The 105,565-nt window shown below is 34.8% G+C and overlaps 10 protein-coding genes and 1 long non-coding RNA gene across 15 annotated transcripts; 7 read left to right on the top strand and 4 right to left on the bottom strand.

The window, feature by feature from the left end:
• Positions 1 to 16,087: 16,087 nt before the first annotated feature.
• Positions 16,088 to 22,370, top strand: LOC110739032 (probable protein phosphatase 2C 60). Of its 2 annotated transcripts, none has more exons than XM_021919488.1 (5): positions 16,088 to 16,499; positions 16,862 to 17,478; positions 17,906 to 18,273; positions 20,274 to 20,510; positions 21,339 to 22,370. In XM_021919488.1, exons 2-5 carry the CDS (start codon positions 17,160 to 17,162, stop codon positions 21,585 to 21,587), a joined length of 1,173 nt encoding a protein of 390 aa, XP_021775180.1. In that variant the 5' UTR covers positions 16,088 to 16,499; positions 16,862 to 17,159; the 3' UTR covers positions 21,588 to 22,370. The 2 variants fall into 2 exon arrangements, with proteins under 2 accessions (XP_021775180.1, XP_021775187.1); XM_021919495.1 differs by having other exon boundaries at positions 16,105 to 16,499; positions 21,342 to 22,370.
• A 2,932-nt stretch (positions 22,371 to 25,302) lies between these two features.
• On the top strand, positions 25,303 to 27,737 carry LOC110739025. Its single transcript, XR_002514720.1, has 2 exons — positions 25,303 to 27,224; positions 27,455 to 27,737. It is a non-coding gene; the product is annotated as an uncharacterized LOC110739025 (long non-coding RNA).
• A 2,545-nt stretch (positions 27,738 to 30,282) lies between these two features.
• Positions 30,283 to 35,152, top strand: LOC110739018. Its single transcript, XM_021919475.1, has 4 exons — positions 30,283 to 32,880; positions 33,209 to 33,432; positions 33,616 to 33,839; positions 33,934 to 35,152. Exons 1-4 carry the CDS (start codon positions 31,821 to 31,823, stop codon positions 34,805 to 34,807), a joined length of 2,382 nt encoding a protein of 793 aa, XP_021775167.1. The 5' UTR covers positions 30,283 to 31,820; the 3' UTR covers positions 34,808 to 35,152.
• A 915-nt stretch (positions 35,153 to 36,067) lies between these two features.
• LOC110739011 (protein CHAPERONE-LIKE PROTEIN OF POR1, chloroplastic-like) lies at positions 36,068 to 39,671 on the bottom strand. Its single transcript, XM_021919468.1, has 3 exons — positions 39,078 to 39,671; positions 37,191 to 37,548; positions 36,068 to 36,425 (listed from the first exon to the last, which is right to left on the bottom strand). The coding sequence occupies exons 1-3, from the start codon at positions 39,372 to 39,374 to the stop codon at positions 36,250 to 36,252; spliced, it is 831 nt and encodes a 276-aa protein (XP_021775160.1). The 5' UTR covers positions 39,375 to 39,671; the 3' UTR covers positions 36,068 to 36,249.
• A 1,096-nt stretch (positions 39,672 to 40,767) lies between these two features.
• LOC110739001 lies at positions 40,768 to 45,754 on the top strand. The gene is made up of 13 exons (XM_021919458.1): positions 40,768 to 41,132; positions 41,229 to 41,307; positions 41,895 to 42,001; positions 42,200 to 42,268; positions 42,377 to 42,431; positions 42,893 to 42,940; positions 43,066 to 43,223; positions 43,448 to 43,686; positions 43,935 to 44,025; positions 44,397 to 44,525; positions 44,639 to 44,792; positions 45,185 to 45,279; positions 45,370 to 45,754. The coding sequence occupies exons 1-13, from the start codon at positions 40,941 to 40,943 to the stop codon at positions 45,553 to 45,555; spliced, it is 1,602 nt and encodes a 533-aa protein (XP_021775150.1). The 5' UTR covers positions 40,768 to 40,940; the 3' UTR covers positions 45,556 to 45,754.
• Positions 45,755 to 46,275: 521 nt separating this feature from the next.
• Positions 46,276 to 51,438, bottom strand: LOC110738982. Of its 4 annotated transcripts, none has more exons than XM_021919423.1 (8): positions 51,264 to 51,438; positions 50,585 to 50,724; positions 50,321 to 50,524; positions 49,554 to 49,625; positions 49,273 to 49,472; positions 48,143 to 48,558; positions 47,486 to 47,670; positions 46,276 to 46,725 (listed from the first exon to the last, which is right to left on the bottom strand). In XM_021919423.1, exons 2-8 carry the CDS (start codon positions 50,664 to 50,666, stop codon positions 46,355 to 46,357), a joined length of 1,530 nt encoding a protein of 509 aa, XP_021775115.1. In that variant the 5' UTR covers positions 50,667 to 50,724; positions 51,264 to 51,438; the 3' UTR covers positions 46,276 to 46,354. The 4 variants fall into 4 exon arrangements, with proteins under 4 accessions (XP_021775115.1, XP_021775138.1, XP_021775122.1 ...); XM_021919430.1 differs by having other exon boundaries at positions 46,355 to 46,725; positions 50,585 to 50,740; XM_021919439.1 differs by having other exon boundaries at positions 46,355 to 46,725; positions 50,321 to 50,500.
• Positions 51,439 to 52,681: 1,243 nt separating this feature from the next.
• LOC110738972 (INO80 complex subunit C-like) lies at positions 52,682 to 55,393 on the top strand. Its single transcript, XM_021919416.1, has 3 exons — positions 52,682 to 53,096; positions 53,665 to 53,732; positions 54,886 to 55,393. The coding sequence occupies exons 1-3, from the start codon at positions 52,922 to 52,924 to the stop codon at positions 55,015 to 55,017; spliced, it is 375 nt and encodes a 124-aa protein (XP_021775108.1). The 5' UTR covers positions 52,682 to 52,921; the 3' UTR covers positions 55,018 to 55,393.
• A 1,394-nt stretch (positions 55,394 to 56,787) lies between these two features.
• LOC110738961 (pre-mRNA-splicing factor cwf23-like) lies at positions 56,788 to 59,885 on the top strand. Its single transcript, XM_021919408.1, has 3 exons — positions 56,788 to 57,679; positions 57,790 to 57,978; positions 59,442 to 59,885. Exons 1-3 carry the CDS (start codon positions 57,035 to 57,037, stop codon positions 59,478 to 59,480), a joined length of 873 nt encoding a protein of 290 aa, XP_021775100.1. The 5' UTR covers positions 56,788 to 57,034; the 3' UTR covers positions 59,481 to 59,885.
• Positions 59,886 to 63,861: 3,976 nt separating this feature from the next.
• LOC110738953 lies at positions 63,862 to 66,169 on the bottom strand. Its single transcript, XM_021919401.1, has 6 exons — positions 66,015 to 66,169; positions 65,856 to 65,927; positions 65,648 to 65,751; positions 65,399 to 65,544; positions 65,218 to 65,299; positions 63,862 to 64,088 (listed from the first exon to the last, which is right to left on the bottom strand). Exons 2-6 carry the CDS (start codon positions 65,890 to 65,892, stop codon positions 63,975 to 63,977), a joined length of 483 nt encoding a protein of 160 aa, XP_021775093.1. The 5' UTR covers positions 65,893 to 65,927; positions 66,015 to 66,169; the 3' UTR covers positions 63,862 to 63,974.
• A 2,115-nt stretch (positions 66,170 to 68,284) lies between these two features.
• Positions 68,285 to 69,523, top strand: LOC110738944 (stress-response A/B barrel domain-containing protein UP3-like). Its single transcript, XM_021919392.1, has one exon. The coding sequence runs from the start codon at positions 68,401 to 68,403 to the stop codon at positions 69,364 to 69,366; it is 966 nt and encodes a 321-aa protein (XP_021775084.1). The 5' UTR covers positions 68,285 to 68,400; the 3' UTR covers positions 69,367 to 69,523.
• A 4,363-nt stretch (positions 69,524 to 73,886) lies between these two features.
• On the bottom strand, positions 73,887 to 75,769 carry LOC110738939. The gene is made up of 3 exons (XM_021919387.1): positions 75,315 to 75,769; positions 74,942 to 75,057; positions 73,887 to 74,323 (listed from the first exon to the last, which is right to left on the bottom strand). The coding sequence occupies exons 1-3, from the start codon at positions 75,522 to 75,524 to the stop codon at positions 74,161 to 74,163; spliced, it is 489 nt and encodes a 162-aa protein (XP_021775079.1). The 5' UTR covers positions 75,525 to 75,769; the 3' UTR covers positions 73,887 to 74,160.
• Between the last annotated feature and the right edge of the window lie 29,796 nt (positions 75,770 to 105,565).

Genomic DNA, 105,565 nt, shown 5'->3' with positions numbered 1-105,565 from the left:
ATTTAAAATTGACAAAATAAATAAAAAATGATATCTTACCGAATTACTCTTATGGTGACAGATATGAGTCAGCTCGGCTTCATGTTATATTGTTATCAAACTTATCATTATTTAATTTCATGTTTTGACTAAATTTTTGGATCATCTTGCAAATTCTAGCTCCAAATTGGATGGGAACCTTCCTTTAGTTTTTAAGAGTTGCCTATGTATTAGGTGCATATTAATGTATGAGGGCAATTGATATTTAATATGTTTATCTATGTAATAGCTTTTACGGCATTCTATACACTTAAAAATAAAATAAAATTTAAAATAAATACTCATACTACTATAATGAGGGTGTGAAATCGAATTATGAGAATCTAAATATTGAGTGATACCTTGTTTGGATTCCTTTATTCCTTGAGTTCATCAGTGAGTTTAAATGTGTGCATACAATAATGTACCATTGCACTCTTTTGTTGTCAATTATTATTGTATTTGTTGTCAAATGTAAGGGTATAATTAGAATTATTATTAATAATTTAGATATTTTGTTATTTTTTAAATATGATTGATTAGTTCTAATACTATGGATTAGATATTGTATCATAACTTTAGTTCTAGTACTAGTAATTATGTAAAATTACTCAATTTAGTGAAGAAAGTTGATTCAAGATTTCAAGCAACTATATAGCTAAAATTTTATAGTAGCGAAAGGTGTTGATAAGGAGAATGGTAGGGGCAACTAGGAAAATAGGGAACCACATGAATAGAAAACGAATTATGTTCATTAATTTGTCTTGTTTGGACCATTTTGTACTACTATTTCAGAGAATTGATGTCTCATTGCATGCCTAGTACGGTTGACAATCACATTTGATTAGTATTTGCATGATTAGGTACTAATTACCTCTCTAAGAGAAAATAGACACATCAAGCCAATTACAAATTTTTGTTATTACCACACCTTACGATTCATTACATTATCTTGCGCTCTTATCTAGATCGATCAGATGAACTCATCCAAGTCTCTCTTTTTGTATATATAAAAATATAGTTACTTTTTTTGTTTACCGAGCTTAGTAGGTTAAGGAGTAACAAGTACTATTATAAATGAAGCTAGTAATGCACAACAGTGAATTATTATAGCGGATCAACACATGTATATGTTTTTTTTTAAGTGGTTGATAAATACTTTTACGTGTAAGTGATATGTTCTATCTACTATTATTCAAGAGTAGCAATAGAAAGCTTAATAAATCTTAAACAATAACTTGATGTCGACGTGATCACCTCATACACCACTACAATGTACACACGAGCGATCCATCATCAATAATAATGGCTACGTCGATTCTTGATTTAGTTTTTGATGTACTTGACTAGTTGATGCAATGGGTGATAAAAAGAATCCATATTCATGTGAAATTGTGAATGTCCTTTGAATCTCAAGGATAAGATATTGTAAAGATGTTACAAGTATGTTGAAATAGTTAGTATAGTAAATGCATGTAGTTAACTATGTAGGTCTAAGATATTAATGATTTTTATCCTTATTATCCCAATCATTGAGTAATAAGTCCATTTCCCTTTCCCAGATGAGATTTTGATGTGATGAAGGAAAATTGCACGAGTGGCAATTATCTGTCTACTACCCTAAAGTCCAAGGCAAAAAACAACCCACATGCTTCATTGTCCCTCTTATTAATTAATTAGCTTAGCTACTTGTTACCCTATACCCTATAGGAAAGTATAGGATCGATTAAGATTTTTATATAATATTAATTAGTCTAGCTAATTACATTATTACACATATAATCATAAAAATTTAAACTTGATGATAATTATTTATTGGCTTAATTGATAAATCTCTTATCACTTATGGCTTGTTCAATTCAGCTTAATTTCAGTTCAGTTCAGCTCCTAATTTCTTTGCATTGTCTTATAAAATATTCATTTCAGCTATTTTTAGTTCAGTTCAGCTCCAATCAGTTCAACTCCAATCAGTTCAGTTTAGCTCAATTCATGTGAAGATTGTGAACAGGTCCTTACTTCTAAAGTGGTAAGACAACCTACCTTATATTATTGATGTAAGATTTTAACTTATTAAGAACATGAAAAGGATGAGATAAAACTTATACCTAGTAACCCTAAAACTTAAATGATAAAGGTGGGTTAAGCAGCTTAAGCCTCTAGGAATTGAAACCACTAGCATTTTTATCCTTATTCCTTATTAAGGGTTTTATTTTGTTTTAAAATTAAATAGAGTGGTTTCGAATGATTCACATTGACTACTAAGACAAAAGTTATTGTGATGATTATTGATAACTCATGTTTTGTATTGTATCTTTCAGTTGTGTTGACCGTTAGATTTTTCACAAATATGAGGGTCCCTTTAACTAACTGTCAATCGTAAATTTGTAATTGCAAAAATGACATTAATATAAAAGATTATTATTGGCCAAGTTTGGTGCGTACTTTTTGTCTTGATTGCATGCCATGATAAAGAAAGGGGTATAATTAGAGGAGATTAGAATGAAAATGAGATGGCATCATTGTTTCAACTATGTACTGCTATTGGAGCAAATTAAGGGGCTCTTAATTTATTGCTTACTGATCATTGTTGATTGGTTTGAGCTTAATGCATTTCTTTTAGTAATTAACTTTCTTATCTATTGTCAAAAAAAAAAATTCAGCTTTTAGGGTTTATTTGGCCTGATACCATGTCAAGAATGTGAATCCTTAATTTGCATTATGTGTAAACTCGGTATTTATACAACCTAGACTAAGGGCCTTAACATAGCCCGACTAAATAAAATATATATACGGGCCTAGCTTAACATCTATCTAGGTTAATCATGATATGTTAATGTTACAGTTCGTATGAGATAATTTATCTATCGATATGACAATTCACAATTACATAGCTTTGGATAATGGATACTGCAATAATGATGTTCTTTAAGTTGTTGGCGAGTGTCAATAATTGAAAAAACATATTCATGTTAATTAAATATTGATCGACATGAATAATGGTAACGATTAAAGCATAAAGTATTATGATTGTCTAAATAATGTTCGGTACTTATAATTTAACTCGTGATTCAAAATTGTAACCGTAAGCTATTAAAATTTAATCTCAACTTGGCGTTAGAGCAAAATTGCACTATCAAATGGCACATCAGATTAATTTGTCAAAGAAGCAAGGGCAAATTGTTATTCAAGTGAAAAGATAGGGAGGCAATGACGACTAGGGCTCCTGACTAATTAATTTCTTGATAAATTAGGATTTGATGGGTGACAATAGTCAATAGCAATGATGGCTAATCTAACTAACTTAACTACTAATCTATGTTGATTAAAGGCAAATTAAAGTTAAAACATATCTTATCTTGTCTAGTCCAAAAGGCAATTAACATCTAGTTTTGGATTTGTAATAAATAGTCGTGGTTAAACCTTTATCATGCCTTTTCTTGGCCTAGATACTAGGTAATAACGGAGAGTTGTAATAATATATAAAACTAGCATAGTGTTCGTGCGCTACACGGTCTATAAATCAAATTATTAAACCTGTAGGAAAAATAAAAATAAAAACAAAGGTAATTCATTTACTATTAAAGGACTTGGTTACTAATGGTCAATAAAAAAAATTAAAGGAACGTAATTTGAACAGTATTTTATGTTATTTGAATTTCTTTTAATTTTTTATAATGTTATTTTATTAATTGAAAATAATTGAATAATACTCCACATAGCTATATAAGAAGTGGACTAATTTATTTATATCTCCCGTTGAGAAAAAACTAAAATTTTCTTATTATACCATCCGCATCAGTATCTACAATCAATCTAATATATACATGTTTTATTTACCCGAACAGATCCTCATTAAATCTATAGACATAATAATAATCTTATATTTGACCTACCAGAACATATATTTTCCTAAGTTAAGCATTGTGCCAAAAACTATATATTATATAATAGTCATATATATAACCAACAACTGATTAAATATAGTATACAACACAAATACTTCGTATATAGGTATGGATACTGATAATTTTATATAAATAAAATATACGGAGTATATATTACTAAGATTTATCCCTACCTTAATTATAAATGGTTAACAAAACTCTTATAATAGTGCATGGACATTTATATATCTAAAAATGTTCTTTTTACATATATTTTCCACCATTTAATTTTAAAAGCCTTAAAATTGTCTCATGAATTCGCTAAATTGATTTAAAAGGTTATGTTTATTTCAATATTTAAAGCCATTTACTATTTTCATTTCCTTTTGTTTTAATTTTTCTATTTAGAATTTATTAGACTATTAGGTTTCAAGATCGAAGTCACTATCTTTTTACTGTACAATCACTAAATCAAATTCGCTCAACTAAAGTTTTGGACATTGTATAGCTACACAACATCCAACACATTTAATGATTACATGCAAATAATTTTAATAAAACTACGCATTCGATATAAGTTATTAAACAATTTAACTATATATACATTTTGATAGGTTTATATCTTTCATATTAACAAAAATTTACAAATGTTATTATTATATTTTGAAAAAAAAATTAGACTTTGGAGTTTTGTATAAGATAGATAAAGGATAAGTTAATTCCCATCATATATGCATTGAGTTTTGGGTGTTCTATCCGGTTCACCCTTTGGGCTAATCCAGATTTGAGGATCTGTTCTAGGCTATTAGGTTCCACTCCCCTTTCGATTGTTGTTGCAGGGGAGCGAACACAGGTCCTCCCTACCAAGTGTAGTCTCAATCACCACTACACCAACAACCAAACACTTGGTATGGAAGACACGTGTTATAAAATATTATATTATATACATATACTTTTTTATATTATATAAAATATTATATTATATACATATACTTTTTTATATTATAAAAAATATTATATTATATAAACATACTATTATAGTAAAAAGTATTATTATGTACACAAAATTTTTAAAAAATCGGGTGTACAATAATTACTGTACATCCATTATCAAGATAGCCTAAAGTGATTAAAAGTTACCCCTAAAATGAATAAAAGTTACCTCCTATATGCATAAAAGTAACCCAATACAAATAAAAATTATATACGATTTATTAATAAAGAATCACATTTTAAATGACTAAAAATCAATTATTAATGACTTAATGTAATTACATTAGCTTTATAAAACTTTTCATGTTGTCTATTTATATAAAAATTATATTATTTTTAAAGTTACCCAAAAAAAGACAAAAAGTTACCCTAAAATTAGCTAAAAGTTACCCTTATACTGCTCGATGTACACTAATATTAGTGTAAACCGGGTGTATACAAAAGTTTTCCTATTATGTATAAAACAACATAAATTATTGCACATGATTGTTGTATATCTAGTATAGTACATGAGCAATGCACGGTTTTTAAATCAAAATGTTAGTTTTTCTAAAAAAAATTCAAGTGATAGCATTGTTAATACGAATATTACAATTTGAAACACGAGTAATAGTTATAATACATTTTATATTTATCCCTTTTCCGTCAAATGTCTATTTCAATTTAACTTTTATTCTTCTTGTTTAGATTGGTTATTGGTTCAGTTTTTTTTTTTTTTTTTTTTTTTTTTTTTTATGTAAGAAAAACAAAAGGTCATTATAAAAGACATTGTATAGAAAATGAAAGGCTGATTAAAATTAAATTTATGTTCAAGATTATGTATTTTTTTCCAAGACAACATTTCGGCTCAGCATTCAGTATTTGTCAAGGAATACAACAAACGATAAAAGTAATTTTTACACTATTTTGTATCTTTATCAAAACTTTTGTATTCATCCGATTACTTGAATTGAATTTAGGATAACTTGTAGACTATTTTGGGTAACTTTTATCAATAAAGTATAAATAACTTTCATTCATTACAGGGTAGCTTTTATAGTAGGTGCACAATATTTTATTGTACATCTGATTTTTTTAAATGTTTGTATTGATTTCATAATTGACGTCAAACTAAATTCTATCGATTTTATTTATTTTTCTTAAAAAAAAAACAATATTAGCCTTTCAAAATACGAAACAATTGTTTTCTTAATTATGCCACTTTAATCATATTGCTTCAAATTAGTTATTATTCTTTAACTTGACTATAAATTAAGATTGGAAAGACTTTATGTATTATTTGTAGTATTGGAAAGTATATATTTATTATAAAAAAATTAAATCAATATTTATGTTAAGAAATCATGAAAATCTTATGCATGTATAGAAACTTGCTTTTATTGTTTGAAGTTTAACAAAAATAACTATGCTTGAATATGTAAACAGTAATTATATAGATATATTTTATACTTAAGATAAACCAATGAGAGAGTGACATTTGTCATCCTCACATTGAGGCGCTTGTCTTTTAGTATAATATATAGATAGATAGATAGATAGATAGATAGATGAGAAAATATATACTATATACAATCTACGTACCTTTTTACAATAGAGGATGATTATTATTGTTAATGATAAGGTAAATAATAATTTCACTCGTAATTTACCTAGTAGAATGATCTAATACTACAAAGTATCTTTTTATTTGATTTAACAACTATAAAACAAAAAAAAAAAATGTAATTACAAGGTGGTCCATTAGTTTCAAGTATATATATGATACAACATTATATATTACTTGTGGAGAAATAGCATGAAATAACTTTATAAAATTATATAATTTTAACGTATGATGCAACGAGATTATTATTGATTATGTTGTTCTTCCATTGAATCCCTTGTAATTGCATTGTAAGAGGAAATAGTGAATTTTAGGCTCGTTACTAAGAACCTGTTCATATTTACTTAAGTTCGGTTCAGTTCAGTTCAACTCCAATCAGTTCAGTTCAGCTCAATAAATATAAACAGGCTCTAAATTAGTATATCATATATAAATATAACACTTCACGTACTATTAATTATCTTTAAATATATAAGTGGTCGAATTACGTTAACAATGAGCCAATGGTTTTATAAAAGTTGTGATAAGCCATCGTGCACTTTTCTAAGTGCTTGGTATACGTCACTTAAAATTGAGAGGCTCATTTACTTGTAATTTGTTGCATTGTGAGGAAGGTTATTCAACCTTTATTCGCATAAAATATTCTGAAAGCAACTCCTTCATCCTTCATTACATGCAACTTATATACCTATTATGCATGCTTTCATCACTCTTTCCATTTCCACTAATTTTGCTTAATTAATTCCTTAATAGGAGGATGAATTATTACCAATGTGGATTACAATACGTCTTAGTATATATGTGTCACAAAATTATTGAACATATATTGTCCATTTATATGATCTCATCTAATTTTTCAATTTTCAAATTGTTTTACTCATTTAAATTAATCTTGTTATGGCAAGCTTGAGGAGTGTAAAGAGTCAAGTTATCAACTCGAACATACTCAAATCATGTTCAAACTTAATTTTCTAATTTGGTTAATGTAGAATTAGGGTTCAAACTTCCATTTGAGTTTTAAAAAATTATATATTCAAACGATTCGATCACTTTATTAAATAGTAATAAAAAAAACTTATATTCATATCTAATTTTTAAATAAGATGTCAGTCATGTTCAATACAAATTCAGCTAATCAAAACTGAGTTTCATTTTTTCATTTAACCTAAGCTTGTACGTTTCACATCTACACATATTTCAATTTTTTTGGGGCTACAAATTTCATATCATGAAAAGGGGAAAATAGTAGTATTAGGGTTTGACTTCAATTCTAATTATTAAACAGCAGACCAAAATCTTTACTGTATTACTGAGACAAAAGAAGATAAGGTTACATAATCTACTGTTGTTCCTAATATCTTCCAAAAAAATAAAAAAAAAAAACAAAAAAAAACCAAAAGGTTAACAAATCCCCCCCCCCCCACCACTACATTACGGAGGACACAGTGACTTTAATGCACTGTTAGAAATAGACATTTTAATATGGTACATCAATCTTATTTAATGACACATAAAAATAGTCTAAGTTAATCTAGATTATCTTTGATAATTTCCATGCGACAGGTTGGTTAACTGCAGATTTCAATTGTCAATTAGTATAATTGATCCCACCAAAGAAGCTTGGATAATATAGAGATTATTATTATTATTATTAAGGTAGTGTGGCCTAGTATCTCTTTATATTAACGTTATCAACTCAAGATTCTCTTTTAGTTTTAAACTACATAGCTAGCACTAATTCAATAGATATACTATTGAGAATTGAGAAGCAGCAGTGTAGCTCAGTGATCATAAGGTCCTTCACTATTTAGGAGCATATTCAAAATTGAATTACGAAGTATTTATTTTTAGGGCGGCCCTATATCATATATCGAAAATAATGTATATATAGTATGCAGTTGATTTCAATTAAATTAATTATATATTACTAATAAGCTAGCTACTATACATACTTTTCAAGTTATGTGTATAGGTTAATTATTATTATTCTGTCTAGGATTTATGGATCGAGTCTATACAAGATTGAGCAAAAGAGCGGGGAGGGGTTATGTGCAAAGATTTAATTAGGCTAAGCTAGCTATATGAAATAGTTGCATGGATAATTGATAAGATATTTAAAAATTAAAACTTTGGTGCAACTCTTGCAATATAATGCAATATGAAATAATTGAACCAAAAATAGAAACAAGGATACATCAATGGTTTCCAGCAAGAGAATCTCAAGTCATATTCCAAATGGGACCCTAAAAAATATGTAACAAACGTCACATAACTCTTAATTAAATCAGATTCATGCATATATGCAACATATACGCTTTCCCCTCTCCAATCACCCCTATGAATTTTCAGAACCTATAACTACTAGCAGAAGAGACTAGGAGGGCCCTAATTCAACTCTTACATACATCGCATGTACTCCTTCCGTTTAACTAATATTATCACATAAAATCAAAGAAACTCAATCTCTATTAATTTTAAATAATGAGATCAGAATATCTTAATAGAATAGAGAGAGTACGCTTTAATAATAATAATCTTATATAAAGTCGATACATTTTGTTGTTCGACAATGCAAATCATTGCATATTAATTGGTATATTACCTAATATTATTCAAATTTGGTCAAAATATAATTTCTTTAATTTTGTATGGAACTTTGTATGTATAATACAATTATCATACAATCAACTAATTGTTAAATAATGTTATATATGGACAATACGGTTACTTTCTATAAAGTGAGATACCAAGAATATAATCGATACTTTGTTTGCATGATCTGGGGAAGGTGTTTTATGTGCATATTTGCTCTTTGGTCAAAATATTAATTGTTTGATTTTGAAGACTAATCATATTTATAATTTAAAACTAATTAGCATTTATCTATTTATTTATTTATTTTGCAAAGTTTGAGGGGAGTTATATTAGTTTGATTTTGCATGTTACTGGGGAAGGTGTATTATGTGAATTTTTGATCTTTCAGGAGATGAGAAAGTCAGGAAACTCCTGAATCATTTGAATTAGATTATAAATTGCATTACCAAAGTGCTTATCTCATCTAATTAGCTCTTTTTTCCTTCTTGTTTCTTATGAATTATTATTAAGTATATTATTCTTACAATTCATGCTTAGAAAATTGATATTCAATTAAACTTCTAGATACCTTCATTTATATATAGAAATAGATTCAAATGTTCTAGAACTAAAGAGTTTTTGTTTTAAAAAATTGCACTTAGTATAAAGGTTTTGGTTTTGGTGTTGGTTTTGATCATAACGCGCACTGTATACCGTGTAATACGATTTATTATAGATTTTCTATGGAGTATATATTTTTTACTTCATCTAGCTAACTCATAAAAATGCACGTCTCATTCATATAATTGGTGTTTAAAGGAACTTAGAATTCACTTGAAATCAAAACAAAACGGGAAAAAAAAATGATATCATAAAAAGGTAAATTATTAGCAATGGTGTTATTTAGGTTTTGGATTAGAAACAAAAAGTATTAAACAAACTTCTCTATACTTTTGTATTAGAAATTTACCTAGTTGTCACATATTGGAAAAACAATATCAATTAATTCTTAGCATTTATACTTTTCAATGAATAATGAATTATCGTACGACGTCATTATATATATTGGATTAAGATTGCAAAGATCAAATTGAAGTACTACTTGAAGTTATCATTGATAATCAGTTTTGTAATTAGCTTGAATAGCTTCAAATTAATGTAGATCACATATTTGTGTTAACTCTAATTGTCAATAATTAATAAAGTTACTCAATCATAGATAAGGATGTATAACCAACTATATATTATCCATGCAAAATCAATAAACAATTTGTACTTCGTGTGTTCAATCAAGATTTTTTTACAAGTACTTCGTGCGTTCAATCAAGATTTTTTTACAAGTACTTCGTGCGTTCTAGTCAATTTATAGTGACACTATTGCTGAAAATAATTTATTGATTTTATATATTTAACTAGAACGTAAACATCCAACACCTTCATCCCCGCACCTTCAAATAATGCAACACAATACTAATTAGACCGTCCAATTACTAGAGTATGTCCGTCCCTATGAGAAATCGAACCCCAATCCCTAAATAAGGACAATTGGATAAATCATAGTGTGTCTAACCAAAAAGATAAGGAAACTATGGTTCACATTTAGAATTGAAACCTTATTTTTTTATATGTACATGTTGTACTGGTTAATAAATAAATAAATAAATACTATAAAATGTCCCAATCAGATAAATAAAAGAGATGAAAATCTCCAAAAAAATGCATTATTTTTCACCAAATGTAGTACTCATCGTACTCTTGTTGAATGAATCCAACACAAGTTTCAGAGATGCTCTTTGCCATTCGTGCTTACTGCTCAACTTTATGTTAGCCTGTTAGGTACAAGAGTCTTGTCACCCCCACGCATTTTAACTCGAGGGGAATTATTGTTTTATCACACTCTATGTACAACCGCAGTTACCCTAAATTTTTTAATTTGTTTAGTGTAGAAAGACTTACGTAAATGGTGTAGACGAGATTCATATCAAGTCTTGATTATTTTCCCTTAAAATCTTAACTAACTAAATCAGTTTGTCAATTATCATCCACTACAAGTCTACAACGAACCCTAGTTGAATAGTTCAATTTCGTAGTAATATTTGTTCTTATAAAATAAAAATAAATTAAAATTTTAAAAAAAACCCCTTCATTTCTAGATATATGCTTTGAAGTATATTTGCATTGATACGAGTTTAATATATGGTCGGCTGAAGTTGATTATTAAGTAAAATATTAAATTGCATACGTGTCGATCAATTAATGTTTTAAGAATATTCAATGGAACATACTTTTAGGATAGGATAGATGGAAGAACTCCTGGCTTATGAAAATAAGGAGCACTATTATTCTAACATACAAGATGTTAAAACTTTGAATTAGATTTATGTAAGGAAGTAAATAATTTTTAATTTGTTTCAATGACATAAATTTGATTCAAATATAAGCTAGCATACAAAATTAGATTCAACAAAAGAATCCAGATTACATAAAAATAAAATACAGAGTAATAAATTCGATTGTGAAGCATTATTGAATTCAACAAAAAATAGTTTAGAAAACGTATACTTGCTTATTTAGTGATTCAGTGTAGTTGCATTCTATGAACAAGGCCGGGCTACTTAGGATTAAAAAATCAGGGTCAATTTTATGACAAAAATCCAATTAAAATTTATGGGAACTCGCGATGGAATCGCGGCTTTTAAAATTTAAATATAAAACTTTGGACATTTTACATAAACTTTTGAAAAAGTATTTGTTATTACATTAGACGTATCAATGTTTGAAATTATATGTATTGGATGGGTGGACTCGAGGTGACAAAACTTTGTGAAATTGTATAGATTTTCTCAGAAGTCGGCTCTTTAAATTGTAGGTTTGGTCCAAGGTCGCAGTCCACTCTATGCACGATAAAAACCTGAAAAAGTTTAACTCATGCATAATAATATTCAACACTGATTAGTGATTATGACCCTAACTCCTCAAATATTGCAGGTTGTATTACAATTCAAGCAAGTAAATGAGCAAAGGTCACAATCTGATTGTTATTTCTCAAGTCATCGTCGGACTATTTTAGAAACTATAGATTCATGGATATAGAAAATAAATTAATTGGTTAAATATATATGGATTAATTAACCAATAATCAATTTCATCACTAGTCAACTAAAGACACAATTAATTAAACCTCTGGACCCATCAGGCTTTTATGAGCCCTAATAGATCAGAAGACCAAGCTAAGGTCGATAGTGTAAATTATATATTGTACATTTGTACTTATCAAAAGTTGAGTCGATTTACTTTAATTATCATAAGCCCAATGTCACGATACAGGTGATAGTATTGTAATTTTGCTTAAAAGATCCGTTTAATTTTAGAAAGAATATTTAAAGCGCACATATTATTCATACTAATAAATACAAAGTAATACAATTCATTAATATTCTTTTTGGTCGTTTTTTAGGTACAACCCTATGTTGAAGTAGTTAAAAAATACTTAAAATATAAAGTGCCATACTCAACCTTAATCATATGTTTCGAATTAAACCTTTTTTCCTTTTTAAATCAGAGATTTACAACTCATTCTCAACTGTCTATAACTTCCTAGCAAGATATAGTATTATTATAATCTATAAATTCCATGTGCATGCATATGTTAATAAAAATATAACCTACAAAAGGGAGGGGACAATCAATTAGGTGATAAAGAGAGTTATGTAAATTCCTTGTTAACTAGTTTAGTTTAAGCCGATTAAATGGGAAGACCTACGTATATAAATAGCATTTACAAAAATGGCAGAACTATATAAGGCAATTCGATTATTCTATAGTACCGCCTTTTGATTGAATGACAATGCGAAACAAGGGGTGCTGTAATGTCGTTCATGTGATATGAGAACGTAAATCATACTCCGATCCATATTGCTTTCTCCGTTCTAAAAATATTACATTATAATGAAAACAGGATAATTAATTAAGTTTTTTAGACAAAAATATTGCAATATTTAATTTGTAAAACTTTTTAAAATGATGAACATAACAATATTTGGAACAAGCTAAGGGTGTTTATTACCTTTCTTTAACAACGAATATCAAACTTGTTAGATTAACACTTCTACAATGTAAAATAGTTTAAGCAGGCAATGTGGTAGCTACGAAATGCATGCATAATAACACAATTTGGGGCAAGATAAACAAATCGAGCTCACGTGAATGTAAATGCTAGAGGCTAGAGTGTCTGTTTGACTAGCTAATAAAAGTGGTCATACTTGATTTTCTTCATCTCTATTCCCTTTTACTTCGTATTGATTACTAATACTACCTTCGTTTCTTATTATGTGTAATAAAGAAATATTTTATGTCTCACAAATAATACTTCTTTGTTAAACATAATAAGAAACAGAGGTAGTAATTTATCGCACAGTCAATAGCTAACAACTACATTCTCAGGGACACATGTCAAACTAAGCCAATATGGTGGAAACTAAAATTAATTGAGAGGTCAACTCAAGAAGCTCGAACTTATTGTTAGAAGTAGTAGGGAAAAAAATTGAATTGAAAGGTCGGCGGTCCAAAAAAAGCTCCCAAAAAAAGCAACAGAAAAGCTCAGAATGAGCTGGTTTTGAGAGTAAGAGAGGTTGGTTGGTACCTAGGAATTGGAGAGTTTTATGTCCTCTTCTACTACTGTACTGCTCCCTATCTAGTCCCTACGTACCATGTCTTTCTTACCTTCATGCATTATTATTCATCACTACCTCATTTTCAAATCTTAACCTTTAATAATAAATTCTTAAGCGAATTGAAGCACCTATTGTTTCATTGTTTAAATGATGTACGAATTTACTTTCACCGTAGATTAGCTTAGTTGATTAAAGTTTTGAATTCAATACGAAAGTACGTACATGAGATAAAATTCTGTTTACTTAATAACGTACTTTAAAAACCCGAGTAATCTAATGCTTTTATCAATTAACTGCTAGCTATATTAAATAATAACAAGGCATGTGGTACTAGATTTTGTAATTTTTTTTTAACTATATATGGATAATCATAAGTATTCTTAGTTCTATTGTCAAAAAAAAAAAAAAAAAAAAAGTATTCTTAGTTAACTTGTTTGTGCAACTATTATATACTAATTACTAAATGCTTATGATGAGATTGTCAATTTGTCATGCCCAAATCCAATCCTATAAGTAGTAGATTTTCAACCGACTATGCTCTATAATAACGCCTAAAAGTGGACATCAATTTAAGCATACTTTGATTCTTTGAACAATAAAGAGAAACTTTAACACAAGTCTTACCAAAATTGAAGAAATGAATGTGGACTTGTTTAGTAATCTAATCAAAAGTTAAGCATAACATGATGATGAAGTCCAAAATATTAAAAAGCAAAAGTCCAAGGCTTGCTACAAGATAAAACAACTACGGAGTACTCCGTATCTTGAGGCATAAAAGTCACCAAAATTAAAACAATTACTCCTCAACTACTGTTATCTCAAATTCTAGAGGTGGATATATCTTCTACTCCGTATTCTACGAGTAATTTAATCTAATAAATACTACGAAATATAAGTATTTCTCTTTTAAAATAGCAATCGTAATTTAATATTTGAACTCCCCCAGATAAAAACAGAAAAGAAAAGAGTTTTCAATCACCGCCTTCCCAACTGTTCATTTATGAACATTACTTCTACTGTACTACCAAACCTCAATTTTTTTTTTGCTATCATCAAAACTTTACCATTATCCACTGAAACTTCCTTCTGCTTAATGCTAACCTTGAAAAGCCAACTCTTTTCTTTGATTTTTATAATCTTAAATAAGAAAACTAAAAGGGAACCAAGGGACCGAATGAACCTTCATTGACTCTTCCCTTCCTATTTCATTGTTACATTAATATAATATTAATAATCTTTATAATTTTTGCTGTCAAATATAATACCTTCATATTTGTTTATAAAAAGTTTGAAAGATAGAGTTTGATATATGCAATCCCAAGGAATGGTTATTAATTTTAATCATTAAATAGTGTAATCTATCATTTTACATCATACATCATTGTATTTCATTAATGTTTATAAGTTTAAGTGATTAGAGCTTCCTCCCCCGATTATAGGAGGTCATGGGATCGATTCTCATCCCTACTATTGTGGCTCTCTAAATACCAAAAGAAATTAATGTTTATAAGTTGTTTAATATTTTAACTTTTACTAGGGCAGCAAACTCGTGCGATGTGCACCATAGCTAGCCATATTAAAAAATTATTTCGATTTAACATTAAATTATAAATTTAGTTCTTGATAATGTAAATAAGTTTAGGGGTATAATTGTCCAAGTCAACTAGCTTTTAAAACAATAGTTATAATTTAAAAATTTAAGTGTTAGACATGGTTTTAAAACATAACTAGTTTTTGGGTCCAGGCGATGCCCCGGGTTATTACAGGAAAGTAACTGATCATTAATATACATTGTAATGTATGATTTTTTTTCTTGTAATTAAATTTGTTATTCATATTGTCATTTACTACATATTAATATTTTGTATTCAAAAGATTACATAAAGAATTACATAGCTTGGTGATAAGACATTTAGTTCTTGAATTACAAGTTGCGAGTTCAAATTGGATATATATATATATATATATATATAATTATTATGAGTGTATGACATGTAATGAAAATCAATGGAAGAAAGAGCCACGTGGCGTTATGAGTACTTGAATTGTTGACATGGCGTAGTGAGGGGAGCTTAAGTGACACATGGACGTTGTTAGAAACGCCTTTTAATATATTAGTATAGATAGATTGTGACAATTAACATTTTTTTGGGCCATGTTAATATAAATTACAAGAGAAATTACTCTTTTTTTTAAGCTCATTTAATTATGCTATTTGATCCGAGAAAATGTTAGTACAAAAATTAGTTAAAATGTGACAATTAATTCTGGACAAAGCGAGTATAATTTGTGTTAAAATAAGCTTATTTCAAGTGGGAAGTGGAGCCCATAGTTGGTCCTATGCTTTGCTGGCTTGAAGCTCTCCATTGTTGGTTTTTAATGGGGTCTGTCTGCTAAGAAGACCCCTCCAACCCAACCCCAACTCCCCTTCAAAAAAAAAAACTTAAACAAAATTCAATTCAATTCACCTCTTTTCTGGAAATGCTGATACCTCATTTTCATTCTCTTCTTCAGTCTCATCACTTTCTTCCAACTACTCATACCAAACAAAGCTCAATTTATTAAAAAAAAAAGTACCCAAAAAAAATAAAATTACAATCTTTCTGCAATTTTTACTGGTTTTGATTTTGATGGATCTTTAGATCTGAAAGTATTTGCAGCCACAAGTAGTATTTGTTTGTTTTTCTCTTTTTTCTGGATCTTTGCTCAGCTTCTGGGTACCCCTCCAAAGAGTGGGAGTCCCCCAATTATAAGGTCAGTTTTTTTTTTTTTTTTTAATAATTTGTTTTAAATCTTGGTTTTGATTTTTTTTTTTTAATTGATGATTTGTTGGTTGATAGTAATTGAAGTGTTTGTGACTTTGTGGGTATTGAGTTAAAATTTGGAATTATGTCATCTTTGTCTTTAATTTCTTCTTTGTGAAACTTCCTTTGTTGTGGCCTGTGGGTTTATCCATGATATTATAGCTTCAAAGCACTATTTGTGGCCTAAAAATTTGGAGAGAGAAAAAGTTGGAGTTTATTACCTCTTTGCAACTGTTCTTATTGAAATTGATTTTGTTTTTGTTTATCTTTCATGTTAGAAGCTTTGTTAATAGGTTGATTATTATGTTTCAGGGAGAATTATAACTGGGTTTCGGAGCTCGAATCGAATCAAATCAAATCGAAAATTTGAGACTAAATTAGACTGGAATATGATCTGTTAGACGTATTGATCAATATATATGTCAATATTGTAGAATTTAGGGTGTGTTTGGATTTTCTTAGTGGTGATTTGCAAATTGTAAGAAGGGTGGAGTTGAAATTTTTAGGTGGAAAAAAGGGAGGGTGTAATATTGTTGGGTGAAAAAAGTTGTTTTTAAGTGTCCCATATGAAATGTGGGGAATTAGGAGGGTGGTTTGGTTGAGATGAGGTATGCTATCAGGGTTCATGAATTTTCTGAGGGCCTGTTTGTGGCCAGTTTCGGATCCTTCAATCCACGCGGGTTCGGATTCGATTGGGCGTCAAGAAGGGTTACTATGGTACAAGGATATTGGGCAGCATGTTAATGGTGACTTCTCAATGGCTGTTGTGCAAGCCAATAGTTTGCTTGAGGATCAAAGTCAACTTGAATCAGGCAGCTTGAGCACACTTGATTCTGGTCCCTTTGGTACTTTTGTGGGCGTCTATGATGGGCATGGTGGCCCGGAGACTTCCCGTTATGTCAATGATCACCTCTTTCGTCATCTCCGCAGTAAGTTTCTTCAAACTGCTTTCGAATTTGGAACAACGATTTCCTTATTTTTTTGTACGGACATGGGGATCAATTGTTGTACTCTCTTTATTCCAATCACTATTACCCACTGCTAATCTTGTTGGAAGTTCCTCTAAGTTTGGATAAGAAAGATTCTTTTGAAAGTTATGAATTTTGCTTTATCAAATTACTTGACTCCAAAGACCATCCCCTGTCAGATTTCCTCTAAATTAAATTTTTGTTTCTTTTGTTGTTTTCTTTGAAACTGGATGTATGTATAAATTTTTCCATTATGTCTTGTTAAAAGAATAGGAAACCAAATAAATTGTCAATATTCTTGTTAAGATCCTGTTTGTATGCAATGGCCTATAAATTATGAGTTTGGGCATTAAGTTCACCCGAGTAAATTATATCAATTATTTTGCAGGATTTGCTACTGAACACCAGTGCATATCTGCTGATGTAATTCGGAAGGCAGTTCAAGCAACAGAAGAAGGATTTTTATCTGTTGTTACTAGGCAATGGCCAATGAAACCCCAAATTGCAGCTGTTGGATCATGTTGCTTAGTAGGAGTGATATGTAATGGTACTCTTTATATCGCAAATCTTGGTGATTCTCGAGCTGTTTTAGGGAGACTTGTCAAGGCAACAGGAGAAGTTCTTGCAGTCCAGCTCTCAACAGAGCACAATGCATGTTTAGAGGCTGTGAGACAGGAGCTGCAGTCTATGCATCCTGATGATTCACATATTGTTGTGTTAAAGCACAATGTTTGGCGTGTAAAGGGCCTTATACAGGTATAATTTGTGTCCAGAATTGTTGTTACTTGCATCGTATGGGTTATTGTGCTACTTCAACTCGATTAACTCCCTGTTGTCAATTATCCTCATATAATTTCAAGTAAGCTAAACCTATGGTATCACTAGACTGCGCTGAAAATCCTGTTTATGCAACCACTGGAAGGAGTAGCTGATAAGTTGCTTGATATGGGAGTGTGAATGGGGTCTAGTGTAATTTAGTTTAGTTTGATAGCTATGTGCAATGGTTAGTTATCTTAAAGCTTCTTCAGTTGTCTCTTAAAGGACTATTGATCTCTTCAAGTTTTCCTTATCTCATTTTTGCTCCTGCTTCTTGCCATTAGATTGTCACTAGGATACAAAAAGAATTAACTACTGCTCTGAAACTGAGGACCAATCCAATGTTTTTGTGATTTCTACCCTCCTAAGATTTCACCAGTGTTTGGATAAAATCTTATTTCTGTTTGTGATGTAGTTTCTTCCGGTATGCTCAATCCCATAAGATAAATTCTGAACTGTATTGTCAATTTCAATGTCAGCCCAACTTTGTTTTGACTGTCCTGTATTGTATCCTTCATTAATCACTCTGTCCCACATAATTGTCTGTTTTTTGCTTTTAATGAATGCGAATTGTAATTAACTAATATTGGAGATTTAACCAATTAGGCTATGGAACAATGGTTTGATGGTAATGAGGAAAAATATTAATTCGGCAAACTGGCATTCTTTTACTAAATAGGACAACAGTTTCAGACTAACTAAATTAAAAATCGTATAATGGTTCTGGGACTGAGGGAAATTGTTTAGGCATACTACTGAATGAATATTTCTCTACTCATAAACCATTTGTGGTGGGTTGGCGGTTTTTGTTATTAAAAGGTACTTCTATTGTTCCATAGTAATTGGTCTAATGTAATATAGGTTGTGTTGTAATATAGTGCGGTTGATAATGCTTGAATTTTATATAGGATGATTGCCCCCCTTTTTCATATAATTAACACAATAACCCGACTGTAAGAATTTTGCAAGGTTATGGGTAAATGGGCCCTACAATAGAAAATTTTTTCTTGACTTCTCATTGATTCAAAATTGTATGTGAAAGTGGTTGTAGACCCCATAAGTTAGACCAACTTTTGGATAGCAAGACATATCTCTTGTGGTGTTTCAGGCTTGCAGCTTTTAGATGCAACTCTAAAGTGATTATTACATAATCTTAGTAAATTATTGATGTTAAGTGTTAGGATTTTAGCTGCTTCAATTGAAAGAAAATGTTGGGTTTGTATCTTGCTTTAGCATACGAAGTTATGGATTTTATTACTCCAACTTTTATGCTGCTTCACTGCAGTAAATGTGATTTTATGTATAGGATTAATTAACGGTGCAAGTTTATTCATCTCGGAATATTGAATTTCATGGGTGAGGCTAATCATAGAGACTAGAGTCAAAATACGACATACTTTGGAATAATTACTGCACTTGAGTTTTGGCTGCAAGTTGTGGATGTCCCTTATGAATAGGCTACAATTTAGGTTTTCCTCTGGTATTGACATTCAAATTGGCTCTACAAGTTTATACCTTTTCCTACTGTAGAAATTAAAAAGTTTCTGTCTTTAAGTTGTATATGACGTGGAATTATGAGCATTATGGCGTCCTTTTACACTGGACCTCGATACCAGAAAACTTCCAAAAGTTAGGGAAAACTGTGGATCCCATTTTGAAGTGCATTATGCATTTTGGCAAGCACAAAGCCACAAAATGTTTTTCCCGTGGATTTTGTTTTGTAAATGGTGTTTAGTAGTTTTGGCTGGTCAAAAGATCTGATTTTGAATTTACTGTATCAATGTTTTAGTTGATTTTGAGAAGCTGGATTTATTTCAACTTAAGATGAGTAGAGTGAGGGTTGATACATTTGTAATTTTGTAATTTGTTCCATGCATCCATTTCATGTTTTATCCCAATGGAAAAAAATGTGCTTAACATTAATGAGTTCGCTACTGCAGGTTTCTAGATCTATCGGAGATGTATATCTTAAGAAGGCTGAGTTCAATAGAGAACCTCTATTTGCTAAATTCCGACTCAGAGAACCTATCAAAAGACCAATATTGAGCGCAGACCCATCAATTATAGCTCATGAACTGCAGCCACATGATCAGTTTGTAATATTTGCTTCTGATGGACTGTGGGAGCACCTTAGCAATCAAGAAGCTGTTGATACTGTCCAAAATAATCCACGTAATGTAAGATTTGATTAGTACTGATCAGTAGCTTTTATTCTGTTACGTGGCATACATAGTACTTAGTAGATCTAGAATATCCTCTTTTGCATTGTTAAACTTAGTCAAATTTTGAAATGTTCTTTCTTCTTCTTCTTCTTTTTTTTTTTTTTTTTTTAAATTCTAGTTTGATTTTATGCTTCTGCGCCCTGAGAAATGTCTAATATGTAGATTTGCTTAGTACTCTGTTATAAGTAGCTGTCTAAGCACAGCTTTACCTTTTAATCTTTTATGAGGTCAGTTATATGTGCTTCTGTTGTTGAGCTGTGCATCTGTCACTGAATTCTTCTCCCGCTTCTTAGTTATTCACAATTTCTTGATTCGATGTCTCAAACTGCTTTCACATCTCTTGTTTGGGTTAAAAAAACACCTATTCATGCACAATAATGTGGAGGAAAGATCATGTTTCTAGGTTCCTGTTTTAAGTCTATTACTTTGTCTCATGTGTTGAGAGATGGGAACTTTGTCGCCCATCATCTTGCTAGGCTAGTTCCTTTTGGGGTAGAACAAGTTTGGGAGAATCATTACCCTAGTGATATCTCTCCGTATGTACTATCAGACTCTTTGATGCTTAATGAATAAAATGTCTAGCCTGACTTCCCTCAAAAAAAAAAAAAAAAAATGTGGAGGAAAGATAATGTGTTTTGGTTCTAATTTCCTTTTTCTTCGGCTTAGCTTTAGTTTCATATTTTCAATACAATATAGTATTGTTTTTTGTATTAAAACTGTTTTCTTTGTCTTGGGTTTATCTTACTATCACATGCATATCTAATCTATTACCTTATGTTTTAGCAGGGAAGTGCTAAGAGACTGGTTAAAACTGCACTTCAAGAAGCGGCTAAGAAGCGAGAAATGAGATATTCGGACCTGAAGAAAATTGACCGTGGGGTTCGCCGTCATTTCCATGATGACATCACTGTGGTTGTGGTGTTCCTCGACTCAAATCTCGTGAGTCGGGCTACGAGTGGATCTAAGGGTCCACAAGTATCAATTAGAGGAGGTGGGATTACCTTGCCTTCGAATACTCTAGCACCCTCATAGATGGTCACTTGTCATGCTACATGGCTTTCAGAAAATCAGGTGCGTTTTTTAAGAAGGGGAGAGGCAAAAGCAGAGGGTACTATAACATGTTCTCATGATGTATGCCGTAGCTACTTTTAACTTGGAACTGACAGTGGATTTTAAAGGTCTGTCGTGGAATCGAGAACAGTGTTATCTGGAAATCAGAATACCTCAGGTGATGGTTATGGTAGTTAAATTCCTCATATTGACTAGTATCTTTGTTTCCGAGGATTTTCCACTTTTACTCTATCTATTTGTTTAATTCTATTAATATTTACTTAATATATCCGAAGGGTGCTTTTAGGCCCATTGTATAAAAAGAAAGGGAAAGAAAAAGGGGCCATTTTGGCTATACTCTTCAGTCTGAACATCTTAAGAAACTTTTAGCTAAGATGCTAACTGAAAGGGGCTTTAAGCTTCTTCAGCGTAGCACGAATTTGTGATTCTCCTCCTTTGGTTCAGATTTGGAGTTAATTTGCTCCCCACTTGGGGTTTGTAGATATGGGTTTGGATAGTTTCTTCGCTTTTATTGCATAAACTGTCTTTAAGGTAGGCACTAGGACATTGGCTTTAGGCTGGACCCTTTTGAATTTTTTTTCCTTGGAGGAACTTGTAATATACGAAGTATAAATTGGCTGTTAACTTGTTGAACGATGATGTTTGCTATTTCAGCTGTCCATCTGGTTTAAGGATAGGGTTGTATACTTGTATATATCTTGCCATTTACCTGTTATGTTGAATGTTGATGCCTTGGTGAATTAATTTATATAGCATTGTGGTTGTGGACTTGTGGTATTGCCTTTTGTTTTCCATCGGGCTCAGTCTTAGCATGGGACGTGTCCATTGTTCGTGATGACCTTTCTAGCTATATGGGTATAAGTTCTCTTTTAATCTAAATCAAAATATGTCCGAAGCATGTTGGTGAACCAGTCAATGTAGGCTCTAACTCACCTCGTCTGGTTCGACTAGACTTGAAACGGATTAGACGAGGACTATACTTGTTGGGTGAAATTGTCATGCTGTTTTTATGGGTTCAGGCCAATAATGTGAAAACAATTGCAGAATTAGGAAAACTTTAGGAGGCGTTTGGTTCGCAAACTGGTATGGGGTTGGAATCAGGAATGAAACCATAGTGGTATGAGTTTGGAACTTGATTCTTAATACCATATGTTTGGTATGATTATAAAATGCAATGTTTCTCTTTTATTTAAGGAAAAATTGATGGGAATAAATCCCACCTTTTGAGCGTCGAAGATTAATAATCCCACCTTTGGGATATTTTTAAATAATCCCACCTTTGTACCTTATCCGCTCCTAACAGTCCCGGGTGACTAGTAACCAGTTGAAGAGGTAATTTTTTTTTAAAGTTTATTTTACACATGTCACAATTTGATTTGTCCAAAATTAAAAGTAAAAATAATTAAAAAGTAAAAACAAAAAAAAACAAAAAAAAAAAAGAAAGAAAACCAACACCACAGCCACGCCATCCCCACCAGGCCACCACCATCCAAACCTAGACCAGAAACCACAGCCACCCAGACGCGAAACCACTGCAACCCGAAACCACTACCACCCAGGCGCGAAACCACCACCACCCAAACGCGAAACCACCGCAACCCACCCCAGCCAACCTAACCCCAAAACCAACCTAACCCCAGCCAGAAACCACGCCCCCCAGACCCGAAACCACCTTTGAAAAATCAAAAATCCACCAAACCCAATTCCACCTTCAATAAGTCGAAAATCCCACCAAATTGACTAAATCGAGGTGGGGGAAAGAGGAGGGAGGTCGGGATAGGGACGGAGGAAGGGGGGAGAGGATCGAAACGGGGGAAAAGGAGGGGAGCCGGGATCAGGGGGGAGAAAGGAGGCTGGAAATCGAGAATTGTGGGATGGTTGGTTTTCAAGGGTTTTCGTGACGGTGGAAGGGAAGCTGGTGGTTCGAGGGAGGAGGAGAGGGGGCGTCGGCGCCAGGGGAGTTGATCTGGGCGGTCGGCGTCATGGGGCAAGGCACTTTGGCGGCAATGATGGCGGGATCAGGTGGCGGGGAGGGTGGTTGCCTGGTCGGGGATGGTGGGTGGTTTTTTTTAATTATTCAATTATTTTTTTTCCTAAAAAATTTGTTTTTTTAAAAAAATAAATTTTATTTTATTTTATTTTTTTCGACCAATCGCAGACCAACACGTGTCTGGTAACTTGTAATAACAAGTCACATGACCGGTTGGGACTGTTAGGAGTGGATTAGGTACAAAGGTGGGATTATTTAAAAATATCCCAAAGGTGGGATTATTAATCTCCGACGCTCAAAAGGTGGGATTATTCCCATCAATTTTTCCTTTATTTAATGTCGGGAATGAGTCAAACTGCCAAACCCACCTCCCCCCCAAGGTTTCTAAACCCCATACCTTGGGGTTTGGGGTATGGGTTTAAAACTCATAAAATTATAAAACAAACATAAGGTATTGATTTAAACCATTCTAAACCCATACCTTATACCTTAATTATGTGAACCAAACACCCTCTTAATGGGTTGAGTTGGGTTGCAAAAACTCAGTTAGCTGTGAACTGAACCAATCCAGCCTCACCTGATTCATACAAGGAATAGCAACTTGTAGAGCCTAAAGGCAAAAAACAGCTTAAGCCTTAATCAGCTTGCCTTTTGAGTCCTGAGCTTGTGACCACCTTCAGACGCTACAGCTCTATCAAGAAGACTAAGCAGGTGTATCTACTGTCTCGGGGTGAGCAAGATCGAGCTTCCGTTTGAAGTTAAGGAGCCCTATTACAAGTTTAGACCTCGTCGCCCTGGTATCAGATTCAATTCTCAAACCTTTTGCTCTTCACCAGTTAGTACTGCTCGTCTACACAATATGACAATAGCTTGTTCTGATTGCTGAGTGAGTTTGTGATCAAGTAAACATTGAAAAACTTGATTCAAGTCTCAGCTATTTTGATCAACATCATTACCCCAAAAGGGTTACACTTTCTGACACTTCATTTATTATACTGATTTTTTTTTCTTTAATAGGAAGGCCCATTGAAATAATGAAGAGAAACATCACTTATTGAGAAAGCAGGTTTTTTTTTTTTAACTCATCCTATTAGAAAAGGGAAGGTTTAGGGAAATCCTCCTATAATAACCTCAGTGAGAATGGCCCTAGCCTTACACCTACACGGCTACACCTGACGGCACGTTTGGTTAACAATTAGAGTATAAATTGTGGTAATGGTAGCGAATTTGTACATAATCTAGCAATGAAGGTCATTACTATGTCAATTAGTTAACGGAACTCTTACTAGCTAGAACATGAATTTTTTTCGCCCCACAAATATTCATTATCACACAATACCACCCCTAAATTGATTATAAAAATTTGGAAGAAAATGAGGTTTTTGAGGAGAGACTAGTATACTACGGAGTATATAAATTGACATGAAATCTTTTTCTACAAAGTTACTTATAAAGTCATTACCATTATCATCGTTTATAATCAAAGTTGTAGAGCTAACCGCTAGGCCCGCTACCCTAACTTCCTACAATGCTACAAAGTATATCATACTCCGTGTAAGATGGCTAACCACCAGTGAACCTACTTCCCATATTCTAAACCTAGAAGGCTACAAATGAATGGGTCTACAAATGGATGGGTGCAGTTTTCTGTGGACCGCCCATTTGAGTGGAGCCTGTTTCATCAGACTCTTCGACCCACCATTTACCAAATGGCCCAGTTGTATGGGCTTGATTTGACAATTATACTGACACAAACATGAGTATTTTTTTTTTTTTGAAATAACATGAGTATTTCGTTTAATTATAAATGTTTTTTTTTTTCTTTGTAGACATTATAATTATAGAACGTAATAAGTAATATAGGAGAATGGTAAATAATTTTCAAATTATTAACTTTAGATTTGTACTCCCCCGTCCCTAAATTACATTTCTAATTCCAGCATTTATTCCTCATATAATAAAGGAAAGTAAGAATGTAATTTAAGGACGGATAGAGTAGCGGATTAATCCTTAAGGGAAAAAAAATTGCTAAAGAAAAAGGATTGTAAATATATTTTCATGCTAAATTCCAGTGCATGACTGATAGATATTATATTTACGATAATATTTGTCGCAGATTAGGATAATATTGTATATTTTTTTGATATACTTCATATCCTTATCATAATAGGATTACGACCCTTGTAAACCCCTATATATATTATTCAATGGTACACACTCCAATATAAGGAGTTTTCCCGAAATCTAGCATGGTATCAGAGCTTAGGTTTTAGATCTCAATTTTGTTTTTCCAAACTCTTTGGTTTTTTTTTCCTCTGTTCTCTTTTTTTCCTTTTTTTTTTCCAGATTACCTTTAAGTTCCCTTTCCTTTTTGTTTCCAGTTCACTGCTCCATTGAGTTTAAATGGCCAAGGATAATGAAACACCTCCTCTGCCACCTCCGCCACCTACTACGACGGAATTTCACCCTGCCTTGGCAGTGAGCAACATAAAGAATGCCATACCCCTTGTTCTTGACTATGAGAAAGTACAATACTCCAATTGGGTGGAGCTATTTGAGAATCATGCTTGTGCGTATAATGTGTTAGATCACATAGACTCAACTATTTCACGGCCGACGGATGTATCAGACTCTTTGTGGAAGCGCCTCGATGCTATTGTCAAGTAGTGGATATATGGCACGATCTCTACCGACCTTCTCAATACGATTTTAGCCCCAAAATCGACTGCTCAACAACTATGGGATCCGTTAAAGAAATCTTTCAAGATAACAAGAACACTAAGGGCGTCTATCTTGAAAATCAATTCAATTCGCTTCATCTAAGCAACTTCCCTAGCGTTATGGCATACTGTCAACAACTTAAGAGCCTTGCTGACTAGTTAGCCAACATCGAACAACCTGTGACGGAGCAAAAGCTAGTAATCCGCCTTGTTTCCGGCCCAACAGGCACCGACTTTGATACGGTTGCTACCATGATTCAGCAAACCGATCCTCTACCTTCGTTCAACACAACAAGATCGAGACTACTTCTTGAGGAATCTCGGCGAGCGAACGACCACAATTCATCTCCTTCTTCCTTTGTCGCACAATCGGAACTCTCTGCGAATTCCGGGCAGCAGCAACCACAGCAGCAGTCGTCGGTTGGCCGGGGTACAGGTGGCGGCGGCAAGGGACGAGGTGGCGGCGGTAAAGGCCGGGGTAAAGGAAAAGGCCGAGGTACACTAGTCGGGGTTCTGGACAGCAACAGAGTCCGCAACAACAAGGCCAACAACCTTCACAGACATGGCCCCAACAACCCACTCCTAATGGGCAGCCGTGGGTCCAACAGCCTCCCTGGCCCAATCAGCATCAACAATTTTGGCAGCCTCAAGGTTGGGCCATTCCTCCAGCGCCTTTCCCCACTAATGGGGCCTATCAGGCTCGGCCCAACCCTGGTTCGGGTCGCGGTTTGTATTCTCAGCAGGCCTACGCTATCGGTCAGCCCCAATACGGCCTGCTTATGACCCCCACGGAGTTCGGGAGTGCATATTCTTTGATGGGTCTTTCCAGTCCGGATAATGGGTGGTACATGGACTTGGGTGCTACATCTCATATGACACATAATTCTGGTAATCTCTTGCCCCTTTTTAATTTAAGCACGAATAATCATATTTTAGTTGGCAATGGTCATCGTATTTCAATTACTGGTTATGGTCAAACTACTTTACCCCATAATTCCCTTGATTTAAAAGATGTCCTCCTAGCCCCTCAAATTATTAAAAATCTAATTTCAGTCCGTAAATTTACTTCTGATAATTCGGTTTCTATTGAATTTGACCCTAATGGATTTTCTGTGAAGGACCTTCGCATGGGGAGGGTAATAACGAGATGCAATAGCACCGGGGACCTTTATCCTGTCACCTCAAGCTCACCAAGCACTTGCCTAGCCACTACTCTCACTGCAGCTACCCCGTGGCATGATCGTTTGGACATCCTGGGCCTTCCTCTCTAAGTCTTAGGAGCAATAATTTCATTACTTGTAATAAGGAGCATGACTCCACCTTTTGCAATTCATGTCAGATAGGGAAACATGTTAGACTTCCGTTTTATGATTCAAATAATACTACTTTCTCTGTTTTTGATATTATTCATGCTGATTTATGGACATCTCCTATTAGAAGTGTTAATGGTCATAAATACTATTTAGTGCTTCTTGATGATTTTACTCATTATGTGTGGGCCATTCCCCTAGCCTATAAATCTCAAGCCTATCCATCCATTCTTCACTTTAGACAATATGTGCAAACTCAATTTGAACGTCCTGTTAAATCTTTCCAATGCGATCACGGTCGCGAATTTGACAATGACCCATTCAAAAAATTTTGCCTTGATAATGGTATGGTCTTTAGATTCTCTTGTCCCCACACGTCCTCCCAAAACGGGAAAGCCGAACGTATGATTCAGACCATAAATAATATCAACCACACTCTCTTGTTCCATGCCTCATTGCCCCCTTCCTATTGGTCACATGCTCTAGAGACGGCCACTTATCTTCTCAATATTTTGCCTACTAAATCTCTAAAGGAATTAACCCCGACACAAGCTTTGTTTCATAAAAACCCCTCTTATGACCATTTACGGGTTTTCGGTTGTCTCTGTTTCCCTAATTTGTCTGCTACAGCTCCTAATAAGCTTGCCCCTAGATCCTCTCCTTGTGTTTTTTTTTTGGGATATCCAACTAATCACCGTGGTTATAAATATCCAATCCTATATCATAAGTTCATAACAATAAGGAAATGTTGAATTTTCTTTTTTGCAGAATCTAAATGGAGTTATGAATAATTTCATACATGTCATTTGATTACTTTACTGATAATTTTCACAAGTCCATATAGAATTTGAGAGATGTAAATTATAAATAATATGCATTTCCACCCATCAGGCCATCACGTACAACTATACAAGTATATGTGAAATCGCAATGTCTAAAGTTCAAACAAGTACATCTTAAAATTTTATGGAGTATCTTGCGAAGCCCAATCATACTTGAAGAACACGTAATAATACTCCCTTTATTTACGTCAATTGCCATTGTTTACAATTTCAAATGTTTCTTATTAATCGCTACACTATTTTTTTTTAAACAACTATTACACTTTATATTTGAATTACATTATCTATAATTGTTTTACTATTTATTTTGTATATTACTCCGTATTCATAACGCCCATCTTCACCCTATAATCTCTAAAAACTTAGTGCTAATTCTAGTGTAGCGATTATCATTTAGGATTTTTTTGGTTGAATTATACAAAAATGAGTAATGCAGGTGAAATTAAGAAAATAAATCCTAAGTACATACAGACTTTGTCTGAATAGAATAATTATAAGAGAATAGAAACATCAAGATAATTTTAACTAAGCTAACTTTTTTCCGATTAAGGATTATAAACCGTAGAATAATTAAGCTAATTAAACTCTTAGCCTTAACACGTAACACCATAAAACTTTAAAAATATAAGAAGTGAAGCAAGTTGGTAGTGAGAGAAAGAAAGAAAAGAGAATTACGAGGTGTAATTGTTTAAGAGAAAATAAAAATCTTGACTATTTTGGCCCTTAATATATGTCAGGTTGTCAGAGCATATTCTCACTCTCCCATAAAAACATTTCATCAACCTAATTAAGCTTAGTCTAATACTGTAGTTAACAACTAATTAAGGTTATTACTTGTACTAACTTATTTGTAGTAAGTAACTACTTTAACTATTCTTCTTAATGATACTAGTTGTAGTAAATTTTTTAACTACTACACCAGTACATATTTATTTTAACAGTTAGTAAATGGCTCATATTTCAATGTCACTTTGCTGTTAAGAAAAATGCTTCTGTTATGCTAAACTGCTAAAGGTGCTCCATTTTTATACAAGTACTACCATTTTTATGAAAATTTTGCACTAGCAAGAGTTGTAACAACCTGTGACACCAGAAATGTACTTGTATAGGTATGTAATACTTTGACATAAGACTACTACATTTTCACCAAAAAAAAAGTGTTTGTTAAAGAAAGAAGTGCCTAAATGTTAAATTTAGACAACAATTCCGATACTAAGGACCTATTCTCTTCAGCTTATTTCCAATTCAGTTTAGTTTCTATTTTCTTTCTCTTATAAAGTATTCAGTTTAGCTCCAGTTCAGTTCAACTCAGCTCAATTCAGACCCTAAGAGGTTTGAGTGCTTTATTAGAATACTCTATAATGCTATTGCTAAGAATACTCTATAATGCTATTGCTAAGAAGTAAGAACTTGCAATGAGCTAGAGTTTAAGTCCTTTATTAGCATGTTTAAAAACAACATGCTAAAAGAACTTAACAAGCTCATGCCTAAAGTTTTTTTGTTTTTTTGTTTTTTTTGTTTTTGTTTGTTTGTTTTTTTTTTTTTTTTGAAAAATGCTATATATAGCTCTAAGGGCTACATATAAGCATTTATTTTACTCTTGAAAATTGTTTAAATTTAGAAAATCATGACAAAAACACACTAATTACACCGATCCGCGTGTGTTTTTGTCATGAATTTCTAACTTTATACATTTTCCAAGAGTAAATTCAATGCTTATATATAGCCTTAAGGGCTATGTATAGAATTACCTTTTTTTTTTTTTTTTTTTTTTTTTTTTTTTTTTTTTTTACCTTGCGAGTTAATGAAAAAAAAAAATCCTTTAATTACAAAGGACAAAGAGTTCACTCCTACATTCCTATTCTATTCATTCAATTAATGTCTCAAAAATCTCTCTTTGTTACAAAATATTTTGTATTTTAAAGAGATCTCTAATAGTTTCATTATATATCTTCTTGAAGAGGAGGGTAGGAACAGTACATTAAATTTAATACAACTAAATTAAGTAGCACATTAAATTTACATGCTTAGGAACACTTATATTCTCACCATTTTTGAGTATTACATTTATTTTTTTCAAGCAGGAGAGGTGGGTGACAGTATCATACCCCTATAATTACATGCTAATAAATTATATCCCCTTATTGGGTATTACCCCATATCTTAAAATAAAATATAATCACATAGATTAATTAAAAAAAATTAAAATATAATAATAAAAAATAATTTTAAAAAATAAAAAAAATAAAAGTCATCCAAGTATAGTACAAGTACACTAGCACCCATGAGCCAAAATCTAAACCTCTAACACTCTGACTCTCTCTTTCTCTCTCTTCCTCTTGAGCTGTGACAACTTTTTGTCAGTGTTTTTGACTCCTCTTTTCTCACAAACCTCTATTGAGTGACCAGTCCATATTTGTGATCTTATATAGATATAGTTTCTTACTGTACATTTCTTTGTTTTTCTTTGCTACATTACATGACTCTTTTTGATGTTACATTATGTCATCTTATCTTACTTGTATGTTGTTATTATTAGTTTGCATGCCCATATCACATTCTGTTTATGTCACGTTTAACTGCGGAGTTGTGATGAGGTCCGGGGCATTAGTAACGGTTAATGTTGATTAATCGATAACAGAACACAGCAGAGGAAATAAAAAGGGGAAAAAAAACAGAGTTTTTTCTCGAGCCCCTTGCCACCCTTACCGAGCTTTGATTCTTCCTGCTACCCTCTTTCTGTTTCTCTCTCCTCCTCTACTATTCCTATTTCCCTCCCTAATTTTCTCTCTCTTCTTTTTTCCATCTTCTTCTTCTCCTGTATTTCTGCCAAAGTAAAAAAGAAAGAGAGAAAGAAAAACTAGCAGAAACTTCAAGTCTGTATAATTCCTCTGTTTTTTTTTTTTTTTTTGGTTTTTTTTTTCTACTCTCATTTTTGAGTTTGTGTAAAGTTTTAATTTTTTGAAATTATTAAGCTTGTATTTTGCAAAATTAGGAAAAAAAATATGAGTTTTTGGAGAACTTTTACAAGAATGAGTTTGCTTCTCTTAAACCCCAGTTGAGTTAAAGAGTGTTCCAAACAAGACAAAAAGAAAAAAAACACCATTTTTGGAAGAACCTCCAAAAAAAAAAAACCCTAAAGTTTTCATCTTTTTTACAAATTAATGATAAAAAAGAAGAAAAAAGGGGACTAAAATATGGTGCACATTCCTCCAAAATTCCACCTTTTTTGATTTTCTTCTTCTTCTTCTTCTTCTTCTTTTAAAACCTACCATTTTTTTGTTCTTTTATATAATTTCTCTATTTCCAACTTTCAATTTCTTAAAACAAAAATGGGGTGTGTAGCCTCAAAATTAGAGGAAGAAGAAGTGGTTTCAATTTGTAGAGAAAGAAAGAAGCTAATGAAATTAGCAGTAGAAAAAAGGTATGCATTAGCAGATGCACATTGTAGGTACTGTCATTCACTATATGCTGTTTCAGCTGCTATTAAGCTGTTTGTTGCTAGACATTCAACACCTTCTTCACCATTTTTAATCACTTTCCCACCTCCTAATTGCTCTCCTTCTTCCCAAACCCCGATACCGGAACCCGAAAAGGTCATCACAAACCCCATGTTTCTGCAACAGAACCACCCTTCTCAGCCTACAACCACCACCCAAGAAGCACTCCCCTGTTGTGAATCCCCTGTTTCTTCCTCCTCGTGTTCCTCCGATTCTTCTTCGGAGGAACATTTAGAGGAAAGAACCAGCAGACAACAGCAGAACCAGCAGCAACAACAGCAGAATCAGCAGCAGCAGCAGCCGCCTTATGAGTATTATTACATGAGTAATATGAGTATGCCAATGTCAATGTCAATGCCACCACCAATGCCATCCCCTCAAAGGGATTATGGTGGGTGGGATTTTTTTAACCCCTTTGCCGGGGTTCGGAATGATGTCATGGATAGTAATGTTAGTGTTGGGGGTGGTTTCAGAGGCGGGTTTCAACGACACCCGGATGATGAATTGAGGGCAGTGAGGGAGGAAGAAGGGATACCTGAATTGGAAGAGGAAAATGTGGGTGTGAGGGAGGATGTGAGTAATGTTGTGAGCAATGTAGTGGAAGAAAACAATGGTTGTGGCAGTAATGGTGGCGGGCGAGGCGAGGGGAATGTAGAGCAAATGGTGGGAGGTGGAGGAGGTGATGTTGTTAAGACAATGGGTGGTGGAAATGTGAGGGAAAATGAGAAAGGGTTGACAGTAATTGATACACCAGTTAGAGGAAGAGAGTTGTTGGATGCTTTGAGAGATATTGAGGATCATTTTGTTAGGGCTTTTGATTCTGGTAAAGAGGTTTCTAAGATGCTTGAAGCTAACAAAATGCATATGCAATCTGGTCTTGATGAAATTAAAGGTAGTAATTTTTATTTATTTTTGGATTTTGTGATTGAATTTGTTAGCATTCTTTGATTAATTGGATAGAAAAATAAATAATGGTATGTGTTGAATTATATTTATCTTGGAAATTATGATAGATTTTAAATCCCTGACATTATTTGCTGCAATTATATAAAAATTTCAGTAAAATTGAAAGATCTTAGCTAGGAATAGGAAAATGTGGAGATTTGTATTACTGGATATAGCTTTATTCACTGCTTTAGAAGCATGTGAAGTTAAAGTGCTGTTCTTTCTATTCTTTGTGCTAAAAAGTTGCTCACTAGGTCCCTGCTGTTAAAATGCAGAAAACTCAACAAAACTGATTCAGGCTATTACATGGCACCGATCGAATACAGCAAGGTCTGCATCTTGTAAGAGTTTAGTAGCGTCAAGTTCTAAGAACTCCTCTTCATGGACGGAGTATAAGAATGATCTCTTTGACGATTATGGTGGCATGTCCGCCGGAAGCCATTCGCTTACCCTTGGAAGGTTGTATGCTTGGGAAAAGAAGCTCTATGATGAGGTCAAGGTAAAGAATCTAAATTGGAAAATTTCCCTTTTAATGATAGATACCTGGATGTTTGAACACAATCATTTTTGTTTGAAAACAGATTATATGAAAATTTTGCCAAAAAGTTTTGAGAAGTTTAGATGGTAAATTTGATAGGATAAAGTGTAGATTTTCATAATTCTTTTGATCTGTGTTTGTTAGGCTGGAGACAACATCAGAAAGTTGTATGAAAAAAAATGTGCACATTTGAGAAACAAAGATGTTAAAGGGGATGACTCGTTATCAGTTGACAAGACCAAAGCATCAGTGAAAGATCTCTACTCCAGAATTTTGGTTGCCATCAGACGAGCCGAGTCAATCTCTGAGCAAATTCAGAAGCTTGCAGATGACGAGCTTCAGCCACAGATTATTGAACTCTTGCAAGGGTAAGAAATCCACCCCCCTGAACCCAAAAATACTGAATCCTGTAGTGGATTTTCTCATTTCTCTGTGTGCTTATTGTCCTTTCTTGCTCTGCAGTTTAACTCAGTCGTGGAAGATTATGATGGAATCCCATGAAACACAGAACCACATAATCTATGAGGTTAAGACCTTTGACTGCCCAACATATGGAAAATTCTGCAATGACTCGCACCGGCTTGCAACCCTGCAGCTTGAGGCCGAAATTCAGAACTGGCGGGAATGCTTTGCAGAGTATGTTGCTGCACAAAGATCTTATGTTGAGACTCTTCATGGATGGCTGTCCAAGTTCATTGTCCCAGAGGTTGAATATGGCTCTAAGTCCAAGCGTTTTAACCCACCTCCATATCGAGCTAAAGGTCCTCCCATGTACATGATATGTCGTGATTGGCTAACTTCCATGGAAAATTTGCCTGACAAGGCTGTTTCTGTGGCAATGAAGAGTTTTGTAAGGGATGTGAGGGCATTATGGGTTCAGCAAGGGGAGGAACAAGAGCAAAAGAGAAAAGTTGACAAAATGGCTAAAGAACTAGAGAAGAAGATGATTGCATATCAGAAAGTCGAGGGGAGAATTCAGGAGACTACTAAGCTTTTAGAGTATAATCCTTCAGAAAAGGATGCAGAGAGTCAAGAAGATACCCAACAACAACATCAAGCTGATTCTTTAGCAGAGAAGAAAGATGCATTGGATAATTTCAAACGTCGATTGGAGTTTGAGAAGGAGAAACATCACAATTACATGGAAGAAACTCAAAGGATTACTTTAAATGGATTCCAAAGTGGATTCTCTTTGATTTTTGATTCCATGGTGCACTTCTCAAAAGCTTCACTAAAAATGTATAACGACTTGGTGAATGACCGGCAAAATTTTGAGAAGGGTGAACAACAGTCAAGCTTCCAAGAAGGTTCCTATGTCAATGAGCACCTTAAGTAAAAATGAGCCGAGGTTGGGTGAAAAGACCTTGAGTATTTTAACAATCAAGGATTCTAGAGTCAGTTTGTACATTAGACTTGCATCGAAGCAGCTCGCTGAGGTGCAGGTTTAGAGTGATTATTAGTTGTTTGCCGTAGGATTGTTTTATTTTTGCCACGTAATTGATAGGAGTGGTGATTGCCCACAATTTTGCTGTAAGACAAAAGAATTCCTGATGTTCACATGTATCTTTGGCCTAGTAATTTTAGGTTGTTTGTGGATCCAGGAATTGTCAGGTGGGCATTCTTTGTATGTGTATGTAGTACATCTTGGCGTTTTACGGTTTTAGTACAAATTGTTACCATCCAACTTTATCAGTGCAACCATACTGTGTGTCTAGGATTATGATACGTAACAGAAAGTTTATCCACCAATCCAACAAGATTCATAACGGTTCAAATCAAAATCAAATGACTACGAAAAACAGGACTATATGGATCGTATTGACCCATTTGCACCCTCAAGGTTCTAGTCGTCTAAGACTCGGCTAAGATAATGTCAACCAGCATAGACAAAGACTCAGGTGAAACGTAAAACCGTTAACATTCTTATTCTTAGAGAAGGCTCAGGATCCAAAAGGGAAAAAAGGCAGACCTTTTCTTCTCAAGGACCATTCTACTAACACATCTGAAATCATTGAGAAAATATCCCAGTAGCAATAACGGGGGCAAATCATTGGGAATCAAAAGACTCAAAACAGCAAGACAACAAAGTTGAAACACTCCTTTCTTTTTTTACTGCCTGGTAAAAAAACTAAGTGTGGAGTAAAACTTTTGCTTCACCCAAAGCTTCAGAGTTTGTGGTAAACAGAGGAAGATTGAAGGTGGTCAGATGGTTCTTGGGTTTTCCTAGGTAAAGAGAGGGTCAAAGTTCACATGACTAAGTTGGGTAACCAAGAAATTAGAAATGTTTTTCTTATCATAAGATAATTGGTTTTTAACAATATTTGAAACAAAACAGCTATCCCTAACTCCCTAAAGCAGAGGAAACATCTCTCTTTTTTTAATTTTCTCTTCTAATTTGAATAACAGAATCAACATACAGTTTCTAATTTATAATCCTTTGGCGCACAACCAGATTCGAGTAAGCTTACTACAAATCTCATGCCTCAGCAATGCAGTTCAAAACCGTACGTTTACATAATGAGGCTGATATTCATTATCCTGCACTCTATAACGCTTATAACTCACATGATGACAGACTTTTCATGCACAAAAGTTCTAGTATGTAATAAGTAAGAAATCCATAGTATTTACTATAAATAATAAGAATTTCTGCTACATTTCCTTTGTACATAACATACGCTACACATCCTAAAAATGCAAGGATATGTTCGAGCAAAAAGTAAAAACTAGAAGTCTGTAATTTTAAACTGCAAGGCATAATTACAACTTTGTTAGAGCCTACCTAAGATATAGAGAGACCAAAAACTGGGAGAGGATGACAAATTCACTGATAACTGCAGCGGGAGAGTGCAAACCAAGAAACGGAACAATATCTACCTGCAGCCAGTTTTCAACAGCTGAACCAACAACTGCACCAGCAACAAGTCCACCCGCGGTTATCAGAGTTGCTTTCCCTGAAAATACACCAACTTCCAATCAATACTTATAATAACCACACATGAAATAAGTATAGTATGTACTCCGTAACATTCAATAACAACATGAAGGATGCATTCCCTATAAGCTTAAATAGTTTCAATTGTAATCATGTTCTTGATAAAATCCAGATAATTCCCTAACAATTAGGTAACTACAGCTTTACAAGGGCAAGAGAATATTTTCAATAGTGTCCTAAACAGCTAAACCGATGTTCAACATGTTCAATTAAAAAATTTAGGACAATTTGCCCCTTGTTAGTTCCCCAATGGCCCAATCATCCCTAACTAGTAAGACAAATAGGCTACTTAATTTTTAATCCAAAAACAACAAATGCTTTGGGAACAACATAATGGTAATTGGGTTCAACTGGAAAGATGTGGGCCAAGTTCCCCAACATCAATTTCTTAATGTGCTTTCTTTCTTTTTAGAGATGAGGTAGGTAATGCAGCACCAACAAAAGAAATCTCCTTTATTCTTTCTTGAATTATTTTATATAATTCTGTGCTGCATTGCATCAATTATGTTGACCCTTCATTACAACAATCCAGAAACAGGTGACTTAGTCTCAAGGTCTTACCCTCCAAATGATAATGGGTCTTTGAAAAAATGTTTTCAAATGAATCTAGAACAAGATATTAGTTACATGTGTTGCAGAAGAGTATAACAGTTACATGTGTTGCAGAAGAGTATATCAGCTACATGAATGAAATTTGAGAGTTAAAAGTCACAGTGAGCCATACCTAACTTCACATTCTTTTTCGTCATGAAATATAGGGATGCTCCAAAACTGGTAGCTAGGATAAACCCCGGAACATCTGCCCCAGCCACAGCTCCAGCAGATGATGACGTTCCATTGATATAGGTCAAAACCATCATTGCGCCATAAACACCAGCCTGTAGTCCCAGGTCTGATGCAGCAGGCGTTTCAGCTGTAACAGAAGAACCTTTCATTGATGATTGGAGCCACTGAGGCATCGTCCCCATACTAGGAGAGTTAACAGGTTTAACATCAGCAAAGCGAACACTGTTGTTAACAACTTTTCCAGCTCGGCGCTGTGTTAAGCTCTGCATGAGCAACATATCATATGCAGCTTCTACCTATAAAAACATGAATTAATAATCTCAATTATGGGTTATAATAGACAATTGCGGCAAGACATGTAAGGGACTCATAAGGCATAAGCTAGGTCCTTGTTCAGTTTACCTGACTAACGATAAGCAGGCGAGTATTTTCAACTTAGTTCAAACAAGTCACAGTAAAAAGTTAAAAACAAGTCCAGGTGAATTGACAACGGCTTCCATATTTATTTTGCATCTAAAAAGTGTAGTTTAGAAAGAAGTTTTCAGGCGAAAAGAATGAAGCCTGAATGTCTATGAGGAGCAACATCAAGGAAAGTTGGTCATGCTTATAGTACTGAGCCAGTGCCAAAATCAACATCAGTCACTCAGGTGGTTGGACTGTTGGAGAAGTGGGTAGAGAGAGGATGTAGTGTTCTGCTACAACATTATGGTAACAGGATTAAGAAAATCTAAACAGATAAACCCAATTATTAGTGGTCCAATATAATAAACCCAAGTATAGAAATATACAGTACAATAAGCATCCAAACTATCAATTTCATTAGTTGGGTTTGTGGTTTATCTATATTAATTCTTTCTGAAATAAAAACCCCTAGGCAATGAGTGGAAACACATTACGCTAAACATTCATGCACTATCTCGTATGGAAAGGAGAAACATCTATAACATTCATCGCCGTCTCACAAATTAATAGCCCAAAAGCAAGAAAATGCCCCCACCAATACCAATTCTTTATTTTGTTTTCATCACCACCAAGCACCTGAATCTAGTTTCTATTATCTAATTAGTTAGCCACAAAGCCCTCCACTCTCTAAACCAAAACCAAAAATTGAAACATGTTTCATTTCCTAGCTACCTGGCTAAGGATTACCTAAAGAAACATCAACTAAATCGGATTAAATCAGAAATCTTTGAGTCAACAAGATGAGGAAACCAAAGATCATCTTGTTATAAAAAGACAAATATATCTCCACCACTCTCCACATAGCATATTACATTATCACTTCATCAATGAACTCGAGAAGCATTATAGAAAGTTCCATAGCAACTCATCACAAAAACGGCGAAATCAAGTACTACTTCCAAGCTCTCTGTAGAGAAAATCAGAATAATCAAGTACTACTTCCAAGCTTTGTAGAGAAAATCAGAATCTAGCTCGCCTCATCTCAAAAGAATTTTATCACAAAAATGGCAAAATCAAGTACTAACTGAATTTATGCAATATACCACATCAAAGATCACAATCCATCAACAATTAACAACCACATACACACTCCCAAAACATCATCCTCAAAATATAAGGAGCAAAAATCCATCATCATCATTGAAACTATCAAACTAATCAAATGTAACAAAATTAAAACTAACTATGATCAACTTAATCCAAAGAAAACCCAGAATCACAAAAACATAATCCAATCATCCAAACAACAAATTATAAATGAATCCAAATACCCAAATCAATAAGTTACTCAAATAACAACATAAATTAAACAAGAAAAGAAATTGAAATAGTAAAGGTGCTGAAAAATTTACACTTGTTAAACCTGAGCAACAGTTTGAGGGTCATCTTTACAAGAATCTATGATTGAATTTTTGGCACGCAAAATATCATCAAAGGAAGCTCCTTCCGAAACACCCAGAAGCTTCAAAGCGTTCTCCACAGACATCCCAAACGGGGCTGAATCGTCGGCCCGAGACCCGGCCCGAACCAAGGTGGTGCCCGGTGCTAAGGTCCGACGAGAAGTTATAGAGACGGCCCAACAACGTCTGGGCCAACTGGGCTGGGCCGTGGTGCGATGAAATCCGGGGCTAGTGGGCCGCACGGACAGAGAAGCTGACATTTTTGGTGGTGGATGTTTTTGGCCAGAGAAATTTTGTGAGGCTATAAATATAATTTTTTTTTTTTAATTTTATGTTATTATTTGTTTGTTTGATGAATATAAAAAGGTTGATGAATATTTAAAAATAAATATAAAAAATTGTTGGGATTTGATTGCAAACAATGTAGTTTTGTTTTGGATATTGTTGGTTTGATGATGGTTGAGTGTTGTGAGAGGATTCTGCTATACAAGTGTTTGTGTGTCTGAGAAGGGAGAAGAGATAAAAATATAATGGTGGTCAGTTTCAGCTTATTTCTTTGTGGACCAGCAAATGAAGTATAGTTGTGGATTTTTATTTTTTTTTATTTTTTTAAGATGGTAATTGGAATTAAAATTTTGGTTCATGTGGCCGATTATATCCTTTTGGGGTAAAGGTTTTGACATTGTTGTTGTTAGTGGTAGTGCCATTGACTCATTGTATTTTAACTATTTTTTTTTAAAAAAAAAATGAATAAAGAAAAAAAAAAATCAAAATTTGTGATTTTTTTTGTTTTTTTTTTTTTTTTTCACTTTTTGTGTGATTAGAAAGAGTCCAAGTTGCTTAATTTAGTAGAACTAGTCTAGAAAATGAGGACAAGATTGCTTTGAAGGAAAGGCTAAAATAGCCCAAAATGCAAGGTATTCAATCATTCTACATTTCTAGGCATTAAGGATTAACAAATTGACAAGAATGAGGGGTGATAGATTTCTCTTTAGTTTGGGGGTATTTTGGAGTTTTCAATTGTCTGTTTAGGATGATACTTATGAGGTGGCCAGGTGGGGACATCTTTAGGTGAATAATAATACCATTGCAATTTTTTCCCCCCTTTAGCTTATTTTTAAAAATGTAGCCCAATAGTATTTTTATAGTATTTTTAATATTCTTAAATTAAATCAATACCTTTTGACCATATACAAAGTAATTATATTTATAGATCTTTAAAGTTACAAGTATGCATTGACTAGTATAAAAATATAAGCGTATGAAATCCATAAATTCACTCAAGGATTGTCAATCTTAAGGGATATTGAATCATTAATTCAAAGTTATCATTTCTCCTTTTTATACCATATTACCATGTATATTTCTAATATGACAACTTATATTGTGTTTGTGCTTGTAGTGTGTGTATACTTTTGACATTAATATAAAACATATATAGTAACTACTAGTAATTAAAACTAATTTGACCTGATACCTCAAATGTATACATTAAGAAAAACCCGTAGCATTTTATGCAGTAATATTTGATTTAATATACTCCAAATTAATTTGAAATTATGATAATTTTTTTTTTTCACTGTCAAAAGTTAAAATGATGTATTTAATCTGACATGTAGGCAATACTAAATTGCTCCTCTACACCACTTAACTGTCTTAAGGCTCTAATGAATGAAATTAGTGATTCATGAGCAGTATACATCAGTGGTGAGGATTGAAGGAAACCAACATAACATGACATAACAATTATTTATTTAAAACAAAAAAAAGTGTTCATATAAAAAACTAAAAAGTATTCATCTGAAAAAAGAAAAGAAAAAAAAAAGATGTTGTCTTGCTTGAAAATCACCCCTTTATTTGTGTCAAATTCATGTAAACATAACAGGAGTAGGAGATTTAGTTGCAGGGCAGAAAGTTCCCAAAATCAGGGCCCACAACCCAAAGAAAGCAAGAAGAGGGTTTTGGTTGTTGGGTCGGGTTGGGCTGGGCTTGGTGCGGCCCATCATCTCACTAAACAGGTCTTTCTCTCTCTTAATCTTCTTCATTGAGTGACACTTTGACTTGTTTTGTGTTGAGTTTGATGGATTTTGGATTGTGATCAATTGAATTTTCAGGGGTTTGATGTTACTGTTCTTGAAGGGGGTGTGGAATCTGGGTTTTCTACTTATACTCCTGATGAAGTTGGAATTCAAGGTATCATGACAGAGTTGTTTGATTGTTTATTTGATTGGCATTTCTGCTATTGCAAGTTGTTGCACTGTCCAAACTTCTCAGGATTGTTTTAGGAAAGGCGACAACTTTTTCTGGGTATCCTTCAAATACAATGAATAAGTTGCAATTGATCCTAGACAAATGGAGGGAGAACTAGGGACTAGGGAGTACATTGATAAGTATAATTCTATGCACAAATCTTGTGTATAAATTGCATAAAAATAATGTACTTTGGAACTGTATTATTGTTTAAAGTCGAAAATTGGCTAATGCAACTTGACAGTATGCACATTATTTTGTGTATTTAGGGTAATAATTTTGCATTTAAGGAACAATTCCTGTGAAATTTTGCAATATCAGAATTGATCATTGCAGTCAGTCAGCCAGAATATAAGAATGCCAACCAAATAAACCCCTAGGGTGTTAAATTGAGAGAAATATTCAAATTGTTGGTGATTTAATATGATATTGTCCATATTAGGGAGGGGCTTAAGGATTAAATTGTCTAGCTATCCTGTTGGATGATGTTACATAATACCTTCTCGAGCCTAGAGTGTTGTTGATTTCAGGTTTTTGGTACCCCTACCGCAATATATTTAGCCTTGTTGATGAGCTTGGCATCAAACCATTCACAAATTGGTTGAAATCTGCACAGTACTCTGAGGAGGGATTGGAGGTACTACTGCTGCCACTTTTTCATGTGTTTACATATATTACACCAGAAACTGTATTAGTTTTTGCAAGGGAGGTTTAAACTATCTGAGGCCAAAATGGACTAAATGGTTAGTCAGACCAAATAAACTGGATATGTATACATATTCGCGGCTTCAGTCATGTAATCATCTTCTTTGATCACTCTTTGATTGCTCTGCAGGTGGAATTCCCAGTCTTTCAAGATGTGCCTCAACTGCCTACTCCACTGGGACCTCTAACACAGACCCAAGTATGTTTCAAAGAAGCTGCTATAATATAATTATTGAGAAAATAAAGTTTCTGATTGCATTATGGTGGACAATGCTAAGTTTCACACTTTCAACGCTATTATCTGCAGTTCACGCGGCTACCTTTGGTGGATCGATTGACATCACTTCCTCTATTGGCTGCAGGTAAAGGTCGTTTTGATATGTTGATACAATTACTGTGTGATAGTGTGATGAATGGTGTAGCTGGTTTCCAATGCTAAGTAATGCATCAGGTTTTTGTTTTCTTAAGTACCTTCTTTCTTGTAGTTTTCAATGGAGAAAAGGTTAAGAATTTAAAATCTTTATTGCATTTTGTAAGGCGATGAAAAACTTATTAAAATTCCGTTTCTCACTAAGGAGAATCCTAAATAGCATTGAGATAGAATTCAATCTTGATCTGAGACTGGTTTAAGAACAGTATCCGTCTACTAATTTAACAAGATGTTAATCATTAGCCAACCAATCAGCTGCACAATTTTCTTTCTGCAAAAACGTGTTTGATATTATATCTGTTGGAATCTAGTCAACAAAATTCTTATATCCGCAACCAAAATTTGCTTTTTTCATTGCATTTGACTTCTATGTATATCACATATGTTTTGCAGTGATAGATTTTGACAACACTGATTCAGCATGGAGAAAATATGATCCAAGTGAGAATTACCTTTGGTTCTCTGCAAGTACTAGGAATGTGTTACGATATCTTGTTTCCTTCGCACATGAATATTATAGACTGCTCTCCAGGTGTCTCACTTCGGAGTTTGTATTTTCAACTCAGTTACTGCAAGAGAGCTCTTAAGACAATTTGGATGCTCGGAGAAGCTGTACCGAAATATTTTAGAGCCATTGCTTGAAGCGCGTTTATATGCACCAACTGAGCAAATCAGTGCAGCTGCCACTCTGGCTGTGCTCTACTACTATGTCATTGCTCATCAGGTTTGATTTCTAAAGTTCTATAGAAACAATATGTTATATGCTTATATCCAGAACATGCTAAGCTTGTTGAGTTAGGAAGAACATGATCATAAAATATCAAACATGTTTATTACAAATTTATATTGCTCCTTGTACTGTAATTACTATTGGAACTCAGCTTCTTCTTTCTTTTCTTTTGTTGATGATTTGTTTGTGCTTCTGAACTCTTCTCTGAAATGAGGCAGGAAAATTCTGACAAGTTGCTGTGTCGCGGAAGTGTGAAAGAAAAAATATTTGAGCCATGGAGGGAGTTGTTGAAAAGCAATGGGTGTGAATTTCGTAGAGGCAGAGGAGTTACAGATTTCTTCTTCAGTGAAGAAACAGGTTGTATTTCAGAAGTACTTTGCGGGAATGACAGAATAAAGGCTGATGCAGTGATCTTAGCTCTGGGTATCTCCAACCTTCAGGAAATCATACAAAGAAGGTCTGTTAGATACTCCCATGATCTGAGCTCAGATACATATGCTAAAATGTTTCATTATGAAAGATCTTACTTGGATTTACATCCAGATAATACTTTAGCTGTATATTACAGCATTTGTCTTTTAGCTGTTAAATTACTCCAGTGTTTTTGCAAATTTGACTGAATCGAATTGTTCTGTTTCATTTACTATCTGTACTATAAAGATTTGCAGTATTAATTGTGTAACTGGCTTCCCCATCTTTTTTTAGTTCAGCATTATGTATGAGGGAAGAGTTCCTGAAAGTTCTGAACTTGGCCTGTGTTGGTGCACTTTCTGTTAAACTACGTCTTGATCAAAAGGTACAAGCCACACTATTCCATTCTGTATCAACCTAATTCTTTCTTTTTCAAGTGTGTACCGAGTAGCAGCTCGGATACCCTTCAACTCTATTGTTTCTAGGGCCACACAATTTTAACAGAAATTGAACATACATTACATTCCCTGTTAAACAAGCCTGGGTTATATGGCTTTGAGGTGGAACTTCCGGACTTTATATTTTCAATATGGTACAGCCAGTCCCACTTATGGAATTAAGGCTTTGATTGATTAATTGATTGAATATTGTCAATATGGTATTGTTCTAATGTTCATTATACATCTACCACACTGATTGGTGCTATATAAACTTATGTTCACAGAGACTGATCTCCTTTTTCTCACATGCTGCTAGATTACCATTCCTAAAGCATGCAACGCCTGCTCGGGATTTGAAGCATTAAGTGGGTGGACTTTCTTTGACTTGAATGCTATCTATGAGGAGCATGAAAATGATGAAACGACAATCTTACAGGCTGACTTTGTAAGTATATAACTTAGTTTTCTTTACCACATCTTGAGCAGATACATATTCAGAAAATTAATCTAGTAATATGCATATATTATAGTCTGCCCATGTAATGCTACTTGTTGCAGTATCATGCAAATGCACTCTTGCCCCTGACCGACGAACAAATCTCTGCCAAAGTCATGTCTTTCCTTTCAAGATGCATTAAAGAACTTGCAGATGCTCGAATCATTGACAAGGAGATTAAACGATTTCCAAACTCCTTGACTCATTTTTTCCCAGGTCAGTTTCTGAGCTAAAACTTAGAAGATACTCTGCCCGTAAGTTATAGTCACATACACGGTAAGACAGTAGTACTAGTACAGTGGACAATGGCGGGGAAATAAGTTGTCACATTTCCTAAATTTATTTGGTTTGTGATTGAATTTAATAATATGGCGTAAAAAGATAGAAACAACACAGCAATTGTAAAGGCTCTTACTGTAAGATCAAATGTAATCGATTATTATGATTCATGAGGGGATGAGATAATGTGATTAATGATTCCAACGGAATAAGTTAACAGTGCCCTCTATTTCTACCTTGTTAGAGAAAAGTTTTATGTTCAAAGATTTCCTGTCAAATCAGTCTTGCAATGGCTAATGATTCGTATTTTCTGCTCAATCGATCAAAAGGATCTTACAAGTACTCAATGCGCGGGTCAACTTCTTTCCCGAATTTGTTCATGGCAGGAGATTGGATAATAAACAGACATGGTTCGTGGTCACAGGTATAAAATCCACCACACTTGTAACTCATATGACTACGAGTGATCGAGTATAGGCCATTATATAGTTCTTATTTACTAATCTTTTGGCAGGAGAAATCCTATGTGACCGGACTTGAGGCTGCCAACAGGGTGGTGGATTATCTAGAGGAAGGAAGTTTTGCAAAGATTATTCCGATTAAGGAGGATGAACCTCATATAGAAACACTTCGGAATCTGAACAGAAGTTTAAATGAGTTCAGAGCTCAGCTTCCTTGGTCCAGTTATCTCCTTCAGTGAGAAGATTATACCTACATAGTACTATAAACTAAAATGTTATATACAACCATACTAAGGTCCTGTTTATAAATTCTCTCATGTTTGTCCTGATGTACAGGTTTTAAAGTTCTGTTAATATTTTGTACATGATGTATTCAGTTTATTTTTTAAAAAAAATGTAATGAAAACTGTCGTTTATAATACTGCAGCAATTGATACATATACAGTAAAATAAGCTTTAAGTACTTTTAAGAGTTGAATCATGGGAACGAACATTGCTCAATACTTCGGGAAAAGCTTCTGTTCAAGGTAAGATACAGGCAAACCAGACATACTATACCCACAGCCTTACCTCTGAATGACCCTTGATCATGATACGAACAGTCTTCATCGTAATAAGAAGCAAGAGAGCTTAACGAGCCTTACCATTTCATTAATTGACATCAAAAGGCTAAAAAGACTGGATCTTTCAACTTCATTTGAAATAAGACAATTAAACAACTCAAAGCCATAAAATTGGACATATAACCTTAATCATTACTTCTGACTTCTGTAGTTCCTTGTAGGTTGCCTAGCCTACTTGCCCTGTTGCCGACAATTACATATAAACCATATCCTTATCAATGATGCTTATGTAACATCATTTCTCTCTATTATAATGAAATGAGAGCTTCACTTAACCATTTATTGCGTATTTGAGAAACATTACTCTTAATAACAGAAATAGGAAACAAAAGTACATAAAACAGGAAAAATATTGATCATATAATAATTACCAGAAAAAAGGGAACAAAATCAGAGATCGTATTTCAATTCAATTTCATCCAGCTTTCGATGTTCTTACAACAGTAGGCAAAACAACTTTACTAAGATCAGCAGGATAGGGAGTCCACAACCCGAATCCTCCTCTACTTTCTCTCAAAGCGCTATTTTTCTTGAACTCACTCAAAGACTTCACCCACTCAACCTTTGACGAATGCTCTCGAGTGTGGGGATGCAAGATAAATAGTGCATTATACTCACAATTTGGGAACATATAAAACTTGAATTTATCTTTCAGCCTATAAACAACATAGCCAAAGCTCAACTGGTCTCTTGGTGTGAAGAGATGAACCTCATTGAACCATAAGCAGCTAAATAGATTGTTCATAGCAGTATGCTCCTGGATGATAATTGCTCCTTCAGGCACATCTGCAGAGTGTAAGCACAAGTCAGCAAGAAAATTTTTCTTTAGTAGACAAAACCCACATATAAGGCTAGATTAGTAGATTTCCATTCACAAACTTTGTTGAATTAAACTACAATTTTAATTGAAATTAATACTCGCTCTATCCCAATATAATTTTCACGGTTAATTTTTGAGTTCACAACAAGTGAAACCTTCTTTTCTCCACACATGGACCCTCTCTTTTTTTTCATCATTCTAAAATCATAGATTCCCATCTCTCCCTTTTCCTTAATGATCAAGGCAATGCTTCGATTACATAAGGATATTAAGATGGGAGGAAGTAGCAAAAGTGAAAAACAAAAGAAAGAGAAGTAAACTATAGAGTGCCCATATTTTTGTGTCAAACAGGGAATAACTGCAGTTATATTGTATCTATATAACCAAATCATTAACAGATATGAACTGCTTTTAAGAAAATGAATTACAATAATATAGCTAAAATCATTTAATCATATTTGAGCTATGGTGACGCTCAAAATCATCAAATGACTCAACAAGGGCAAATAAAGATCATGTAAAGTGTATATTTCAATTGATTGATTAATTCAACTGAGTATTTATCTTTAGTCATGAGTGTTTTGAACATATTGCTCATGGCACATATTGAATTAATGAACCCTTTTTCAAAAGTACTCTGCATCAAGGTGTGCAACCAATACAGCATATCCAAAAAGAATCAAATAAAGGTGAAAGACATGACAAGTCTTTTTGGTTTCATCTTACCACTAGGATTTCTTTTCAACGGACTCCAAGGCTCCATTCCTTCGTAATAGTAAATTTTCATATGAAGATCAATAAGTGGTCGAGCATATCGCTTCCTACGCTTGTTTGCATCAGCTTCCTCAAATACATTACGATGATGCTTGTGCTGTGCAATAGCATATGTATTCTTGCCTCGCCACAAGTATCTGCAAATGACAAACAAAAGACTTAAAAGGTGCATCACTAGAATTCCAATAATTTACCACCCCCGCCCTTTTCCAAATCACCACATAAGCAGGCAGAAAGTCTATAGACATGCACAGTGCAATGCAGCCAAATTAAGCATTTAAGGAATGGCATAAAACCTTCAGATTTCATAGTAAATTAACAAACTGCCTTAGTGGATGAGAGAAAGTGATCTCAGATCAGCAGATCAACTAGTTATTGCTAAAGCTCACATCACCAATACAGCTAGATTTTTTTTTTCTTTTAACTAATTATGTTGTAAATTACACTCAAACAAGAACTCCAATTACTTGTTTTCTTTTGGTATTAGCAGAGACCTCTCGATGAGACCTAGTAAACTACTAGAAATGACTTTTTTTTTTTTTTTAAAAAATCTAAAAAGAACTTATGTTTCAAAGAGCCAGTTACTGTATAGTTAGAAAAAAGCTATACCTCTCCAACATAAGTAGTGGATCAACTATAAGCTCCATTTTACCATCAATCCAGATGCTATACTGCGTCTCTGGAAACAATCTGTGTACTAATATTTTAGGAACCTTCCCATTTCTCCTGGGTTCATCGTATGGTTGATGTTTCAAAAGGACAAGACGCCAGATCCCTACCCAATGGCCCCCATCAGTATCCACTCTTACAGAGACATTACTCTTGATGAAGTCAAAGGACTTCTCATCGACCACCATAAGAAAACAGAAGAGCTTTTGTGATCGAGCACTGATATTAGAAGGTTGATGTGGTGTATCATATCCATCAAATATACCGGATGCAACTACAAACCTACACTTCTTGGCATACTCTATATCTTTTGGATCCATATCATCACCACCATTATGCATAAACCCGCAATGGACCTGAAATATAAAGTGTGATCAATAATTGGAAACAAGATCAAAGTTATAAGCTTAAAAATTAATACAATTGACAGAAAATTATCAGTGTCCTTTCTTTATACAATTAAATTCCAGTTATCAGCTCACTTTAGATGCTTCTGTTTTAGCACTGCCATAAAGGGAGAGAAGTCTAAAACCAAAAGCTTTAAAGTTCAAACACCATGCTCTATGCTTCATTTTCTTAGTAATGGATTTTCAAGAGGATATGAAAAGGGAAATGCTTCCAGAAAGCATAGAAAAGCTCCTTGGCCAGAAAATCCACTTAGAAGTTGTAATAACATGGTCCACTGGAGCCTATATATCTGAGAAGTGGCTTTGTATCTTCATTGCTTAAGATAGGAAGCAAAAATGATGAAAAAGAGGATACTCCAACAAAGATCTATCGGAGTAAGATTAGGGCTGAAACCCATCAGTCTCTAGATTTCTGAGTCAATTTGCAAACACCCTCCTCCTCCTCCCCCTCCACCAATAAAAAAAGTTCATACAACAAAAAAACTGAGCAAGCAATAGGGCACCAGTTAAGCTAAGCATCAGTTCTTTAATAAACATCAATCATTTTCCTTTTCATTTAAAGGATTGAAAAAAGGAAATGTTTTGTACTAAAAAACATTTTATCCAAGAAGTGAGCACAATTCACCCAACAAACTAGCATTTATGCATATCAATATAGCTCACCTTCATTTTTGGCTTCAATTTAAAACTATCCTGTCTCTGTGCCCAGCTTATATTCCCTCCAAATAAAGGAGTAGAATTTAATACACTATCTGTTTCTTCATCCTCCACAATATAAGTTAGGTTTTGCACAATGGTATCAGGTGTCTTCACCTTTGGTATAACTATTGCATCAGGGTCATCAGCCACAGGTATAGAACAGCCTAATAACAGAAGAACATGCCAATTAAGTTACTGCCAAGTTAATAATTAAACAAACTCCAATAAGATGGTCAGACACTTACGATGTGGTGGTCTTGGTACAAATCCCATTGAGTCTAGCATGATAAATACTTTTCCCTCTCTATTACACATAGCTGCACTTTATACAATAAAGGACTCAGCAAAATATGAAGAAAGGGAAAGCATGGTTATGAAAATACCAAGGAGAAGCCAACACATGCTCCATTTAACACATTTGTTGTGTTAAAGTCAAACAAAACCCCACCTTCCCCTTCAAATGTAAGTCCTATGCAGTTTTTTTTGAACTTTGCATGCAAGCTAACACCTTTCCTAAAAAAAGTGGACTGATAGAGAGAGTAAAGGAGTAACCCAACGATCATAAAGGGTATTAAGTGAATATGTTATAAACGGTTGCCTCAATATGAAAATTATTCTAGTATCACAGCTCATCCTGTGAAATGCCACCCCTCCATGCTTAGTAAGATATTTACTTCCTTAAAAATGTGAAGGTTTAGCTCAGCCAGTAAAGTCCTTGCCCTCATTCTTGCAAAGTCTTATTTGAGTGCCATGAATGACAATGCAGGTCCATATGATCAGTAAAAAATATTAACTTATTTTCCGAGTAAACTCTAAAGTCTCTAATTTCCAATGAAAAAATGAGCTCTGAAATTACTACATCTCATTCTTAACAGCTACCATGAAAAAGAGCTGATTTCTGAACTACTACAAGCAAGCAATTTAGCAAGAAAGAAACTTCATAAAGATGATATTCGAAACATAAGTGAACTGTTAGCTTTAATCAATCCATAACAATAAAGCTGGATGATACCTGAAAAGAAAACAATGGAAGATTGACATGACCATATATGAACTAACAGTACAGATAGAATGAGCATCATCCAAACCACGCCTCCAACAAGTAGCAACCGAATAAAACCCTTTTTCCACAACATTTTCATTGGGTACTCAGCTGATAACCTCCCAGATGAAAAGAATCCCTCTTCAGGATCTGAAACAACAAGCAAAACACCAACTTTTCACCATGAAAATAGATAACAATACTTAAAGTTACACAAAACAATGCAGAAATTACCCTTATCTTTCTGATTAAGAGCCTCAGGGTCAGCCCTACGGCTCGGCCGTTGTGATACTGATCTTTGATGATTAGCCTCCATTGTTATTTTCCCTCAACTTCTTACCATTCCCCCAGAAACCCAGATCACAAAAAGCACCCTGAGCACAATAAACTCTGATTCAAAAACAAAAATCTAAATTTTTTACTTAATTCAAGACAATAGAAGGTGAATTAACCATTTAACCACTTCAAACTAATCACATACTGGGTATTGTACTAATAGTCTAATACGAAGTATGTATGAGAAAAATAGCATTTAATTAAATATTACAGGTAAAAGTAAGAAACTTTATTGGTTTTATGTTGAATGCTGATTAATTTTCAATCTTCAAGAAAATAAGGATACACCCAATTCATATATCCATGCCATTTACAAACCCATAAACTAGGCATTGCCATTGTTATGGGCAAAGAGCAATAAATCAATTAATATTAAGGGTAAAAAGCATGCAATTTAATCTTGCAATTCTAGTAAAAAGATAAAATCTTTAAATGATTACAAGAAAAAACTAACAATGAATAATCAAACCCCACAAATGAAAATAATAAATTCTATGAGAATGAATGATTTATTCATAAGAATAGAATCTAAGTAACAACCCAGATCTAAGGACATATAAAGTGAGAAGTTACTTACAAGAAGTATGAATGTCGAATGTTATGCGATAGTTTGGAGTAATTAGGGATCCAAGACTCTTTAAATCCGATTGATAGAGTAATTTTTAGAGAACTCATGCACTCCTCACTCCGCAGGTGGAAGTTCCCTTTCGTTTCTTTTGAATGTAAGAAATTGTTTAATTTTTCCCCTTTTTGTCTTCTTAATTTTACAAGTGAACAATTAGAGGAACACAAAGTCTTATATGTGGCTGGTCACACGGGGTGGCCAGTTACTATAGGGGTTACTTTGCTAGTGTAATGGGGTTACTTCATCATTATTATAGAGTTACTCGGTCAGTGTTATAGGGGTTACTTGATTGGTATTACAGGGGTTACCTGATCAATGTTATAAGGGTTACTTTAAGTGGTCAAACGGTGTAACCGGTCGCACACAAGATGAGTCGTTAGAGGAAATGGGCCTAATGACCGTAATCTTAAGACTAGAACAAGATTTGGATTCAATATTTGGAAAGTAGACAAATATTTATGTGAACATATTTAGGGCATGTTCACATTTACTTAATTTCATTTCAGTTCAGTTCAACTCTAATTAGTTCAGTTCAACTCTAATTAGTTCAATTCAGTTCTTAATTTTCCTCTCTCATAAAATATTCAGTTCAGTTCATTTCAGCTCCAATCAGTTCAGTTCAGTTCCAATCAGTTCAGTTCGACTTAATTCAGTAAATGTGAACAGGCCCTTACTCTAAATCTTTATCATATTTGCCCTCTACAATTACTGATTTTTAGTGAGTTGAAGTCAATGAGTTGAAATTGTTTTTACTAAAACTAGAGTACTTTGATTAAAGTTAAACTTTTACTTTAATGATTTCTGAATAAGGTGTATAGAACACGACTGGTCATAATGTTTTGAAATAAGATATTTCGAAGACAATGTTTTTTGTTCAATAAACTAATGTGATGTTTTTGTCTAGTTATCATATAAATTTCTCTTGACAATATCTTCACCCTTAGGTTGCGAGTTTTGTGTCAACAAATATACCAATTCATATTTGATTTTTTGCTTAATTAATTAATCCTTTAATGGATCTATATAATACATTAAATTCCCTAAAAAAAACAACATAAATTAGTGGAATTTATTTATGATAATCGATATTGTTTACGGGGGCATTTGGCATGTGAAAATGAAAATTTGGGGATTTATGGATGGAAAATTGGTGTTGGAAATTCATGAAAGTGAGTATTAATTCATTGTTTGGTAGTTTAGGAATATGTTGATATTCATTAAGATATTACATCATTGCTCTTTTATGGCAATTTGGCCATTTCATATCTCCCTTCCCACTAGCCACCCTAGCCTAATAACCATGCTTTTTAAGAGGTTGGGTGGTCCAATTTTATTTTTGGGTTTAAAAGGGTTTTTATTGTGGTGTGGTAATTAAAAATGAGGCGGGTAACAATTTCACGGAAGAAACGTCGGTGAAAGACCGAAAAGGAGGCCTCAAGGGGCAAAGCTGTCTTTCCACATGAACTTTAAACATACCACTCAAAAATCAGTGAATTGGAGAAGAAGAACATGAACCCCAGGACGAAGAACTCTCTAGAATATTAAGTTAATGGCATTTTAAGGTAGAGAGAGATTATGATGGTGTGTGAGAAAGAAGCAAGAAAGCAACAATGGAGAAAGAAGTTTTGGAGGCTGAATTAGTTTTACCAACTCACTTAAACTTCAAGAAAGTTCAGATGTATGAAAAATACCCAAAAGGTCAATCCAGAGGCAGACATTGGAAGCATCTTAAACAGATTCTTCAGGCTGAAAATTACCAAAATTACCCTCCTGATGAACCCAATTGTAAGATTTTTCCTTTTTAATCTTTTTGAATTTATTAAGTGTTTCTGTTAATGGTGGTTTTTGTTGTTGTTTCTGAATTGGGTTTTGTTGCAATTATTGGTTTATGTGTTAATTTTGTTGTTTTGAATTGTGATTTTTATTTGGGAAGAACAAAAAAGGTTGAGTTTTTTAGGGGTGTGGAGGTTTTAATTAGAAAGTTTGGACCTTTATGATCATTGTGAATGAATTTATTTTAGGTGTGTGGATTAGAGTCATTCCAATGATGTAGAAGGAATTCAATCCGATGAGGGTATGTGTACTCGACTACTCGAACTCTTACCCCTAAGATCCTTAAGACTTAATTAACTAAACTATGTGCTATCTGCCCTCTACCATCTACATTGTGATTTGTGGATGGATTATAATGGAGAAATTATGGGTTTTAGCTTTCTGTATTGAATTCATTGTGGATAGTTGTTTTTTTTTTTTTCCCTTTTTATTTATTTATTTTTAACCTTCAAGCTAATAAGCTGTTCAATTGGTTTTGATGGAATTAACACTGATTTTCTTACCCTATTGGGTTTCACAGATATGAACATTGAGGCACCACCTTCAATGCATCCACCCAAGAGAATATGTGATATTACAGGATATGAGGTGAGACACAGACACTTATTAAATATTTACAATGAATCAAAATAGTATTGTGAATAATTGAACTACCATCTTCTCATACTAATAATACTATGACTGTATCCATAAAAATACGATGAGCAGTAGGATGTCACGGTCTGAAATTTCAAAGTGAAAACTTTGATCTGTGTGTTTTTAGTTGCCTTTGAACCAAGGGGGATGTAGGAAAGAGATTATTCCCTAAAGAGCTTGTAGTATGATTGCTGCATGAAAATATCACTGCTTCAATACTGACATCTTTAAGTAATTAAGTTAATACCTTTTGTTTGCTTACTATAGTTGAGATTTAAGGTTGGTGATTGAGATTATTACTGTTAGTGTTTATCAAAAAGGTATGGTGTTGTATCATTGTTTTGATGATGTCGTATATTTCTTGAACCTAACTGTATCCTTGTGAGGAGATGAATCACAAGTCATGTTCACAAGGGCAAGGAATTGGAAGCAAGTTTTGATAACAATACATAAGGAAATATTTTCATATTTTATACGATAGGTAGCTGATGCTCTTTCATCATAATACACAAGTATCAGGGTTCCTATGTGTTGATCTTTCAAGGGTTCAAATAATCTTACTCTGTACTAAGGCCATATTACATTCAAATGTCACTTTTCTGAATGCATCTGGTCTCTTGTTTACTGTTGTTGGGACTGAAGTTTGTAAAAAGTCTAACTCTTTAACGGCCTCACTAACCATGAAACCTGGTAAGAGAAGTGGAAGTGTGGAACACAGTTGGATATCTGCTTCTCAAATGGAGTTTGTGAAATACTACATAGATAATTAGATACTAAACCTTTTCTCAGTCCAAACGGAAGGTGATGAAACATCATAAGTAGATCTCTTCCGACTCTTAACTGATATATATTGATGGTTTTTAGTAATAGGTGCTGTATGAATCTTTAAGCCAAATATTGTAAATTGTGATACACAATAAACGAGCTATTGACAATTATCCCTCTCTGGTCCCTACCTGCTTTTTCAAATATATGGAAGAACAACATTTTAATCTGTTCATCATATGTAGAATTTGTGTTTTGTAGTATATATGCAATTAGAGTTGGTTGTTCATAGTTTGATTTTTCGGATGCACTAGAAATTTTCTGCTGCCATTTTATGCAGGCACAATATTATGATCCAAGGACCAAATTGCGTTATGCCAATGCTGAAGTCTTTAAACTTGTCAGGTCACTTCCCGATGATTATGTGCAGCGGTATCTGGCTCTTAGGAATGCTGCTGTTGTCCTTAAGTAGTTTTATCTCCCTCAAACAGTGTTCTGCTCAGCTACCTGGCAAGTTCTTATCATTGAATTTGACGAGGAACTGCTTTTGCTCCATCACAAATCTTGCAGTGTGCAATCTGAATCAAGTTAAACTTCTAGATTGTGCTTCTGATTTTTGAATATTAGCTAGTCTGCTAATTGGGTTTTGTATGTTGCTGAATTGCTAATGAACTTGAGTGTCGTTTTGTTTGCAATTTCTTTTACACTTGGTCAGTGTTTCCAGGTGTTTATAACAGATATATGAAAAAAAAAAAATGCTTATGTAAATGGAGATTATGCTATTGACATTCTCATCTGGCATTGTACCTAAAATTCCCCTCAAATTTATAAAAGTACAATTTTTTTTTTTTTTTTTTTGAGGCATATAAAAGTACTAATTTAGTATCATCTCAGTGCTAGCTTGGTTAATTTCAAGAAACAGTTCTATTTCACATCTAATTGCATTTTTTTGCATTTCTTAAAAGATGCTTAGTTTTGTTTGGTTGATCATAAAAAATTTAACTAAACATTCCTGGAGACTTTTCACAGGTTTAGAAAATTACAAGTATGAGAAAATCTCAGTCTTCTCAAGTCGTTATTATGTTAATTCAAGTTAACGCTTACTATTACCTATTTCAGAGTATAAATTTTACTCATTTGCTATCACAGTATCACATCATATGAGAAACATTTATGAAAACTGACAACAGAAGAATCTGAAAAGTGAAAACTAAAAATATCACAAAGCAACAATGTTTATGATTTGAATCTCGCCTATGATTTGAATCTTAGGTCTTGTTTGGTTGCCTTTAGTTTTTATGGGCACTTAAAATTCCCATGAATTTCCTCTTAGGTATGTTGTTTGGTTGATATTAAAAAGCAAAAATGGGGGAAGTCACAATTCATGGGAATTTTCATTTCCCACAAAACATAGGAAGTTACTTACCCACCCCTCCCTTGGTCATTCACAATTCCCATGATTTATAAATTCCCACATGACAACCAAACATATTTTTTTTTTGAAAGAAGTCTTAAAGGACATTAGATTTCATTAATAATAGCCATACGACATCTACAATTGACAATTAACGATAATGAAAACGAATTTAACAAAATCAAACAAGAATAAATCGGGGAAGGGCTAAGAATCCAAATACATAAATATAACAATTCGGCACATTCTTGGTTCGTTGTCTCATACAACTTTTTGAGTGGATCCGTCGCTGCTTCGTAATTTTGGGAGAAAGAAAATTCTTGTGTTGATTCTGTAACCCGAATCCGAGCCATAATCAATAGTAGCCCCGCACAACCAGAGACCAAATTAAGCACAAATGAAACCTTGTCTTTCGAAGGAGTCCGAAAAACCTTGTCTTTCGAAGGAGATAAACCCTTTCTTTCGAGGGAGACATTATTATAACCTAAGAAACAAAATTAAAAACTTAAAAGAAAATAAAGATTGGGGCTTTCCACCGGTGAAATCCGATGGAAGCCCCTTCAAAATTGACAATGGAGGCTAAACTTTAGGAGAGAGGAGAGAGAGAGAGGAGGCTAGGGTACAACCAAACATATTTATGTACTCCGTAATTCCTAGGAATTTTAATAAAGGAAGTAATTTCCCATGAATTAGAATTTCCCATGGAAATTTATTTCCTACATCAACCAAACAAAGCCCTAATTAAATCTTGCCTACATTACTTCCAAAGAGGAAATGACAAAACTACCCCTAAAACCCAAATCCCCAGACCTTAACAACCCAAACACTTCTCTCCTTTCCTTTTCCTTTTCCTTTTCCCTGTTCCCAAATTTCTTGTTCTACCTCCTTCTGGGCTCTCTCTGTGCTCAGCCTGCCTTCCGCCGCTGTCGCCGCCCATTTCAGCCGCCGAAGCCGCAATTATAGTCGGCGTTAAAGCGTAAAACACAATTCTTTCTCTCTCTTTAAATAAAACTACCGAAACAAAAACCCTTTCTTCCCCAATTAAATTTTTTATTTTTAGGGTTTACAGATAACAATGGAGGAAATAGACCATTACATAGTTCTTGGGTTAGTTACAGGAGAAGAAGGATCAAAGCTCACTGAGAAAGAAATTTCAACAGCATATCGAAAAAAGGCTATTGAATTGCACCCAGATAAAAATCTCAACGACCCAGATGCTCCAGCTAAGTTCCAGAAACTTCGAGTTTCTTACGAAATTCTCAAAGATCCCAAAGCTAGGAAAGAATTCGATGATTTGCTTAGGGTTAGAAGAGAGAAGAAGGTTCGAGATAAGCAATTCGATGCGAAACGACGTCGGATGATGTCGGATTTGGAGGAGAGAGAAAGGGCATCGTTTGTTGATCCGGAGAAGAAGGCTCGTGATGAAGAGGAGGCTATTATGAAGAAATTGGCTGAGGAAATTGCTAGAATTAAAGCTAGTTTGGCGAAGAAACCAGTGTTTGAGAAGGAGGAGAGGAGAGAGAATGTGGGTGGGGTTGCATTGGATAAGAGTAAGGTGTTGAAGGTGAGTTGGGAGAAGGGTGATTCTGAATATAGCGCGAGTCGATTGAGGGAATTGTTTGAGGAATTTGGAGATGTTGAAGATGTTGTGATTAAGGGTCCTAAGAAGAAGAGTTCTTGTTCTTCTGCACTTGTTGTTATGGGATCAAAAGAGGATGCTGTAAGTATTGAAATTTAGGTTTGATTGCTTGTTTTTGATTGATTTCATTGTTGGGTTTGATTGGAAATTTGTTTTAGGTGATGAATTTGAATAATTGATTGTTTTGATAGGTTGCTGCTACTGGAGTTATGATTGGGGATTTATCTAATCCATTGCTGGTTTTGCCTCTTGAACCAACTAAACCAATGCCTTCTGTAAGAGCCCAAGCGCCGGTGGAGCGAGACGAAGCACCAATGGGGAATGTTGTTGGGGCTGGATTTCAGGCTTTTGAGGATTCAGTTCTTGATAAACTCAGAAAGGTTAGCTATTTATTTTATGTAATGTGATTGTTTTAGTGTTATTCTCTATCTATTGTTTGTTTGAAGATTGTGAATAGAGAAAAAGGAAATGTGTAGAGTTAGTTGATTAATAGCTAAGTGCTTAGCCTGCCAATTCCTTTACTTGTAAGTAATTAAGCTAAAGAGTAGGGCTTTCGGTTTTATGAAAATTTTGCTGCTGGCGCTCTTTATCTGTTAATCTGTTATATACTCATATGTTCCCTGTACAAGGGTAGGAAACTACTATTAATTGCCTCCAGATTGATAAATGATGTGGAATTTGAGGATAATGTCACATCTAATCCATTGCTCAGTTGCTGTGTGGATAACGTCGCATCCTCCTGAAATAGAAGGGAGTGAGGAGCTCAAATTGTTAGCTCCTATGTCATGATCAGTTGAGGGTGAGCTGGTGAGGCAGTAAGCAACAGACAGAAAGGGAGAGTGAAACGAATACTGGGTGTCTCTACTGATTGCTGACTATGGACATGTAAAACCCACTGCCAATGACTATAGTGTATAGATTTGAATTTGGGTTGTTGACTGTGGAGATTGGTGTTAGCTCGTGATGTTTTAACAAAATTTCCTCTGGATGCTTTGTTTCCTACACATGTGAGTCAGTTACTGAACCTTACTATTCATAGTGTAACAGCTACTTCTGTAATGATTCTACCAAGGGAAAGGGAAGAAAATGAAAAAGAGAGGAGGGGTGGGGTGGGGTGTGGGGGGTACATTTCCTCCAAATCTCTTTAACATTGGAGGGATTTGGTTTGTAAAAGGGGAAAGGAAAATGGATTCCTTAGTTTCCTTTCCCCTCTCTCGTCTTATTTCTTATCCAAATAAGGAAAATGTTCATAGTGTTAAGGCAGATGGGACTGAGGGAGTATTATCTGAAGTTGTTTCTTAGTTTTGGGGTTTTATTATGAATGTCGATGCTGTGAGCTATGTTTTGCATAAATTTAGTGCAGAACTGAATAATTATGATATGCCATCTCTTTTAGCTGTGTGAAGTTGACAAACTCTTTTTGTTTAAGGTCTGATTTAAACTTGGTAGGCATAAAGGACTATTGGCTTTTTAGGTTTGGATCCAAGAAAAAAAATATAGTTACTTCAATCTGCTTCATGGTTCTTGTTTCTTTAGATGTATTAAAGGACTTCTTATTAGTAAACAACTCATGTTGTACTGTGAAAATTGTTTATCTTATGTTTTGGCATCTCATTGTAGTATTTACTACGGAGTATCTATCTAATGCTAGTGCTGTTATGTGGCTGTTGGTTCTCAGATTACTAGGCTACTGATGCTATTGTGTTTGTTTGAAGAGCTCTTTATCTTATTTTCATGTTTGCAATTTAACGCGTTGTTTTTAAATTTATCATATTGTTGACTACCACGAGTTGTTATAGTATTGAATTGTTCCTTATTTCTTTTGTTCCTGTGTGCTGAACAGGCTGCAGAGAAACAAAAAACAAACAAGAAGGAAACTTAAGACAAAGTGCTATTGATTTCACTGCAGAAGCTCCGGGCTTCACTGATGGACTGTTGCTTTGGATGACTGCTTCCTCTTGACAGAAGCAAAATTTATCTTCTGGGATCCCGTCAAAACTGTATGAAGAACCATTTTCCATCACGAGTTTGCACGACAATGGCCCAAAGGTCTCGGAGCTTGTAAAGCTGTAATGCTTTGAAAAATCTTTGTATATTTATACAAGTTGATTGTCGTCTTAGAATTATAACTCAGCCACAATTGTATGTACATTTACTTACATAAGAGCGTGTATTCGTTTTAAATTGCAACAATTTATTGATCTGGGATATAGAATACGGATGTAGTATAGCATAGCAAAATATAACATCACTAGCATTATTATGATAAATGATGCATTGGGTATAATTAATTGATAATCCAGTGAAGATGAAGGATTCTTGACTACGTATGTAATTATGTAACATAATTTTGAAATGGCCCTATAGTTAAATCAAACTCATTCTCGGGGTCTTTATGGACAAGTTACTAAGTTTGTTATAATTCCAAATCAACTTATATAACCTCAGGGGTCATCTCACACATTCAATTTAAATTTGGAAAAAATTCTCAAAATTGACATGAAAAAAGGCTAAGAAGATACAGGTTGGTTTAAAAGGTACTACTTCGTACAACATTAACACTCAATGGTATTTTTGTACTAAGGGTAGTAAACATATAATGATCATATATGGTTCTAAACGACATTATATGACCCCGAGATGTATCTCCTAAAATCTCAATGCTTTTCGACACCAGGCCTCGAAACAATCGAAATTTCTCAAAAAGAGTGCATATTAGCCTTCAATTTTGGAATTTTTTTGACTTTTTTCGCCCGGATATAAAAATTACCGAAATGTTTACTGTTTCGGGGTTTTTGATGTGTCCTGCGGGAGAGTTACAATTCCAAGAATGCCCTTCGACGCTTGTGCCTGCAAAATCACGAAGACTCCTGGGGGTAGGAGCTCCGCCTCCGACGATCAAGTTAGTGAAGATACGGGAGGTAGAATGCACGTAATGTAGAAGTTACTTCTCGCGTAATGGGAGAATTCTGCAATTAATATTGCTCGGGGTAAGTGTTTTTCTTTTTGAAGAGTATTCAATATGAACAACAAATGTTCCAGCCTCCCATTAATGAGGGTCCTTCCACTATTTATAGTGGGGAAGGGATGGTTTCCCTTTTAGGGTTTAGAGGACACGTGTCAGCAGAGGATTGGAGCCCTGCTGACCAACGGTTGGATGCCACGTGTCACTAGGCCATTGGGCCACGTGTTTAGGGTATTTTTACCCCAAACATTTACCATGGTCCCTAATATCCTCCGGGAGTCCAATTGGGTGGGTGGAACCATCCAATTTGCCTTTAAACGACCAATTTACCGGTTTACAACTTGCACCGATTTCATTAACTCAAGCCTACCACGAATATTTATGACAACAAATAATGATCATACATGTTCCAAACAACATTATATGACCCCGAGATGTATCCCCGAGAATTTCAAGACTTTTCGACACCGATCCCCAAAAACTCCAAAAAGTCTCAAAAAGCGTGGATAATAGCCTACAATTTTTTAATTTTTTTGACTTTTTTTCGCCCGTAAATAAAAATTGCCGAAATGTTTACCGTGGTCTCTAATACCCTCCGGGATTCCAATTGGGTAGGTGAAAGCATCCAATTTATTTTCAAACGGCCAATTTAATAGTTTACAACTTGCGTCAATTTCATTAACTCAAGTCTACCACAAACATTTATGAGAACATATAATGATCATATATGATTCCAAACGGCATTATATGAACCAAACATGTATCCTCTAAAATCTAAAGGCTTTTCGACACTGAGCTTCGAAACCTCCAAAAATTCTAAAAAAGCGTGGATATTAGCCTTCAATTTCGAGATTTTTTTACTTTTTTTCGCTCGAAAATAAAAATTGTCGAAATGTTTACCATGGTCCCTAATATCCTCATGGAGTCCAATTGGGTGGGTAGAACCATCCCATTTGCCTTTAAACGGCTAATTTACCGGTTTACAACTTGCACCGATTTAAATTAATTAACTCAAGCCTACGACGAGCATTTATGACAACATATAATGATCATATATGGTTCCAAACAGCATAATATGAACCAAACATGTATCCCCTAAAATCTAAAGACTTTTCGACACCGGGCCCCGAAACCTCCAAAATTTCTCAAAAAGTGTAGATATAGCCTTTAATTTTGGATTTTTTGACTTTTTTCGCCCGAAAATAAAAATTGCCAAAATGTTTACCATGGTCCCTAATACCCTCTAGGAGTCCGATTGGGTGGGTGGAAACATCTAATTTGCCTTTAAACGGTCAATTTACCGATTTACAACTTGCACCGATTACATTAATTCAAGCCTACCACGAACATTTATGACAATATATAATGATCATTTATGGTTCCAAATGGCATTATATGACCCCGAGATTTATCCCCTAAAATCTCATATTCTTTCGACACCGGGCCCCAAAACTTTCGAAATTTCTCAAAAAAACATGGATATTAGCCTTTAATTTTGGATTTTTTTTTTACTTTTTTGCACGGAAATAAAATTTGCCAAAATATTTACCATGGTCCCTAATACCCCAAGGGATTCCAATTGGGTGGGTGGAACTATCCAATTTGCCTTTAAACAACAAATTTACTGATTTACAACTTGTACTGATTTCATTAACTCAAGCCTACCACGAACATTTATGACAACAAATAATAATCATATATGGTTCCAAATGACATTATTTAACCCCGATATGTATTCTATATAATTTCAAGACTTTTAGACACCGAGCCTCGAAGACTCTAAAATTTCTCAAAAAGTGTGGATATTAGTCTTCAATTTTTGAATTTTTTGACTTTTTTCGCCCGGAATTAAAATTGCCGAAATGTTTATTATGGTCCTTAATACCCTCCGGAAGTCCAATTGGGTGGGTGGAACCATCCAATTTGCCTTTAAACGACCAATTTACCGGTTTACAACTTGCACCGATTTACCGATTTACAACGGCCAATTTAATTAACTTGCACCGAAACCGACTTGAACTGAAATTGACCCAAACCCGTTTTAACTCGTCAAAGCCCAAATTTAACCCGACTTGTTACTAACCTGACTTGAATTCAACCGAATTTAACCCAACCTGTTACAAATCCAACCCGAAATTAACCCGACTTGTTATTGACCTGACCCAAATTAAACCCGACTTGTTATTACCCGACCAGAATTTTACCAGACCTATTACTTACCTGACCCAAAAATTCAACCCGATCTGTTACTAGCTTGACTCGAAATTAACACGACTTGTTATTGACCCGACCTAAATTCAACCCAAATTGTTTCTGACCCGATTTCAAATCACCTTAAATGCAACTTAGACCACCTTATTATTGTAGATCAAAACATTTTGTCTAAGGAGACCAAGTCGGTCTAGGCCAGCAAAAGAAAAGACCATCATCCTCAAATTTAAGAGTTAAATATAGTATATATTATTTTATGGTCAAAGGAGATAATTATCTTTCTAAATTATAAACTGTAGTTCCCTATTATATTGCCATATATATTATAGTCAAAGGAAATAGTTAGCTTGATAAAAATGATAATTATCTATTTATAGTTAGTTAAGCCCGAATATGACCAGACGTGATCGTAACCAGCAAATTATTGACTTGAACATAACCCGACTTGAATCCGAGAATAACCCGACTTGGAAATGACCCAACCTGATTACAACCCGCAAATTATTGACTTGAACCGAACCCGACTTGAACCCGAGAATGACCCGACTTGAAAATGACCCGACCTGATTATAACCCACAAATTATTTACTTGAATCGAACCCGACTCAAACCCGAGAATGACCCGACCTGGTGGAACCCGCAAATTATTGACTTGAACCGAACCTGACTCGAACCCAAGAATTACCCTAACCCGTTTTAACCCATGAAAACCCGAATTAAACCCAATCTATTGTTCACCCGAATGTAATCCGACCTAAATCCAACCCAAATCTAATAAGAAGTATGACCCAACGTGGCCCGAATCAAGGATGACCCAACCCAAATCCGACCCGCATAGGTTATGAAATTAATCCGAATTGACCCGACCCACTCTTACCCGACCCAAACCCGAATTGACAGCTCTAAGTACACAGACTATACAGTATACACACTTCATGGTGCCATAATATATTAAATCAAATTGCATAATTATGGCAAATCAAAATAATAGGCAAACAAGATTTGACTTTTGTCATGCTTTTTACCAAAGCCTTTTCTCCTAGTTGACTAGTCTGTACTACTCTATACAAATCTAAATATATCATGATGAGCCTCACAAAAAAGAAATGATGTAATCAAGCAATGAATCTGTGTCAAAGTTACAGATATGTTTAGTGTTTCTCTGTGATTAAGCTAGAATCGAGCCCAAAACAGTTTGCATTATGCAGAATTTCGCAGAAGCAAAGCCAACACATAAGAAAGAGCTGCATCAATTGAGGACAAAGCAACAACAAGCCCTGCTACAAGTACAAGGGTGAGGGTGGCAGTTCGCAGCTGCAACAAAAAACAGAAAAAGGAAAGTATTAGATTTTCAGCCCCCTAGTGAAATACACAAGGCAGTGACGGTCAGATATTAGACATATTATCCTCTGTATTCATCAATTACTGCTTTCCATGGAACAGTCCCGTAGCAGTTTAAACAAGGACTAGGCATTAACCTTAAAGGTCTTTGATATACAATCTACGGTGCCATTAAAAGGAACTTGAATGAAGGACAACTAAAAAAATCAGTTATCAGGATTGCGAGAAATGGACATTATACATCTCTGTTACCAAATCAACATATTCAACCACTTCAAGGTGTTCATTAAGGGGTTGAAAAAGGGTCATTCTTATAGTCAATATAAGATAGACATCTAAGTCAATATAAGATGAGATAGTGTCCTATAGATCTCAAATCTTCATGAAAAATGACACTGATAGCATCATCAACGAAATAAAACTCCAAAAGGGTACAAGTAATTACTTCTTATTACTTCCATGTTTCATTTGCTCTAAAGAGAATATTCCTTGTCTTCCATTCACACTTATTTGTCAATACTTGTGAAAAAAAAAAAACACACACACACAAATAAATTATGAGTTTTTGTTCTATCCCAACATGGCTTAAATCATTTCACAGCGGCAGAAAATTTCTGCATACATAACATCATTCATCGATGATTAGCCAAAGAATTTAGGAGATATTATGTCCAGGATACTCCATCATCTATGCACTTCCATATATACAAGACACTAGACTATGTTAAATGGTACTAAGCATTTAGGTACCCAAATCAACATATTGAGCCGACGATTAACGTATTCTGATTCAAAGACTTCTGTTTAAAGTCAGATCATATAAGCAATTCTGCTTTCATCAGTCTAATTATCATCAAAGACAACATACAATGAGAGTTTTCATTGTAAAACATCAAGATAAAGGCAATTATTATGGAGAGGGGACACAAATCCAATCAGAACTCTAGTAGCATGTTTTCAAGAGCACAAACAAGCATATACAAGTATTAGAAGTTTAGACAAGAATTATTTCAACCTGGAAAAGGCCTACATTAATCAACAGCAGCAGAATATTGCAACACACATAACAAATATGCATCCAAAAGTTAGGCAAAGGCGGTACCGTGTCCTGAAAACTCGGCCATTCTATGTACTTCAACTGACCAGGTTGCTGAGCAAGGAAAGCAAGCAAAGACTTCAAACCCCTGAAAAGAATATGGCACAACAAACCACTCAATTGAATTACAAGCTACTACTCCTTCAATCTCAATATAGTTCCACACAAATTCTTCTAACCCTAATACCTGATTGTTTCCTTAGAAAATTGCACCCAAAATGGTTCCTCATCAATCTCATCATCAAACTTTAATCCATAACTTCCTCCCCTAGACATCGAAAACCGAGGTCGAATCTGCCTCTTGTTTGAATAATTGATCTCTGACCTTAAATTCTACCAATATATAAGATGGGCAATTCAGAAATTCTATACAAAACACTAATATGCTTAGAAAAAAAAAATGAAAAATCAATAGAACAAGTAGACAATTATTTACCCATTTCGGTACAAAATTACAAGCAATCAAGTCTCTAGAATTGGCTTCAGTAGACATTCGAAATCGATACGAAAGCATTGGGTTTCCATTTTTATGACCCAAAACTACATCAATTGAAAAGGGCAGTGAAAATTTTGTTTAATATCTTCAATACAACAATTCAATTAACAAAATATTGAGTAAATAATAGAGTAAAAGAAATTGGTACCAGAAGAATTTGGTAGCAACCCAGATAAAGTAGTCATTTTTATCAGCAACACATCAAAATAATTGTAATTCCCTGAAAAATAGCAACTACATAATGTTAATTGATATTAATTGTAAACCTAATTTGAACATAGGGATATATAGTTCATGGTTTACTGACCGTAGGAGAGAGAAAGTTGAGGGATTGGAATCTTGGATAGTTGAACGAGTCTTGACAGTTGAATGAGTAGGATAAATCAGTGAGTGTAAACTAGATTTTCTGAACAATAATTTTGGCTAATTTTATGGTGTCTAATACTTTGTAGTCACAAATAAAAAATAAAAAAGAAAAACTTAGTAGTGTTTTTTTTTTTTTTTTTTTGAAGGATAGTAGTGTTAATTCGTAATTTAGTACGGTGTATTTTACTATTTTTAAATAGTCCATTGTGGGGGAGATCAAAAAAAAAATAGTCCATTATGGGGCTATTTTTAAAATAACAAAGTAAACTTTATAATACAGATAAAAAAAACCTCTGTAATATTGGCCGATTAGTCCTAACCGGAACATATAAATTCTTAAATGAATCTGGTTCACACTAATTTATTGTAGACCACTAATATTAGAGAAACTATGATTGTTTTATTAATTAAAAATAAAGTCACTATAACAAAAATAAGGTCACTGTTTTGAAATAAAAGTTATTTTGGTAATATATAGGCTATAAGAAGTTAAATTTTTTAATGAAATATTTTATACACGGGTCAATATGAAAAATAAAGGTCACTATGTTAAAATTAGGGTTACAACGTTGTATTCAAGTTCATAATAATATTAAATGTTATAAAAGTTTTAATAAAGGTTACCATGTTAAAAATAAGGTTACTATGTTAAAAATAAGGGTCACTATGTTCAATATAACGCCAGTTGCGTTTGTATAAATATCGGGTCAACAGTAATATGATTGTGGAACAGGTCCACGCAAGTCTTTTTGACCCCAACATTAATAGAAAAACGCTATAACATTGACAAAATCCTAGATCACACCATATGTCCAGGTACATATAAGAATTTGTTATATTTTAATGGTTATTATTAACAAATATCATAATGATAAATTTTCAGCCTTTTCTTAAATTAACAAGATAAAAAAAAAAAAAATCACTTTATATGTTAAAGTTGTAACTGTAATTATATTACTAGCTACATTATTTTACTAGTGTAACAAATTTTAAATTTATCTTTTAATAAAAACTTTTTTATCATCTGTAATTCCATATTCCTAATTCTACCCAAATTCTTGTTGCCTCCAAAACCCCGCTTTATATACATAACCACATGCTTTTTTCTACCCTAAAAAATTATTCCACTCGAAAAAAACAAAAATACTCAACAAAAATATTTTACAGCATTCTCTTCACCATGTCTTTAAAACACCAAATAACAACCATTGGCATTGACACAAAAAGTGAGTTGCATTCACCGGCTAAATACTCGTACACAAGTCTTTGTGACTTGATCCCGCCAAATTTTGAAGAGTTGCGTCGAAAATCGATTTACGAAGATATTCAAAAGATAAAGAATCCCTTGGTTAGACATGCTGCCTTGGCTTACCTTAAACCTATGCCAATCCCGCCACCGGTGGAGGATCATGATCACTGGTTCAAGAAGCTTTTACTTAGTTTTAATAGAAAAAAGTTGTGATTCCGATAATGACAAACAAAGAGATGTCAAAGACAAGGTAGGGTGCATTGAATTCATTAGAAAGTTCGTTTTTGGGTGATTCTTTGAGTTAGTTGTTTTAGATATATTCGAGATTAAAGTTTCTTTCTATCTTTTTATTTTAGAGAATTAGGTTAAATTTTAGTTCAATTTTGTAGTTTATTAGAGTTATCACAAATGTAGATAATCCCTCGTGATCTTTTTGTTGATTCATTATGACTATTAGACTATTAGTTCAAAATTATTTCAAAATCAATACTTTTGTTTCATTGAATTCATTCAAATAATGCATGATAATAAAAGGTAATTTGCTTCATAATATCATTTAAATCTTTGGTACTTGTAATATATTTTATCTCCATTATTTGTGAAATTTTTATATGCATTGGATTTGATCATAAACACTTTATAATAATTAAATTAAGCTAAATTCAATGAATCATAACCCACATCCCACATTCACTTTTAATGAGTAAATTCGACATTGTGTCTTCGAACTTTTGCTAGGGCTAATTTTGAATGTCTTTAGTCACAAAACTTCAACCTTGTTATATTCAATGTTTTTTAAAAAAAAATTCAAACCATGCTTGTAGGTTTTTACTCCTGGTCATCTAAATTTTAAAAGTCTCATTTTATGACTTTTAACCTTCCTTAACATACTTTGAATACGACTTATAACATTAGGTCACTCTGTGTATAATAACGTATGAGTACTTTTCATTAAAACACGTAAAAAAAACACGTTTTATTCTCATTCTTAAGTGGCCCACTATCTCTCAAGAGTCAAGATAGAATCATTTTCATATGTTAAAAAATAAATCTAAATCTAAATCAAATTCTATGTCTTATGCACACTTATCCCATTTATTTCCCGCATGAAACTAGGTCCCTTAACCTACCCCAAAACTACAAAGCATCTACTCCGTACCATCCCACATCCCATATTCAACTTTTCACTATACTCATCCATTTTAAACTAATAAAACCAAAAAAATGTCATAAAAACTATAGTATAAAAATAAACCTTTGTCCATCCAAACACCACCACTCAAAACTCTCTCACATCTTCACCCTTCTTTCTCTCTCCTCTTTCTCTCTCTTCCCCCCCAAAAAAACCATGGCAAATTCTCCATCATCAGAAACCGAGATCATCGAACACGTGGTACTCTTCAACATCAAAGACGAAGATGATCAAGATCCATCAAAAGTCAATGCAATGGTCAACGGTCTCAACGGCTTAAACTCACTCGATTCAGTGGTCTACCTTACCGCTGGTCCAATCCTCCGCACTCGATCCCTCCCTTCTTCCCTCAAATTCACTCACATGCTTCACGCCCGTTACCCCACACGTGCGGACCTCTCCACCTACTCCCTCTCCGACCAACACGTGTCAGTCGTCAACTCCTTCGTCAAACCCATTTGCGACGACGTTTTCGCCATCGATTGGGCCGTTAATCTTGTGGGCCCGACCGTCCCAAGGCCCGGTTCTGCTATGAGGTTCACTTTTCTGAAGGTTGAGTGTGAAGATGAAAAGGAAAAGATTTTGGAGGGTATGAAGAAAATTAAGGAGAGTTTAGACCCTTTTGTGCAAATAAGTTTTGGGGAGAATTTTTCTGATCGTGGGAAAGGATTCAGTGTAGCGGCACTTGTTGTGTTCCCTGATTTGATTGAATTGGACGGTGGTGAAGAGTATGAAGATCAAATGAGATCGTTGATTGAGAAATTTAAGGTTTCTGATGATCATTTTATAGCCGTTGATTATGTTGTTCCTCGTCTTACCCCTGTTACTCCTGTTACTACTAGTGTGGAGTAATTTTTTTTTTGGGTACTTTTTTTGTGTTGCTTTATTATATTCTGTTTTTTTAATTTATTTTATTTTGAATTCTGGTTTTATTTTATGTTTATTGATTCTATGGATAAGGAAAAATCTAATAAACGCAACTTCGAAATAAACAACAAAATTTCGACTATCAATATTTTTTTTTTTTTTACAACTGACTATCAACTTCATTGGCAAATAATGAAATAATACATGCCATTGTCACATAGAGAATTAAATGGAGATTTTTTAACGTGTGTCCATTAACACATAGTACTCGTATTAGAATAAAACTTGCAAAACTGTTGTTAATACAAAGTAGATTTGTTATTTGTGAATTGAAGTTCATTTTTTTTTAACAAAAAATTTACCCTAATCTAAAACAATAAATTAAGTTCGAGGTTGGTGCTAAAATATTAACTTCCTATTTTTGTGACCACAACTATCTAAAAATGATAAATTAAGTTCGAGGTTGGTGCTAAAATATTAGTAACTCTTTTGTTTTTTGACCAAACATGTGTCCTATTAGACAAACCAACGCTTAATACATCGACACATTATATATCTTTGTAATAGTTTGATGATTGAATTTGTTTTTTTGTCCGAGCACATAAAATTGGCTGTTTATTTGAGTTATAGGTTATAGGAAAATTACACAAGAGTTGAGCCCATATAGGGTTTTAGGAACGATTAGTTCATGAACCAAACAAACACAAATTACTAAATTTATATCGAGTGTAATTTTTAATTTGAATGGTCTTATATTTATAAGACCACCTTATAGATGAGTTATCAGGACAAAAGAGCGATTAGGATGGGAGATATGGTCTTATAATATTCAGGTAGCCTTATGGAAGTCCCAACAGGGGGATCACTCTTTGGCCTGGTTGCGGACGACCCCGATATCGGATTTTGGGTCAGACTATGAATGGTACGACTTACCGTAGTGTTCTTTGCAACCGGTTGGATGTTCCTTTGTTCTCCGTTTCAACACCGTGTTTTGCTTGCTCAAGGGTTTTTGATGGGGATATTTATGGGGATCATGCGGTGTGTTGTGCTGGGATGGTGGGTATTAAATACCGGCACAAATGTTGTTTGTGACACCCTTGTTGATATTTGTTTTCGGTCTGGGATTTCTGTTCGAAAGGAGGTTAACATTGGGTTAATTGGAGGAAATGACGGAACTCTACGACCAGCAGATGTGCTGCTTTATTCATGGAATAGAGGCCTTGATGTATGTGTTGACTTAACAGGGTCTTCACCTTTGACGCAATCGGGATTATCTGACTTTGTTCCTGGCCGTGTTGTGTCAGCGGTGGCTTAGCGGAAGCGGGACAAGTATGGGGCGTGTTGCAGGGCTATTGACTGTGATTTTCTTCCCTTCTCCTTTTCTTTGTTGGGGGAATTAGAGAAGGATGTTATTGTGTTGCTGAAGCGGGTTCAGGCGTTCTCTAAGACTCAGGATATTGGTGCTCGTGCAGCTGCTCACATCTTCATCAGGATCGGGTTCACTATAGCTAGAGGGGTGGGGGCCCAAATTGTATCTCGACTCCCCACTAATTTCTTGTAAATTGATTGACTCTATAGTTTTTTTTATTATTATTATTTTTTATAATAATAATAATAATAATAATAATAATAATAATAATAATAATAATAATAATAATAATAATAAGATGGTTTTACACTAACATTTTCCCTAAATGCGTTGGCATCAAATTTTCGAACAATTTTTCATTTGTACATGATGAGCCTTGGGCTTATGGAATTAGGGGTGGGCCCCTCCTATACGTGAGAATGGTTATCATGTGATCTAAAACTTGAGGTCTAATTGTATTCAAAAGGCAGTTATCAATGTCTTTTTTATTTACCCCATTTATTTATTTTAATGATGAATAAGTTTTGAAATATGGAACTTTATAAGATGCATGTCATATTGTCATAGATGTGTCAATTTTATGTTTCCTCAAAATAACTGTGGATAAATTAGTAGATTTGATCATGTATGCAATAATGATTGAGGTTTTGTTTATGTGATGAGTTTATAATATATAATTTTTTATGAACTGTATTATTGGTCTAAAGATAACATATTTTTAATTTATTCCTATCTAGATATAAATTACAATCTGATCCACATGTAATAGAGCCAACTTTGTACGCTGTTTGAGATTATGCCAACGAGTTTGGTAGCCAATCTTTTTCTTCTAAAAAGTTGAGTTGGTCCCTAGTATCATATTCAAGTATTTTTTTATGGAAAAATATAAGTTAATCTGCCAGATAAACAAATTTTTATTGATCTGATGACATTTTTATAAATATAATGAAAAAGTAGGGCCATTTATTTAATATTTTTGGTGAGTTGTTTGCCAGATAAACGAATTTTTGTTGATCTGATGGCATTTTTATAAATATAATGAAAAAGTAGGGTCATTTATTCAGTACTTTTGGTGAGCTGTCCAATTACTCTTTGTTTTTTGCTTTTACTGTTTGGTGAGGAAATTACACACGTATCCCTCCACTAGTACATGAAAAAACACATATACTCCTCCACTGATACTTGAAAAAACAATTATACCCCCTCAACTAGTACATGAAAAAACACATATACCCCTCCGCTGATACTTGAAAAGACAATTATACCCCCAAATAAACAAATTTTTGTTTATCTGGGGAATTGACTGGGTATCCCTCCTTTTTGCCTATGATAATTTGTATGAGTACGAGATTTAGAGTTTGAAAACTGAAAAGGTATGGAGAAAAAATATTGGCGAGTGATTGATGTTAAATTTAAGAAAATAATGATAAATCTGAAATAACCATTTTCTTAATTAGGAAAAGCAAAAAAATTAGGACACACTTAATAAAAATAAAAATATGGGTTGAGCAAATTAAAACGAAAGTAATATTATTATTTACTAATGAATTACTTGTACTCATCCTATGTTGGGCATTGGCCTATGGTTGTCTAAAGAATTGGTGTGTGGATCATTGGCTTTTGGTTTAAGTAAGAGCATGTTATCATACGTTGAAATTCGGTTCACTTCAGTTCAGTTCAGCTCCTAATTTCCTTGTCTTATAAAATATTCAGTTCAGCTCAACTCATCTCAGCTCAGATCAGTTCAGTTCAGTTCAGCTGAGTTCAGTCAATGAGAACATACCCTAAGTTTATAGTATAGACGAGATTTAATCTTAAGTACCCTTTAAAAAAATTTAACTAACCGGCTTAATTAATAATTATAGAGTACATTATGATTACACCTAATTGAATCCGATTTTCTCAAGTCATACAAAAGAAAATCAGCTACTAATTCTACTCCTACCACATACAATATCTATGCTGTCTTTATTATTAAATCGTCTCAAATTAAAATATATAATAAGACATTGCCGTTCCATGATTTGCCAGTCATAAACCAGCTTAAAGGATAACAACTTAACAAGAATTCAAGAAATACATTGAAAAATATCATGGAAATTTGATGAGTGTTACGTGAATTATCCTCCCTAAACAATGGACCCACCATTTTTGAAAACAACATTTTTAGTCCTTAATCAGTTGATTGGTCTACTTTGCGGATTATTCTTCTAAAAATAAACTTTTTGAATGGATTTTTTTAATTAATCAAATACTTTTATACTTAATTAACAATTGAAAATTTATGATTAATTCATTCCAGCAGATAGGCTACGGATGTAATTGACATGATCAATTGGACGGTGCCGTTTTGATTTTCTTAATTAAGCTGATTAAAGCTGGCGGAATCTAACGAGTACTAAAAAATTAGTTTAACACTTAAATAACTATCCGGGTTCAAATCGACCCAGTTCGGTTAAACCGGGTCATATTATGGTTGTAAATTTGTAATTAATGGTCCAGCCCAAACATAATTACACTAACAGAAAAGTGGGCCTAAAGGTCCTAAACCTAATGAATCACCTTTCGAGCCCAATTAAGCCCACATGAACCGGCCCATTCTCAATCATAATACACAATTACACACTGGTTCTCAAACATGTGTTTTATTATCTATATACCCTGACCTAATTGTTTAGCTTAGTTATGGTTTAATTTCATGTTTTTAGTTTTGCAATTTCTATTTTTTAATAATCAATTTAACTTTATGTGATATCTTGTAATTTGTTATGAATTTGAATGGTTTTAAGTAAAGTCGTAGGAAATGTCATGAATCTTTAATTCGATATGGAGTTTTACTTGAGATGATTTAGAGGGATAGCCCGAGTGGGTGATAAGTGGAAGATATTTCATAACAAAATTGGAAACTATTAGAAACATGGATGACATATATAGTTGGAAGCTCTTTTAAAATATATATATATATATATATATATATATATATATATATATATATATATATATATATATATATATATATATATATAGTTGGAAGCTGCACCAAGCAATAACTTTAATCAACTTAATTTGAATTGACATATATAGTTGGAAGCCAAATGCTCTCATTAAATGAAGAAGTAGTGAATAAGATGATAAATGACACATTAATTAAAGCCTAAATATATGTACTTCAACATGAATTATCAATGTTGTAATTGACAAATCTGAAATCCAAACTAACAACTTCATAATTACAGAGCAAATCAATATAAATTGCATTTTTTGCTGATCAAATCCATGGCAATTAGCTAGGATCACAATCATACATCAAATTTTACATCCTTTCCAAGGTAAATAAGACATTACAATTAATTGATCAATCATAGAATTGTACTATTGTTGCATGAAACTTGGAAATAAATATGCTCCAATTAAGCCCCAAGATAAAAAGCTTCAGCTGAGGCAGTGGCAGTTGGGAATGACTTTTGGTAGAACCAAATGATACTGTCTGGTTTGTAATATGCCCGTCTGCTTGGACGACCCACGTTTCCAATTACTGGTTGATTCAAGTACGCATATTTGCTCTTTGTCCACCTATACGGGAAAGATATTTAAAATGTACGGGAACTACCTACTATATTATACCACTTTAAAAATTACACGAGTTTGTTTTGGACAAACTAGCTACTAACTAATGTTTAGATTCCGTTAAGGTACTGCTAAGATGCCCAACAAACTCAAATTTTTTTAGGATGATCAACATGGTTTCATCTTATAACGACAATACTATAACATATTCCTTACTTGGTTAATTAGACATAGACATAAGACATTATAGTCTATTCACCATCAATTGCGACACTTTTAACTAAAGTATATATACCAAAAAAAGGCAAAGCAAAACAAAAGTTACTTAGTTAAAGTTGGATCAATCTCGTTCAATCGTAACTATTGTCACTTTTAAGTTAAGTTTAGATGTTAAAGACGGATTAATCTGATACTTAAATTTGATGATAAAGACAAAAGCCCGATTCAATTTACTTTATCAATCACCAATTTCAAATGACATATACTTCGTGTATATAATTAGTTCAATCACTTAATATCCATAGAAAGTAATAAACTTTATAAATGGTTAATTACATTAATTTAAGAGAATCAGGGGCTTAAGAGAAAAGTCAACCATTAATTGATTACAAAAAGAAGACTTACCAATCCGTAATTCCAACACGAATTTCTTGATTGTTTCCACAAATCTTCTTTTGAATGATGGTATTAACATCCTCTTCTTCCTCTAAACTCTCTATAAACAACAAATAATCCTCTTCCTATAATAACACAAAATCATTTAATCAATAAACAATGCTATTTCAACCCGATTCCTTAAATGACTTAAGGACTATAACAATACTCTAACAAAAAATGTTATTTCAAGTGAAATCCAATCCACCAAAATAATTTTGATTTATAGACAGTGTCATAATGGTAAAAAATGACCGCGCACCAAATATGACTTAAGGGCTATTAAAATGGGACGGATGGAGTATTAATATTATGCGAAACAATAAAATTAGTCAAGAATTACAGAGAAATGAGTAGCTCTGAGACGTGCAGCAGCTTTGATTGCAGCAAGTAAGTGTTCCTCTTCCTCAAGTCTTTTCTTCCTCCAAAACCTCTCAATCTCCCTCCTTGTATAGCTACTCCACCTCGGCCGAGGCGGCGGTGGTGGCGGTGTTGGAATTGGTGGACGTCTTGTAGATTTCATTACCACCTCTGCCTTTTTCATCACCCCCATATTTTTTTCGTACACTTTTTTTTGTTGTATGATCAATTTCACTAGTTAACACTTTTTTTTGATAGGTTGAAAGCTAAAGATAAGAAAAAATAGTATTGGTGGTAGTGGAACTTTGTTGTTCAATTGTTGTGTTATTTAGATAATCCAACTACCTTTCCAACCTAACGTTCCAAAGATTATAATAAAATCCTTGAATATCAAAAGCATAGGTTATATGAGAATTTTGGAGAATTATATGAAATTTTTTACATGAATTAGGGTGAACATCAAGAAAAAATGTGTGAAGTGGACTGACGGATACATATGACGACGTCATATACGTGGAGTGTGTGCCCACATAAATTTATATAATAATGTTGAGTGTTAGGTAATTTATATTTATATAATTGACTATGGATTAGAGTCTCTAATTTCTTATTAAACTAAGACATTAAGTGGTTAAGTGTGATTATCATACAAATATGAGATAAGGACGCACTTTCAGCTGAATTAGAATAACTAATTAGTAATTAGCCATTTTAGTCAAGTTGCTGATAAATACAAAAAGGTCAATTGTAGAAGATTCTTTTCCGTTTAAGGGTAGCAAGGTAATGCGAAATTAAAAAGATTCAATTGGTTAGGTGGTCGAAAATTTTGATCCCAATACTTGAGCTAGCATGCAAAATTTTAGAGTCTTGAAGACAATTTTAATCGTATTTTTTTTTATTTTGTGATATGTACTAAAGTTCGGACTTAATCGTCTCATACGGTAATCTATATATTATCACAGTTACATTTAAAACTAGTAGCTATGGAGTATGATAGATGATAATTAGTCGAACTTAGTTAAAAAATGTGAGAGGAATAATACTCAAAGGGGGGTGTTTTAGCAATTGGCTTTTTTATTTGGTCAAACAACTAAAAAATATATTTGGTAGTTGGCTTTTTTACTAGTTTTTAAGCTGACTTTTCCGCCAAAAGCTAATAAAACTTGCTTTTTCAGTTGACTTTTGGCTTGTTGGCCCACTTTATCACTAATAAAGTACTAACTTTTTCTAAACATTTGACTTAAACAACTAACTTAAAAAGTCAATCCCGACCCACACGTACATCTAATACTTTCAGCTAGTCAACCAAGCCAAGCAAACAAGCCAACAACCAACCTCCGATTGCCAAACAACTCCAAAATCTAAAATTTAGTCACGCCTGCATCACTATTTTTCAACAGCCCTTGTACTAAATGAAAAAACACAGTAGGGTCAAGAGTTGGATTCAATTTGATGCATCCGTGATGCAATTGGCTCAATCACTTTCAATCAATTTGACAAAATTGACATGTACATCTTCCATAACCACATTATGACTTGATTATGGCTTGACCCCGGGATTTATTCATTGTTATCTTGATCAATTACTAGTTTACTACTAATTGGCATCCTTAAAATATTAGCAATTACTAATTGATTTGCTATTTTTTGACTAAATAAATAATGTTCCGTATAATGGTTGCTTAATATTTTGATCTTCTAAGGTCTAACCGATAAAAACGACAAATATTGAAAAACAACTTGCATTATATGAAGTATTAAATGTACATTTGATTATTTGAAATATCTTTATCATAGTATAGAAGGTAATCTGTCTTATGATGATCATAAAGCAAGCTTTTGTAAAACTTTTATATTCCGATGATAGTACGATAATAATCAATATTTGTTGAATGGTTAAAAGAGTTTAGAAAATGAAAATGGGACAAATTTGCTGACACATGTCTAAATTAGTCAACAAAATTACAAATTACGGAGTAATAAAAAGACCTTAATCAAAATTATTATAATACTCGTACCAAAAATACAGTGTTAAATTTCAGCCCAACAAGACCTAAGTGGTCCATTAATAGTAGAGCTGCACCACCCAAAGTTCCCGTTTATTGTCGGCCCACAAAGTGGACTTTCGGTCCAAAAAATTTGTTTCACTGTTTTTTTTTTGTTTTGTTTTGTTTTTTTTTTTAAATTTATTTTATTTTGAGGGATTTTTTTTTTCTCTATTGTAAGGTACAGTGTCATTTACATAATGGAAAAGCAATAATGACTAGTGGAAGTACATTTACTAGGTTAAAAAATTTTCAAAGCACCCCTGTTCTTCTCAAAAGAGTTCTTGAAAAATCTAAATTTCTGAAAATAATGTTAATTATCTGAAAATAATAATGTTGAAAATACATAAGTATAAAGTTCATCATGTGGAACCCATTCTAATGATCGTATTGTCACCAAATATTTTTGCCATTCTAATACCAATTTCCCCCTTAGATTTCTACGGCCTTGTGGATTTGAGGCATGAGAATAGAAATTGAAATTTTATTAGATAAATGTTAGATATGAGTTTTAAAAATTTCATAACCATATCTTATACCTAAAAGTCTAAAACAAACAAACTTAAAGTTCCTTAGTTCATTTTATAATTTTACAATGTAAAAAAAAATAACGCGGTGTTTGGCTCAGCTCACTTTACTTAAGAAAAATCTTATCCAACTCGAAAGAAAAACGAAAAAGGCAACATGTTTCCCAACAAGTTGCCATAGTAGTCTTTGATAAAGTTGATGAAGGCCACTATCCACTGATCAAAAGATTGAAAACATATTAAGTATAAAACTTACACTGATCAAAAGATTCAAAACATATTATCAAGTATAAAATTTAAACCATTTGTAATTTGGGCTCCCGTGTTTAGGTAATACAAGTACAAGTTAATACGGAGTTAAGGTTTTCAAAAATAAAATTAGATTGCTAATTTGTGTTTGGGCCCGTTTACTGAAGTGGGCTTACTTTGCTTCTAGTGTACTTAACAAATGGTGATGGTTTTTTTTTTTTTTTTTTTTTTTTTTTTTTTTTGAATAAAGATAAAGTTAAGTATGTGGAATAAAGTTGTAGGATCAGAAGTTATCTTTCAAACATACTTTTCTAATTTTTTTTTGACAATAAAGTTGTATCATTTTCTAAGTAGTATATGAGTATTTTTTTTTCCTAAACTTGTGAATAGTGTCATATATAAATGGAATTTTTATAAGTACCATAATGCGAGAGAAATGGAACAAGGGGATTTCTCGAGAATATATGGATGATGAAATATATATATATATAATAACATTGTAAACAATAAAAAATTCAAAACTGCAATATATAATTAAGGAGGTAGAAAGTATACGGAAACAATTATTTTTATTGATAATTTGTGGATTAAAACTCTCGTAAATCTCTTGATTCCTCTCTTCAAATGGTTAGAGTTTTGATATGTTTAGAGTACGGGGCCTTGTCGGGTTATTCCATACTATAGACCTACAATGTTTGGTAGTAGGGAGGAGATGAGGTATTGGTGACTTGTTCCATCTGAGCCTAATTAAACCCTAAAACGACCTTCTTTATACAAAGTGTCATAGAGTAGTAAACAAGATATCTATCAAATATTCTACGAGATTGTGAAGATAATATCTTATATTTTTTTATATTCTCTCCTTATTTACATATATATGACACCTAATAATTAACAAAAATTTCGGTGTCAACAAACACTATTAAAAAAATTTAGATGTAAGCTTATTCTTGATCCTATTGTTTAATAAGGTTAAGCTTGATGAATATACTTTTGAGGCGGCTAAATGTCACATCCTTAATGCTAGCTAAGATACTCGCTTTGGAAAGTGTCTTCTTTTTTGGTTCATTATCCTTTGATCTTTTCCTAGTAGCTTCGTTCGTTAAAAAATAGTCCTATGTTAATCACTTTTTGTCTCCACTTTTTTCTCATCCCTTTAACTAAAGACTCCTTTTTATGATCAAATGATGAAGTGATTAAAAAGCGTATTATACTCAAGTTAGTGGTCTACTGGTTTCTCATAATCAAGGTTCCCTTGCTAATTAATATTGTAAAATTATGAGTGACAATTAAAGGATATTTTTTAACACGTAAATATATTTGTCAAGATGTTTTGGGGATACAATACTAATTTCATCGACTTACATAGTTACATGACACATTTTATGCATACTTGTCCTAGAAAAGTCATTAATAATGAGCCTTAGGGTTTCAACAAATATTGTCCATCAAACTAAACATATTGTGTTTTTTTTTTTAATTTTATTCTATACTTTGTATATTTTTTAAAAAATTTGAATGACTTTAAATATGACTCCCTCATTAAAATTATGTAAGATGTTGACATACAATTCAATGGAGTATTCTTAATTTGTAAATAAAAATTTGGTACTCGACTAAAATATACTTGTATCATTTTCTAATCAAAAATTTAAATTTGGTGAAATTAATTTGTTTTGAATTCTTCATGATCGATATGTTTTGAACTCTTCATGTCTTCATGATCAAATAATTGATCATAAAGAAGAATAAAAATTATACTTCCTCCGTTACGAATTACTCACAACAAAGGGGTATTATTTGTGAGACATAAATATTCCCTTATTGCGAGTAATTTTTTTTTGAGAAAAATAAAAAAAAATATAATTATATGAACCACATTTCATTTTCAAATTAATTAAAATTGAAATTTAGTTGTAATATGCCAGTACATATATTGGTACGAAACCAAGTGAATATACTGCATATATCAAATATACAAGTATATTATCATCGATTCAAAGTTCATTACTGTTGTAAAATATATCCGACCTTTGAACCTTAATTTTTACAATTTTTTGTATATTATGCTATATATGTTTAGTTTATCTTAGTTTTGTTGATTTGATCTGATCTAATTTGAGTACATGATTTGATGTAATTTTAACCTTATATGTACGGTAACCCATAATAAGAACAAATACATCAAATGGGGGTATTATTAGATTTATATTAATGTGTATTTTTCAAATATATAACTTTGATAATTTTTTTATAACAAAATTATAGATATTTAGCAATAAAATACCGCATAAAACACGATAAATTATGAGCCAAACTTATTTTTTCTGATCTTATTTGAATAAGCTATAAGACACATAAAAAGGTGAAATAAACATAGCCTTATTCATAAATTTGTAGCAATAATGGCGAAGTATAAGAAAACTCTCTTGCGATAATTAAAAAATCAATTGCGTTAATGAATGAAGCACAATACATAAGTAAAATAACCAACCAAAGAAGCTACTAATTAAGAGAAAAAAAAATCCATTATTATACATGATGAATAAGAAAAAAAAAAAAAGATAAATTACAACACACAACTAAAATAACCTGTACCAGGTTAAAGTAACCAACATCCCAACTAATTGGGATGGAAAAATGGGTGGGAGTTATAATACCAAAAAAAAAAAAAAAAAAAAAAAAAAGGAAAAAAAAAATATGTTGTAGCCAATGCAAGTTTTCTAAGTACTTGGGCCAAAAAGTATTTTAAAAAAAATTACCTAAGTAAATAATTAATGTACCAATAATTAGATAATTATTTTCCTCAAATAAAAAAATAATTATATAATCATTATGATGTTAATTACTTAACAGACCTCAGGAATACTTTGAAGAGCAGGCCTCCAAGAACAAGATTTGTTACCCTTAGCAATAGCATTAGCCTTCTTCCTTCTCATGAGATCATACAACCTCCGTTCCATGGAAGAAGACGACGACGACGGCGACGACGAAGCATTATTGTTATTGCTAGGACGACGATGATCACGTACGACTGGTGGTCCAGTTGCATTATTCATAATGTTTTTCAAATCTTGTTTTTTCACCAAAATCTTCATCTTTACTGTTCCATCTTCAGCAGTGTAAGAAGCAATGCTTCCTCCTTGTGCAAGAACTTCTGCTAAAAGACTTGATCTTGAGAATTTTTTACCCTTTGTGTTTTTGAATTCTCTCTTTGGAGATGATTTCAATTCTTCTACCATAATTCCCATTTTTTTTTTTTTTTTTTTTTTGTGGGATATAAAATTTCTTCTTGATTGGTGAATGGTGAGAGGATGGGTGATGATGTATGTGTCTGTCTCTCAATGAGCTGAATTAAGGTTGGACCATTGAGCTATTTATATAGGGTTGTCACCTATTCTTTTTGTACTATATACTTGTAAATTTGTAATATCAAATAAAATAAAGTTAGGTGTATATGATACACGTATTTCAAATCTTCTATACAAATTCGAATGTTGTACATAGGGGTAAAATGGTCAAGACACCTCAAATTTATTTTGTTCATTCTAAAGAGCTATACTACCTTCGTCTCATAATCTGATTTCGGCACACCTAAAATTGATTTTTGCACACCTGCTATGAGATTACGGTTTTTGTTCAATGCTTTTCTCACATGGAGGTGAGCCAAAATCGATATTTAGTGTGCTTAAATCATTTCCACCCCCTTTGTCTCTAATGGTATATATTTCACATACTCGCACTTATTTTTTAAATTTTCGTGTTAGCTAGCCTTAATGATCTGATAACATCGACTACGTACGATATGTATGTAAGACTAACTAATGAACTTATGATACCGTTGAAAGTTGAACGTTAGAGACATAAATTTTCTATGTGATGAATATATAATAATAAAGCAAGTTTAACTCAATTCCTGAAAAAATTATTTCAAATAAAGCTTGTATGATCACGCATTCACGCCATTGCATAACCCGTGTTATAAGTCCAACTCAATTAATTTTCATTGTGCAATTATCTCAATACACCCATTTCACATAAGACCTGCTCATCACAAAAACATTGTCCCTACACATTCTTACTAAACGAACTCTTATAAAATCTCAAAAAGACCCTTTTCGTTCATAATGTCAACTACAATTAGAGAAAAATAAGTCTAAATAAAGAAAGTCAATAAGAGAATTAATAGGGTGAACGACTTCTCGCCATACCAATAACATAATACACAAATACACAATAATAATTATGTGTTAGCAAAGTATAACACCGACTCCACAAGTAGTCCTCACATGTAATGGGACCGAATGTCTCGGAGAAAGAAGAAAATACAATATTCATATTCTTTTCAAAGCCGCGTTTTTATTTGTACAGCAAACTAGCCAAAGAGTATATATTAGTATTGGACATTTTTATTATCTTAATTATTTATTTAAGTAGGTTACTTAATTATTAGTACACCCTAATTATTCACTAGTAGTTCAACGCATACCTTATTTTGTTGGAGTGGAGAATTTTTCAGATTACTTCATATTTTAAAACTTTGGGTTAAAATAAATATACATATAGTACGTTGAATAAAATGGAAAAATGTAATTATATATTTATATTGTATATAATATATAGTTTATTATCAGGTGTACAGCTTAGTTTCTCTGCTCCAATAGGTATGTTGCGTCTAAACATAATCTCAAAGCTAGCCTAGCTAGCTTAATTATAAGTTGAAATTGGTATTTTTTATGAGTGTGAAAGCATACCAAACTAAAACTTACAAGAGAATGACATTTAGATTTCCCTTAATAATATGGTTTAATTGACCGTTACAAAAATATTAATTTACTTTCATTTGGAGGGCTAATTATATGAGTATTTTTTTTGTAATTAAGCTAAGGTGTCATGTAATCTGACAGATAACATCATATAATTTTTCAACTTAGACCTTTAGTCCTTTGATTCAACTTTTCAATTGCGAATCACTAATTAATAATTTACTTTTTTTTTTTTTTTTAGAGATTAATTAATAATTTACTTAGTGGATTGCAAATAATTTCGGTTAGAGATTATTTCAAATTTTAAAAAGTTTTTCTTAAATCATCTTATAATCACTCTATTTATATTTCATAATACCCCCTGCATGGCCTATCTTGCAAACATTTAAACCTATTGCTTATCAAAACTCACAAGAGAGAAAAACTACACGAAGACTTGTGCAAATTTTACGAATTCTAAAATATAGAGTATGTGGTTGTTACGTTTTAACTTTTGAAACAATTCATCAATTCTACTTTGATTTTTGACACTATTTGAGATCATGTTACGTCCCTCTAATATAAATACGTAGTTTGTATTCTCACAATATATTCCTCCGTAACTTTTAAAATCATTACTCCGATTTATTAATAATCAATTATATTATCGTCAAATTAATACATTGACTAACGTGAATTAAAACAAAGGATGGCTTAACATAATTTTCAAATCTCATGTACGTATTACTAGGGGTGAGCATAACAGGGTACCCTATAAAAATTCCAGGAACCGGAACCGGAACCTATTGCAACAGGTTCCTCAAAATGAGAAACGGAATCGGAACCGGAACCTGTTGAACAGAATCCTGGAAATTGGGAACTGGAACCGGTTCCGATTCAGGGTACCCTGTATTATAATATACTCACTAACTTTTTTCGTGGAATTTTTAATAAAAAACTGGTTGGTCAGTAATTTATAATGTTTGCAACTTGCAAATAAGACAAACTAATAGTAGTTGTCTAACAAATTTAATATATATATTTTTATAATTGTAATTTTGATATTTATTATTTAAAAATTGAGTAAGAATTAGTGTATAATTTGAAATTAAGTGATACTTTTATCAGGTACAGGGTACCCTACAGGTTCCGGTTCCAAAAAATTGAGAACCTGAACCGGAACTTATTACAACAAGTTCTCCAGTTTGCTACCCGGAACCGGAACCTCTTGTACAGGTTCTGGTTCCAAAACCTGCGATTCCTAACAGGTTCCGATTCCGATTCAGGGTACCCTGATTTTTTGCTCACCCCTACATATTACAGAGTATAATTTTTGATATGCCGTCAAATTAATTAATATAAGTACGTACTCCTATAAGATACGATGAATAAGTACATAAATTTGATGTGGATGACGGCACAGTTGCCTCATAATGACGACAACAAATATGAGGAGAAAGAACAGCAGTAAAATCTGGGGATAACATGAAATATTTTTTTTTAATTTTTTAATTTTTTTTTATTTGGGAAGGAATAACATGAACTAGTTTAGTTTCATGAGATTTATTAATGTCGGACCGTTGAAAAAGAAAAGCAAGTACAATTTAATTACAGTTAAAACCTTAATATCAGGAACACGCTATAACTTAGCTGGATTTGATTTGTGCCCAGGTTCATTGTTTTCCGTGTACGTGTTTCTACATTTATTAGCTTAGTATGCAATGATACATGCATGATATGATATATACGTACTTAATTATCGGATTAGGTTATCTCCATTTAACAATCTTTACCTTCAATCATGGCAATCAACAGCTCTTAATTAATCTCGAGCTCTACATAATTTCTTACATACATTTAAATATATTATGGTCGTGGAACAAATTATAGAACATACGGTGCGTCAGTGTTAGACTTTTAGCATAAAATTTGGTTCATTTACGTCAAATTAAAGTTTCAAATGCCATGTGTTTGGGTCCAATTTAGTCCAATTGGACTTAGGCATTAAATGATCCAATTAAAAGCCCAAGGTCAAGGTTCATCTCTCCAATTGTGCTAAAGTCAAAGATCAGTCCTCAAGGCAAGCCAATTGGGCTAAGGCCCAACTTCTCCATGTATGAAGAGGTATAAAAGCCATCAATATTACATTTGCACATTGATTCAGGCAAAGCCTCAAACAATTAATTCTCTTGCATAGTGTTCTCTTTCTACGCACTGTACTGACTTTAGCATCGGAGGGGCCTTCCTCGGCAACACCCCCGAGGCTAGTTTACGTGTGAGTACTGTGCAGGAAACCTTCGGCCCAACATTTCTTGGATCGAATCTAGTCTTCACCACTTCATCAGACCTTCGGCAAGGTCCCATTGTTTTCACCCGAAACAATTTGGCGCCGTCTGTGGGGAAGACTTTCAAAAATCTTTAATCCAAATTTCTAACCAAGATCATCTTGCAATTATCTTAGTAGCAATGGCTAAGAACCGCAAGAGCAAAGGCCTCCGTCAAGGAGCGGGCGAAAAGCCTAAAACCCCTACACCAACACCCTCGCCGGACCGGAACTCTCCCAAGGGTGCCAACTCGGGGGGAGGATCATACAGGGAGGATTCCCTTTCTCCCGTAATTCATGACTCTCATCATAGGCCGAGTCACTCTCGGTCTAGCAGGGGTGAGTCCGATCATAGGACACATTCAGTGCCCCAAAGCCAACCATCGACTGTGCGCCCTCATTCCCATACTCGGCCGAGGACCCCTTTGACGGGGCCCAGCTCGGAGGAGGTGGCAAGAGCGCTGGCAGTGCTCATGGAGGCGATGAGGGCACAAAATATGCCACCACCTCGTGATCGAACTCCTCCGCATACCCGGCATCAGCGGAGGAAGCTAGACCATGATGGTGGGAAGCTTCCTTCCTTCCGGGAACTGGAAGAGTGGGAAGAGGATACCTGGAAAAATAAAAAAGAGAGGAAAAAGAACCCTCAATTTTTAAAAGGATCCTCATCCTCCTGACCAGAAACGCATAAGAGCAGCAGCTCAGCTTCTCGGCCAGAATCTACTCACCAAGAACGACCTGAGACTGTTCGCCGAAGCGTCCTCGACCGACTCGGCGGCAAGGAACCGAGCGTGCACAGTCGCCTCTCGTTCCCTGCGGCCGAGGCCCAGACTTCCCAGCCAGGGACGAAAACCACTCCTACCTCTCTAAGAGGGCGGAGCGCGGTCCCTTCGGCCAGGAACAAGGGCAAGGCCGTTATGCTACCCGCCAGTTCGCCATTCGAGCAATGGATACTGGAAGAGCACGTGCCCACGGTTAAAATACCGTCGCACATCACATATGACGGGACCTCGAATCCGAAGGATCACGTGGCCTCGTATGAGACTCATATGCATCTTTGCCCCAGATCCGAAGCGACTTGGTGCAAATATTTCCCAACCACTCTCAAGGGGGTCGCGCAAGCGTGGATCTCCAAGGGAGTAAAGCAAGGCTCCATAACAGGGTGGGATGATCTGTCCTCCAAGTTTAGGAGCAAGTTTTCCACGGCAAACCGCCGAGAGAAGACTACTGCAGAACTCATGAGTCTGCAACAGGGGGAAACCGAAAGCCTCCGAGACTACCTGACCCGTTTCAGTAACGAGTCATCCAGCGTCTCTCAGCTGGACCAGGGGCTAGCCGTTTTTACATGCAGAATGGCCTTCAGCCCGGGAAGTTCCTAGACTTCATGGTCATGCATACCCCGCAGACCTTGGAGGAAGCTCTGAATGCCTCGGATAAGTTCATCCGAGCCGAAGAATGGAACAAAGAGAAAACCCAACCTCAATTCGGGGGAGGGAAACAAAGACAAATACCCTTGTCTGAAGGCCAAAGCCATAAGGCAAAGGGAAAGTCAAAGGCCTCGGAGCAATCTTCGGCCAGCGACCCAAAGAAGGAAAAATCTGCCTCATACACAGGCAGATACGAGTCCTACACTCCGCTCTCTCTTCCACGCGCCAAAATTTATAGCGTGACGAAGGAGGAGCAGAGTTACCGAAATCCGAGACCACTCCCAGAGTGGTATCAGCGAAAAAATAAAAATCAGTGGTGCGAGTTCCACGAGTCTCCGGGACACAACACTGAGGAGTGTATCCAACTGAAGGACCAGATAGAGGACATGGTCCGGAAGGGATACTTGAAAAAATACATCGCGGATCACCGCGAGAAAAAAGAGTCCGAGAAGTCAGCAAAGGACTCTCGGCAAGACCTCGATTTCCCCCGGAAGAACAGTAAAAAGCCGGAGGGGAAATTCTCTCCGATCAATGTTATCTCGGGAGGAATATGCTCTCGGAGGGAGCACAAGCGACACCTTAGGGCTTTGACTCACCAGGTGAACAACGCTGACATTCAGTCTCCCCAATCGCCGGTGCCGAACATGACGTTTACAGCCACCGACTGCCGGGGGATAACGTTCCCTCACGAGGATCCGTTGGTGATCATCGCCACGGTGGCCAACCACGACGTCAGTAAGGTCCTTGTTGACGGTGGCAGCGGAGCAAACATTCTGTTCCGAAAGGCCTACAATCAAATCAAGCTGAAGCCCAAGCACCTTACGCCGGTACCCTACCCGGTATCCGGGTTCAACGGGGCTTAAACTTATCCAGATGGGAAGGTGACACTTCCTATCACCATCGGCTGCGATGAGGCACCCAGGAACGTCATGATTGAATTTTTGGTCATTGACGCCCCTTCAGTGTACAACGTGATTTTGGGGAGACCCATAATTCATGAGATCCAAGGAGTCGTCTCAACTTATCATCAGCTGATGATTTACGTCTCAGACGCTGGCTTCCCCGAAAGGATACAGGGCAACCAAAAGGACGCCCGAAGGTGCAACTACCTCAAGCCATCCAGTAGTCGCCCAGATGACGACAAGGATGAGGAGGAGAAAGAAAAAGAAAGAGAGCCAAGCACAAAAAAGCCGAAAGGCCTAAGTGCTTCGACCCAAGGATCTGAACCCAGAGGTAAAGGGCCCGAAAGGGAAAAGGCTAGCTCTTCAGCTGAACAGCAGGACTCAGAGAGCCAGCCGAAGAACAAAAAGACTGGGACACCTGCTGACATAGGCAGCAGGCCAGATTATGAAGAGTCCAGTCCATCAGCAATGGACATGGACCAACATACTGAAATAGTAGAGTTGGCCGAAGGAGACGTTGAGAAATGTGTAACAATCGGGATGGACCTTGATCCGAACACCCGTTGTGAACTTATTCAGCTCCTTCGGGACAACATAGATGTGTTTGCTTTCTCGGCAACTGATATGCCCGGGATAAGTCCAGACCTCATCTCCCATAAGCTTAATGTTGACCCAACGTGTCGACCAATTAAGCAAAAGAAGCGGAATTACTCCGCTAATAAGAACCGAGACATCGCAGCCGAGGTCAAAAAATTGTTGGAGGCAGGCTTCATCAAACCTTGCCAATATCCAGAATGGCTGGCAAATGTGGTGATGGTTCAGAAGGCCAATGGTACCTGGAGGATGTGCGTTGACTTCACGGACCTAAATAAGGCTTGTCCGAAGGATTTCTATCCCTTTCCGAGAATCGATCAGCTAGTCGATTCGACAAGTGGCCATGCCTTGCTTAGTTTCATGGACGCATTCTCGGGGTATCATCAGATCTTCATGCACCCCGACGATCGAGCAAAGACAGCATTCGTCACGAACGCTGGGGTGTACAATTACAAAATGATGCCCTTCGGATTGAAAAATGCGGGGGCAACCTATCAAAGGCTGGTGGATCAAGTTTTTGTCGATCAAAAGGGCCGAAACATGGAAGTCTATGTCGACGATTCGATCGTCAAAAGCAAAAGACCTGAGGACCATGTTAAGGACCTGGCTGAAACTTTCGCCACCTTAAGAAAGCATCAAATGAAGCTGAATCCGAAGAAGTGTGTCTTCGGCGTGAAGTCCGGGAAATTCCTTGGGTTCATAGTCAGCAAAAGGGGGATTGATGCCAATCCCTCCAAATTCAAAGCGGCGCTCGACCTTCCTGAGCCGAAAACAAAGCGGGATGTTCAGCGGCTCACCGGAAGAATGGCAGCCCTCTCGAGGTTCATTTCCAGAGCTTCGGATAAGGGGTTACCTTTCTTCAAAGCCCTGAAACTCCCGAAAACAAAAGAGCTCGTTTGGGAGGAAGAGCAAAAAGACGCCTTTAAGTAGCTTCGGGAGCATCTGGCTCAACTCCCAACGCTGGCTAGCCCAGCAGAAGGAGAAACTTTGTACCTGTATGTGGTCGTTAGCCCAGCCACCATCAGTGCAGTACTGCTGAAGGAAGAAAGTAAAAGTCAGCAACCGATCTACTTTGTCAGTCATACACTGACGGATGCCGAGACTCGCTACCCTCTACTCGAGAAAGTCGCTTTCGCGGTAGTAGTAGCTGCTCGGAAGCTGAGGCCCTATTTTGATTGCCATCAGATAGTGGTCTTAACTGATCAGCCGTTGGAAAAAGTTCTCGGCAAGGTTGAAAAATCTGGTAGGCTAGCCAAGTGGGCTTTTGAGCTCACCGAATTCAGCATCAGCTACCGTCCGAGGGCTGCCATTAAGGCTCAAGCTCTAGCGGATTTCTTGGCCGAATGCTCATACCAAGAAGCGCTAGACAATGAAAAGAAAGTCTGGACCGTGTTTACGGATGGATCTTCCACCGAAAACGGTTCGGGGGCAGGAGTAGTGATAACTTCTCCCGAAGGCAAATCCTTTGAGTATGCACTAAAATTTTCTTTTAAGGCCTCGAACAACGAAGCCGAATATGAGGCAGCAATCGCCGGCCTAGAATTGTGCATCTCCCTGGAAGCCGATCATGTCTGCCTGAAAACAGACTCTCAGCTAGTTGCAAATCAGATTAGCGGCAGCTATGAGGCCAAAGAGCCCTCCATGATAGCTTATCTTGCCAAGACCAAGTCAGTCATTGCAGAGCTGAAAACTTTTGAGGTTCAGCTGATCCCAAGGGGTCAGAATACTCAAGCCGATGCACTCTCCAAACTTGCCAGTTCATCTCTTACCGAGCTGAACAGATCTGTATATGTAGAAGTGCGTCGAGAGAGAAGTGTCGACGAAGCACCTGAAGTGTGCTGCGCTGACCCAGAGCCTAGTTGGATGGACCCCATCCTAGCTTTCAAGCTTCGGGGAGAAACTCCCGAAGATAAAGCTTTGGCGTCCAAGATGAAGAGAACCAGCTCAAGGTTCATTGTCTTCAGGGGGGAACTTCTGAAAAAGTCCTTCTCAGCCCCATTGCTGAAATGCGTGGGACCAACAGATGCAGATTATATCCTACGGGAGATTCACCTCGGCATCTGTGGGAACCACATTGGGGGAAGGACCTTAGCCCATAAGGCATTGAGGGCTGGATATTACTGGCCCACCATGATCGCAGATGCTAAGGAGCTGGTCCGGAAATGCGAAAAATTTCAAAAATACGCTCCAGTTATCCACCAGCCAGTAAGGGATCTTCAGTCGATCCTTAATCCACTCCCGTTTGCCCAATGGGGACTGGATATACTAGGACCATTTCCAGAGGCTGTGTACCAGAAAAAATGGCTGATAGTTGGTGTTGACTACTTCAGTAAATGGATCGAGGCCGAAGCAGCCTCGAACATTACAGAGCAAACTGTCAGAAAATTTATCTGGCAGAATATCATCACTCGTTTTGGCATCCCGAGAGTATTTGTCTTCGATCATGGGAGGCAATTTGATAACTTACCGTTGAAGCGGTATACAGATCAGTTCGGCATCAAACTGGCATATTCAGCGGTATGCCACCCGCAAAGTAACGGACAAGCCGAAGCTGCAAATAAACAGATCCTAAATGCCCTCAAGAAGAGGGTGGAAGATCAAAAGTCCAAGTGGCTGGAGGAGCTCCCTGGAACCCTTTGGTCCCTTCGGACAACTGAAAAAGAGGCAACGGGCTATTCACCTTTTGAACTGGTGTATGGTGCCGAAACCGTTCTTCCAGTGGAAATTGGCTCTGAGAGCCTATGAGTGCACCACTTCTCGGCTGAGAATGAGCGACTGATGAGGGAATCTCTCGATTTCCTCGACGAAGTAAGAGACTCAGCCCGAGACAGAATGGCCGCTTATAAGCAGAGAATCAGCAAATTTTATAACCGAAGGGTCCATGCAAGGCCTCTTAAAATTGGAGACCTTGTCCTTCGGAATGCTGCTGCGGTTCAGAAAGGCCGAATCCATGGGAAACTCTCAGCTGCATGGGAAGGACCTTATGAAATCTGTGATGAGCTTCAGCCAGGGACATACCGACTTCGGCAGTTGGATGGAACTGAGTTGAAAAATCACTGGAACGCTGATGTACTGAAAAAATATCATGTGTAAACCCTTCGGGGCAGAACAATCTTTGTAAGTACATTTTGAACTAATGAAAGGCCTTGGAGCCGCCATTTATATAAATGTTTACAACTTTTTATCCTTTCAAAGTTTTCTCGGTTCTATCTACTCTTTAAGGGTTTTTTATTCAGCCTCGTCTGAAACCTTCGCCTTCGGGTAACTGGGTTTCAGATTGCTGACAAAACTCGTCTTTTTAAAGAACACTGGTCTTTCAGCTGAAGTCAAGCTTCAGTAAGATTTGTTCTCCAAAGACATGAGTCAATGGACAATTCTGGGATATTGCCTTAACTGAGCCTTGTATCCCAGAAAACCATTATCCGAAACATTGCCTTCAGTTGGCCCTGTGTTTCGGATATCCATTTTTCAATGATAGACAGAAAATCAAGGATAACAGCAACAGTTGGAAATTGTTTATTCAGCCTCGTCTGAAACCTTCGCCTTCGGGTAACTGGGTTTCAGATTGCTGACAAAACTCGTCTTTTTAAAGAACACTAGTCTTTCAGCTGAAGTCAAGCTTCAGTAAGATTTTTTCTCCAAAGGCGTGAGTCCATGGACAATTCTGGGATATTGCCTATCCCAGAAAGCCATTATCCGAAGCATTGCCTTCAGTTGGCCCTGTGTTTCGAATAACCATTTTTAAGAAATAAAGAAATTGTTTATTTAGCTAAAGCCATACTTCAATTTCTGTGGGGGGCAAGAAGCACTACCAGTGCAAGTTTATGTTCAGCAGAATTGAAGAAACAGTAAAGCACTCAAAAACAAAGCAGCTGAAGAAAAGAACATCAAATTAATAATTTATGCTCAGAAATTGAGGTACAAGTTCAAATAAACTGTATCGGCAGCCGCCCACAAGCGGAAAATAACAGCTGCCGAAATACGTACAGAAGCAAAAAAATAAACTGTTTTGTACGACAAGGCAAGCTGAAGCAAAAAACAAACAAGGCAAAAAATTCAGAAAGCGGCAAGTCTAAAGTTGAGCGCATGATGAACCGCAAGATTCTGAAGACGACTGCCCGAGTTCCTATGCTTCAGCCCGAGGATCAGACTGGTCAGCATTGTTGGGCCTCATGGTGGTCTCAGCCCCAGCAGCAGAGGAAGCAGGCTTTGCACTCTGCCGAGCCTCCCTTTCCCTCTGTTCAGCCTCCAACTCCATTCTCTCAGCTTCTTCTTCGGCTTCCTCAGCCTTAAGGATTTCAGCTTCTACTGGAGTTGCATACTTCATATGAGGGTCTTCGGGATTCTGGACCCATTCAGCACATTTGGACCAGTCCAACTTCGGCTCAGCATGAAGGCAGACTCTTCGGCACACTCTGAACCCGTTTCTGAAACCCATTTCATATTCTTCCTGGGTATAGACACGGACTTTGAGTAGAGCCTCAGCATCAGCCAACTTCTTCTGGGTCTCCTCCAAGTCTTCCTTCGATTTCTTCAGCTCATCGGCGAGCTTGGAGGAGGAACCTTTCAGCTCATTCAGCTCCTGCTGAACTTGGGAAGCCTCTTTCTGAGCCTGGGCCACTTCTTCCTTTTTGGCCATCAGCTGATCCTCAACTTCTTGGAGCTTAGCTCTCTGAGCTTCAGCAGCAGCAGCAGCCTCTGAGAGTTGGACATCCCTGGCTTGGAGCATCTCTTCAGCAGCCATTCTACTGGCTTCAAGAGCTTCTAGCCGTTGCTGCACTTCAGCTTGTGCAACAGCTCCTTCCTGGATTCGGCTCTCAATGGTAGCCTTGAATTTGGAGATATCCACTCCCATGTGCTCTTGGAGGAATTTTTCCCCTTCCATCAGTGAGGGAAAAACTTCCTTCTCCATAGCGTCGCAGAAGGTTTTGAAGGCTTCAGCAACTTTTTTCTCGTATTCCTCACCCTTCAGCTGCTTCTCTTCAGCTGCTGCTTGCTTCAGCTTAGCAAGCTTTAACTCCTCTTCGGCTACCTTTTTTTCGTGCTCGGCAGCGTCTACCCTATCTTGTAGGGTATCTATCAGCTCTACAGTGAGAGTCTGATTATGCACGAACTGAAAACAGGAGTACAAGTTAAAATAAAAAATAGAGCTGAATTTTAGAGGAGATAAAGGCAAGGAAAATCACCTGCATCATCAGCAGTTGGTTAGACCTGGCTGGGTCAGGAACTGATCTGCTGGATTCGCCCATCCCAGCAGTGGCCTTCAGCGACCAGATTCTTGCCCTATCTACTTCCGACGTGCTAGCAAAATCGCCGAAGTAGGCTGCAGCACCTTCTCGGTTCTGACCCCATATGAGGTCCCAGATGTGATCTGGGATTGGAATTCGGGGGGCCGAGAAACCCATTTCTCCAGATTGCAGAGTCTGGAAGGAAGGAAAGGATGACGACGGAGCTTCTTTAACTTTGGATGGCTCAGCATCCTCCTTCTCAGAAGAGTCAATTATTATGACCTCTTCTTCTTCAGGGGTGAGGACGAAAGCCTCAACCTCTCTTGCAATGTCTGCCGTGAAACCCTCAACACTGGGCATCACGGCATCCTCATTCTTGTGCTCAGCAGCACTCTCCCAAACTTCTTCTTGGACCCCTCCCTTAGATTCGGGAGTTTTCTGATCCACCTCCATCTCAGGAGGTGGCGGAGGGGTCTTTGGAGGTGATTGAGGTGGTGGCCGGAGAACCCTCGGCGATCCATTGCCTTCCTCGGGTTCCCTTATTTCAACGCCGATGGTCATCGGCCTCCGCTGAAAGTCATGCGGGCCGATGATGGCCATTCTTCGGCGCCTTTTCTGAAGAGGCTGCTCGTCCATGTCTGAGTCTGAAGACTCTTCTTTTATCTGGTCTTCGGGACGAACAGGGGCTTTCCCTTCTCTGTGTCTGTTACTCTCTTCAGACTGTAAAAGACAGGGGGGAGGAAGAATGTGAGTACAAAAAAAAAAAAAAAACAAACAGAAACAGACAAAGTTAAGTCTGAACGCTTACCGAGGTCTTCAGCAAAGCCTCGTCTTCTTCAGCTGCCCTAGCTGCAGCTTCTTCTTCAGCAGCCCTGGAGGACCCTTCTCCTCCTTCACAAGCTTCAATAACCCGTGCAACCTCTTCGGCCGTACGGGCAACTTCAACTTCTTCGTCCAACAGCTGAAACCAGGGATCTCTCTTCTTCCACCAAGGCTTCTGCCTCTGATATAGAGCAACAACCTCAATTTGGAAGTGGGAAGAGTCTTGATGAACTTCCCTATGCCTCGGTTCAGTGATATCGGGGGCCCGATCAGTTACAACTCGTTCTCGGTTGACGCCAAGACGAGCGTAGTTAATGCCGACGTTGGTCTCGTCCCGCTCTGAAAAAGAAAAGGGGAAAGGTCAGTTCAGTTAGGTTGGCACAGCATAAAAAAGCGAAGTGAGAGGAGAAAAAGAGATAATTAAAAAGCCTCGGCCCCAGCCGAAGAAGCTTACCATCCTTAAACTTTCGGCTGAGGCCGACAGCTGCTAGCATGTTCTCTTGGAAAACATAATGCGTATCGGGGAGCCAAGTCTCTGGGATATGCTGCATTCGGCCGCTGCCCCCCCCGGTTCGGCAGCTTGCCGAAGATATTCTGTTGATTAAGATTTGGATCTGGGCCGTTATCTGCGGGGGGACCTAGACTTCCCATGTCGGGATCAGGCTCAGCAAGGTACCGGGGAGCGCTGAAGACGCAAGGGTGGCCCGGGTCCGTGGGTACCCTAACCCAAATCCATTGACCTCTCCAGTCCTTGTCTGAAGAGTCGTTCGGCCACATGGTTAGGTACTGGGGCCGAGACTCAATCCGGTACCACCCAGAACCATGACTTCCGTGCCCACTTTGAATATTTGGCACTAGCCGATGAAGCTTTTTGAAGCAGTGCAGGTTCGGCACATACTTGAAGAACTTGCAGACCCATAAGTATGTCATCACCCTTCGGATACTAGTAGGAGTTAGCTGACATAGGGAAATATTGTAATGGATCAGCAAGTCTCGGACGAATACGTCCAAAGGGAACCTCAGCCCATACTGAAGTTGTCTTGTGTACACCCCTACATACCCCGGGGGTGGACGATGGATTCTATCGGATGCCACGGGCATTCGGCACCAATACCCATCAGCTTCAAGGATGCCGTAATGCAACTCAATTTGTTCGGCAAACCGATACTGTTCGGCATTCTCCACCCACCATGAGTAGGGGCGGTTCTTTATCATGGCCGAAGCTACTTCGGCATCCTCCCACTCTGAAAACCCGGGGAGGATATCCCAAAGGACGGCGGGAACTTCATCGTCCCGCCCAGAAGCGCTCGGCCCCTCCGTTCTCTGAGGAGGAGCCGAGGAAATTGGAGTCGCCCTAATCCCTTCAGCAGGGTCAGACTCTGCTCTTTGTCCATTCCAGGTCCCAATCCTGTTCCTAGGATCGGGAATTGGCCTTGCTCTTCTTGGAGCACGGGCTCTACCCCTAACTCCTCTCGCCATTGATAATTTCGAAGAAAAAAGTCGAAAAAAGGGAAGGAGTTCGAATTCGAAGAAAAATAAACTAAAATCAAAGGAATTTACCTTAATCTGAAGCGAAAGTTGCCGATTTACGAATTGGTAGTGGCAAGTCTCAGTTTCTAAGCTTAATGCTCGGGGATTTGCGAAGTTTTGATGCGGGTTCTTGGGTTCTCTCGAGAATTCTGGGTTTGTGTTGGTGAATAAGTGAGGAGAGATGACGCGCCTCTGATTATATCTCCAGAAATGGGAATACGGGGAGTCCGCGTTTCAATTTCTCTTAAATACCCCACTAAGTAACCGTTAAAAACACGACCTTGCGATTAAACTGCCCATTATCCGTCCAACTTCCACAATCATCTGCCTTAACCGTTGTTATGTCATTAATTACGGTTTAAATTCAAATTTTTGGATTAATTAAATCATTCACTTCCCTCCTTTTCTGATTAAATCAAACCCGACCCGTCATCCTTCCAAATCGGGTCTGGGGGGCAAGTTGTTTGGGTCCAATTTAGTCCAATTGGGCTTAGGCATTAAATGATCCAATTAAAAGCCCAAGGTCAAGGTTCATCTCTCCAATTGTGCTAAAGTCAAAGATCAGTCCTCAAGGCAAGCCAATTGGGCTAAGGCCCAACTTCTCCATGTATGAAGAGGTATAAAAGCCATCAATATTACATTTGTACATTGATTCAGGCAAAGCCTCAAGCAATTAATTCTCTTGCATAGTGTTCTCTTTCTACGCACTGTACCGACTTTAGCATCGGAGGGGCCTTCCTCGGCAACACCCCCGAGGCTAGTTTACGTGTGTTTACTGTGCAGGAAACCTTCGGCCCAACATTTCTTGGATCGAATCTAGTCTTCACCACTTCATCAGACCTTCGGCAAGGTCCCATTGTTTTCACCCAAAACACCATGTATATCAATTACATGATAACTAAGATAATTTTATAAATGTTTGTAATAATTTTATACTTAGCCTTGCATTAATTTTTATGATCTCTTAGCAAGCGTGCTATCTGGCCCTCTTTCAAAGAGATAATAAGTTCATAGAATTATAAAATTATTGAATTATAGGGATATTATTATGTTATTTTTTGGCTTTGTGCTTATTTGTATCGTACGAAGTATTGTTTACCTTAGGCTTCTTGCAGTTTTTGAATTAATTTAATTTAGAGCTTCAAGTATAACGTTGCTAAGCACAAGCTAAGTAATTTTCCATGATAAAGAAAATAGATGTCATTTTGCATAGCATATTACTAAATAAAACTCTGTATAATTACTAACAAATGACTGAAAAAGATTCAATAATATAATTTAAAAAGTTCATTATCAATGCTTATTACTTCTAAACCTAATATTATTATTGAAATTTAAATTTGATTAGCTATTTAAGAAATCTATATTATCATTATATGATTCAAAGTACAATCAAGTAATGAACGATGTACTTGTATTACGTGGTCTCTAAATGCTAAAATTAAACTTGTTAATTAAATTGAAGCTTTATAAATCTCAGCTCTATTATTATTTGGAAATAATAATCATGCATATTACCACATTCATGTTCACACACATCCAAAATTCCACATGCACCTAGTTAAGTGACGCGATTTTTAAGTTTAATTTCAACATTATGTTTTTAATTAATTAACCATCATGGTACTATAGGAAAAGATTATAGCACATGACCAAAGGAAATTCTCACATGCTAAGGAGGAATCTCTAATAAATATACACAAAAGGTTGCATTTAATCGTTTAAGCTAATTGTGTCCTTTTCCTTAACAATTATTTAAACATGTGACATTGTAATAATTTATCTTATGTATGTAATACGTGACAAATTTACAAGTTTATGTAGATTAGTATGCAATTAAATAGCCATCTAATTATTATTTGCTATCTCATTATGAGGCTATAAAACTTCATAAATTTGTTAGATTTTACTGTGATTGCGCGCAACTACGAATATAATACTTATGCTCTCGTGATATAGTATAGAACCATTTGAAGAAAGTAAAATATCACCCAATTTACAGTCCAATGCCGGAAAACCGTATTTTTTAATTTTACCAATTGATAACAATGCAATGTCATCCCTAAATTATATGTGCCAAGGAGAGTAAATAACATCCTTATATTATTGATGATTTTTTCGAGTTTAATCTCATAAATATATACTTCATTATTTACCTTTACTTGTTACAATAATGTTACGAATTGCATGCTACACATTTTAAGTACCTAATTTTTTTTCTTCTATCTAATATCATCTCTTTAAGTTTATACTTATATCATTCATATATATGAGTATTAACTATTAAGAGATAATGGACATAGCTGTCATATTCCTTCAACACTCATGAATATGTAATGTGCCTTTTCAACCCTTATAATTGGGGTATGACTTCTAAGAAAAATTATAGCAAATACCCTAATCAAATGATTAATTTTATGCATCAATTCTTTAATACAGGACTTTTTGTACGTTCATAACTAACTTCCTGTAAATGTGTATTATAAGAGAGATAGTTCGTTCGTTAGTTGGAGTTTAATCATAGGAATGATGTGAACTTTTGAACGTCTACCTAATCCAATAATTTCCCCAAATCTCCGATTCTAGGAAGTAGTGCCAGTGCAGTTATTTAGACTACTGTACAAGTATATCTATCAAATTTGATGCCATGCATGATGTGATGTCTTCCTTGGACAGATTGCATATCAAAATTAATAATCATATGATTTTTAATCTTAATACACATGGCCTTCTTAGCTAGTTTTGGTGAGTTCTCTATCAAAATATATGATCTTCAAGATAACAAATCCAAATCCAACAAATATTACATTGATATTATGCTTAAATGATAATGCAAAACTACCCTAGCTAGCTACCTCATTATAATGTAGGCATGTACCTAATCATTTGCCTTAATTAAGCAATTTTGGAGTATAGTTGCTTTGACATATTATATGTAAGACCATGGATTTTAGTTAGTGTAACGAGTAACGACTATGATAAATTGAGACAGTACGTTACAAATTGCGTTTATCATCCTTTCTTATTGTTCTCCTTATTTATTTGTTCATCTATATTATGCTTAAATTTATGTGGAAATTGAATCGAGCTTATAAAAATTGAATCAAGCCGAGCTTATTAATTAAAAGTAGTTATAGACTAATTATAATGGAGTATTAATGTATTATAGAGAGGGGTGGATACATTATATTGTTCATATACTTCTCACAAACAATACAAGTATAAAGTTATCGAAAACAATTTCCATAAGTTTCCGTTATAATATTGTAAAGAACTCCTAATAATATGTACTTCGTATATGAGCTAAAAGTGTACATTTATCTGTTTATATTACATGTTTACATGGTAAATAACATTTTTTTTTTTGAACAAACGGTAAATGCATGACATAAACTAATAAGCAATATATATGAAGTAATCAATACACATAATAATAAGCTAATAACACAAAATTAAATTTGATTAACAAAAAAGAGCTATTTCCTTTAATTTTTATTATTAAAAAGTCATTAAGACACTGAAAATAGGAAGTAGTACAAGCACAACTAAAACTAATACAAGGCGAAGAATTAACAAAGCAATCACTTAGCTTAGAGATCATCAATTGAACCTTATATGAAAGTTCTGTGAAAAAAAAACCAATGACCTCTCGTAAGAAAAATACTTATAAAAAAAAAAAAATCATAATTATATTACACAAATGATTTTTTTCAAGTTAATTCAACTAAACTACTAAAGAATTTTTGTATAAATGTTAATGTCTAAGGCTTTAAATGATCAATGTTCCTCAGGAATGCTTTGAAGAGCAGGTCTCCAATTGGTAGACGACTGTCTTCCCTTAGCATTGGTAGCTCTCTTCCTCTTCATAAGATCACGCAACCGCCTTTCGACTTCTGGCAATGGTGATGCTTTTGGCAATAATACCTTGCTAGTACCATTGTTTTCATTATTCATCATGGTCTCAAGCAATTGCTTCAAGTCATGTTTATTCACCAAAATCCTCATCTTCACCTTTCCGTCTTCGGCTTTGTGCGAAGTTATGTACCCTCCCTTGACAAGAGCCTCAAGAAGAGTCGTGTTTTTATCAATCTTGATGACATTGTTGCTTCTAGTTTTCTTTGTTGAATGAACCTCCTTCTTAGGAAAGGTTACGAGTTTTTTCATCATAACCAAAGCCATTTTTTTGCTAACGATTAAATTAAATGTGTTTGTAAATGATGTGTTAATAAATGTTTCTATTTTTGTTTGATTTTGTTTTTGTGAGATGAGATCTTTGTACCCGATGATGCCGTATATATAGAGAGATGTGTTAGTGTTACCTAACCATCACAATTAATTTCATTAGTATAATTAATGTTTGGTCAATTAATTATTAACTGTGATCATATAATATCGTAAGAAAATATTTGCATATATACTTACATCTACTAGTTTAAAGAGGCAAATAAGTTGTTAGGATTCCTATATTGGGTCTGATCTAGGTTGATTCGGTTTGAGTCATATATGAAAGTGACGAGTCATTCATTTATTTCAACTTTTTTTTCGACAAGTTTTACTCACATTATGTAAAACTACTGAGTATTAATTAAAAGCCAGTGACATAAGGTAATGATGTAAACAAAATTTGATTTAAGTTATTAAAGTACCACTATTAAAACTTTGAAATAATTAAGATAATTGACATCTATACATGAGGAGCATAGTCTTACGCCCTGAATGTAATTACTCCGATAGTCCAAATTACAGGATAGTCGGGTATGAACGTAAGATACGATGACATAATGACACCGTTTCGTAAGTGTTGACATGAAACCTGGAGCTTGTTTCGCTGAAGGATGTAATTTTAGCGTATGTTAGACCGTGTTTACAGCAAATTATACTGGAATCTACTGATTTCTTAATTCTAATTTTATTAAATCCATATGTAGTTATGTACTACTCTCGAAGTACTATTATTGTTTTGGCCTATTATGCAATATTATTATTTTTTTATTACGTTTCGATGATTGCAATTCAAGTTGGTGGGAATACTTTTTATTTTTTTTATTTTTAATTTTTTTTTTAACGGGTGGTGGGAATAAATTATACTCTATAATTCTATATTGAAGAAATTGTTAGCAACTTTTAAAAAAAACAGAGATATTCAAATGAAATGGGAGAAAATAAATTCGTATCTATGCGGTGTACAGCTAAATTTTATCACCGAATTAGCTCGTTAGCGGAGTGAGATTCGAAGACTACAATGTTCTCAAGTAAATTAGGACAAAAAAAAAATGTGACAAGTAAAATAAGACAGAAGTTATACTTTAAAATACATACGTATAAACTAATTTTATAGAAAAATTCGTATGAGTACCTTGTAACGAACCGAATATCATGATGAATTTTGTTCTTAATTCATAAGTTTAATACTCATAATTTCGTAATTATTTACCTCATCATGATTTCATATATAATCAATTACTCATTAGTCTATGATATGACACTCAATTCGTCATAAAATCTAACATTTTTGTAACAAGAGATAATTGATATTACTATCATATACCATTCCAATATATTGGCCACTAATTTATATGATCAAAATTTAAGTGTATACTTGTATTATATTTCAAAGTCTACTCTGAAAGAATTTGCTGTACACATACTTAGTTCGTTGTAGCGTCCCTATCCTAATTAGCATGTCAAATACTAATTTTTTCTTAATTAATAAATGATCTCAACTTAATTAGACTATTGCTCACTAGAAAGTACAAAGTATGTATGTTGTATCGCAATAACCACAATCCCACCACTATATATATGTAATACGAGTAGTTCATCTATTAAATAAATAAATTAACTGGTCAAATTTAATTACAAATTTACAATTGACCATATATTTTGTTATTATATCACATGATTGTGAAATTATAGCCTCAATAATTAGGAATATAATACAAAGTTTATATATAATTCAATTAATATTATTGTTTTTTTTTCATATCTAGTAATATTCCATACAAAGTTTACATAATTAATTGTCACAATACGTAAATATTGATGATCACAAAGCTCAATTATACTAAGTACGGAGTAATTTTCACATGGAATTCTGCTTAATTATATCGAAGCTAGCATGATGGATTCACAATAGGAAAGCACATATCATGCTACATCCCTTCAAATATGAATCGTGTCATGAGACCTTATCTAGAAAAAAAAAATGAAATTATTAAAGTTGATAATATATGTGTGTAGTAGACTAGTAGAATTCTATAATTAGCAAATTAAAGGTACTCAATTAGTCAATTAGCACCATGCAAGGCAGCAAGGCTCTATCTCATCATAATCTCACATGACGTCAATTAGACGACTAAAGCTCAATTAATTAAGAAAAAAAATATACTAGCAACTTCATACAATATTATAGTTATCGTTATCGACCCCTTAATTATGATTATCTGTTTGCATATTATGATTAATTAGTCATTATCGTCGACATTATTTACAAGCTAAGCCACACAATAGTGCCTCGAGATCAAACAAATAAAAGTAGATATTTTGGCAATTAATCAAGCTAGAGGCTCTTCAAGAGCGAGAATTCTGTTATAATCTCCATCACTTTTCAATAAGCCCAAATCATACAGTTAGACTGAATTGACCTATGATAAGTTTTAGTTTAGTTGGATCCTTTATTCCTTTTTCTTTACCGTAATGAAAGATAAATCCGAGAAGATATTTTATGACCTCAAATTTGATCATAATTCGTATTGATTGTTGCTCACTGTAGCTAGTTTGACAGTACAATTCTAAAGAAGAAAGGGAAAATGTACATGCATGAAAACTAATAACGACTTCAATTTTCTTATACGTATATGTAGCACTAATATATGGCACGAAAAATATATGTATGTAGTACAAGTATTATGTTAGGACATAATAAAATAATTAGAATGAATGCAATTAAAAATGGCAAGACTCTCGATTAGGTTGAGCCGTCACTCAAAGAGTGTGATTGATCAATCAAGAAACAATAATCAACAAGTCTAAGCCTAGAAGAACAATTAATTTTTTTTGTTTAATTAATTTGTTGCCAACATATACTTAAATAGACTCATTTGGAGGATACATACTCATGAACATGTAGGAATTCCTTATCTTTCATCTCCTCGCCATGGATGGAGTAATACTTACCTTGATAAGTTAGCTAACTAGAGCGCGACTTCCTAGAACATCTAGAGACTCAATCGAGTTGCTATGATCATCCAAATAGCCATTGAACTCGATCTACAACAATCGCCTTCATACACTAGAAATTTAACATATATATAGAAAAGGTGTGCATAATAGTATAATAGGTGTAGTAATAATACCATGCATGAACTAACAAAAATAGTAAGAAATCACTTGAATTGAATCAATTGAATTAATCAAATTTTGTATAGTATGGCTGTACCACGCACTAATAACATATGTTATAAATACAATCTTTCGTGTAACAATATAATATATAAAGAATCATATACGTACGTAGTATATACTTGTATTGTAGTATATAATCTAGGCTAGTCAAATTTATTTTCATCACCTAACCTAATTAATAAAGAATAATTGTATATTTTTTTCAAAATTATGCTACGTATAATGCTTATATTCAATATTAATAACATCTTCAATGCTCTTCAGGAATGCTTTGAAGAGCTGGCTTCCAGTAGCTTGGATGACGCTCCTTAGCTTGACTAGCTCTCTTCTTCTTCATTAATTCATACAATCGCATTTCGAACGACGACGGTGGTGGTGGTGGTGATGATGTAAGCAAAGTTGTGGGATTAAAATAATTCTTACTAGTATTATTTTTATCCATAGTATCAAGCAATTGCTTCAAATCTTGTTTCTTGACCAAAATTTTAATCTTCACCTTCCCATCTTCGGTTGTGTGCGAAGTTACGTACCCTCCCTTGGCAAGAGCCTCGAGTAAAGCCGTGTTCCGGACAATCTTGGCGTTGTTATTGCTTCCCTTCGCCGCGGTGGAGCGAACCTCCTTCTTTGAAGAGATGGTGGCTATGAGTTCTTCAACCATCATTGTCATTTTTCTGTTTGCAAATAAATAAAATTGTATTTATGTAATGTGTATTAGTAGTGTATATATGTATGTAAAGTGTTGATAGATGATGTTTTTGCTTTTGTTTTCTTTTGTTTTTGGGGTGTTTTGTGTGATGTTAATCTTGTACTCAATGATGCCGTATATATAGACGTTACCTAACCATCACATCCCTCTATTAAAAAAAATAACAAAATAAAATGATGTCTTATTGGAAATTACAATAATTGAGGCTTGGATATATAATTAATTATCCATATCACTATAGCACATCTCATCAAATAGTTTAATTTCACTAATATAATAAATTAAGATTACGTTAAAGGTAACAAAGCTAGATTAGAGTTAACTCGGTTCAGTTAATATCAACTTGCTTGTTAGTAATAAGTCTTTTTGTTTTGGTTCAAGTTAATTAATTATGTTGGATAAATGAATGGATCACCTATCACCCTGAAAAACATATATTAGTCCAATTAATTTTAGAGGTTAAGTTAATTAATGTTGGATCAATGTCCATTCGTATCAGCTTTTGTTTAAGTTTTCTATTTTCTACGACAACATTAGTAGTTCGGATTTGTTTAAAAAAATTTTACTCGGAATAACAATTTAGCTGTGTGATGTCCGGTATAGCTAGCTAGTCCGTCTACATAGTATAAATTTAGGCATGTAATACACCCTTCTCAATTTTCTCCTAATTGTATTACAATAATAGGCAATTAGTAAAAAAACATAGTAATTAGGAGTCCAGTTAGCGTATGACATGATGACACCAAGTGGAATAGGATAAACATGAAAACCGGAGCTTGTTTCGTTGAAGAAAGATTATTTGTACGTATGTATGACCGCGTATTACAGAAGAATCTTAATATATACGGTATAACACTGTACCATATTGTATAATATAATATAATATAATTAACTAATTAGTACTCGTATAGTACTAGTAGTATAATTTTGTATAATGTACTATTTCGATCTAATTGATTGTTCTTTCTAATGATTGCATGCAACTTGTAGACATTCCTTTTGTGAATGTGGATTATACTCTGGACTTAAGGAACTTTGTTGGCAACTTCATATATACGAAATACATAATTTTTTCTAAGTAAATTGAATTGGGGGAAGAACACAATCCTTTTAATCAGGCGTACAGCTAAGATTTCCACTGTATTAGGAATTTCTAGTCTTCTGGATTACGTATTGTATGATTTGTATTGGTGTTTTATTATTACAAAGGATCATATCGATGTTGAGAGTAGATATCAATTGAATCATTTTTCTAAAATCTTTTATAATTGTGCCGATTTATTGAATAACAAGTAAGTCGAGATCTGTCTAATCAATTTATCAATATTTTATACTATCTCCGTTTCTTTTTAGTTGATACGTATTCCTTTTTAGGAAGTTTGTTTTAGTTGACACGTTTCCTTTTGGGGTAAGAATTTTACCTTGTATTTACAAGCTACCCCACATGTTCTATCATTCTCTCTCGCTCTCTCTCTTCTCCTTAATATATGTGCTTAAATCAAACGTGTCAACTAAATAGAAATGGAGGAAGTATTAGTTAATTGGATCATTTATGTAGGGTCTTATTAAGTTCGACTCCTCATTAGAGCATGCATAAAGGAGATTAATCACTCATTAAGTAGCTCTAACATTCTTATATGTCGAATTATCTAACAATAATGGTACCTGACTATCACAAGTCTTAAACTAACATCATACATAACATACTCGTACAATTGTAGGATTGTCCAAT

The sequence above is a fragment of the Chenopodium quinoa genome, unplaced genomic scaffold (genome assembly GCF_001683475.1).
Source record: "Chenopodium quinoa cultivar QQ74 unplaced genomic scaffold, ASM168347v1, whole genome shotgun sequence".
NCBI lineage: Eukaryota > Viridiplantae > Streptophyta > Magnoliopsida > Caryophyllales > Amaranthaceae > Chenopodium > Chenopodium quinoa.
This window is presented reverse-complemented; position numbering and strand designations above follow the sequence as displayed.

Excerpts from the sequence above, each read along its gene's own strand:
- LOC110739032 (XM_021919488.1), top strand. The coding sequence starts at position 17,160 with ATGCTATCAGGGTTCATGAATTTTCTGAGGGCCTGTTTGTGGCCAGTT. Across the intron at positions 18,274-20,273 it reads GTGTAAAGGGCCTTATACAG|GTTTCTAGATCTATCGGAGA; the intron begins GTATAATTTGTG and ends TCGCTACTGCAG. Across the intron at positions 20,511-21,338 it reads TCCAAAATAATCCACGTAAT|CAGGGAAGTGCTAAGAGACT; the intron begins GTAAGATTTGAT and ends CTTATGTTTTAG.
- LOC110739018 (XM_021919475.1), top strand. The coding sequence starts at position 31,821 with ATGGGGTGTGTAGCCTCAAAATTAGAGGAAGAAGAAGTGGTTTCAATT. Across the intron at positions 32,881-33,208 it reads TGGTCTTGATGAAATTAAAG|AAAACTCAACAAAACTGATT; the intron begins GTAGTAATTTTT and ends GTTAAAATGCAG. Across the intron at positions 33,840-33,933 it reads ATTATTGAACTCTTGCAAGG|TTTAACTCAGTCGTGGAAGA; the intron begins GTAAGAAATCCA and ends CTTGCTCTGCAG.
- LOC110739011 (XM_021919468.1), bottom strand. The coding sequence starts at position 39,374 with ATGTCAGCTTCTCTGTCCGTGCGGCCCACTAGCCCCGGATTTCATCGC. Across the intron at positions 37,549-39,077 it reads ACCCTCAAACTGTTGCTCAG|GTAGAAGCTGCATATGATAT; the intron begins GTTTAACAAGTG and ends ATGTTTTTATAG. Across the intron at positions 36,426-37,190 it reads GAAAAAGAATGTGAAGTTAG|GGAAAGCAACTCTGATAACC; the intron begins GTATGGCTCACT and ends GTGTATTTTCAG.
- LOC110739001 (XM_021919458.1), top strand. The coding sequence starts at position 40,941 with ATGTTGTCTTGCTTGAAAATCACCCCTTTATTTGTGTCAAATTCATGT. Across the intron at positions 42,432-42,892 it reads ACTTCCTCTATTGGCTGCAG|TGATAGATTTTGACAACACT; the intron begins GTAAAGGTCGTT and ends TATGTTTTGCAG. Across the intron at positions 43,687-43,934 it reads CAGGAAATCATACAAAGAAG|TTCAGCATTATGTATGAGGG; the intron begins GTCTGTTAGATA and ends ATCTTTTTTTAG.
- LOC110738982 (XM_021919423.1), bottom strand. The coding sequence starts at position 50,666 with ATGGAGGCTAATCATCAAAGATCAGTATCACAACGGCCGAGCCGTAGG. Across the intron at positions 50,525-50,584 it reads TCTTAATCAGAAAGATAAGG|TTGGTGTTTTGCTTGTTGTT; the intron begins GTAATTTCTGCA and ends CATGGTGAAAAG. Across the intron at positions 47,671-48,142 it reads CCACTACTTATGTTGGAGAG|ATACTTGTGGCGAGGCAAGA; the intron begins GTATAGCTTTTT and ends TGTCATTTGCAG.
- LOC110738972 (XM_021919416.1), top strand. The coding sequence starts at position 52,922 with ATGGAGAAAGAAGTTTTGGAGGCTGAATTAGTTTTACCAACTCACTTA. Across the intron at positions 53,097-53,664 it reads CCCTCCTGATGAACCCAATT|ATATGAACATTGAGGCACCA; the intron begins GTAAGATTTTTC and ends TGGGTTTCACAG. Across the intron at positions 53,733-54,885 it reads GTGATATTACAGGATATGAG|GCACAATATTATGATCCAAG; the intron begins GTGAGACACAGA and ends CATTTTATGCAG.
- LOC110738961 (XM_021919408.1), top strand. The coding sequence starts at position 57,035 with ATGGAGGAAATAGACCATTACATAGTTCTTGGGTTAGTTACAGGAGAA. Across the intron at positions 57,680-57,789 it reads TGGGATCAAAAGAGGATGCT|GTTGCTGCTACTGGAGTTAT; the intron begins GTAAGTATTGAA and ends TTGTTTTGATAG. Across the intron at positions 57,979-59,441 it reads TTCTTGATAAACTCAGAAAG|GCTGCAGAGAAACAAAAAAC; the intron begins GTTAGCTATTTA and ends TGTGCTGAACAG.
- LOC110738953 (XM_021919401.1), bottom strand. The coding sequence starts at position 65,892 with ATGACTACTTTATCTGGGTTGCTACCAAATTCTTCTG. Across the intron at positions 65,545-65,647 it reads GTAATTTTGTACCGAAATGG|AATTTAAGGTCAGAGATCAA; the intron begins GTAAATAATTGT and ends ATATATTGGTAG. Across the intron at positions 64,089-65,217 it reads GGCCGAGTTTTCAGGACACG|CTGCGAACTGCCACCCTCAC; the intron begins GTACCGCCTTTG and ends TTTTTGTTGCAG.
- LOC110738944 (XM_021919392.1), top strand. The coding sequence starts at position 68,401 with ATGCACACTTATCCCATTTATTTCCCGCATGAAACTAGGTCCCTTAAC.
- LOC110738939 (XM_021919387.1), bottom strand. The coding sequence starts at position 75,524 with ATGGGGGTGATGAAAAAGGCAGAGGTGGTAATGAAATCTACAAGACGT. Across the intron at positions 75,058-75,314 it reads TCAGAGCTACTCATTTCTCT|GAAGAGGATTATTTGTTGTT; the intron begins GTAATTCTTGAC and ends GTGTTATTATAG. Across the intron at positions 74,324-74,941 it reads CGTGTTGGAATTACGGATTG|GTGGACAAAGAGCAAATATG; the intron begins GTAAGTCTTCTT and ends TTTCCCGTATAG.